This window comes from Phascolarctos cinereus, unplaced genomic scaffold (assembly GCF_003287225.1).
Source record: "Phascolarctos cinereus isolate Bilbo 61053 unplaced genomic scaffold, phaCin_HiC Scaffold_4;HRSCAF=312, whole genome shotgun sequence".
Lineage (NCBI taxonomy): Eukaryota > Metazoa > Chordata > Mammalia > Diprotodontia > Phascolarctidae > Phascolarctos > Phascolarctos cinereus.
The window spans coordinates 680,398,599-680,541,089 of NW_027555847.1; the positions used below are offsets into that span (position 1 = coordinate 680,398,599).

Consider the following 142,491-nt stretch of genomic DNA (forward strand, 5'->3'; position numbering starts at 1 on the left):
AATAGGATTTTGTGTCTTTTTCTGTAATGTAATTTACCCTTGTCTGCCTCCTCCTTTCTCAGTATGTTTTCTAAGATCAGATTGATCCACTTATTTGGATCCATTTAACCCACTTGATTAGATTTTTTTTATCATTACATCAAAGTCAACTAATATCCACCCTCTTTATGTATACTCCTTTAATAAGGTGTAATAACAGGTATTTTAAATTTTTGAAGGGATTCCTCTAATTTTTTTGTATCTCTTTTGTTTACATGTAACTGTGCACAGTAAGTTCCTGAATTGATTTTTCAGGTCGGTTGTTTTACCGATGAGGTATTTTACGTTTTCATCTATTTTTTCATTTTTTTGTTTCTGTTTGACTGATTCTTGCTCTCTCATAGAGACATTAGTTCCCATTTGTCTAATTCTAGTTTTTAACAGATTATTTTCTTCTGTTAGTTTTTGTACTTCCTTCTTCAATTGGCCAATTGTGTCTTTTAGGGACTTGTTTTCTTCAGTGTACTTCTTTTCCAATTGGCCATTTGTATTTTTTAAGAACTCTTCTATCTCTCTTATTTGACTTTTAAAATCCTTCTTGAGCTCTTCTAAGAAGGCTTTTTGGGCTTCAGACCAGTTCATATTCCCTTTTGATGCTGCAGATGTGGGTTTATTGACAATGTTGTCCTCTTCAGAATTTCTGTCCTGATCTTCACTCTTCTCATAATATGAATCTATGGTACATTTCTTTTTACTCATGGTGTTTCTTTATTCCCTGGCCTTTAAAGAGATTGAGCTGCTGGGGAACAGAGGGCACTGACCCAGGCTTCTTGTGTTGGGAGCCTAGGTCTTGGTCACTGGCTTTGTGTGCTGGGGCCTCTTATGTTAGCAATTGGAGGCTGTAGGGTTCTCCAGCTTACCTTGTGTTGGGCTGGAATCAGCAAGGCTGGAACTTTCAGGCAATTCTAGGTTGCCTGCTTTTCTTTTCCTTTCCTTTACCTTTCTTCAGCTCCTTTTAGATGAGTGCTGCAGGGTGTTTATCTGCCTGGGGGCCCCTTGCAGTGCTGCCTCCCTCGTTTCTGCTAATGCACTGGGAGATTCCTTTGCAGTAGAGTGCTGAGGCACCTGCCAGTTTTCTGAGCTGATTTCCACTGGTTCCCCCCACCCTCACTGAGGCACTCAGAGGTCCAGGTGTTGGTGTTTTCCTGCTCTACCACCTGGGCTTCAGTATCTCTTCCTGGTTGACAGCTGGAGGCTGTAGGGTTCTGACAGCTTACCTGGCTTTGGGTTGGAATCAGCAAGGCTAGGACTTTAGGAAGACTTTAGGTTGCTTTCTTCAGTTCCTTTCAGATGAATGTTGCAGGGTGCTTATCCACCTGGGGCCCTTTGTAGTGCTGCTTCCCTTATTTTTGCTGAGGCACTGGGAGACTCCTTTGCCAGGCTGCTGCACTGCTGCTCCCTGCCTTTCTTGTCTTCAGTTGTTCCAGGGTTTTTTTCTGGGGTGATATTTTCTGGGTTTTCAGAGGTTGATAGGGGAGAGTGAGAGTGACTACCTTTTTACTCCGCCATCTTGGTTCCCAGAAGCAGAAGTGAGAAGTGGGTATTTGAATGGAAGAGTAGGGTGGGAAATGAGAAAGGTATGGAGGCCAAGGAGTCGAGATAATGCTGAGATTTTGAAGCTGAGTAACTGCAAGGATAATGATGCCTTCAACAGAAATAGAGAAGTTAGAGGAAAAGATAATGAATTTTGTTTTGAAGATATTGCATTTGAGATACTTATGGAACCCAGGCGGAGACATTCATTCAGTCAGTCAATAAACATTTATTAAGCACTTTCCACCATCAGGCAATCCCTGACCCTCAAGCAATTCATAATCTAATGAGAAAGACAATAAGCAAATAAATATGTATGAAGAAGATATAGATAAATGGATAGACATACACTAATGCATATATGTATAAATATATGTATGCATATATATATGTGTGTATGTATGTGTACGTGTATGTGTGTGCGTATATACGTGTGTGTGTGTGTGTGTGTGTGTGTGGTAAATAGTAAATAATTGCTAAATCTCCTGACCACAGGCAATTGGTGATGAGGGACCAGAGCTCAGGAGAGAGAAGAAGGTTGTATATATAGATGATCCTTGAACCCATGGAAGCTGATGAAATCACCAAAAGACTATATAGAGAGAAAAAGGACTAGGAAGAAGGGAGAAATAAGCATTTAGTAAGTTCTCACTATGTGTCAGGCACTGTGCTAAGTACTTTACATGTATTATCTCATTTGATCCTCACAATAACCTTGGTAGACATTATTATTATTCCCATTTTATAGTCAAAGAAACTGAAGCAGTCAGAAGTTAAGTGACTTGCTCAGGGTCACAAAGCTAGTATAGGCATACCTCCCAGATATTACAGGTTCCATTCCAGACCACTGCAATAAAAAGAATATAGCAATAAAGTAAGTCACACAGATTTTTTGGTTTCCCAGTGCATGTAAAAGTTATGATTATACTATACTGTAATCGGTTAAGTTGCAATAGTATTCTGTTTAGAAAAACAATGTACATACTTTAATTGTAAAATACTCTATTGCTAAAAAATGCTAACCATCATCTGAGCCTTCAGAGTGTCATAATGTTTTTGCTGGTAGAGGGTCTTGCCTCGATGCTGATGGCTTCTGGCTGATGAGGGCGGTGGCTGCTGAAGGTTAGGGTGGCTGTGGAAGTTTCTTAAAATAAGCCACGTGGACTGACTCTTCCTTTCACTGGAACACTTAGAGGCCATTGTGGGGTTATTAATTGGCCTAATTTCAATATTGTGTTTCAAGGAGCAGGGAGGCCCAGAGAGAGAGAGAAAGAAGCAGAACAGCTGGTTGGTGGAGCAGTTGGAACACACACAGTATTTATCAGTTAAGTTCGCCTTTATTATATGGGTGTAGTTTGTGGTGCCCCAAAACAATTACAGTAGAAACACCAAAGATCACCAATCACAGATGTAACCATCTGGCTCTAAGGTCCTGGCGGCTTGAACTCCTTCATCAGTGGGGATCACCACTGGCACCTAAAACTAAAAAGGGTAAATGAAGCAGTTCAGAAACAGACACCCCCAGACCCATGTCTCAGGGTAAAAGGGAGGAGAGCAAGGGAAGGAAATCCTCCCTCCCTCCCCCCACCGGTTCAATTCATGGCACCGACATTATGGATGAACTGGGATCTTTACCCTCTGGACATAAAAGGAAAGGGCACATAGGGAAAAATGAGTTGCCTTTAAGGTGCACACTGCCTCACGTATTCATGTAACAACACACACAGAAATGGTGCTGGGCTCAAGCAGCCTGGGGTGCTCACCCTTTCTCTATCCCACTGAAGGATCTCTCTTAGGTCTGGACCTGCACATGTCTACCAGATTCAGTCCTGGGGAAGGATGGTCCCTAAAGAGAGGGCCCAGGCTCTCTCTGACTTTATATACTCCCATCCTAGAGCCCTAGACAGATTCACTAAAAGGCTAGGTTTGGATCATGTATACAGTATGCCCAAAAAGAAAGGAGTAGAAAGGTACTCTGTGTATAGTACAAATTAGATATTAGATAGCTTATTTCTTTCACACAAGAGAAATGCTTACCACGAGAGATTCACAAGTGCCTATTAACAGAGCCTTAAACAAACAGCAATAATAGCTCCTGACTATTGTTATATTCTCCCTGGAGGTTGATATTTACATAACACTCCCTCCGGGGCTATTTCCCAACTTCCACTAGAAGTATTAGTCCAAATTCCCAGAAGGTGCTGGATTACTACTCTCCTCTGGATTCTAGGGCTAACCCTGAGTGGGATAGGATTTTCTAGTACTGTCACTCACAAGCCCCCACTGGTGTTCTTCCCATTGACTATAAGCCAGACTAAATTGCTTTTCAAATGAAGTATTTACTAAGCAGCTATAACAAGGATAGTTGTTATGGAAACAACCAAGGGCATATTCATACACAAGGTCCCTGGCGAAAGGCCGCTCAAATTTAGAGTAAAATGGTAGTGAGGAACATAAACAGAGCCAAAGGAATAAAATGGCTCCTGGTTACCAGAAGTCTTTTTTTCTCTTTCTGGAGCCTCCATGAGTCTCTCCTTGTTGTAGATCTTTTCTGGGCTCCAAAGATCAGTAAGCTTTTAGAGTCCTGAAATTTTCATTGTAGTGTCTAGTATGCCCTCTGTGTGTCTCTCAGCTTCCAATGCAGATGTTGCCATGATGCTGATTCTAAAAAGACTTCCAGGTCTGAAAGACTCTCAAAGTTCACAAGGTGGTAACACTTGTTACTCATTGCCTTTACTTGGGAGACCTTCTGTTTGACCTTGGCGAATCTGTCTCTTCTCTTGGCTGTATGTGTTATCTCCCACGAGACTAGATAACTTGGTCAATGAAGAGGGGTATTTGTTTTCTCTCAATGGCCTGAAATCCTCAGTTCCTGAATTCGGAGTCCTCTACCACTCAACTGTCATATATGAGGTGTCTAGGCCTTCTGAGATTTATTTTAATTTATATTAATTGAGGTGGGGGGGGTGGAAACCTCTTCCTTTAGACTTAAAACACCAAAACATGAAGCACTTTGTGGGACTGCTAAGTTGGCTTTTCACCTTCGCCTTAACTGTCCATGGTCCAAAGAAATCCTTCCACATACATGTTTCTGGCAAACCAAGTCAAGGGTTGGGCTCATTCACCTGATGTTGATCATCCTCTCCAAGAAGCTCTGGAGTAATTGTGGAGGGTTCCTCCTTAAATGTCAACTGAGGACTCCAGTTCCCAACATCTCAAACTCACAAGTTTGCCTCAAAAGCTGGAAATATCCATCTCAAGATTACTACTCAGTCACCAATACTTAGGAAAGAATCAAAACAGGTAAAAGTAGATCCAGCCTTAGGTTTGTCTAGATAGGACATTTGTCCAATAACAAGTGTTTATCGCCACCATGCTGACAAAATGAGGGAAAGACAGCCCTTCACAGGAAGAGGCTAGAAGAGTCCTGATACATCCATAGATGGGAAGTCTGATCAATCTAGAGGGCAAGGTCGCTGATGAATGGGGACCCCCCACCTCCTTTTTGCTTTAGTGGCTGTTATCAAGTAAGGACTGCTGTTGGCCACAGTTTTTTGTGAAGCTATCTAGGAATGCATGAAGGGATTGAGATCTATAGCAACAGAGAGAGCAACAAACACTGATGTAATTATAGATACTGGCAGTATTGAAATCAGGAAAGTTAGAGCTAATGATATTATTCACTACCATTATCATTATCATCATCATTATCATTGATACTGATACGCTTTGGTGGTAGCAAAGAACTGGAAACGAAGTAGATGCACATTGATTAGGGAAATGGCTAAATAAATTGTGGTGCTTGCATATAATGGAATATTACTCTGATTTAAGAAATGACAAATATGATGAATACAGACAAGCATGGAAACACTTATATGGATTGATGCAAAATGCAGTAAGCAGAGCTGGGAAACAATATATGCAATATCTACAACATAAACAGAAAGAACAACTCAAAAACAATACTGTATATTACTTGTTCAATGATCAGCTATGACTGACTCAGTTCTTCTCAGCAATATTATGAGCCAAGACAATTCCAAAGACTCATGATGGAAAATGCTATCCACATCCAGAGAAAGAATGATGGCATCTGAATGCAGATCAAAGCATACTATTTCCACTTTATTTTTTGGTAGTTTTTTTCCTTTTGTTTCATTTCTTTTTTCACAACATGACTAATATGGAAATATATTTTATGTGATTGCACATACACAATTGCTTACCATCTTAGGGAGGAGGGAGGGCAGGAAGAAAGGGAGACAATTTGGAACTCAAAATTTTATTTTAAAAATGAATGTTAAAAATTGTCTTTACATGTAGTTGGAAAAAAATAAAATACTATTAAAAGAAAAAAATTAAAATGTATGTTACAAAATTATAAAGAACACACTTGGCCCCAAAGAAGAGAAATGAGAAGTCATTTCCTTGCTCTTCTGAAGAGGTGGAGGTTCCTGTGGGTGGAACATTGCAAATAACATCAGAGTCTTTTTTTTTCATATATTGACTGGTCTTCCAGTTTTTTCCCTTTTCTTCCTCTTAAAAAATTCTTTGTTATAAGAGACGACCTTCTGGGAGAGTAGAGTAGGAAGACATTAAGGGGAAATGCAGGTGATACTAAAAAAAAAATCAGTGCCCAATTTTTAAAAAATATTTTATTTTATTTTTATTCTCAGTTTCCAATTCTCTCCCTCCCTCCATCTCCTCCCCCATCTATTGAGAAGGCAAGAAATATGATAGCCGTTATACTTATGAAGCCATGTAAAACATATTTCTGCATTAGCTATGCTAAAAAAAAACCAAGAAAAATAAAGAAAAGATAGAAACTTATGTTTCGATCTGCACAGACTTCTAGAACCAAGATGGTGGAGTAAGCAGTAAATCACCATAACTCTCCCATATTCCCCTCCAAACACCTATAAAAATAGCACCCCAAAACAAATCTGGGAACATCAGAATCACCAAAAAAGACAGGGTAAAAAAATCTTTGAACCCAAGAAACTTGGAAGATTGACAGGAAAGGTCTGTCTCACTCTGGTAAAAAGGGAGTGCAATACAGGACAGGACGTGTCCCAGCAAGCCAGCAGCAAACTCTACCTCAGCAAACCAGTGAAGATCCTGAGCCACAGTGTGGTGGAGTAGGAAAATGCCATCAGGACCCCCTACATGCCTCAGCATAGCCAGGGGAATGGGCAGACTCCAGCTCCAAGAACTGCCACATGTTTCAGTGTAGCCCTGGGGACACATAGAAACACCACCCCCCAGCCTCAACACACACCAGACACCAGCACTAGTAGCCCAGCCCAGCACGAGGTAAGCTGCCAGACTCCTACAGCCTCCATCAGCACCAGCTACCCCCAACCCCACCCCCTCATCACAGCACCAGATAGGAGGGTCCCTGTAGGCCTCAGAGTAACATCAGTGCAGCACCAGGGCCTATAGCCCCTGGGACAAGAAGCCTGAAACAGTGCCCCTTCTACGTTGGGAGGAGAGCTCAAATTTAAAAGGAAAAAGGCCGAAAAAGATGAACAAAAACCAAAATAAGAATCTGCCCATAGAAAGCTATTATGGTGACAGAGAAGACCAGGACACAAACTCAGAAGAGAACAATGTCAAAACATCTATGGGCAAAGCCCTCCCCCCAAAATGGGAAGTGATCTCAAGCCCGGAAAGAACTCATGGAAGAGCTCAAAAAGGAATTTAAAAATAGTATAATAGAGGTAGAAGAAAAATTGAGAAAAGAAATGAGAGTGATGCAAGAGAATTATCAAAAAAAAAAAAGAGTCAACAACTTGGAAAAAGAAAACAACTGCTTAAAAAGTAGAATCAGCTAAATGGAAAAGGAGATACAAAAATCCCCTGAAGAAAACCTAAGAACTACAATTGGCCAAATGGAAAAAAAAAAGTACAAAAGCTAAGTGAGGAAAACAACTCCTTAAAAGTTAGAATTGGGCAAGTGGAAGCTAATGACACTATGAGACATCAAGAATCAACCAAATCAAAATTTAAAAGAATGAAAAAACAAAAAGAAAATGTAAAAGACCTCACTGGAAAAATGAGAGACAATATCAGAATCATTGGACTACCTGAAAGCGATAATCAAAAGGAAGATTTGTTTAGCATCTTTCAAGAAATTGTCAAAGAAAACTACCCTGATATCCTGGAACCAGAGGGCAAAACAGGCATTGAAAGAATCTACCAATCGGCTCAGGAAAGAGATCTCAAAATATGTTTCAATCTGCACTATGAGACTATCACTTCTCTATCTGGAGGTGAAGAGTATTTTATGTCATGAATCCTCTGGAATTATGGTGGGTTATTTTATTGATCAGAATTCCTAAGTCTTGCACAGCTGATTATCTTTACAATATTGCTGTTACTGTATAGATTATTCTATTGGTTCTGTTCACTTCAATGTGCATCAGTTCATATAGGTCTTCCCAGGTTTTTCTGAAACCATCCCCTTGATCATTTCTTATAGCATAGTAGTATTCCATCACATTCGTACATCATAACTTGTTCAACCATTGCCCAGTTGATAGGCATCCCTTCAGTTTCTAACCGATTAAATATGCTAGAGCATCCCTTTTCCATGGGGAACCAGACGATGGAATAGCATAACAACTAGCCAATCAGGAGGGACTTCTGATACCCAGGGTTGCTTGATATACCAGTAATCCTTTGTGAGGTAAACGTTACCTGAATTCAGAGACTTGCAACTGCTGAAACTAGTCTTGACCAGCTCGGAGAGAAAAGCTAACATCTTGGTTTCTGTCTTACCTAAATTTAGAGCAGGAAACATCCTGCTTTCTGATTTATTGTGTTTACAGATATCTTCTCCCTGGACCCCCACTTCCTGTCTGACTTCCTAATTTATTGTGTTTCTCCTTTAACCCTGACTTAGTACTAAATACCTCAAATATGTATAAATACCTCACCCTTTCCCACTCCCCTTTGAGCAGATGAGAACATTGTCTCCCTGCTTCAGCTTGCAGACCTCTTCTCAGGCAATAAATGCAGTTACAGAGTTGATGCAAAGTGAAATGTACTGTGTACAAAGTAACAGCAATATTGTAAGATGATCAGCTGTGAATGAATTTTTTTTTAATCTATGCTTTCTTTCGCAGCATGACTAATATGGAAATGGTTTGCATGACTACACATGCATAACCCAATATGAAATTGCTTGCTTTCTCAATGGAAGGGAGGGGGAGAGGAAGGGAGAGAATCTGGAACTCAACTCAAACTCAAAATTTTTTAAATGAATGTTAAAAATTATTTTTACATGTAATTGGGGAAAAACAAAATAGTAAATAAATTTAAAATGAAAAATAAAAAAATAAATGCAGTTATAATCTTTGTAAACTGTGATTATAATCTGGCTCATTCTAGGTTCCCCTTTTGGAACTTGGGTTTATTCCATTTTAGCAGTTCACAGGGGTTTTTATTTTAACACTATTTAAAAGCGAATTGATGTTAATTGGTTAAATAATATTGGGAGGAGATACTAACTGTAACTGGTGATTGTTATCAGGGAGGACGCACTGGAATAGGGGCTCAAGCTGATAGTGTTAGGAAAATTCCAATGCCACTCACAGGTACCCTTAACACCCTGAAGAGGAGATAGATAAACTCTTACACTGGAACAAATGTGTCAAAAACACAGTGACGGCTTCATGAAGTCGCAAAGCACCAGAGTGTGATGGGAGCTAGACTAAAATGTAATCGGGAAATATTTAACAAAATCAATAAAAATACAATAGAACAAGGATTGCATTACTATGTGGTTTCCTAAGTCAATATGCACCGCCTATGCTTTGAGGGTGGGGTGGGGGGGCTGGTTCATCAATGTGTGTAGGAATTGGTATGAGGACCGTGGTGTCTATAATTAGTCATTTTCTGAGACCGGATTTGTCAGTCAGAGTGGGTGTTGGAATAAGCTTATTATATAAGCTACAGAAAGGTCTACTCAGGTTCAAAAAAATCAAAAATATAGGATGAAGACACGGTAACATACAAATAGTTTATATGGAACATATCTGGGTATTTAAATAGACTGAAAGTTGTATTTAAGTCACTGGGGTGATTTGACAGCCAAAAAGTGAATGCAATCTTCAACTACTTTGAACGGCATAGTCTCCAAAACAAGGGAGGTAATCTTTTCACTATATCTCACTCTGATCAGGTTACATCTGTAGTACCAGATTCATTTCAGGAAAGAAGTAGACAAATCGGAGTACGTACAAATGAGGACAACCAAGATGGTGAGAAGAATGGAGAACAGTGCTATGTGTGCATAGGTTAAAGAACTATGTGTATCTATCCTGCAGAATAGGAGACTTAGGGGGACATTATAGCTGTCTTCAAGGATTTGAAGGGATGGCTTGTGGAAGAGGAATTAGCTTTATTCTGCATGGTCCTAGAGGTCAAGACTAAGGGGGATAAATGGAAATTATAGAAAGTCCATCTAGGGTTGATGTAATTTATTAGGCTTTATTCTTCTTCCTGATAATTAAAACTGTCCAGAAGTAAAATAGGCTGTGTTGGGAGGTACTATGTACTCATCATTGGAGCCTGAACAGTTGTTTGTTTGTTTTTTGCAACAGTACGGTTATCCCTTCCACATTGAGACTTTCCCCATTGCAGTTTCAATATATTGAGGGTCAGCATAAGGAATTAAATGGGAATTTGGGGGAGCTTTGTGGAAGTAGCAGACGACACAGAGCCTGTAACCAAATACTTAACCCATATTTTACAATAAGGTACTGTAAACACCCCATAAAAGAAAAAGAAAAAATTCAGATGTCTCTGGTACAGAAGGAGGGCCAAAAATTTTTACATTTATTTTCCAGATCACAGGGGCACCGAGCCCCTAACCTCTGTGATGTGGAAGGTATAACTGTAAATAGAGCTCTTGGTTATGTCTGGATAGGCTGGACTAGAAGGCCTCTGAGATCCCTTCTGCCTCTGAGATTCTGGAATTCTGTAAGGTCTCCAGATTTTGTCAGGGTCCTATTGATTCTACTAACTCAACTAATAATATGGACTCTTTATATATAATATGTATGCATATACATATATATACTTATACACACATAAAACCTGAGGCTTCCCCCATATCCTCTTTGTGAGCATATGTATATATACATATATATAGAGAAGATATCTATATCCATTTCTAACTCTCTATCTCTCTATCTCTCTATCTCTCTCTCTATCTATCTGTCTATGTAGCCAGACACAATACTGTTTGTACTAAAGATTGCTGTACTTTCAAATAGAACATCCAGCGCTTTTGCTTTGACTTTGCTGTTTATCAACTGTGTGACTTGAGGCAAGGCATTTCTTGTCACTCAGCCTCAGTATCCCTCTCTGTAAAATACACATATTTCCTGCTTAGTCTCACTCTCAGGACTAGTAGGGGAAAAGTGCTTTGTGGTCAATGGCCAATCTTTTGTTCTCTGCCTCAGGAATAAACATAACCTTAGGGTCACATGGGATCTCTGAGGTTATCTAGTCCAAACACACTAGAACAGGAGTCTCCTGAAAAGTGGTTATCTAGCCTTCAGTTCAAGGCCTATTTGTATATTGTCTTTTGCATTAGAACATGAGCTCCCTGAGGTCAGGGACTTAAGTCTTTGCCTTTTTTCTGTATCCCTGGTGCTTAGCACAGTGCCTAGCATTTAGTAGGTGCTTAATAAATGCTTGTTAATGATACTAATGACCCCCAGTACACTAACAGCCTGAGGAAGCCAATGTGTTTTTTGGACAGTTCTTATTGGTAGAAAATTTTTTCTTAAATTAAGCTTAAATCTTGAGAGGATGCCTGTCAATTGGGGAATGGCTGAGCAAGCTGTAGTATATGAATGTAATAGAATACTATTGTGTTATAAGAAATGATGAACAGACTGACTTCAGAAAAACCTAGAAAGACTTGTATGGTCTGATGCTGAGTGAAGTGAGCAGAACCAAGAGAACGTTGTACACAATAATAGCCATGCTGTGCAATGACTAATATTGATAAACTTAACCCTTCCCCGCAATACAAGGATCTAAAACATCTCCAGAGGCCTCCTGATGGAAAATGCTATCCACATCCAAAGAAAGAACTATGGAAGTTAAATTGATATTTTTTTTTCTCTTCTGTTGAGTTTTGTTTCCTCTTCCTGGTGGTTCCTCCTATTGGTTCTAATTCTTACTTACAACATCACTAATGTGAAAATATGTTTAATAGGAATGTAAATGTATAGATTATATCAGATTGTGCCCTATCTTGGGAAGGGTGGCGGGGAGGAAGGAGGAGAAAAATTTTAAACTCAGAAGCACATGGAAGTGATTACTGATAAATCAAAATAAATTAATAAAATAAAAACATAACCAATCCCCCAAATTAAGCTGCAGCTTCCACCCGTTGCTACTAATTCTACATGTATTTATTCTTAACCAAAGCTGCGTATATATTATCTCTTTGAAGCTTGCGGTCTGATTTTCTTTCTGCCTACTGCCTGATTTCGGTTTCCTGGGGTGTAAGGCTGCAGCACGGCTCTAGGCCAGCTGTTGACAGTTGACGCGCTCTCTCGTATCGAGTTTCTGCTCACGACCTTCTCCCCCTCCCTCACTTCTTCCCCCTTTCCCCAGGGAGCAGCTCTCCTTTTGTCGATTGTCCGGCAGCCAGCCCCCTGACTCAGAATCACGCGCTTCTGTGGCTGTTTGCCTCCGTATGTAATGGGGGCAGCGCCCCAACAACAAAGCCCTTGTTCTCCAGAAGGGTGAGAACCCGAGTCACAGCTCTCTTTCTGTGTCTCTGGTGTTTGGGTTCCGTGGGATGTCTTGCCCATCTTGCCCTCACTACCTCCTAGTATATCCACCTCTCAGGGAGGGATGCATTGAGGTAGGATGCTTCAGCTTGCAGCCTGGCTCCTGCCTAGGTAGAAGAGGACGGAGAGGGGCTTTGGTCATTGTGGGAACCAAAGATAGGGGAGTGTCAATCATCTGAGGAAGAAAATGGGGGAGGGGGAAGTAGCTTTGGTACCCTAGCAACACGACTCCGAGCTCCTAGCAACCAAGACCCCAGCTCTTAGCAACCTAGGCCTAGCCTTTAGCAATCAAGAACTCATTCCCTAGCAACCAAACTCCCAGCTTCTGGAAACACAGTCCCCTGCTCTAGGGTCTGGGTTCCCCAGCCTAGCCTCTGACCAGTCCCAAAGTAGCATCTGGCAGAAAAGAAAGCTCTCAGCCACAAGAGGGGTGTGTGACGGAGGGAAAGGAGACGGGGGTGGGGCGAGGAGAGAGGCTCTGCGCGTCGCTGTATTCTGGGAAGCCAGCTCTCAACTGAAGCCACCTGGCGACTCCGCCGAGGACTTCCATCTTGTCCCCACCCCATCACAAATATTAGTCGCGCATAGCATGATGGGAATTGTAGTCTTTTCTGCAGTCTCTCACACCCCACCCCCACCCCGCCTCACTTAGTGCCCCGCCTCCCGTGGCGGAGCAGAGCACGCCGGGAATTGGAATGATTGAGGGCGAGATTAAGGCGGGCGCGCAGGCTGCTGGGACTTGTAGGCGGAGCGGGGGCGATGTGGATGCGCACGCAGCCGCGGCAGGCGGAAGTGGGTCGCTAAGGAGGCGGAGAAGCCGCCCGGCCGCCCGCCCCGGGAGCTCCGCCGCTCCTGCCTCCGCCTCTGCCGCCTCCGTCGCCTCTAGCCGCCGCTGACAGGTCCCGCGGCCTCTGGGCGGGGAGCGAGCGAGCGGGCGGGCGGGGCCCGGGCCAGGCCGGGAGCGGGCGGCTGCAGGATGAAGGGGCCGAGCCCGAGCCGGGGGCGCCGGGCCCAGGAGGCGGCACCATGACCGGGGAGAAGAAGAAGAAGAAGCGGCTCAACCGCAGCGTGCTGCTGGCCAAGAAGATCATCACCAAGGACGGAGGCGCCGTGAGTGCGCGGCCGGCCCCCGCTGCCCCTGCCGGGCCCTTGGGCCCCTTCCCTGCCAGGCCCCTGGAGTGCCCCCAGACCCTGCCAGGTCCTTGGGGTGCCCCTGGGCCCCTTCCCTGCCAGGCCCCTGGGCTGCCCTCACTACCTGCTAGTATATCCACCTTGCAGCCTTGGCCCAGCCCCTACTATGCCCTCACCAGCTCCTAGCCTAGGCCCAGCCAAGCCCATTCCCTTCCTTGCCAGCCTCATTTCAGGGGGGTGCCCCTGTCCCAGCATGGGCCCTGCTAGGCCTCTGGTGTGCCCCAGATCATGCCAAGCCCAACTTCTGGTGTGCCTTCTTAGCCCTAGCCCTGCCAGGTCTTTGGACTCCCCCCAGCCCCAGTCTCTACAGCTCTGTACCCATTCCTCTAATGCCCCTCCTTCATCTCCTACCCTGCCATAACTCCCCATTCTTTCAGCTAGTCTGCCAGGCCTCAGGGTCATCTCCCCCATAGGCCCTGTTCCTCTTAGTCTTGGCCCAACCACACTCCTCCATTGCTCTCCATCGGCCCTTACGTAGGCTTCCCTCATTTATCTCTAATATAGTTAGTCAACCAACATTTGTTAAACACCTGCTGCCTACTAGGCACTGTTCTAAGCACTGGGGATACCAAAAAAAGGGCAAAATATAATTCCCCTCAGCCCTAGTTTCAGTGTCAAGCAGTTAGCCCACCCGTTCAGCCCCCAGCCTGTACTGCCATCTCCCAGCACCCCCTAGATCCCAGTTGGTACCCTATTTAGTGCAAGCCAGGATCCTGCCTTCTTCTACCTCAGTAAAACTCCTACCACACACATCCCCAGCCTTGGCTCTCAATAATCTTCCATTGTGCCTTGCCCTGGGCCATACTGCTTCCACATCTTTCTGTTCAAATCTTACCCTAGGGTCATTTTTCCCTTTCATTCACTCAGCCTGGCCCCAGATGGGCGTACCTCAGATCCAGTCTTGGGCCATGGCTTCTTGCTCACATGCCATTTCCCCAATCCTGGCCTATGTTCTACCTGTCCTATCCCTTGTATGTGGACCATCCTAATTCTTCCCGCTCCCCTGCTAGACTCTTTAGACCTCATTGTTCCTATTGCTTCTCCATATACTACCAACTCCTGTCCTCAGTCACTCTTCACTTTTTCCATCTATGCACACCCAGTATGTCCAACCCCTACTCACTCCCCTTCCCCACAGCATTCTACTAAATCTGCTTCCTACCTGTTTTCCCATGTTGTCCCTGCTGTCACACTGTCCTCAAGTCCTTCCCATTCTGCCTCCTACAAACACACACACACAGATACACATTCTTCCTTTCTTCTGGCCCCATTCCCCTTGCCATTGTCTCTCTGCCACCTCCATCCCACTCTGACCTCCTCCTGCCCTTATTCTCCTCTTCCAGACACATAAACATTCCCCTTTTACTCTTTCTTTCCCCATGCCCTTCTACATTTCCTATGCCTCCTTCTCTCTTTCTGCTCTTAGTCTCTTTCCTATACTGTACAAATTGCCCCATCCAAACTAACTTCCCTCTTCCTATTCCCCCCAATTCCTCTTGCCTTTGTTACCTTCTTAAACAGCACTTTCCCTCTTGTCCTTTCTCTTCTCCCTTCTGCCTTTGGCCTCTTTCCCCTCAGTCCCTGACTTCTCTTGCCCATCCAATGCTGGCTCCCAGAAGCTGCCACTCCTCACTTATGGAGAAGGGCAACATGATATATTGCAGAGGGGTTTGAAATTACACCAACCAGGTTTTCTGGTACTAGCTCTGCCTCTGACTTGTATGACCTTGTACTGTTGGATAAAGCTTTCCAGTCACTCAAAGAAATTCTTGTACCCTGCCACCCACACCACTAACTCCCCACCTTTATAACTTTGCTTCCTGACTATGTGCTTCTTTTCCACCCCAGTAAAACTGTCTGATTCTAATGATTCTGTCATGAACTTCAGCAAACCATACTTTGATCACCCTTGGTTCGTCTACTTCCAATCTTTAATCTCCCTTGGTGTCTTTCTCCAATCTGCCTACCTCAAGATACTTGAAATATGGCTACAGCTATTCCTACTCTCAGCCCCAGTGCTTTGGCCAGGTTAGGGAACCATCTATAAGCTGGATGGGCCTGTGTCCCTAAAGGCATTCGTGTAAGGGGCTGGACAGGTGTAGGAAGAAAACCTAAATTCTGTATTCTGTGAGGATCACAGGCATGGCCCATACTTCAAAGTACAGCTCAGAGTTGTAAATCACTTTAACCATTTGGTTTTGTTAAAGTTCAATATCTTATATTAAATGGGTATATTCAGCCTGAGCCTTCCCCCATGTCCTGAGTCACCAATCAGTACAATGCCTCGAAGGTCCTGAGATTGTCCTGGATGTCTGTTTTCAATTTAATTTCACTTGACTCTATCTGCTATCAAGGAGAGAGCTGGGAATTGCTTTCCAGCATCCTCTGGGAACTGAAACTAACAGTCATTTTCCCAGAGGAGAAGCAGTGAATGGAACCAAGAAACCTAGTACTTGGTTCTGTCACCATGGGAGAGAAATGAAATTTTGTGACATGATGTTTAGGTCACTTGAGACCGTGGGGTCTCTGGATGGGCCAAGGTGAGGCTAAAATTCATTGTTATCAAGTAGTCTGATGGAGAGACTGGGGCTGCCTCCATCTTTCTTTCTAATTGCCTTCATTTCAGTATTGAAATTCCCATTGACTGAATCTTCAGTATCAAGAATCCTAAGTCTTGGGGGTCAGCTTCAGTGACTGCAGATGCTAAGCAAGGGTAGACACTATCCAGGGATGTGTTCTTGATGTTCCAAGGCAGGAATATACATCATAATTTTTTCTTAGCATATGGGACCAAGATTATGAAGAGGGCAGTGCCTATTGGAATCTCAGTAGAGCGGTTAAGTTCATCAGATCCGGCAAACTCCAGGCCAGTGAATTAACTCCCCTCAACCATATCCTAAGTGCTCCTCTGACTTTTGTTCAGATGCCTTCAGTCATGGCACTCTTACAACCTCACAAGGCAGCCCATTCCATTTTTGTACAGGTCTGATTGTTAGAAAAGTTTTTCCTTTATATGCACTTTAAATCCATTTCCCAGGAACTTTCTTCTCTGTTGGTCTTTGTTCTGCCCTGTGGGGCTGCACAGAACAAATCTCTCTCTGCCCCTGATAGCTTTTTTCCCAAAATCTTCTCTTGCCTAGTAAGGCAATTGGGGTTAAGTGACTTGCCCAGGGTCACACAGCTAGTAAGTGTCATGTGTCTGGGGTTGGATTTGAACCCAGGTCTTCCTAACTCTTAAGGCTGGTGCTCTATCTACTGCGCCACCTAGCTGCCCCCATTCCCCATTTATTTCAGCTGTCCCTCATATTAACAAGATTTTGAGTCCCTTCATCCCATTCCTGTGCCATCTTCTGGATATGTTACAGTTTGTCAGTGCATATCCTAAAAACATGTCCCAAGAACTGGACACAGTATCCCTTATGTGGTCTGACTAGGGCAGAAGACAATAGCACTATCACCTCCCTCCTTCCTGACCCATAATTTTCACTGAGTAAGGTCAAGTTGGCTTTTTCAGAAGCACCTCACCATTGTGTTGTTCAATTACATTGAACCTGAAGGCGAAAAAAAATCTTAGGTCTTTTCCACGTGAACTGTTACCTAATCACAAACATTCCTCCCTGATCCTGTGCTTGTGTGGTTGATTTTTTTGGTGCTTATCTAACATAACATTTATCCCAATTAAATTTCATATTGTTTGATTTGGCTATTGTTCCAGTCTGTTGGGATTTTTTTTTCTTGGAGCAGAAACTGTTGCTCAATAATTTCTTAGCCTTTCTGTTTTACCTTCCATCCATATCACTGCATGATTCACTTTGTACTCTGGTTGGGCTTCTCTCAAGGACTTGGAGTTTCCATTTCACTGGTTCCACTTTTTAAGGTTGTTAGCCTCTGATTTCTGTGTTTTTCTTCATCCCCTCAAGCTTTTAAGACGTCCCTTCCAAAGGAACCTTGGGTTAGAGAGGAACAAGGCCAGTATGGGGTCAGATAAAGGACTAGAGGATGAAGACTCCGTTTTTTTCTGCATTGGTGGTACATAGACTTCCTGCTAACTCAGCCTTGCAGATAAACCTTAGTTTACTTGCCCAGGGCTCTTTATACTGGATAGAAAGGGAAGGACTGGTTGAATAGAAACAGTACTGAGCCGAGTTAAGAGATCTAGCCTCTAGTTCCAGCTCTGCTACTAATTCTCTTGTGGCTTGGAGGCAAGGATTTGTCCCACTCTGGGCCTGTTTTCTTGTCTACAAAGTGAAGGGGTTGGACTAAATAATATGTCAGAGGGCCTTCCTAGCCCTGACATTCTCTAACTCTATCATGTCAATCATTTCAGAATTTTTTTTTAGCCTTATTGCTAGGTGCTGTGTGGAACATAGATTGGGTTCCATGACTTCTGAATTGAACAGACCTGAAATTCCCTGGAAGTAGAAGGGATGGGACCCCTGCCCTGAGCAAGCATCCACTCTAACTGAGGTCTCAGAGATGAGGCTAAGGAATAAAACAATTAGAGAACAGTACAAAGTAGTATATGGGTAAATGCTAAATTAATTACCAAGAGTAGTATATACTGCTAGCAGTGTACACAACCAGTGTCAGTTGGTTTGACTTAATTATTTTCTTGTTACAAGAGAAGATTGACTGGGATCTCCCAGAAGTAACTGAGATAAATGCAGACAGCATCACTAAAGAAAGAAAAATAAATTAATAGCCCCAGAAATGCCATAGGAATTCATTTCTAGGGAAGAAACTTTACTGACTTGTATACAAGTCTGTTAATTACAAGAGTTATTGTTAGGACGGTTGGGGAGGCCTCCTGGGGGATGTTAGTTCCTTAGGGTCACATCAGTGGCATTATCTGTTGAGGGAAAGTTGTTTTGATCATTGTATTCAACTGAAGGTGAAATAGACTTCCTTATTTACTCTGGAAACAAGTTAGTCTTGAAGAAGAGCATTGGAAGAGCAGCCTTTGTAAAAATGGTCCGACCTGTTAGCCCTGGCTCGGGCCTCGCTGGAAACTGAAGTTTAGGGGGGGCAGGCCACTCGTGACTCCAGAGCTACTGAAGGGCCCTAACAGGCTGGCTTCTTACGCACAAACAATCATCAACAAGAACGGATAACCAGATAAATGTACAAAATAAGAAATACGTGCTTATACATGGACATTATGCCCTATATTTTAACAGTAGAATCAAACCGTTAACAAATAAGACATAGCTTTGTTTGGGAGCAACTCCCCTTCTGAATCACTCTGAAGCTCTGTTGCTTTGCCTGTGTTGTCTTTTTTCTGTATAGTCATCATCAATGTCCATTGGAGGATATTTTTCTCAGTGAAAAGGAGATGAAGCCCCAGCACGGGCACCGATGACCACGTTTTGGTTCTCATTATTCATTGTTTGGTAGGGAGCTACCAAGTTTAGAGGAAACACTGCACCTATCTTGGAGGATCTTATGGCCTGGTAGTTACTTGTGTTTCTTAAAAAATCATCTTGGGGCCCCCTCTTTCATGAAGCCTTCTCTTGTCTCCCTGGCTCAAAGTGATCTCTCCCTCAGGTTGTGTAGTGGAACTTTGGGTCTCTGTTTCCTCTTCTGTCAATCGAAGGAGATGAATGGATGACCTTTAAAGTCCCTGCAGAGTCTCAGTCTGCGCTTTTTTGCCTCTTGTTGCATTCTCCCATCTTGTGTGCATACATATTGTACACCTTGCTACTAGTAAATTTTCAGAGGGAAGGTGGGGATTAGATTGTCTCTGATCTTTCTCTTATCGGCGCACCCATCACAGGGCCTCAGGCATATGTAGTAGACCCTTAATAAATGTTTAATTGAATGGCCCCGGAGATGTTTTAACAAATGGGAGAGCAAGTATCTCAAAAGTTCCCATCTTACTTGGTGGCTGTTTGAACAGTAACAAAGGAAAACATGTGTACAAGCCGGGCTAACTAGATGGAAAACAAGCATTGAGAAGCCAAAGATTGAACAGTGTTACAGTGGCCTTTGAGAAGGTGTTTTAAGGGGAATAGATGGGTAGAGGTGATCTGGGGGGGACTTAGGTGTTTCAGCCCTTTTCTCACTCCTTTTTAAAATTAACTCCTGCAAGAAAATCTGAGAAAGAAGAGTCAACTTGGCAGCCGACAGAATTATAGAATATTAGAGCTGGGAAAAAACGTGAAAGAAGATCTAGTTTAGCCACCTAATTTTCTAGAGGGGCAACCAAGCCCTGGAGGAGAAAGGTCACAGGGTCACAAGAGGAGTTGGCCCAGATGGACTGGAATCAGGGGCTCGCTCCACTCTACTGTGCCTCAAGAATAGTTAAAAATCTGGAGATGGATATTGTCCAACCGGGAGGAAGGCTTTGCTGTCGCCCTCGTAGGTACATTCTAATGAGAGCTGATAAACAGGCTTGACCACTCCACTTAAAGTGTAGATGAGTGCCTGGGCACTGCAGTCCACTCCCCTCTCTGCCACTTGTCTCAGCTGGAGAGATGGCACTAGCCGCAGTGCCCTGCTACTGACCTGGAGCTTCTGGAGCCTGGCATTTGTGTTTTGCCTGGGAAAGGGATCTTGGCTTTTTATTTTCATTCTTTTTCCTCTTCCCTGGACTGGTTGGAAGGAGCAAAACGTTGATTACCCAGGGTTGGCTGAAGCAAAACTGCTGAAGAGCCCAGAGCCCGCGTGGTGGCCCCAAGAAGCAAGCTGACTCTCAGTTGGGGAGGGGGGAATCTCAACTCTTTGATCTGGGTGGCCTTGCAGGGAAAGAATGAAGCTATTTGAGGTCCACCAGGGTATCACACTGGAGGGGTCGGGACTGGGGAAGGCTTAGTGGCTTTGTGCCAACTTTCAGCCCTTGATGAAATCATTGGTTTTGGGCTATTCCTAAATCAAAGATTATCAGGCCTTTCTTGTTCTGAGGCCCACTCTACTACCTTTTCTAAGTTGAGGATACTGGCCAAGAACAAGGGATTTCCATTTCAGACTGGCATTCGCCAGTTTGAAGCTGATGTTTCTAAAACTGCTTGGCCTGGGTACTCTTGGCCCAGTTATACCCTCATGATTAGAGTAACATTTGAATCCCCAAATTGGGTGACATCTTAGCCTTCCAGCCTTCAGAGGACATCCGGATCATCTATGTAGGCTCTAACTATGTTAGCCAAGGCCAGCTGCCCCCAGGATTCTAGCCAATGAGAGCCGAGTTTGTGTGCCACCTCTAAATGGGCCCTCGTGCCTGATCCAGGGGTCCAGGCTGTGCCAGCTACCACAGTTGCACTGAAGGGCACATAGATTCCTCAGGCTTCTGGAGCCTTTGAACCTGTGACTTTATTGATAGAGCCTGGCTGAACTTCTGGGGCCTTGGAACCAGAGGGGTAGTAGCCTGAGAGATGTTTACACTTGGCTTTTCAGAACAAACAAAGGCCTTCCAAGTTCTTGATTTAGTGAGAACTGTTTAATCAACCCCGCTTTCTTCCCTGACCCCAGGCTGATTGCCTTGTTTTCTACCCTCCCTCCACTTACCAGCCAGCCATGTTGTTTTTCAGCGACAGGGGATTGGTGAGCCTAGTGTCTACCATGCCGTGGTGGTGATCTTCCTCGAATTCTTTGCCTGGGGCCTGCTCACGACCCCCATGTTAACGGTGAGTGTTGATTACCCCCTTTTGGCCCCAGGACCTGGAGGGTAAAAGATAGGATTGCTTCCCAGAAGAAGCTGGGAAAATTCCCATAAATCTAAGTTGTGGAATAGATTGTCCAGAGCTCAGGCTATTGCTGTCACTTCTCTTTCTGGAGAAAGCATCCATCTTTGGACACTGTGAAGATCGGTAGTCTGCTTCTATCTCTAAGAATATGGAGACTTCACTAAAAGACGGAAGCCAGAAATTGACCTCAGTCTAGTGGCCTGGTAGAAAGAACAGTGCTGCCATTTTGTCGATGATGAACTGAGTAAACATAGTTTGTAGATGACAAACTTGGGGCCAGGCTCACCTCCCCCTCTCTGAGGCCATGCAGATCCGCGCTCCCCAGGGAATGGAACATTGTGTCTTTGTTGCCTAGGTTAGGACAAGCTGTAAGAACACTGTCCCCTCAGGAACCTAGAGGAGTGTAGGCAGGATGGAATGAACCAGCCTGAGATTTAGGCCATGGTCTGACCAAGGGGATGTAACAAATCCTCCCAGCCACCTCAGTCTTAAGGAGCACAGTGACTTACTAGGGGACTGGATCAGGTCTGGAGGCTGTTTTATTCCTTTACCTTATTTGATTCCTCATGGGTACATGCTTTGTCTCCTTGACCAGATTATGAAAGTTGATTTGTGTTATATCCAAAGGCCCTGTGCCTTTGGACAAGTAACTTCTTAGGGCTGAGACTCAGTTTTTTCATCTATAAAATAGGGAGGATAAAACTTACGTTTATTCCCTCTTGAATGTGTTATAAGGATAACATGAGCTCCATACTTCAAATAGGGTTGGACTAGCCCCAGATTTACTCTTGTGATTCTCTTTTCTTTTTCTTTTTTAAGGCAGTTGGGGTTAAGTGACTTGCCCAGGGTCACACAGCTAGTGTTACGTGTTTGGTCTGAGGCCGGATTTGAACTCAGGTCCTCCTGACTTCAGGGCTGGTGCTCTATCCACTGCGCCACCTAGCTGCCCTCTGTGATTTTCTAAGATAATGGGTGAAAAGTAGTTTGTCCCTCTAAATTACTATAAAGGTGGCAGCTGCTTTTATTTTGAAGGACCAAATTTTAATATTGTCAACTTTTATTCTAAAGTACCCCCTTTCTCATCTGCCCCCCTGTCCCCAGCCTGTGGACCTGCTTCAGTCTTGTTCTGAAGAAAGGAGCCCCTCAATCCCTCCCTCCCTCCCACCACTAGGCACCAGCCCCAGCCCTGCGGCCTGTAGTGTCTCTGTGTTTGACCCCCATGGAGAACAAAACAGCTTTGACGCTGTTCAGCCAAAGGTGGCTTGGGGTTGTCTCCCTTTGAAAGGACAAAGAAAACCGTTGCGAGCATGCCAAGTACAGAGGGGTTACTTTAATGAAGAGATTTCAGAATCCAAGCTGTGGGGCTCTACTTTGAGGGGAGTAGGAAGAATAGGGCTGGACTTTCTCAGCCAGCAACTCCTGGGGAGAGAAGCTTGGTTTCTGCGCCTGTTTTCAGGATCTGGGGTGCCTGTGAACATGGCACAGTTTAACGGGCCGGTGCTCCCTGCTCTGAAGTCCCTCTTCTGGGAAATTGCGTTTTTACAAGCCGCCATGGCACTTAGAAACCTCTCTTCTGGGTAAAATGCAGGAACATTAGGCCAGTCTGGAGGAAAATGGATAAAAACAGGACATGGGAATGAGCTAGCTAACTGCGAAGCAAATAGGAAGAAGGGGCCAAGCGAAGAGAGAGTTTGGGAAGGCCATGGACAGCGAATCCTCCTGTCCACAGGGTGTAGCAACAGTAGAACTTTTTTCCCCCAAATGCTTTCCACACGTTACATGATTTCTCATGTCAGCCCTGTCAGGTGGACAGGACTAGTGGCTTTCACATCCCTGTTTGCCAGATGAGCCTAAGGCTTAGAAGTGCTGAGTGGCTTAGGGTCAGCAGTGGGGCCAGGATCTGACTCCTCAGCCCCCCTCCTCCAGAGTCTCATTCTCAGACAGACAGACAGACACACACACACACACACACACACACACACACACACACACATACATCCCTGAGCAAAGGCAGCAGTAACAGCAGAGAAGGGGTGATGGGTGATGGGGGCAGGGGAGAGCACCCCATAGCACCTCGCAGCCTCATGGTGTTCTGGTATCATCCACAGGTATTGCACCAGACATTCCCACAGCACACCTTCCTGATGAATGGCCTGATCCACGGAGTCAAGGTGAGGTTCATCTGGCACCTGACATGTCCACTCTCACTACGTGTTGGAGGCCCCTCCCCTGGTTCCCATTACAGCCCAGGGATAGGACTTGGCAGCAACCCCAGGCCGCTTGTCCCCCGCCTGCCACTAGGCCATGGCCTGTGTCCAGCCCCAAGTGGACAAACATACATTGCCACGGTAACAATGGGCCCCTTTGTGTAGGGGATTCAGGGCTGAGCAAGGGAGTCATGGGGACAGCATTCTCCTTCCCCACATCTGATGGACAGAGTCAAAAGGGTAGGAGGAGGAAGCCACATTCAGCATAAGGGGTCTGGTTTCTCTAGTAATAAAAATAATCAGCTTGTATGTAGTATATTAAGGTTTGCAAAGTGTTTTACAGATATTTCATTGGATTCTCACAGCAACCCTGGGAGGTAGGTGCTATGATGATCCCCACTTTACAGATGAGGAAACTGAGGCAGGCACTTGCCTAGGGTGCCGCAGCTAGTGAGTGTTTGAGGCAGGATTTGAATTCAGGTCTTCTTGATTCCAGGTTTGGTGCCCTCTCCACAGAGCCCCCGAGCTTCCTTTGCAGGTCCCTTGTTCTATCAGAACCTACTGGCCACCCAGATATAGGTGTTCAGGTAGCCTCTTGAGAGATGGGACAGGAGCCCTGCTGGCAGTGGCTGCTCTCCACATGGGGGCCAGAGACCTGAGGGCTGGTTTCCTAGCCAGGACCAGAATGAGGAGTGGGGCGGAGGGGGCACAATAGCATCGTCCTCTAAGTGGTTGCTCCTGGAGAAGTGGCTCTTCTTCCGTCAGTTCCAAGGAGGCAGAGGAAAAAGAAACAGTTCCTTCTGTGTTCACTGCTGTGATGCAGTTCTGAACCTTGTGGGCCCCAGACTCTGATGCGCTCAGCCGATCACTCTGCACCTGCAGCCTGCTGCCAGCAGAGGTTCAAAGGCCTAGAGCCGTCAGACCTGGCAGCTTCAGAGCTGTGCTCAGTCTAGCAGGCCGCTCAGGGACGAGGTCGGCAGCTGCATGTACTGTACGAGGCCTGAAAAGCCACGGAAGCTGGGTCAGTGTTGACACGAGAAGGTGTGCTTGGAGGTCTTCCCTTGCTGGGTTCTCCGAGCAGCCCAGGGGCCCTTGTTCTTCGCGATCCTTCTCCTTCCCAGAGAACAGGTGGAGCAGCTTGGCTGGTGTGCGCTTTGGCCGCCCGCAGGCCCCCAGCCTCACAGAAGCCCCTGCTGCGTCTCCTCTGTCTTCCAGGGTCTGCTGTCTTTCCTCAGTGCCCCTCTCATTGGTGCCCTCTCAGATGTCTGGGGCAGAAAGTCATTCCTCCTCTTGACGGTGTTCTTTACCTGTGCACCCATTCCCCTGATGAAGATCAGCCCATGGTGAGTGAGGGGTTGTGGTGTGGTGGTGGTGGCTCAGCTTCACCCTGCCACCCCCTTGGGCAGGGGAAGACAGGGAAGACGCCCTGGCCAGCCCTGGAGCTCTTCCGTCTCCTGGTAGTTTCCTGGCCTCTGCTAGATGGCAGACTCCCTGAGGGAAGGGACAGTGTCTTAATTATCTCTGTATGCCCCAGGGCGGAGCATAGGGCTCTGCAGAGAGGAAGCACGTAGCCAGGGCCTGAACTGCAGAAATCCAAATGCAGTGAAATCTGCTCAGAGGAAGAGCCGACCAGGACAAGAAGGGACGTGGGGCGTGCAGCCAGTTCCGTGGGACCTCCCCCCGGCTGAGGGGCTGTAACAAGGCAACCCTTGTCCTTCAGGTGGTACTTCGCAGTCATTTCCATGTCAGGTGTCTTTGCAGTGACCTTCTCCGTCATCTTTGCCTATGTGGCTGACATCACGCAGGAACACGAGCGGAGCACAGCGTATGGCCTGGTAAGCCAGCCCCTCTCTGGAAACAAAAGCCCTATTTTCTAACCCCTTGGAGAGGGGGCCGTGGGCTTCTAGTGCTCCCCACCTTGCTGGCACTATCCTAACCCCTCCTCTGTCCACAGAGGCCCCGAGCGGAGGTGGCACTTGAGTGCCAGGCCTGGCACTGGTGCCCTGCTGTCTCCTGGAGACCCCCATTACACTGCGCCTGCACTCCTTTCTCCCTCAACCTCTGTTTCCTCCCTTCCCTTTTAATTCACTGGCCACCTTTGCAGAATAGCAGCTGGGAATCTTTTTTCTATCCCAAACCTGCAACTGCTCACTTCCCTTTTTCTGTTATTGGCACCACCATCCTGCCAGTCACCCCAGTTCCAAAGCCGGCATCTGCATTTCTTCCCATGTCCTTCCAGTTCTTTGTCCTCAAATGTTTCACATCCCAGGCCCCTCCTGTGTATTCCAGCAGCCTGATTCAAAGCTCCCGTCTCGGGACAGCTAGGTGGCGCAGCGGATAGTCAGGAGGATCTGTGTTCAAATCCGGCCTCAGACCAAACACTTGACACTAGCTGTGTGACCCCGCGCAAGTCACTTAACCCCAATTGCCTTAAAAAAAACAAAAAAATCAAAGCTCCCATCACTTTGTGCCTGCACAGAGCAGTAGTTTCCCCCTCAGCCCCGGACCTTCATCCTTCTCTTTAAACAGTCTGTCTTCTGTAGCCAACCCGACTCATCTTTTTGATGCATAGCTCCCATCCCCCCCCCGTGGTCCTGCTCTATGGCTGCAGTGGTTTCTCGTAGTCCCCCAGACAGCCAGCCTTGCAGAGCATGGCATTTGAGGTCCTCGTCTGGTCTGTCTTCTCCACTGACATGGTCACCCCTCAGTCCAGGGCCTCATCACCTTTCTCTTGGGTTATTGCACTAGCTTCTAAATTGGTCCTCCTGATTCGAGGCTCTTCTGTCTCCAATCCATGCTCCAAGTAGCTGCCAGACTGCTGCTTCTAAATGCAGGTCACACTATGTCACTCCCCTGCTGAAGAAGTTTCATTGGCTCCCTCTTTCTTCTAATGTAAAATATCTCATCTCAGTTTGGCTCCAGCCTCTCTCTCCAGGTCGATTTCACATTATTCTCCCTCATAACGCTCCATGTTTTCACTAACCTGTCCTTGTTCCTGTATGGGACATGCCATCTCCTGTGCCTGGGACTGTGTGAGTCATCCCCCTCACTAGAGTGCTTCCCTCTCTTCCCTCTGCCTTCAGTGTCAGCTCCTAGCGGGCTTTCCTGGTTCCCCTTCTCTACACCTCATGTTCCTCCCCATCCTCCCCAGGATTACTTCGTATTTGTGTAAATATGGTCTTCCCCCCAGAACAGGCCTCCTGTACCCTGGCACATGCTGTCCCTCTACTGGTCTGTCCCCAGTTGTGTATGTATGATGGCATTTAAACACACACGTAGCTGTGTGTGGATGGGTGGATGTGTAACCGCCCCTCAGGACCCAGGCGCAAGGCTACCTTCTCCATAGCACTTTCTCTGATCCCTCTGGCTGCGAGTACTGTCCCCCGCTGAGCCCGTCTAACACTCGGTGCCTCCATTCTGCTTACCAGAGCCGGTGACGAGCCTAGGTCTCACTGACCTCTTCTGTGACACATCCCCACCCCTCCAGCTAGTCGTCCCTGTTGGTGTCTCACCCATAGCATGAGACCCTTCACGGAATTGCCCAGGAAAGGTAAAAGGAATGAAGGGCTGAGTGAAATGAGCACAGACCCCAAAAAGCTGACCGCGTTGTCCCACTGTGGACATTGGCCAAAACTCCTCTTGGGGAGAACCTTCTGTCTCTGAAGGTGCCGTGTAGTGCAAGCTGTAAACAAGGGAGGGCCCGGGTGAGCAATTCCTTTGTCTCTCCTCCCCTCAGGTCTCTGCTACCTTCGCTGCCAGTCTGGTGACAAGCCCAGCCATAGGTGCCTACCTGTCCCGCGCCTATGGTGACACACTGGTGGTGGTGCTGGCCTCAGGAGTGGCGCTGCTGGACATTGGCTTCATCTTACTGGCTGTGCCTGAGTCCCTGCCTGAGGAGATGCGGCCTGTGTCTTGGGGAGCTCCCATCTCCTGGGAGCAGGCTGACCCCTTTGCTGTAAGTGTCCCCAGCCCTCACTGTCCCCCTCCCCTCCCTCTGCTTGGAGCCGTCTGATGAACAATGTGGGCTGACATCTTAGTGGGTGGACGATAATGTTGGGTACTAGAGGGCTAACTTAGTGCCTGCTCCCTGGCCCTACTTCCTGCAGAGCTTTCTGGAGAACAGTCTCACTCAAAGGAGTGACTCTGATGGAAATTTCAAGGCCTGGGATAGGCCAGAAGGAAGGAGACGGCTGTCGCTGGCTCGTTGTGGCTGGTGGCTGGTGGCGGGTGCTTTTGATCATATCACTCCGTGCTGTCGCGCAGGGCAGACTTCCATGTCTAACTCTCTCAACCTCTATCTTGTCTCCCTCAGTCTCTTCGGAAAGTAGGCCAGGACTCTACCGTGCTTCTCATCTGCATCACTGTCTTCCTCTCCTACCTGCCAGAAGCCGGCCAGTACTCCAGCTTTTTTCTCTACCTGCGCCAGGTGAGTGAGCCCAAGGCCAGAAGCTGGAGGCACCCTCCTTAGGCAGATCAAGCCACGAGCACACGTGCAGACATTGGAGGGTCCTGGACCGGAAAGGGTGGGTCCAGGAGACCAGGTGCATCACTCACTTGCCCTGCAGGGATTTCTTCCAAGTAGAGAGTGGCTTGGAGTCGGGGGAGAGGCTCCCAGCCCATCTTTAATGGGGCTGCTCGGGAGAGGTGAGTCAGACGCAGGCTCCGCCACTTGGGCAGACACAGAACACGAGTTGGGGGATGCCATCACGACTCCTCTGGATCCATCGAGGCCCATCTGTGAAGAATGAAGGGACAGCCTCCCCATGCAGGAGCAAGCACAGCAGCAGCGGACCTCGGCCTGCAGGAGTTAGGGAAGTGAGGTCTAGAAGGAGCCCCGGCACACTGGTGTAGGTGCATGCCCCTTTTATGGAGGAGGCGTCCATCCCAGAGAGGTCAGGCACTTCGTAAGCGGCAGGAAAGGACTGGGCCTTCTTGCTATTCTAGGTTCCAACTCTAGACTGTCACACAGGCCCCGACCCTTCATCCCTTCTCTGGTCTTTGCAGGTAATCAGCTTTTCCTCAGAAACAGTGGCCGCCTTCATTGGTGTGGTGGGGATTCTGTCCATTCTGGCTCAGGTGAGGGTCCTTCCCTATCCCTTCCTGTTCTTCTCTCTCCCACTGCCCACCACCCCACCCTCGGCCCCATCTCTGCCCTGGATAGGCACGTTCTCTTTCTCCTTTGGCGACATGGGCCCCTTCCCTTTCCAGACAGTGGTGCTGGGAATCCTGATGCGCTCCATAGGGAACAAGAACACAATCCTGCTCGGCCTGGGGTTCCAGATCCTGCAGCTGGCCTGGTACGGCTTTGGCTCCCAGCCTTGGTAAGAGCCAGCCAGGGGCCCACCAAACCCTCCTCCCTGCCCCTGGCCCCACCACCCGATGCCCCACGCAGGGACGCAGGCCGTGTCACAGCCTCTGCTGAAGAGGCCCAGGGCTCAGGGGCGTGATCACCAGAACCTCCTGCAGAGGGACTTCTCTTCCCCCCACATTCCCACTTCCTAGAAATGAGAGTAGTTCTGTTCTCAGCCTGAGCTTCCTCTCCTGGGCTCCAGGAACCCTCCCTTTGTGGTCATCAGGGCACCAGGGGGAGCTGTTGATCTGCTCTCTGGCCCAGTTCTCTGTATACAAGGGTGGTGGGGCTCCATGTCAGTCCAAGGCCCTGTCTCTTTCCTCCCCCCAGGATGATGTGGGCTGCCGGCGCGGTGGCAGCCATGTCCAGCATCACCTTCCCCGCCATCAGCGCCATGGTGTCCCGGAATGCAGACCCCGACCAGCAAGGTAGCTCCGACCCTGCCTGGGTTGGGCCTTGGCCCTGACTTTCCTTAACCCCATTCCCCTCGCACCCCCCATGCTCACGGTATTCAAAGACAGCTGTCCTCACATCTCCCCATGATGCAGCAGTGGGGCTGGGCAGGTCGTTTCAGAGGGAAGGCCCCACCCCAGCTGGTCATACAAGCCCTGGTACCTGGAGCATTCAGCCCCCAGACTGAGACCTTTCCCTGCCCTTGCCTGGCAAGAGTGATACCTACTCATGGCATGGAGTGTCAGAAAAGGATGAAAATTCTCCTTTCCCTGTCTTCCTCACAGGTGTCGTTCAAGGGATGATCACTGGCATCCGGGGGCTGTGCAACGGTCTGGGGCCGGCTCTGTACGGCTTCGTCTTTTATCTGTTTCACGTGGAGCTGAATGAGATGGTGGCAGTAGAGAGCCTGGAGAAGGCCACCAAGCCCAACATGGCCAACCCTTCGGATGAGGTGAGGGCCACCCTCCCTTCCCCCATCCTCCTCCCCCAGCCTGGGCCCTCAGACTTAACCCCTTCCTGTCCTTTGCCCTTCTAGCGGAGCATCATCCCGGGCCCCCCTTTCCTCTTCGGAGCGTGCTCAGTCCTGCTGTCCCTCCTAGTGGCCTTGTTCATCCCTGAGCACAATCATCTCACGCTGCGGTCCGGCAGCCACAAGAAACACAGCAACGGTGCCCAGAGCCACACGCACAGCCCCCAGGTGGGCGGCTTGGATGGGAAGGAGCCCCTCCTGGTGGACAGCAGTGTATGATGAAGGAGAGGCAGAGATCTCCACCTCCACCCACCCCATTCCCATCGACAGCAGTGTGCTCGATGTGGACCAGACCAGGGGGGAGGGGAGGTGGTCATGGACTGTACCACTAACAGCAAGTGAGAGGACCTAGAAGCCTGAGGCCCTCCGAGCCAAACACAGATAAACACAGCTAGCCACAAACTCTGTCCCAATGGTGCAAAACTAGGCTTCTGTCATCCACCCAGGGCTGGAAAATGGGAGAGAGTTGGGACGACAGCACGTGAAGACAGGCGAGTGTTAAACTCACCTGCTTCCGGGGAACTGTGGACTTGGAAATGGAACCTGCCAATTCCTCATCTTGCCAGGGAGCAGGAGAGTGGCTGAATCTCAGGCCCTGGGCCACTCCCCTCCCAGGCTCTGACAACCCCCAGTCATGGGAGGAGGCACTTCTGATCGCCCCCCCCTCCGGAGGACCCATTCCTGGTCTGCTGGGTGAGGCTGGAAAGGGTGTCCTGTGAGTGAAGTACCCAGAATGAGAGATAGCACCCACCCCCACAAGCAGGAAAGGAGCCCTGCAGCAGCAACCCACTGCTGGCTGTAGCCAGGACTGACCCTACCCCATGGTCCCCCTCCTCCTTGGCACCCAACCAAATGTGCCTGCCCAGCCCAGGAAACTTGGGCAGGGAGCGCCTTGCTGACGGTATCACAGAAGGCAAAGAATTTCCCACACCATTGTGAGGGGTCCCAGTGTGCCCCACAGCAACCCAAGATGGATGACCCCCTTCTTTAGGCCCATCTGGCCTGCAGTAGCCTGAGTGCCAAGTTTGTCATGGTTCAGAGCTGGAGGAGAGGGGGAAGGCTCAGGGATGTCCAGGTACACAAAGGAGCTGGCACCTTCCTACTGGTTTGCAGCCATCAGTTGACCCTCCCCCAGATCCCCCAGCAGCTGCCATCCAGAAAGCACCAGAGCTTACGGGTCACTGGAATAACTGGCTGCCGGGGCCTCTCCTGGAAAATGCTCCAGGCACTGGCACGGTCAGCTCTGGGGAGAGAAGCCTGGCCAGTAACCTGTCGCCCCCCCAGCTCCCACCCCTAGAGGTCCGGGAAGGGGTGCAGGGGGAGAGGCCTCTGGGATTCACAAAACTTAGCTCAGAAGGCCACAACAAAGCACCTTTAAGGAAGGTCGGGCTGCCCATGTGATGCTAGAAAAGCAGCCAGAAGGCAGGAGTGACCCGGCCTTGACCCCCTCGGGCGGATGGTTTTCCACATATTGTTTCTGACTTGATTCCTGGTGCCCCTTGCCCACTACGACCGTTCACTTGGCCTGGCTCCCTGATGGGGGGAAGGCCCCCAGTGCGGGGCTGGCTGCCATCAGTGTTCTGGCTCTGTCCCTGTCTTGTGGCCTGAGGAGGTCAGTTACAGGTCTGGCGCTGTCAGCCTGAGGTAGCCTGTGACTTCACTGATGGCTTCCTGGGTCGCCCCCCTCCCACAGCCCCAGGATCCCCTGAGCCTCCCTGGCCCTCTGTGCCTGCCTTGGGAATGTCTGCCCCAGGAGGGGGTCCCAAGTTCTCCCACCCTTCTCAGCCAACGCTTTAGTTTACATACTGAGCAGTTTGAGATCCCTGGCCTGCACGTCTTGTGAGGTAGAAAGTCTTTAGGTGGATCTCTAACTGGCCCCTCTCCATTTGTCCGAGAGCCTCCAGGAGTGAGGGATTGCTTTGGGGATTCTGTGTGTCTGGCAGGGCTGGTGACCAGAGCTGCCTGGCCCTCAGCCTGCCCATACGTGTACTCCTTCATCCAGGACCTAACGATGCTGGAGCCAGAGCCATCCAGACATTGTGAAAATGAACCCACCCTGGGGGAGGAGGTAGGGGTGGCTTTTACATTTTGCACTTTAGTCTGCAGGGACAGGTGGACCCCAAAGTCCCGTTTCTCATTCCTCTTCCCCTTGCAGCCCCAGGCTCAATGACCCCAGGCCTCATTTGAGTGATCCCATCAGGGGTTTCTTTCCCAACAGTCAACCCATCAGAAAAGCAAAATCTCACTCATCCTTTCAAAACAATATCATAGAAGACCACTTCGAAAAAAAAAATTTTTTAACACCTTCAAGTTAACAGACCAACTGGAGTTATCAGGCTGGGAACCCCTAGGTACAGAGAAGTCTCCAGTGGTATCTTGGCATTTCCAGGAACAGAGCTCTGAGCAGGGACAGCTGATCCCCTTACCCCAAAAACCACAAGGCAGTGACCAGGCCCTCTCCACCCCTGCCTTTGCAGGGTCCTACCAGGTTGCTCCCACTAACTTGACCTCCCCCCCAAAAAATCCCTTGAAGCATGTGACATCCCAGACCTCTTGCCTTTCCCCTAGTCCCTAAAAGGCATTAGTTGCCAGGGCTGCGTGAAGACCCTTGTGAGTCTGATGGGCCCATGTGTCCTGGAAGCTGTCCAGAGACCACTATTTCTGCCAGTTTTATGTTACACTTTGGGAGAAGCGTGAACCAGTTTTTTGAAAGGGCATTCCCCCCCCCCCATGTAGCTTTTCTGTTCAGCCAGGTGGCGCACTATTGGAATGTTGGCACGTTCCCCAGGTCAGCTGTCCCAGGGATGTCCCTGTGGCCACAGTGCCCCCTGCTTTGGGACCAAAGGCAGCCCCTTCTTCTGGCTCTGCCATCTTCTCTCTGCCTGGTTCTCTTCTGGTCTAACATACCCTCCTCAGGGACCTAGCTGGGGGACTTGAAGGAGTCTCGGTGGACCTGCTGTTGCTTGAAACACGTGGAAGCAGTGATGCGAGTTGGCTGTTAGCAAGTAGGTGCGGTTTGTCCCGCTTGGTCCTCCTCCCTCCAGGATCCCCCCCCCAAATTCCCCACTGTGGCCAACCTTCTGTGTTTTCATTAAGAAGGGACCAGCCCTATACTTTGGAATTGATGACGTTGACCCCCTGGTGTGTTGTTGATTTTGTGTTTTTAGCTGATAACTCAGTACATTTAGTTGATTTCAGATTGTGTTTAGATTCAGGTGCCCCCCTCCTGGTTATTTATTAAACAGCTGCTTTCTTCTTGCAAAGGAAAAAACAAGCCTCTGCCTTTGTGTTTCTGCCTGGTGAGATGTTTGTTTAGCACTGACCCATCTAACTCCTTAGGTCCCTTCCCATTTCTGATGCACCTTTTGCCAAATGACCCACCCAGCCCTACAGTGAACAGGCACACGCAAGCACGCTTTTTTGAGTCTCAAGCCTGACAGTTTCAATGACTCCCAGCATCCTTGGCAGCAACTTGGTTGGCCCTCAGAGTTGGCAGGTCCTCACTAGCTGTCCAGACTCCTTTGTTACCTTCCCTTCCAGGAAAGTTCCATGGGACTCATCTCATTAGCCTTCAAAGAGGTTTCCGTAAAGGGAAACGCGGCAGTCTTGACTCTTGCCCTGTGCTGATCACCAGGCATAATTTATACCCAGTGAAAGCCCCTTTCTTGTCTCTCCCAAACCACTCCCCGGCATGGCCTACCTCCATGGAATATCTGGCTTCCAGAGCTGACAAAGACCTCCACTTGTGTGACCCAAGTCCAGCTCAATAAAACCCCCAGAGGCAGAGAAGGGGCTCCACGGGGGGACCCTCCTGAGGGGAGACCAGCAACAGTGTCTGGAACCCCAGGCCAACGGAAGTCAGGCTCTTGGGTCCTTCCAAACTCCACTGATGCTCAGCAGCCATTCAGCACCTGCACAGGGGCCAGGCTGTTGGCTCTATCATGTGTACAGCAGAGATTGTAAACTCAATCAGCAGACAAGCATTGTGTAAGAAGCTCGGGCTACCAAGACAAAAATGAGCCCGCCCACACTTTCAAGGGGTTGGTGTTCAATCAGAAGGAACAAATGTACCCATATCGACACAGACAAATAGATATGCCTATATATAGGTATGTTCAAAATAGATATGTGGGGGGGGAGGCGGGTACTACTGTCTCTGGGGATCAGGAAAGGCTCTGTATACAAGGAGATGGTGCTGGAACTGAGTCCTGAAGACTAATGGGGGGCAGCTAGATAGAACTCTGGCCCTGAAGTCAGGAAGACCTAAGTTCAAATTTGACCTCAGATACTTAGGAGCTATGTGACCCGGGCAAGTCACTTAACCCCAATAGAAAGAAAGAAAGAAATCCCAGAGCCTAGAGATGGAGGATCTTGAATTTACTGAGTCAGACCTGTGATTCAAGAATGTCACTTTGGAGAGCCAAGATGGCAGAGAAAAGCCATGGACTTGCCTGAGCTCTCCCCAAACCCTGCCAAACACATTTAAATAATGCCCTAAACAAATTCTGGAGTGGCAGAACACACAAAAGTCTGGAGTGAAATCATTTTCCAGCTAAAGACAACTTAGAAGGTCAGCAGGAGAAGTCTGTCGCACCAGGGTGAGAGTGAAGCACAGTCCAGTACAGGCTGAGCCAGCAGAGACCCGGCCCCAGCAAGCCAGGAGCAGGCGTTGGCAGCCACTGAATGGGCAGCGGGCAAAGGCTACTTCCAGAACTCTCAGCCCACAGACAGTAAGGAGTTCAAACAGCTGTCAGGAAGAGCTTGCAGGGATCTTTTTGCTGGCACTGGGGGCAGGCCTCTGTTGCTCTGCCCATCCTCAGATCTGGGTCCCAGTCCTGGGTGGCCGTCCTGGGATGAGGAGGAGCACTAACGCCCCAGAGCTTGGGGCTGCAGTGGAGTAAGGACCCTCGTCACAGTCCCAGGGCAGAAAAGAGTGCTCACAGGCCAGGAGAGCAGCAGAAGCACTTCTTGGATCACACCACCTTGGAAGAGCTGAAAACTTCCAGGTCCCTAGAAATATCCCTGAGAACGGTTGTGTAAGAGCCACGACGCTTGGGACAGTGAGCCATCTGGAAGCAGAACCCCACCTTAGCAAAGAGCTGAAAGTCAAGAAATAGGCTGGTAAAGGAGCAAACAACAGAAAAACATGCTGACCACAGAAAGTTGCGACGGTGACAAGGAAGATCAAAACACACACGCTCCAAAGAAGACAACCAAGTCAAAACTCCTACCTGCCAATCATCGAAGAAAACTATGAAGTGGTGTCAGGCCATGGAAGAGCTCAGAAAAGATTCTGAAAATCAAGTAAGACGTGTGGAGAGAAAATTGGGAAGAGAAATGAGAGTGATGCAAGAAAATCCTGAAAAAAAAGAGTCAAAAATACTGGAGAAAATAACACCTTAAAAACTGACCAGGTCAAAGGGTAAAAGGTACAAAAATCCAGTGAGGAGAAGAATGCTTTGAAAAGCAGAACTGGTCAAACAGAAAAAGACATACCAAAGTTCACTGACAAGAAGAACTCTTAAAAAGCAGAATTGGCCAAATGGAAAAAGAAGCACAAAAATTCACTGAGGAAAAAAAAATACTCCTTAAAAAGTAGGATTGGACTACCCAAATTATTTTATAGAGCTAGAAATAATAACAAAATTCATCTGGAAGAATAAAAGGTCAAGAATATCAAAGAAACTAATGAAAACAAATGCAAAGGAAGGTGGCCTAGCTGTACCAGATCTAAAACTGTTTTATAAAGCTGCAGTCATCAAAATTATCTGGTACTGGCTAAGAAATACAGTGGTGGATCAGTGGAATAGGTTAGGTACACAAAACACAGTAGTCAATGACTATAGTAATCTACTGTCTGATAAACCCAAAGACTCCAGCTTCTGGGATAAGAACTCACTTGACAAAAATTGCTGAGAAAACTGGAAAATGGTCAACATGCATATGTGATTTAAACATAAAGGATGTTACCATAAGCAAATTAGGAGAGCAAGAAATAGTTTATCTGTCAGATCTATGGGGAAGAGGAGAATTTATGACCAAACAAGACAGTGAACATTTTGAAATGCAAATGAATAATTTTCATTATATTATATTAAAAAGTTTTTTGCACAAAGCCAATGCAACCAAGATTAGAAGGAAATCAGAAAGCTAGGAAACAGTTTTTTACAATTAATATCTCTGATGAAGGTCTCATTTCTAAAATATAGAGAGAACTGAGTCAAATTTATAAGAATACAAGTCATTCCCCAATTGATAAATGGTCAAAGGATATGAACAGGCAGTTTTCAGATGAAGAAACCAAAACTATCTATAATCATATGAAAAAATGCTTTAAGCCATTATTGATTAGAGAAATGCAAATTAAAACAACTCTGAGATACCACCTCACACCTATCAAATTGGCTAACATGACCAAAAAGGAAAATGATGAATGTTGGAGAAGATGTGGGAAAAATGGAATTTGCATTGTTGGTGGAGTTGTGAACTGATCCAACCATTCTGGACAGCAATTTGGAACTATGCCCAAAGGGCATACCCTTTGATCCAGCAATACCACTACTAGCTCTGTATCCCAAAGAGATCATAAAAAAGGGAAAAGAACCCACATGTACACAAATATTTATAGCAGCTCTTTCTGTGGTGGCAAAGAATTGGAAATTGAGGGGATGCCCATCAATTGGGGAATGGCTGAACAAGCTGTGGGATATGAATGTAATGGAATACCATTGTGCTCTAAGAAATGATGAGCAGGTGGACTTTAGAAAAACCTGGAAAGGCTTGTATGGACTGATGCTGAGTGAAGTGAGCAGAACCAAGAGAATGTTGTACACAGTAACAGCCACATTGTGCGATGACTAACGTTGATAGATTTAGCTCTTCTCAGCAATGTAAGGATCTAAGACAGTTCCAAAAGACTCATGATGGATAATGCTATCCACACCCAGAAAAAGAACTATGGAGTCTGAATGCAGATCGAAACATACTATTTTCTCTTTTTTTTCCTTCATTTTTTCTTTCCCATGGTTTTTTCCTTTTTGTTCTGATTCTTCTTTCACAACATGACTAATGTGGAAATATGTTTAATGTAGTTGTACATGTATAACATATATCACATTGCTTGCTATCTTGGGGAGGAGAGAAGAGAGGGAGGGAGAACTCAAAATCTTATAAAAGTGAATGTTGAAAATTATCTTTACATGTAATTGGAAAAAATAAAATACTATTAAATGGGAAAAAATGTTAAAAAAATTTTTTTTAAATACTATATAAACAGAAGCTATTGTTCAGAGCCAAGACTAGAAAAGTGAGTGACCAAACTGAAAAAAAAAGTAGAATTGGACAAATGGAAAAGGAGATACAAAAGCTCACTGAAGAAAATATTCTTTAAAAATTAGAATTGAACGAATGGAAGCTAATGACTTTATGAGAAATCAGGAAACAAAAACACAAAACCAAAAGAATGAAAAAATAGAAGACTATGTGAACTATCTCACTGGAAAATAGATCCAGGAGAGAAAATTTTAAAATTATTGGACTGCTTGAAAGCCATATGATCAAAAAAAGAGCCTAGATGTCATGTTTCAAGAAATTGTCAAGGAAAACTGCCCTTATATTTAGAACCAAAGAGTAAAATAGAAATTGAAAAAATCCACCAATCACCTCTTGAAAGAAAAGGAAAACTCCTAGGAATATTGTAGCCAAATTCCACAGCTCCCAGGTCAAGAAGAAAATATTACAAGCAGCCAGAAAAAAACAATTCAAGTATTGTGGAGCCACAATCAGGATAACACAAGATTTGGCAGCTTCTACATCAAAGGATCACAGGACTTGGGATATGATTCCCAAGAGCAAAGCAGCTAGCATTACAACCAAGAATCACCTACCCAACAAAACTGAGTATAATTCTTCAGAGGAAAAAATAGATATTCAATGAAATAAAGGATTTTCAATCATTGTTGATGAAAAGATCAGAGCTGAACAGAAAAGTTGACTTTCAAATACAATTCTCAAAAGAAGCATAAGAAGGTAAACAGGAAAGGGAAATCATTAAACTGTTTACATTCCTACATGGAAAGATGATACTTGTAGCTCATAAGAACTGTCTCATTTTTAGGGCAGTTAGAAGAAATATATATATAGACAGAGGGCACAAGTGTGAGTTGAATATGAAGGGATGATATCTAAAAAAATTAAATTAAGGGGTGAGAAAAAGGAATGTACTGGGAGAAAGGGTAAGGGAAAGGTAGAATGGAGTAAATTATCTCACACAGAAGGCAAGAAAAAGCTTTCACAGTGGAGGAGAAAACGGGGGAGGTGGTGGGGGAACATTTGAAACTTAGTCTCATAGGAAATGGCTCAAAGAGGAAATAACATTCACACTCAATTGGGTATAGAAATCTATCTTACCTACAGGAAAGTCGGAGTGGAAAGGGATAAGAGAAGGGGGGGGTGTGATTGAAAGGAGGGCAGATTAGGGAAGGGAGTAATCAGAAGGAAAACACTTGAGGAGAGACAGGGTGAAAGGAGAGAGAGAATATAATAAACAGGTGGGGGGAAATAGGATGGAGGGAAATGTAGTTAGCAATCATAATTGTGAAAAAAGCAAGTTTCTCTGATAAAGGCCTCATTTCTCAAATACATGAAGAACTGAGTCAAATTTATAAAAATAAAAGCCATTCCCCAATTCATGAATGATCAAAAGATATGAACAGGCAGTTTTCAGAATAATCAAAGCTATCTATAGCTGTATGAAAAAATGCTCTAAATCACTATTGATTGGAGAAATGCCAATTAAAACAGTTCTTAGGTACTACCTCACACTTACTATATTGGCTGTTAGGACAGAAAAATAAAATGACAAATGTTGGAGGGGATGTGGGAAAGTTGAAACCTTAATGTACTGTTGGTGGAGTTGTGGATGGATTCAACCACGATGTAGAGCAATTTGAAACTATGCCCAAAGGGCTGTAAAGCCACGGATATCCTTTGATCAAGCAATACCACTGGTAGATCTGTATCCCAAGAGAGATAAAAAAGGAAAAGACTAATGTGCAAAAATATTCACAGCAGCTCTGTTCTGGTGGCAAAGAACTGGGAATTGAGGGGATGCCCATCAACTGCGGAACGGCTGAGTTAGCTGTGGCATATGATTGTGATGGAACACTACTGTCCTATAAATGATGAGCAGGATGCTTTCAGAAAAACCTGGAAAGACACGAACTGATGCAGAGTGAAATGAGCAGAACCAGGAGACCATTGTACACAGTAACAGCAACATTGTACGATGATCAGCTGTGAATGACTTAGCTCTTCTCAGCCATGCAGTGATCCAAGACAACTCTAAAGGACTTAAGATGAAAAATGCTATCCACCCAGAGAAAGAACTGAAGGAGTCTGAATACAGTTTTGGAGCATATTTTTTAAACTTGATTTTTCTTGAGTGTTTTTTTTTTTGGTCTATCTTTTCTTTTACAACATGACTAATATGGAAATATGTTTTGCATGACTACACATGTATAACCTTGCTTGCCTTCTCAATGAGGAGGGTGGGGAGGGAGGAAGAGAGAGCATTTGGAACTCAAAATTTTTTTTAATTTTATTAATTTATTTTGATTTATCAACAATCACTTCCATATGCTTTTGAGTTGAAAATTTTTCTCCCCCTTCCTCCCCCCCCCAAGATGGCACACAATCTGACATAGGCTTTACGTTTACATACCCATTAAACATATTTTCACATTAGTGATGTTGTAAGTAAAAATTAAAACCAATAAGAGAACCATCAGAAAGATGAAACAAAACTCAACAGAAGGTAAAAATGAGTGATAGCGATTCGACTTCCATAGTTCTTTCTTTGGATGTGGACAGCATTTTCCATCCCGAGGCCTCTGGAGATGTCTTAGATCCTTGAAATGCTGAGAAGGGTTAAGTTTATCAATATTAGTCATCGTACAACATGGCTGTTATTGTGTACAATGTTCTCTTGGTTCTGCTCACTTCACTCAGCGTCAGACTATATGAATCTTTCCAGGTTTTTCTGAAGTCTGCCTGTTCATCATTTCTTATAGCACCATAGTGTTCCATTACATTCATATACCACAACTTGCTCAGCCATTACCACAACTTGTTCAGCCATTCCCCAATTGATGAGCATCCTCTCAATTTCCAATTCTTTGCCACCACAAAAAGAGCTGCTATGAATATTCTTGTACCTGTGGGTCCTTTTCCCATTAGTTTGATCTCTTTGGGATATAGCCCTAGAAGTGCTATTGCTGGGTCAAAGGGTATGCACATTTTTGTAGCCCTTTGGGCATAGTTCCAAATTGTTCTCCAAAATGGTTGGATCATTTCACAACTCCACCAACAATGTATTAGCGTTCCAATTTTCCCACATCTTCTCCAACATTTAACATTTTTCCTGTTTTGTCATGTTGGCCAATCTCATATGTGTCGTGTGATACCTCAGAGTTGTTCTGATTTGCATTTCTCTAATCAATAACGATTTAGAGCATTTTTTCATATGACTACAGATGGCTTTAATTTCTTCATCTGAGAACTCTCTGTTCATATCCTTTGACCATTTATCAATTGGGGAATGGCTTGTGTTCTTATAAATTTGTCTTAATTCTCTACATGTTTTAGAAATGAGGCCTTTATCAGAGAGACTGGTTGTAAAAATTCTTTCCCAATTTTCTACCTTCCTTCTAATCTTAGTTGCATTGGCTTTGTTTGTGCAAAAACTTTTCAATTTAATGTAATCAAAATGATCCATTTTGCATTTCATATGTTCTCTATCTCCTGTTTGGTCATGAATTCTTCTGTTCTCCATAGATCTGATAGGTAAACTGTTCCTTGTTCTCCCAGTTTGCTTATGGTATCAGCCTTTATATCTAAGTCATGAACCCATTTTGACTTTATTTTGGTATATGGTGTGAGATTTGGGTCTATGCCTAGTTTCTGCCATACTCTTTGGAACTCAAAATTTTTAAAATGACTATTAAGAATTGTTTTTTTACATGCAATTGGGGGAAAATAAAATAATAAAAGAAAAGAGAAAAAAAAGAATGTTACTTTGGCCATTATATGGAGGATGGATTGGTGTGGGGAGAGGCAAAACAGAGTAGAAGAGCTATTGCCATACTGCAGGCAAGAGGTGATGGCTGTGTAAGTGCAGAGGGGGACAAATCTGAGAGATGTTGTGGAATAGGGACAAGATTTGGCAACTGAATGAGGAGTCCATAACACCAAGGCTGCAAACCTGGATGGCTGGGGTGTGGTTCCCTCCACAGAAAGAAAATTTCAGAAGAGGATTAAACCTGAAGGAAAAGAAAATGAGTTTGAGATGCCTGTGAAACATCTAGTTTGAAACATCTAATAGGTAAGGATGTGGGACTGGAGCTCAGGAGAGACTTAACTAGGCATATCTGGTAGTCATCTACATAGACGATGAGGTAATAGAATAGAGAGAGCAGAGAGGGCCTAGGACAGTGCTCCCTTGACGAGGGGTAGAATTCTTCAATAATAACTTGTTTTATTGAGATTAATAAGTCTTAGATTTATTTTTTAAGATGGATAAATTTTGTTTTTAACAATATTGATAAACCACAAAGTATACTTCTTAATACAGGCAACTGGGTGGTGAAGTAGATAAAGTGCTGAGCCTGAAGTCAGGAAGACTCATCTTCCTGAGTTCAAATCTGGCCTCAGACACATACTAGCTGTATGATCCTGGGCAAGTCACTTAATCCTGTTTGCCTCAGTTCTCATCTGTAAAATAAGCTGGAGAAGGAAATGGCAAACTGCTCCAGTATCTCTGCTAAGAAAACCCCAAATGGGGTCATGAAGAGTCAGACATAACTGAACAACAACATAATTCTTTTCTTTTTTTTTTTTAATTAATTTATTTTTGGTTTTCAACATTCAACTTCCACAAGATTTTGAGTTCCAAATTTTCTCCCCCACCCCAAGATAGCATGCATTCTGAATACCCCTTCTCCTAGTCTGCCCTCCCTTCTATCCCTCTCCCCCTTCCCTTATCCCCTTCCCCTTCAATTTTCCTGTAGGGCAGGACAGATTTCTATACCCCATTTCCTGTATATCTTATTTCCCAGAACGACATACTTCTTAAAAAATCATTAAGCAAAACAACACAGAAGTGTTTGTGATCTATAGCATCTAATACCTCCTAGGTGTGGTACTTACTTCCAGAGAGTTTCAGTTTCTTATCAGGTTTTGTATACAAATACTCATTTTAAAAAAATGAAAAATAGGGGCAGCTAGGTGGTGTAGTGGATAGAGCCCCGGCCCTGGAGTCAGGAGGACCTGAGTTCAAATGTGACCTCAGACACATAACACTTACTAGCTGTGTGACCCTGGGCAAGTCACTTCACCCCATTGCCTAGCCCCCCCCCAAAAAAAAATAAACAAAAATTAAAAAAGGAAAAATAACACTTCCAATTAATATATTATCATTTTCAGGCCAAGAGGCCGTATGATGTGATAGAAAGAGCCCTATCCTGAGACCTGGAAGCCCTGGGTTCTTGTCACTGATTTGTCCATTTCTCTTTGTAGCCCTCTGTTAAACTCATCTTTAAAATGAGGAGGCTTATCTCCACAGTCTTCTAAGATCCATTTCAGGTCTAACATTCACTCAATGATCCCATGATATTTCTCAGCCTAGGAAGGAAGGAAGTAAATTAGTCTTTCCTCTCATTTTATAGCTAAGGGGACAGAGGTACCTAATTTGCCTGTTGGATGTTGGTGGTAAGGGTAGTTTCTGGTGTAAGGCATCCCAGTCCTCAGCCTTAAGGAGCTGAGCATCTATTAGAGGAGACAGTGCGAGAGACAAGACAATTACATAAAGTTCAGTGCCAGCTAATCAGTAAGCACTGAGGATAATGGGGTAATGGAGTCAGGTGTGGTTAACCAAGGAAAATGTCCTGGAGATGAGTTTTGAAGATTGGAAGGCATTCAGCTTGGGGAAGGCTGGACCTGGGCTAGGCAGAGGCATTAGCAAAGCTGGTCACGGGGTCATGAAGGGAACTGCCAGTAGGGGAGCTCCAGAGGGAAGTAGATAGGTGTCCGCTGACATGTGTGGGTCCTCAGTGGGAATAGGGGTGAGGTCAGAGATGAGATGAGGATTTGGATCTCTGTAAATGGTTTGAGAAGAGGACAACTGATTTCTCAATCAGATTTCTTCGGCCAGCTGACCCAAGCACTCAGCGTTAGCTGGGAGTCTCCCCTAGGTCTGGACAATCAGTATGTTTATCACCTTGGAAAACACAGAAAGCCTAGTCCTGAAAAGATGAAATAACCTGATGAATTTCAGGGTTGGACGAAGCAAGGTTAGGGAGCCACCTGGTGGTGGCAAGAGGCAGGTTCTACTTAGCGATGGATCCTAGGACTTGAGAATGGAAAGGATCAATAAAGGACATTCAGGCCAAATCTCTCATTTTGCAGATGAGGAAATCGAGGACAAGAGGTTCAGTGGCAACTATAATATATTGGAATCAGTCCTGACCTCTTCACCACAGCCATCTTTCTCGCCTTCTGCCCTGATGTTGCTAAAACCCCTCACATGACCTCAGACAGATTCATCTTTGGAATCAGGAGGTGCCGTCCTGACTGGGGAGAAACCACCCTGACCCCACCACGCTTCTCTCCACACATCCTGCCATAAGGCCTGCCAAAGCACCCCTCTCTTTTCCATCACCTACTCTGGGAACAATAATAAAATCAAACCCACTGATGCTTCCGGAAAACAGTGCAACATTCTGCAGCCCATGACTTCTCCCGCTCTGGGACTTCCAGAGCCACTGCACTCCTTTATGTGTGATCTCCCTCCCATTAGAATGTAAGCTTACTGAGGGCAGGAACTATCTTGCTTTTGCCGAGCGCTTAGAACACTGTTTGGCACATAGAAAGCCCGCAATAAAATATTTTTCATTTTTTCATTCATTTCTCCTCCTATTGGTGAGTTACTCCCCACAACTTCCATTTGAGAAGTACCCATGGGAGGGAGATCACACACTTTGGTCCTGGCTCAGCCCCTGACTCCCAGACTTTTCCATTCTTATTTTTATCCTCCTTCCCCTATATCTTCTCCCATTAGAATGTAAGCTCTTGGAGGGCAGAGACTGTCTTTCTTTTTGCTCGTATTTTTATTCCTATTACTTAGCACAGTACCTGTCTCTATTGGCCAATTACAAGCAATTGCTCTTGCGTCTCAAAGCAAGATAAGCATCCCTGCCCCTTCCTCCCAGGAATGATGACAATGGGGCATGGTGTAAAGAGCCCTTGATTTGGAGTTAGAGGCTATGTGTGGACATCTGAGGTAAGCTACTTTATTACCTGTGTGACTGTAGCAAAGTCACTTCCCTCTCTGTGCCTCTTCCCTCAACTCCAAAACGAGGGGCTGGGCTAGATATGCTCTAAGGTTCCTTTCCGTTTTAAATTCCGTGATCCTGGGAGGTGATGTGGGAGACATTTTGGTATGGTACAAAGGACCTCAGAGCTGGAAGTGACAAGTTGAGGCCCAGAGAAGTAACTCCGTCCAAGGGGACATCTCCTGACTTCCAGGCCAGGGCTCTTTTAGCTATCGCTGTGCCGTACCACGCCACACCAAGACCTCCTTCGTGACTTCAGACAAGTCACTCCACCTTGTCTAGAACTAAATTTCCCAATCTAGAAGGTGGAGGACTTCCTGGCTACCCATCCCACTGGTCAGGGGTGTCATAAGGATCAAATACATCCTTTTAGTAGGACATGATCTCATTGAGGAATTTTTCAACGGCAGGCTTGGCAATGCCCCAAGTTCTTATGGCCTCAGTCTCTCAGGGGACGAGGGGGCAGTTGGTTGCCAGAGCCTTGGAACTGGGGATTCAGATCTGACTTAGCTAGGAAATTGAAGAGGGAAGTAACCCATTAATCACCGTCCTCAGTCTTCTCCTGAGCCAGAGATAAGGTGGGTGTGTTAGGAGCAACAATAAACAGAGAGGACTGGGGTTAAGGATCCAGCTTCCCTGGGAAGCGCCCCAGCCCCTCAGCCTGCTCTGCTGGGATGTCCCCAGGCCTTCTGTCTATTCTTCATTACCCTTGGGGTCTCCACTCCTGACCTTCACCTTCTGTTTGGCTTCCTGTTTAGCCTTCACTGGAACCAAAAAAGACTCAAGGAGGACTAAGGGAAGAGAAGAGTGGGGCGGATTGAGGGGGATGCAGGAAAATGGAGAGCCCTACCCCGCAGAGGGGACAGCAGCAAAGGGAGTAACTTGGGGAAGCCGCCCATCTCTAGCAATGCCAATGGAACAGATGGATAGAACCTGGGAAGGAGGGGCATTCGTGAGCAGGACAGGGCTGGAAGAGACGGGCAGGGCAGCAGAAAGAACCGGGACCGAGCAGTTAAGGACCTGGCTGTGAAACTCGGCTCCTTACTCCCTGAATGAGTCTGGGTCAGTCCCTTCACAGAACCTCAGACCTGAAAGGGACCTCAGGGCAGAATCCAGTAAGTGCTGGCTTCATTCCAGGTATCCTGCTGACGATATAAGAGAAAATCTAACCAGTTCTTGCCTCCTAAGAAGTTTGCACTCTACAGAAGCAGATATAATATTATGGAGCGCTTTATAAGGGTTACAAAACGATTTGCAAATATTATCGAGTCTCATGACAACCCTAGGAGGCAGGTGCCCTGTGATCCCCATTTAACAGATAAGAAAACTGAGGCAGACAGAGGTAAAGCCCTGTCAACATCATTCCTGAAATGTGGTACCCACAATTGAATGCAATAAGTTTTAGAGATAAAGCACCAGGCCTGAAGTCAGGAAGACCCGAGTTCAAATCCAGCTTTAGACACTTATAGCTGTGTGACCACGGGCAAGTCATTTAACCTTGGTTTGCCTCAGCTCCTTCATCTGTAAAATGGAGATCATAGCATAACATAGATCATAACAGCATAGATTTCCCAAGGTTGTTCTGAGGATCAGATGAGATGCCATTTGTAAAAAGCACTTAGCCCTGTGCCTAATCCATAGTAGGTACTGTATCAATGCCTCTTCCTTTCCCTTTCTCCTTCCCCTTTTTCATCTGACAAGGGAGTGCCTAATCCATAGTAGGTACTGTATCAATGCCTCTTCCTTTCCCTTTCTCCTTCCCCTTTTTCATCTGACAAGGGCAGAGGGCCAGTAGGACTGTCTTCTCCTTTATTCTGGACACCCTGCCTCTCTTGATGTAGCCTAAGATGTAGTAGTTTTAGGGGCTGTCATTTTCCCTGGACTTGGGTTTTCTCATTTGTGAAATGAGGGGGTTGAGTTCGATGACCGCTGAAGCCCCTTTGACCTCAAGAGTCATAGGGTCTTTAGATGTCAGTTGAGATCAACCTTAGATAGGACACAGCATGTCAGAGCTACAAGGGGCTGTGGAGACAGACAAGTCTAGCTCCATCCTTTTACAGATGGGGAAGCTAAGGCCCAGGGAAGGAGAGAGACTTGCCCAAAGTCACCCAGCAGACCCAGAACCTTTGACTCCCAAGCCCTGTGGCTGCCTGTGGGGGCCTGGGCAGTGAGGCTGTCCCCCAGCATGAGTATTTGCCGAGCTTGCCCACATAAGACCCAGCCTTACCCTTGTGATGACAGGAGGGTGAGAAACGGGGGAATCAGGGGATATGGCTCTTAAGACTGATGAAGGATGCCAGATAAGGATGAATTGGGAAGAGGGAGCAGAGCTTTGTCTAAAGTTCCCAAGGGCAGGAAGAAGCAATTTCTGGAGCCTGGGTTACAAGGTGAGAAGGGGGGAGGCTAGGCCTAAAACCACCTCCAGGCTCCTGGAAGAAAGATGGGGAATTCCAGATACTCGCTGAAAAACCTTGACGTGGGCAAATTATCAGTAAGCCTCGGCCTTATCATCTTTTCCAAACCTCGCTTCCCACACAGTCCCTGAAGCTTTCCAGTAAGTGGAAGAAGAGGTTTCAGGTCTTTCCTTTCTGGGTCCTGGGGCCCTCCTACCTCCACACTGAAGCCCACAGAAGAATACCTGGCTTTGGGCTTTGGATCTCCAAGGGGAGTTGTGACCAGGCCCAAGGCTGATCATGCAGCCCTTTTAGGCTGAAGGCTTCTGGGAATTCTACTTTGAAGGGACAGCCACACTGGACACAGAGAGGGGAAAGTCTTCCCCTTTGGGCAAAGACACCCCAAAACTGTGCCACCCCCTTCAGAGGATCACAGGGACCTCAGAGGCAAACGACTTTAACACTTTCATGTAACAGATGAGGAAACTGGGACCCCTGGGAGTGAAGTGACTTGGGCACAAAAGGCATAAGTATCCAAGTGGGACATGAACCCACAGACTTATAGACCCAAAGCTTTTCTCACTGCACCCAATGCTACTCCATAGCCCATGAAGAAAGGGAGGACAGGAAGGATCTTTAGTAGTGGGAAGGCATACCCTGAGACCCTCTTACCTAGCCTGGGGGGGAGCCCTGCCCCTAGTACAGCCTTTACCACTCCTGAAAAGACCCTCCCCCACCTCCACCACCATGAGGGGGCTCAGGAGACTTCTCTTTGGAGCAAGCTGTATCTTCTCAAGCTGGTATCTCTAAGAGCTCAGGCTTCCCCCAGGATGCTCCCTGCACCCCCTACCCCCACTGTAAACAGGCCATTCCAGGGCAGGAGAGAGACCTCATCAGTCCCTTCCCTAACTTAGCACTTCATCAGCTCCCCCCATGACTCAGGAGAGTCCCACCTTGCGGCCGAGAGAAATCCCAGCCACTGGAAATCCTCCAGGGTCTAATGAAGAAGAAGGAGGCGGGGTTAGACTGACTCTACTTAAGAGGGGTCTCCAGAAGGGGCTCGGAAAGAGAAAGGAAAGACGAACCTCAGCTGCTGTGAAGTGGCTGCATCAGAGGGAGAGAGCTATGAAGGAAGCAGCCCTCCCTCTCTCCCTCTACCTTCTTTTCCTCACCCACCGAAGCCACCTCTTCCTCCTCCTTTACTTCCTCCTCCAAGGCCAGGGTGCTTGGGGTAAGTTCCCTGTCTCCTGACCCGTCAAACAGGGATTCCGAGTGAGGTGGACAGTGATGGTGTCCTCAGGGTTCTAGTACTGCCTTTATCTCCAAATGGCCTTGTGGCCCTCGGCGAGTCACCCCAGAGTAGCGGAAAGGAAGTAGGTAGGAGACCCGAGTTCAAATCCAACCCTGCTACTTCCTGACCTTAGGCCAGTTACTTAACCTCTCCTATACTTGGCTTCCTCATCTGTGAAATGAGAGGGTTAGATTAGACTGATCTCTAACACCCGGGCAAGTTCTTGATCCTATGATCCCAAGTCACTCCCCGTCTCTAGGTCTTGGTTTCTCCACCTGGAAAATTAGGGCTTAGATATCTTAATTGGTATTGAGTGCAAACTTATCTACTCTAACTAGCTGGCCCCAGACCACAGCAAGCTTCCCATCCATTGCACTGGCTTTACTGCCTCCAGAACCTCTCATATCTCACACACACACACACACACAACACACACACACACACACACACACACACACACACACACAACTCCAGCTCATAGAACATTTTTATTTGCTCGTTCATTCATACATTTATCTCCAAGGTCTCTACCAGCTCAGCCATTCCATACTCTGTGTTCTAAGGTCCCTTCCAGTTCTCATAGACTTATGTTCCCAAACAGCCCAGCTCTGATCTTCCATCTTCAAACATTCTTTCTAGCTCTGACATTGCATGTTCTAAGGCCCCTTGAAGCTACAGAATTCTGTGAGATGGTTCCATGAATTTAGTGTCTGGGAGCCCCGGGGCTGTAGAGTTGGGGCACAGCTCAGGATCTCTAATGATGGCAGAAGGAGGAGTGATGGGGATGAGGGAGGCAGCCAAGCTAACAACCCAAACATAGAACCACAAATGAATGGGAACTAAGGCCATTTCAACCAACTCCCTCATTTTACAGATGAGGAAACTGAGGCTTAGTGAGAAGTGATTTTTGCAAGGTCCCATAGCTAGTGAGCATCTATTATGCCTGGGAAGGGGTGTGTGTGTGTGTGTGTGTGTGTGTGTGTGTGTGTGTGTGTGTGTGTGTGTGTGTGTGAGAAAAGCAATTTGACCCTCAGTCTGGGGATTGAATCTTGACTCTCTGACCTAGTGAAAATCACTTTTCTTCTCTGGGCTTCAATTTGCACATCTAGAAAATGAAGTGGTTGGAATGGAATGTCTCCAGTCCCTTTGGGCTCTAAATCCAATTTATGACCTTATGATGTGAAGCCCTGAGCCCAGGGGCAGCTAAGAGGATCTTTCAGCCTTGAAAGGTGATCTCATTACACCCCTGCCCCCACCCCACCCCAGAAGCCCTCCCCTTCTACCTGTCCTCCTCAGGGGTGCCCAGGGAAGGAGAGAACCCTCTGCGAGTCGAGCCGAAGCGGCCGGTGGTCCAAGCCGGAGGTTCCATTCAGCTCCGATGCTCTCTGGCGTGCCCTCAGAAGGAGGCCGTGGTGCAGTGGAAGGGGCTGGACACCAGCCTGGGTCACGTCTCCTCAGGGCCAGGCCTCAGCATCCTGACCATCCCCAAGGCCACGCTCTCTATGGCCGGGGTCAAGGTGTGTGCCAGCACATGCCAAGGCAGCACCTACCAGAACACTGTGGAGCTGCTCGTATACGGTAAGTCCCATCCGGAAGCCAGAATCCTGGCCGGGCAGGAGGGGCTCCGGTAGGGCACTGCTCTCTAGCCAGAGGCAGGAAACAATGAGAAATCCCACCAGCCGGCGGGGTCCTGGCGTTGACCCTGGGCCAGAACCACCTCCTCTCTGTGCCTCAGCTTTCCCCTCTATAAAATGGGAAGGGTAATCCAGCCTATGACCTAATAAAGTTGTCGGGAAGACTGGATCAGATCAGGAATGAGGAGGTGCTGCATGACCATAAAGGTTAATTAATTATTGCTGGTCACCCAGGCTGAGCAGTTCACTGCAGACAGATGGCAGACTTGGCCCTTATCCCAACTCACTGTGTTAGGGTTGTGTGCCTCAGTTTCCATATTTGTAAAATGAGAAGGCTGAGGCTAGTTGATTCATTATGGCCTTTCCAACTCTGACATTTCATGTTTTATGGGACAGGCAGAACTGAGAGAAAAGAAGCCAAAGAGAAACAGAGACTAAAAAGAGTGGCAAGGGTGGCTAGGTGGCACCACAGTTGCACAGAGCTCTGGAGTCTGGAGGACCCGAGTTCAAATCAGACCTCAGACACTTACTGGCTGTGTGACCCTGGGCAAGTCACTTAACCTCGACTGCCTCCCCATCCCCCCTCCCCAAAAAAAAAAAACTGAGAATGGCAAGGGGCAGATAAGAGAGAGAATCCAGGGCCATTCCTCATCAACCTCACTGACTCTTTCAGCCTTTCCTGACAAAGTGGAAGTGTCCCCAAGCACCCTAGTCCCTGGGCAAGGGGCCACACTGGTCTGCTCAGCCCGAGAGGTCTTCCCTTATGAGAGTCTGACCTTCACCTGGTACCGGGGCGATGAGAAGCTGGAGGGACTGCAGTCCTTGGACGGGGATGTGGGGCTGGAGCAGGAAGCAGAGAGCAGGGAGGAGCTGGAGGTGTACTGGGTCACCGAACGCTGGGCCCTGCCGGCAGAGCTGGTGACGCCGGGACCCGAGCTCCGCTGCGTGGTGGAGATGAAGCTGGAGCGGCAGGTTTTCACCCATAGCCAGGCCATCACTGGTGAGTCCTCCACACTCACCCCCCAACCAGCCCAGGCCTACCTGGAAGCATTCCCCTAAATGTCTACCTTCCCCCCAAATTTTTGAGTTTCCACTTCTAACAATATTTGCCTGACCTGGTTTGAGACCCTTAGGGCAGGATGACGTCTCCTTCCTTCCTCTGGAAAAGGCTCTCGTCCTTCCTTCCTTCAAGCAGACCCATGCCCCCCATTTCTCTTAGTGGGGGATGGGGAGGAAGTAGCCACTCAGTAGGGTTGAGGGAGGGGGTGCTGAAGAGAAGCCTTCTTCCCTAAAGCAGTAACCCCCCCTTTCTTTTCCCAGTCATTTCCAGGATGCTGTCCCCAGAACCAAGCACACCTCTGCCACCACAGACCACCGTGGGGCTGGCTCTGCTCTCCTCAGAGGCGTCTACAGTGACGGGTTACAGTTCCAGCATCCCTGACACCACAGTTTCCTCCCTCTCTTTGGACCCTGGGTCTTCACTATCCCCTACCTCAAAACCCAGCTCTGGCTCACCTTGCCTCCCCAAAATATTCCCGTCCCGGGTGCCGGGGATCAATGGAGGGACCCTGGAGCTAACATGCCAGGCAGACTGTGACCCCTGGAGCATCTGTGCACTGGATTCAGGCCCCAGGCAGGCTGGAAGACTACCAGAGACAGGAGGCTGGGGCCCAAGCCACCCTAATCCTGCTGCATCCCGGGCCCTGGAACAGGGGGTCGTACATGTGCCAACTCGAACCTGGGGGCCAGAAGGAGAGTTATTACCTGGACAAGCCCGTCTGTGAGTCCCTGAGGGATGGCGGGGCTGGGCCCAGGGGGCTTGGTGGGGAACTTAAGCCCAGGTGGGACAGTGACGGGGAGAAGGGGCCAAGCTTGGGCAGGCTGAGGGGCTGGTCATTTACAGAACCCCATTTCCTTTCCCAGTGCCTGACGTGGACAACCCGGACAACTCAGCAGCCCTATGGACAGGTGGCTGCATTCTGGGGTTCATCCTTGTGACCTCTGTGTCTTACCGCCTGTGGAAATGGCTCAGGGCTCAGGACTCTGCTGGTACCCAAAACTTTGGGGCCCAGCTTTGAAAGCACCTGGTCGAATACAAGGCTCTCGATCTTGCCAGCTTCCAAGGCTGCAGAGTGAGATTCCTGGTCCCTGCGAGGCCAGTGTAAGAAGTGGAGAGGCTATCCCCCATCCTGAACCCCAGCCATGAGGCCAGCCTGTGCCTCCCCTGGGTCTGTAGACTGGACAAAGGGAGCCTGCCTGCCAGCCAGAGGACCCTGGAAGCTGGCTCCACCAGCCTCCCCACAGCTATATGGAAGGGGGTGGGCAAGGGTTGCAGGCAGGTGTGCTCTCTGGTGGGCTGCACTGGGCTCACTCACATCAGCTGGCTCTTCTCTCAGGTGGGGATGGGGGTGGGGGAGCTATACTGGTCACCCAAAGGATCTGACCAATAAAGAGCTAGTCTGTCTGTGGAGCTGCTGCTTTTGCTGAGTGAGAGTCAGAGCTGGGAGGGGCCTTAAAAGAAAGAGTGTCTCCACATTCAAGAAGGAGGCAGAAGAAGAGGACCAGGGTTCAAAGCCTGTCTCTGATGCTTATTAGCTGTGTGGACATGGGTAAGTCACTGGCCCTAGGTGGCGCAGTCCATAAAGCACCAGGCCTGAGTTCAAATGTGGTCTCAGACACTTATGAGCTGTATGACCCTGGGCAAGTCACTTAACTGCTGTCTGTCTCAGTTTCCTCAGCTGTAAAATATGGACAATAACAGCATCTACCACAAAGTATTATTGTGGGGATCCGATGAGATAATATCCCTAAGGCACTCAGCATAACGCCTGGCACCCAGTAGGCACTTAATAAAGCCTTGTTTCCTTCCTTCCCCGGGCCTCAGTTTCCTCACCTGTAAAATGAGAGGATTAGACCAGATGGCCCCCGAGGTCCCCTCCACCTCCAGATCCAGGACCCCACGATCCCCTGTACGAATTCAATAAGTACTAAGGGCGTGGCACTGTACTGGGCCCCAGTGATACCAAACACACCCCCCGAAGGCCCTGCCCACAAGGAGCTAACGTTCCAAGGTTGGGGGCAGGGGGGTGGATGCACAGGTACATGAAGACAAAATCTTAAATACAAACCAACTGGGGGTGGGGGTGGGAAGACCAGCTCTTTGGATCAAGAGAACCCTCCCGTTGGGCCTCAACAGAACTCGGAAGGAAGCTGAGGATTCCAGAGGACAGAGGGGAGGAAGGACTATTGCAGCAGTATCCTATTTGGGCCTCCTCTCCTGAAATTTCTCCCCATTTTAATCCTTCCTCCACAGAGGCACTAATGTGGCTTTCCTGACACACAGGCAGAGCCCCTGAAAGCCCTGAGGAAGGGCAGTGACGTGGCCCAAGCTGCTCATGGAGAAGGGGGCCTTGGCAGCCTTGGGCATGATGTGTGGAGCAGAGAGAGACTGGAGGTGGGGAGATCGATAAGGAGGTGATTGGAAAAGTCCAGGGGAGAGGCACTGAAAGTCTCAGCTAGGGCCACGGCCCTGTGAAGGAGGGAAATGGACAAAATCTGACGACGGATGGATGTGGGGGGTTAAGGACAATGAACTGTCAAGGGCAGCTCTGAGGTCTCAAGCACAGTTAACAGGGTAGAAAATGGTGCCCTTGATGGAAACAAGTTAGGAAAAGGGGAAGGGTTTAGATGAGGAGAGTCAGAGATTTCCAAGGTAGAGGGGTCTAGCCCATGAAAGATGGAGGGGAGGGCAGGGGGTTAGAGGCCTGGGGAAGTTGATGGGGTTAAGGGGTTGTGTCAGAAAAGACCAGTTAGGAGGAGGAAAAGAGACAGTCGGGTTGATTGATCTGGAGTACAGCTGGGCCTTCACTGGGACTTCAGACTGGAGTAGCTGCCTTCCTCCTTCTCTTTACCCAAGCCCAGCATAACCCAAGATTGGCAGAAGGGCCAGGAGGAAAGTCCAAATTACCCAGAGATGAGGAAACTGAGGCCTAGAGGAAGAGTCAGTTAGGATATAAAGTCAGCATCCAAAACTACCACAAGGCGGGTGTGAATGTACTGTAAGCTGTGGAAGCTTCACAGAACCCCAAAGAAAAGGGAAGGCTTATCATTAGTGGGAGTTCTTTCTTCTTTTAAACCAAATGTTTATTGATATCTTTTGTTTTTACATTACCCAACGTATTTCCCAATGTATCCCCACAACCACCCTTACCTGGAGAGCTATCCTTTATAATAAAGGATTAAAATTGAGGAATAAAATAAATAGCTCAGCAAAACTAACCAATATTATCCCAGAAGTCTGCAGTTACATGCAACACTTCACCCCCATGGTCCCCCACCTCAACAAAGAATGAAGGGTAGGTGTCTTCTCATATCTCTTCTTGGGGTCCAAACCCAGTCATTCTAATTTCAGTGATGACTCATTATAGCAAAGTAGGGAGCTGTAGCTACCACTTTGTAGTACAAGGCAGCATATGTGTGATGAGGTACTTCCAAAGCAATAGGAGTAGGAGCCTTTGGCTGGCTGGGGGGAGCCCTGGGCTGGAGAGAATACAGGAGACCCAGAGCTGGCCTGGGCCCTTCTGGTGAACCCACAGGCAAGACCACTTCTCCTAAAAATAAGGGAGTCAGATTGAATGACCAAGTATTATTCATGAACTCCTCCTGGTCAACAGGAAAGCAGAAGGAGAGACATTCCCCAACTCCATTCTCCTAGAGCGGTCCAAAGTCACTTTCTCTCCTCCCCCCAGGCCTATGACCCGAGGAGGAAGTAAAATTCCCACAGGCCACAATCATCCCTGAAAGTTTAGGTTGTCAAAAACAGGGTAAGATGGAGAAAACTGGAGCTAATTTCCCAAACTAATGGCTGCTCCTTCTGAGTTTCCCAAGAGGCTAAATGAGTCTCCATTCTGAGTGGGAGACCCTAACCTGGCCCAGAGGAAGCCCCCAAGTAGTCGGTGAGCTAGATCTGACGCTCTCAGTGCCCAGCAGGGAGACATCCACTGTTGTCAGAAACTCACCAGTCTGAGGGGCAGACAGCAGAAATCCCCTGCAACGGGGCACCTTGACAGGATGCCCCCTCCAGTACAGAAATGAGTGCTCGGGGAACTGAGAGGTCATCTCTGTCACAGTCTCGCACCCTAACACCTAAACCACATTCCCAGAGATTGGCAATAGATCCCCGGCAGAGTGTCCTCCCATTCCAAACTGAAACAGACCAGAAACCGAGCCCTGGAAGAATTAGCCATGTCATGCCAGTAACGGCTAAGTGGCCAGGCACTGCGCTAAGTGCTGGGTATTCAAAGAAAGGCACAGAACAGTCCCTATTCTGATGGAGCTCACAGTCTAATGAAGGAGATAACATGGAAACTACTAATGTACAAATAAGATACTGAGGGAAGGCCCTGGAATGCAAGGGGATCAGAAAAGGCTTCCTGTCGAAGATGGGATTTTAGCTGGAGACTGAAGGAGACCAGGAGGCAGAGATGAGGGGGGGAAAGGTTGCAGGCTTGGAAGATAGCAAATGAAAATGCCCAGTGTTCTGTTCAAGGAACAGCAAAGAAGCAGCATCACTAGATCATAGTGTACGTGCTGGGCGGTCAGGAATGGGGGTGGGCCATGTTAAGAAGACTGGAAAGGTTGGTTTGGGGCTGGGCTGATCACGAAAGACTTTCAATGCCAAACAGGACTTTATATTTTGATCCTGGAAGTGACAGAGAGTTGCTGGAGTTTATTGAATATGGAGGCCTTTGATGGGAGTGGGAAGGGCTCTTGGTCAGACTTCACTCAGGCAGATCACTTTGGAAGGTGAGTGGAGGATAAACTGAGGCAGGGAGACCAGCCAGGAGGCTATGGCAAGAGTCCAGGCATGAGGTGATGAGTCTGTATTAGTGGTGTTGATGTCAGGAGAGAAGGGGGTACATTTGGGAAATGTTACAAAGGTAAAATCAAAGGTACTTGACAAAAGATTGGCTAAGGGGCAGCTAGGTGGCGCAGAGGATAGAGCACCAGCCCTGAAGCCAGGAGGACCTGAGTTCAAATCCAGCCTCAGACCAAACACTTGCCACTTACTAGCTGTGTGACCCTGGGCAAGTCACTTAACCCCAATTGCCTAAAAAAAGAAAAAAGATTGGATGGGGGGGGGAGGTAGTGAGAGAGAATGGTGAGTCCAAAGATGACATGGAGGTTTCAAGCCTTGGTGAATGATAGCGGGACCCTGGATGGGGATGAGGCAGTTAGGAAGAGGGGAAGGTTTGGAGAGAAAGATAATTAACTGAGTTTTGGACGTGGTGAGTTCAAGGTGCCTATAGTTCAAGATGACCAAAACACAGTTGGAGATTCAAAACTGGAGATCAGCAAGAGAGATTACAGCCAGATAAGTAGATCTGAGAATCATCAGCATAGACAATAACTGAATCTATGATAGCTGATAAAGTCACCAAATGAAACAGTATGGAAGAAGAGAAGAGGGTCCAAAACAAAACCCTGTGGAATGCCCACAGTGGATGTGACCTGGATAAAGATCTGGCAGAAGAGTCTGAGAAGGAGCAGTCCAATTGGTAAGAAAACCAGGAAAAAACAGTGTCACAAAAACCTAAAGGGAAGAGGGTGATGGACAGAACCAAAGGCTGCAGAGAGGTCAACAAGGTTAAGGATTGAGAAAAGATTCTTAGATTTGGCAACTAGAGACCGTCAGTAACTTAGGCGAGAGCAGTTTGGGTTGAATGATCAAGTCAAAAGCCAGACTGTAAAGTGTTAGGAAGAGAACGAGAGGAAAAGAAGTGGAGACATCTAGTCTACAGACGTCCTTTTCAAGGAGTTTAGCCACAAAAGGGAGGAGAGACATGGAGTGATAGCCTTTGCGGATGGATGGATCAAGTGAGGGTGTTTTGGAAGATGGGAGGCAACACTGTCATGTCTGCAAGCAATAGAGAAGCAACCAGTAAAGGAAGAGAGGATGAAAATAAGTGAGAAAGTGGAGATGACCAGAAGGGCAATCAGCTCAAGGAGACAAGCTGGAATGGGATTACTTGTGCTTGTGGAGGGGGGTATGTAGACTGGTGGTTTTCTCAGGCTCCCACCTCATCTAGGACTGATTCCAGCCAGGATTCACTTTTCTCCCTGACCATCTCACTAATCAAGGCCATCACCATCCCTGTAACTTTCCAAATAAAGATGCCTTTTCCTGACCACCACTCACTGCCTTGGCATGTGAACTCCTCCTCATAGTGGAGCTGCCTTTGAATTTGTACTTGAATTCTCAGTGCTTAGCACATAATAAGCACTTATTGCTTTTTCATTCATTCGGAGGCTCATATTTTGCACAACAGTCATTCACATTTGCTGAGAAGTTGCCCTAAAAGTTTCCTTCAGTGTTTGCCTATGTGTCCCTTTTCTTACATTCTGGACATCTCCCTCAGACCTGGGGCTCCCAAGTGCAAGGGCTATCTGTCTCTCACAAATGGGGCTCTCACAAAGTCCACCCCACTTACCAGAGGCTTCCTGAGGAAAAGGGCTCTTCCTCTCCCACCATCTAGGGCTGCTGAGAGGCAGGGGCTATCATTTCTGTATATATGAATCTCCCTAAAGGTAGAGGCTGTCTCCCAGTCCGCGTCTAGCTCCTGGAATTGACGCTCCCGGAAAGCAGAAACTCTTGTCTGGACCGCTAAGCGGGGATACAAAATCCCTACAGCTGCTTCCCCATCAACTCCCCTCTTGGATTCCAGGACAGGCATTTGGGTTCTGTCCTCCAGAACAGTCGTGTCCCAGCCTCAGGCCAGAAAGAAGCTGAGCAGATTAAAAAAAATAATAATAATAAACTAACACAAGCCTTCCAGGCCGGTTTCAATGCTGGGCGTCAGAAGTCGGAGGCGCAGCACGCGGAGCCCGCGTCCCTGGCAACCGGGGACAGCCGTTGCTAAGGGGCGGGCCCTCCGCCCACACTCAAGATGGAGTGGTGACAGCGTCATACCAGGAACAGCTTTCCCCAGCAAGGCTATCAGGAGGCCAGGCTAGAGTCTGGCAAAGGTCATCCTTGGGGCCCGGGCCCCATAGTCCCCGCCTCGCTGGAGAAGATTTAAGTAGGAGGCAGCGTCTCTTCAATAACATCCAAGCTCTTTGTAACCCACCTCCGGACCCAAAGTGCTGGCGACGGCGATGCCGCCAGCAGCCAACATGGCTGAAGCACCGCTTCCGGCACCGCCCCGTGCCAAGATGGTGGCGTTTCCGGTCCCTGGTCAGCCCGCAGAGAAGATGGCGGAGAAGAGGCGGCCCACGGCGCCGGTGGCGGGAGCTTCGGAAGCTCGGCGGGCGAGTCCGGCACGCGGCCTGGCTACTGAAAGCGAGGAGGAGTTTCTGCGGCAGGCCGGGGTGACGGCCATGCTCCGCGCGGCGCTGCTCAAGGTGCTGGAGGCGCGGCCCGACGAGCCGCTCCCCTTCCTGGCGCACTACTTCGACAACCTGGGCTTGCGCTCGCCAGCCAACGGCGGCGCTGGAGAGCCCCCGGGCCTGCTTCTCCTGCAGCAGCAGCGCATCGGCCGCGCCTTGTGGCACCTGCGCCTGGCTCACCACTCCCAGAGGTGCGGGGGCCGGGCCGGGCGGGCAAACCGACCGACGAACCCACCGAGCGGCTGGGCCACAGCCTTCGTAGACTACAAGTCCCAGAGTCATTTGTGCGTCGCGGGGCATGCTGGGAATCGTAGTCTCTGACATAGACGTACACACCCCTTTCTCCCTCTCCCCCCCCCGGTGTGGGCGGCGCGCTGCATGTTGGGCCTTGTAGTCTTTCTCTGACAAGACGTGGAGACTAGATGTTCTGTGGGTCCTGAAACTGATCCCAGCCTTTAGACTCCCAGATGAAGCTTAGAACCTAGAATAAGATGTGAGGACTGGGAGGGGTCTTGCGAGTCTCTCTCAGTCTAAGCCTTTCATTTTACGTGAGAGGTACAGAGAAGGTCTTATGTTACAGAACAGCCCCAGAAAAGAGACCTTTGAGGTTGGGTGGTGAGTGTGGAAGGTGGGGGAAGGGAATCCTGACAGTACCCCTGGGTTCTAGCCCTGGCTCTAGTTTGTTAACCTGAACAATTCATTTCACCACTCCAGGACTCAGTTTTCTCCTATGTATAATAGGGGTAATTAGATTTGCCCCGCCACTGATAAACATGAGCAATTTTCTGTTAAATGCCTTGGGCAAATCACTTGTCTTTTCTGGGCCTTAGTTTCTCCATCTGTAAAATCATAGATTTGGGCCTGGAATGGACCTTACAGATCATCTAGTCCAGTCCCTTCATTTTGAAGGTTTTACAAATTTAGGCCTAGAGAATTTGAGTGACACGTACAAGGTCACACAACGAGCAGCAGAGCCTGGTTTTAAACCCAGGTTCCTCCAACTACAAAACCAGCCCGATTTGTACTCCCATGATACCTTCTTATGAGAGATTAGATGTTATGGTCTCCATTCCTTTCCTATCTTACAATTCTGTGATTCTCCCTTTTCTCCTGACTCCCACAGCCCACGGTCACACAGCCACTTTGTGGCAGGGCTAGAATGAAAAGCCAAGTCTTCTGACTTCTGGTTTAGGGTTTTTTCTCCCAGACTACATTGGCCCTTGTTCAGCTCTCCCCAGTAATGAACAGACTGTGAACACCAAGCCTCTGTAAACCTCCTTTCCAAGAATAGTTTGCCTCTAAAATGCCAGGAGCATAATTTTGTATTCAAGAGGAAGCCATGTACAAACCCCAGTTTTTATTATTAACCTTTTATTATTTTATGGTCTAATCATCACCATTTGTATTCTGGAACAGCTTTATACCCTGACCTCATTCATCTGCCCAATAATCTGGTAGTAGATGACAAATCCCTTTAAGCTGACTTTACAGATAGAAACAAAGCCCGGGTAGCAGGGAGGAGCAGGTCAGACAGGGACGGGTCTGGGAAGTTCCCCATCCCTCCAAGTGCCCCTGAATCCTCTCCCATTTCTCCAGAGAACAGTGCACTATCGTTTTTGTGGCCCAGAGGCCCAGTCTCCTCCTCCCATTGTGCCAGGGCAGTGGGGCACAGACTAGCAAGTACTCCTTCCTTTTCCACCTTTCCCGATCCTGTTTTAAGGTACAGACAGAAGAGGAGGGGCAGTGGAGAACACTGCCACAAATACTACTCCCTGCCCTCTGGAGGCCACGTCAGCGAACATTAGGTGGTGTCAGATGTCAGACATCAGTTTTGAGGTCAAAGAGTGGAAAAAGGCTCTGGACTGGGAGGCAGAGACCTGAGTTCCAATCTCGGCTCTGCTCCTGACTTGCTGTGTGACTTTGAGCAAACCTGCTCCCTTTTCTGGGCCTCAGGGCTGTCCCTTTCAGGTGGGATTTTCAACAAATTCAACAAACTACCCCATATATGCTATGCAAAGGACTGTGCTAGGCACCAGATATGCAGAAACAAAATGACCCAATCCTTGACTTCAAGGGGCTTGCACTCTACTTAGGGGAGGGGAGGAGGGCAGAGCCAGGGTATGACACGATCAGAGATGGTGTAACCTAAGGAATGGAGGGGGGGCCAAGGAGAGATCAGACAAAGTACTTAAGTAATAGGGAAAAGATCATTGGGGGGCTGGGGAGAGAGGTGAGCCTTGGAGAAAGTTAAGACTTTCTGCAAAGCATGAATTAGGAAGAAGTGTACTGTGTACAGCCTGAGCAAAAGTACAGGAGCTGGAGAGCCAAGTTTTGAGAGCAGCTGGTAGCCCGGGTCCAGTTGGCTGAGCACATAATGGGGGGTGGGGGACATCACGTGAATTAACGATGGAAAGATGGTCTGGAGCTAAATCCCAAAGGGCTTGAACTGCTAGATCGGGGAGTTGCAGTAGGAAGCCATAGGGGGAGTAATAGTCCCATACCTGAGGAAGATTAATTTGGCAGCTGCCTGTTGGATTGCAGAGGGGACAGACTGGAGGCGGGGAGGCTATTGCAATCATCCAAGTACAAGGTGTTAGGGGGTCGAGCTAGACTAGTGCCCCCCCACCACCCCCCTGGCACCAGTAAAGAAGGTGATGGATGAAGGAGATGTGGTGGTAGAATTGTTAAGAATCAATGCCTGATCAGCTCATGGGGGTGAGGGAAGGGCAGAGGCACAGAGCCCTCCCAGGTACTGAAAGGATGCTGGTGCCCTGGACAAAAACAGGGAGATGTTGAGGAGGGACAGGTTTAGGTATGGAGGAGAAAACAGCCGGTCTGGCTTCAAAGGCTGAGGGTTCAAACCCTGTCTCTGTCCCTTCAGTTCTTGGGGTTCCATCTGGATAACTTCCCCGGCCCCTTTGAGCTCTGACCCTGTGCTGCTGTGACAAGTTCGGTTGGGAGCCTGTTTGAGACGCTGAAAGGCCCTGCAGTGGAGAGCCGATGACTGAATGTAGACTTAGTAGTCATGCTTGGCCAAGGGAAAGGGCTGGTGAAAAAACCCACAGGAGGACATGAGCTTACTGAATAGAGCAAGAAAGAGGGGAAAAGACAGCAATAAAAATAAAAATTTAAACAAAAGTATCATTGAGCCTAAAAAAAGAAGAGCCACTGTATATTTAGAGGTCTCCTCTAACACCGTCACTTTGTGATTCCATTTTTTTCCCTCCCTCCTCTCAGTTCCACGAACCAGTCCCATTATTTCCTCTTAACCTCTAGGCCTTTTGTGAGGAAAGAAAATCCCGTGGCAGGGAATCCTCAGCCCCTCCTTCATCCAAAGGAACTCTGGGGGCTAGCATGGAAAGCTGGCAGACATGCGCATCAGGGGAGCGGGTACAGGTATAGTGGACCACACCTCCACTGGCCACCACCAGCCCCTTCTGACTTCCCCAAGCTGGGGTGGCTTAGCCGAATCTTAAAAGAGCGTGAAGGGAAAGGAGTCCTCTAGGGGCAAAGGTGAAGAGTCTGTCTGGTGGATTGTGAACCTCGTGGTCAAAAAGCTTGTCCCAGTGCTGTGGGTTAGGTGAGCGTGGAGGGTGGCCAGAGGCCCTGCCCTTTGGGAGCTGCCGCCAGTGCAGACTGCAGGGCCCTGACCAGGAGGAGCCCCCAGTCTTGGGGGAACACAGGAACCTGCCCTTAGCAACACGACAAACCCAGGGGTAGCTAGGTGGCACAGTGGATAGAGCGCTGGGCCTGGAGTTAGGAGGACCTGTTCAAATCCAGCTTCAGACCAGCCACTTGCCACTTACTAGCTATGTGACCCTGGGCAAGTCACTTAACCCCAGTTGCCTCACCCCCCCCCCAAAAAAAAAAAAACATTGGCACAAGAGGAGCTCTGGAGCTCTCCTGAGTGCTGAGAAAAGGTCGTGGGCACTTGGGGCTTATCAGCAGCAGCTCCTGGAAGGAAGGGGTGGATGGGCTGGGCCAGAGAGTCTGGAGGGGTCCTGGTGCAGAAGCATGGGGGAGGCAGGAGGACACACGTCACATGCAGTTCGCCTACAGCTTTGTTTGCCCCCCATCCTGCAGGACCGCCTTCAACAACAACGTCAGTGTGGCCTACGAGTGCCTGAGCGCTAGTGGCCGGAAGAAGAGGCCAGGCCTCGACGGGCGCACCTACAGTGAGCTGCTGAAACGCATCTGCAGAGACGGGGAGGCCCCCGAGGAAATCGTGTCCCCCCTCCTGCGGAAGATCCAGTGCCGGGACCATGAAGCCGTCCCCTTTGACATCTTCCGCTATGGCATGCTCACCTGTTTTGTGCTGTTGGAGTTTGTGGCCCGGGCAGATGCCCTCTACGAGGTCCTGGATGACTCAGGCCAGGCTGACCGCCGGGTGTGCCAGGCGGTGCTGGACACCCTGGAGGGGGCCCTCTTGGCTGGCGATTTTGAAGCCCCTAGCCGATACCTCGAAGCCGGCTCTCAGCTAGGCCCCGACTGCCTCGCCCTGGCCATGGACCGGGCCCTGCTGGCCCGCAAGCCCAGCTCGGCCATGTTGAGGGACGAGTTCCTGGAGAAAGCTGCTAGCTTGTTTATTGCCAAGGTCAGGCCTGTGGGCTAACCCCAAAGCTGCCAAACCTTTCAGGGATCAGGCTGGCCCACGATATGTGTTGGGATAGTGGAGATCGAAGGGCAAGGCTGCCCCACCCTTCCTCTTGGCCCCGGACTCCACTCTGCCCTCAGATACCTCATTCCTTTCCCTGACCCCTTGCTGGGAAAGGCCCTCTGGCTGGCGTGGGAATCCCTAGGAGGAAGGGATAGGGCCTGGGCTGCCGGCAGCTCAGATGGCTCAGGTTCTCCCAAAAGGAAAGTGCCCTGGCGTGTTGGGAATGTCAGGGAACCTGACGAACTAAAGACCAGCCCTTTCTCATCCTGAGCTTCTTCACCTCACTGCTCCTTGGCTTCCAGTCCTGGGGAGATCAGCACCCTGTCTCTAGCCCCTGAAAAGCCTCTGCCCCAGGTGAGAATCAGAATCCAGGTGGTTTCCCACAGGGGAGAGGGGTCAGGTCCTGAGATCATTTTCTGGGCCGAATTTGGGAGCCCGTAGCTCCATCTAGCTCGGCACTGAGGCCAGATTCTGCCCAGCTGTCCACCCGTGGCTTTCCCCTGCCTGCCACTGGCACCCTCTCTGCTCCTTGGGCTGGGGCTCCCACACGTCCCGAGCTTCCATCTTCGCTCTAAGTAATAAATTCTTTATAACCTCTGTCCACCACTGTCTCTATGGATGAATCAAGCCAGCTTTTTCCTGCCCATTCTCAGCTCAGCCGAAAAAATGAGCTTCCCTGGTTGGGACAGAACCCTCATCTTCCTTAAGCAGATGTCACTCAGGGCCAGGTAGAGCCTTTCATCAGGCCTGTTAATTCCTCAAACTCCGTGCCCTGGCCTGAGAGATGAGAAATGTTGACCTGGGTCTCTGAGACAAGGTGCCCCTAACTAATGCTTTGTGCGGGCTAAGAGAATGGCCGATGAGGGGGAGGGTGGATCTAAACCACCAGCCTTACTCATCTCCCTCCTCCTCATCAGATACCTGTGTTTAAGGCTCACACGTGGAAGCTGAGAGCAAGTGGGACCTGAGAGTCAGGGGTCCACCAGCCCTCCCCTCTCCTGACCCCTCAGCTGCTGGAGAAAGTCATGATATGGTACTAACCTATGACCGCAAATTCACATTTGACCTTTGCTGGGCCCTCCGGTCCTGGGGCTTGCCTGGTCCATACCCCATCATGACTGCTGCAGACCTCACCCCTTGTGCCCCACCCTGCTGTACTCACACAGGCACACTCAGCAGATGACCTCACCTCCCATCCGTCTCAGTAGGTCTCTACCTCTATCCCCATCCTCTCCTCCAGCCTTCCTGTCTCCAAAGGAGGGATGTTTCTCTTGGCCAACGCTAATGCTTCCACTTATTCCTGAGATCCCAGTTCTTCCCGCCTCCTTTGGGGACCTTGCTTCATGAAGAATGACCACTCTCTTTGCCTCTCCAGTGAGGACACTTGTTTAGTTCTGCCCTGTCCTTCAGAACAAAATGACTCTCCAGTAATCCTGCCACCCTTTCCAGCTTAACAATCTGTAGCGGGTGTTGTGAGCTGATGGCCAGGGATCAGAGATGCAGCCAGCTTCTCATGCCCATTTCCCATTCCTATTTCCATCTGATAAACCAGCAGCCACATGGGGGAGGGAAAAAATGACCAGCACAAAACTCCTCCGTCCAAATGGGGATCACTGAAGGATAGCCACCACCGGCCTGTCTGGGGTCAGACTAAGCGCAGCTCAGCACAGGGCTACTCCAGATGAGGGACATGGGCTTTCACAGAGAATCTTTGTTTACATCATCCCCATTTCCAAATACACCTCCCTTCCCCCTGCCTCCGGTAAGCCAACCTTTGTAACAAAGGATAGAAAAAGGAGACACAGAACAGCTCAAAGCCAACTGACCTGTCAGCCCCCTCCACAGGAATCGGGGAAGGGGGTTTTCTGAGCACCCTGTTCAATCCAGGCCATTTTTGTGGGACAGCAAAGACTCCATCTTTGATGTTTGCTGGTGAATAGAAGCATTTTTCTTCCTTTAAGATGCGTAGCTCAGAGGTCAAAGGCAAGGACTGTCAGACTCAGGGTTGGGACACCTGGCCTGGCTTCGCCTTCATCTTACTCTAGGCCTTGGGCCGAAGTCCCTGAGACTCCCTCGTCTCTACATGCCCGGAGCTCGGGGGCCGACCCCTCCATGCCATGGCTGTTCCCTATCCAGCTTTATTATCTCTTTGGGATTAAGAGACAGGATCCTCCAAATAAGTCAGGAGCACAGCCCCTAGCAAAAAGTAAAGGTGTCATTAAGCATTCAAGAAAAGGCTGCTAGATGGCGCCATAGCGCGTGGAGTGCCTGGCCTGGAGTCAGGAAGACTTGTCTTCCCGGATTCCAGACACTGACTAGCTGTGTGACCCTGGGCAAGTCACTTAGCCCTTTTGGCCTCAGTTTCCTAATCTGTAAAATGAGCTACAGAAGGAAATGGCAAACTACTCAAATGTCCTTGCCAAGAAAAAACCCAAGTGGGGTCAAACAAACAGTCAGACACAACTGAAATGCCTGAACAAAATATAAGGGGGAATAAAATAATTTCATTAAAATATTTTTTAAAGTGAAGGAATGTCCACAATGGTGAAAGAGGTCAAGGATCGTCTTTGAGTGGGTATAGACTGTCAGTTCAGATGGAAGCATTAAGTTCTACTGTGTGCCAGGCACCAGGGATGCACAGACAAAAATCAAACAACCGTTACCCCCCCCAAGGAGTTTTTACATTTGATCAGGGGAGACAACATGTATTTAGAAAAACAATAGACACAAAAAAGTAATTGGAGGAGGTGGAATGGAAACCAAGAAAGGCTTCCCACACAAGGTGGTGTTTGAGCGGAGTCTTGAAACAAAGAAGGGGTTTCGAGGGACCCAGGTGAGGAGGGAATGCTCGCCGGGACAGAGGCAAGGGCCAATACGACATCATGGAGACAGGACGTGAAGTTCTCGGTGTGTGAGAGGTAGCAAGAAGGCCAGATTGCCTGGACTGCAGAATGTGTGAAGAGTGAGGTAGGACAAGGCTGGAAAGCTGAGTTGAGGCTAGGTGGTATAGGATTTTAGATGCCAAACAATGGATTTTATAGTTTTTCCTAGTTAGGGAACCATTAAAGTTTACTGAGTAGAGGGGTGACATGGTCAGAACCAGGCTTTAGGAAAATCATGTTGGCAGTTGGATGGAGCCTGGGTTGGAGAGGAGAGAGCTCTGAGGCCCAGAGACCAATTAGGAGGCTATTGTAAGAGTCAAGGGGAGAGGCAGTGACAGCCTGAACCAGGGCAGTAGAACAGAGCTTTGGCCAGATTCAGGAAATACTGTAGAGGTAGAAACAGAAGATTTGGCAACTGAATGTTATAGTGGCTGAGGGAGAGCGAGGAGTGGAAGATGGCCCCAGTGTTATAAACAGGGGTGAGGGGAAGGTGCTGACGGCCTCAACAGCAGTAGGGAAGTGGGGAAGAGAGGCAGTTTAGCATGTCTGTGGGACATTGAGTTGGAAACAGGGTGAAGGTTCTTCATTTGAGCCTCAAATTGTTTTTTTTAAACATTTCAATAATGATTTCAATATAACTGGTATAAATAAATGTATTTTATTTTATGCATTTAAAAATATTATTCTTGTTTTAAACATGTAATTGGGAAAATATTATATTAAAAATATTATTCTGAGAAGGGGTCCAAGGCACAAAAAAAAAGATTAAGAACTCCTTCAACAGGGAGTCAGCCACTTGAGACTAAAGCTCAGAAAGAGAGACTAGGGCTAAATATGTAAACATAGGAGTCATCTACATGAAGATGAGAATTAAACCCATGGGGACTGATAAAGTCATCAAGGGAGCAAGTATAGAGGGATAACATACATATTTCTATCATGTTTGAAGTCTTTTACTTCGAAAGGGGAATTTTTTAAAAGATAATTTATTGATCTTTTGTTTTTACATCATCTAAATTTCCCAATGTATTCCCCCTCCCGTTACTGGAGAGCTCTCTTATATGATTTTTTTTTTGCTTTATTTTGGGGGGGGTGGGCAGTGGGGGTTAAGTGACTTGCCCAGGGTCATACAGCTGGTAAGTGTTATATGTCTGAAGCTGGATTTGAACTCAGGTCCTCCTGAATCCAGGGCCGGCGCTCTATCCACTTCACCACCTAACTGCCCCCCTTGATTTTTTTTAAAAGAAAAAAAAATTCCTCAAAACTCACCCGCGGTAGCACAAACAAAAAAGCTGACATTATATGCAGTTTTTTCACATCTCCTCTTTGGGGCCAAGCATGGTCATTACAATTCTGAGGCAATGACCTTTGACTGTTTTTGTTATTTTATTTACATTGTTGTGTTCTTGTGTTCATTGTTTTCCTGTTCTTTCTTCTTCTACTTCAGTTCATATAAATCTTTTGATGTTTCTCCATATTCGTATCCATTCTTAAGCATAGACTATTCCATTGTAATCACACGTTTAGCCATTCTCCAATTGATGGGCATCTACTTTGTTTCCAAATCTTTTCTACCACAAAAAGTGATACTATAACTATCTTAGTGTAGAGGCATCGAGGGCTGGGTCTAGAATTTGGAAGACCTGAGTTTAAAAATGGACTCAGACACTTACTATGTGACTGGGGGCAAGTCACTTAACCTTTGTTTGCCTCAGTTTCCTCAACTGTAAAATAGAGGTAATATCACCTACTTTGGAAGGCTGTTGTGAGGACCAAACATGATGATATTTGTAAAAGCACTTAGCACAGTGCCTGCCACATAGTAGGTTCTTAATAAATGCTTGTTCCCTTCCCCTCCTCCCTGGTATATATTTTTTAGTCATTTTTCAGTTGTATCAGTCTCTTCATGATCCCTTTTGGGTTTTTCTCGGTAGAGATACTAGAGGAGTTTACCATTCCCTTCTCCAGCTCATTAGACAGATAAGGAAATTGAGGCAAACAGGGTTACGTGATTTGCTAAGAGTCATACCACTAGTAAGTGTCTGAGGTCAGATTTGAACTCAGGGCTATCCCAACTCCAGGCCAGGTGCTGTATCCACTGCACCACCTAGCTGTCTTCCTTGAGGTATATGCCTAAGAATAAAATCTCTGGGTCAAAGGGTGTGGGTGGTTTAGTCGGTTTCTTTCCATGATTCCAAATTGCTTTCAAAACAGATGGACCAATTCAAACTTCCACTGACAACATATAGGTATGCATTTCCATCTTCCCATAGTCTCTTAAACATCAACAATGCTTATCTTTTGCCATCTTTAAAAGGTACATTCTTATGCCTCTATTACATGAATCTTTCACAATAGGACTCAGTGCCAGAGCTTTGAGCTTCACCTCTACGGAAGTCCCACTAATACTTTCTCCATACAAGGCAGCAGCTGCTGAGAGAACAGGTTTAGCAGGGGGTCTTTTGTTCAGTACTTCAGATATGGGAGTGACCTTGCATTTATGAGTGTGCCAGGGCACATATATGGGAGGCAGCCAAAGCGGGACCCTGTTATACAGTTCTACCTTACTCCTTCCTTTGACCGCCCAACTTCTCAGGTCAGTGGTCTCTTTCTCACCGCCGCTCACTCCTCAAGCCTTGGCAATATGGTTTCCACTCTTATTATTGGACTCAAGGTGCTTTCTGAAAAGTCACCATGGCTACAATCACCAAATCCGAGGTCTTATTCTCAGCTCTCATACTCTTTGATCTCTCTGCAACATTTGACACTGCTGACCAATACCTCTTTTTATATGGCATCTCCTCACTTGGCTTCTGCGATGTGACACTTTATACCTCTCTGCCCACTCCTCCTCTGTCTTCTTTGCTGGAAGTTCTGACACCTCTCCTGAAAATACAGGCATTTTCCCATTCTTTGCCCTCTTCTTTTCTAGAGGCAAAATCGTGGGTAGTGAAAAGAGCGTCAAATGTAGAGTTAGAGGTTGTTTCAGTCACATCTCCTTCTCCATGACCCCATTTTGGGGTTTTCTTAGCAGAGATGCTGGAGTGGTTTGCCATTTCCTTCTCCAGCTTGTTTTACAGGTGAGGAAACTGAGGCAAACAGGGTAAAGTGACTTGCCTAGGGTCACCCAACTAGTGTCTGAGGCCAGATTTGAACTCCTGAAGAAGAGTCTTCCTGATTCTAAGCCACTCTGCGTACTATGGTGCCACCTACCTGCCCATTAGAGTTAGAGGGCCTATGTTCAAATCTCAGCTATGCTGTTTAATACCTATCTGATCTTTGGCAAATCCTATACTCTCTCTGTGCCTCCCTCCTTTTTTTTTCTATTTCAAATCCTTTATTTCACAAACTTAAACATTAATAAAAGTTGAGTAGATTGTAAATTAAAGAATTTTTTTTGTTGTTGTTTTCTTTTTTCTTTTTCTTTTTTAATTTTTTGCTAGGCAATAGGGTTAAGTGACTTGCCCAGGGTCACACAGCTAGTAAGTGTTATGTGTCTGAGGCCGGATTTAAACTCAGGTCCTCCTGACTTCAGGGCTGGTGCTCAATCCACTGCACCATCTAGCTGCCCCCTGTTTTTTTCTAAGATGCTTCTTTTGTAAAGGAATCAGAAGTGGCAACTATGCTAAAAAAAAAAAATCTGTAAAATAAGGGAGCTAGAACATCTAATCTCTAAGGTCCCTTTCAAAATAAGTTCCTACAATCAATTCCACTACCATCTAGAATTTGTTATGGATGATTTTGGTTTTGTATCACTTTAATTTTAGAACTATGTCCTTCCCAAAGAGACCTTCCTTAGGAAACAAACAAACAAATTAAAAAGAAAGAGAAAAAAAACAGTTCAGGAAAACTAACCAGCAGATCAATGGAGTCTGATAACATATGCACTGTTCCATACCCATAAGTCACCACACACACACACACACACACACACACACATACACACACACGTGAAGGGAAGTGCATTATCTCATCTCTTTTTCAGGGTGGGGAGTTTAAATTATTTCGTAATTACACAACATGTTCAGTTTTATTTTTTGTTCTTTCCGTAGTCATTTTGTACATTGTTTCCTGGTTTGGTTCTGTTGGTTACATTCTGTATCAGTACGTTTCCCATACTTTTCTGAATTCTTCATACTGGTCATTTCTTGCAGTGAGGAAATATGCCCTCCCATGCATCTACCACAATTTGTTAAGCCATTCCCCTATTGATGAACATCTAATTTATTTCCAGTTCTTTGCCACCACAAAAAGTGCTGATATGAATATTTTGGTGAATCTTGAGCCTTTTTTTTTAATTGTCTTCAACCACCTTGGACCTGGCAAGGAAATCATCACTTATTCAGCCCCTACTATATCCAAGGCACTGTAATATATACCAGGAGATAAAAAAGAAAAAAAAAAAAAGAAATCCGTCTCTGCCTCAATTAGCTTGAATTCTTCTAGAAGGTTACAAAGCATGCACTGATAAGTGAATACAAGGAAATTTGACAGGGGCAGCTTGGTGGTGCAGTGGATAGAACACCAGCCCTGGAGTCAAGAGGACCAGAGTTCAAATATGACCTCAGACACTTACCAGCTGTGTGAGTCAAGTCACAACCCCAGTTGCCTCCCAAAAAACAAACAAACGAAATTTGAGGAAGATAAGAACTCTAATAGCTAGGGTTGATCGGGAGGGTTTCCTAAAGGAAGTGATATCTGAGAAGACTTGAAGGAGAAAATTCTGAGAACCATGAATACATGAAGGGTGGGAGTCCAGTTTCGCAGGAACACAGAATGTATGATGGGGAGCAATATGAAATCATGTTGGAAAGGTAGGTTGGAGACAGACTGTGGAGAATGTTAAATGTCATGTTGAGAATTTTATATTTTATCATAGAGACAATAGGGAGCTATGGAAGACTTAGGAGCATAGACAGCTTTTTGCCTTAGGAGGATTGATTTGACAGCTGTGTGGAAAAATGGACTGATTGGAGACTGGAAACAGGGAGACCAATTAAGAGACTACTAGGGGCAATTAGGAAGCGCAGTGGATAGAGCACTGGCCCTGGAGTAAGGAGGACCTGAGTTCAAATCCGGTCTTAGACCAGACTCTCGACACTTACTAGCTGTGTGACTCTGCGCAAGTCACTTAACCCCAATTGCCTGGGGGGGGGGGAGACAGACAGACAGACAGACACTACTACTTTAGGTAAGAGATGATGAGAGCTTGAACAACAGTAGTGACTGTGTAAGTGGAGAGAATTAGACAAATACTATAAATGATGTGGAGATTAACAATTATATCCTTAATGTGAATGATTTAAGAAATGACTAAGAAAACAAAGCCTAAAATTTGATATATACGAGAGATATATTTAAAACAGAGACACAAAGTAAAAAATTAGGACTAGAACAATATCTGCCTTTTTTTTTTGGCTGGGCAGTAGGGTTAAGTGACTTGCCCAGGGTCACACAGCTAGTAAATATCTGCTTTTTTTTAAAATAAAGCATTTCAAAAAAAAAGCAAAAATTGCAATCATGATTTTAGATAAAGCAATAATTAAAATGAATAATTTAAGGAAAAACAGGGAAACTACATTATACTTAAAGACATCATAAATAATGAACCAATAGCATTATTGAATATGTGAATATGCTGGCATAGTTATTTCTTGGCATGAATATGTGCTTGAACATATTGTCTGATTTCTTGAAGAAAAAGTCAGATGAATTGCAAAGGAAAAAAAGGACATTGATTGGAAGGGAAGGGGGAGGGCAGGAAAGGGAAATGGAATAAGTATCTATATAACACCTACTAAGTGCCAGGCACTAGGCTAAGTGCTTTATAAATATCTCATTTGCTCGTCTCATCATAACAACAATCCTTTAAGGTAAGTACTGTTATTAATTCCATTTTACAGTTGAGGAAACTGAGATCAACAAAGATTAAGTGACTTGCTCAGGATCACACAGCTAAGTGCCAGAATCTAGATTTGAACTCACTTCTTCCTGACGCCGTACCCAGCACTCTAGTCACTGTGACACCTAGCTGCCTAAGAAAATTATTGCAGAAAATTCTTAATACTTGTAGAGCTAGATACTTCTAATGGAAAGATAAAGAAGGAAAATATAGAGCTGAACAAATTACTGGAAAAATAAAATTGAAGAGATTTATGATAATTTCTAGATGGGAATATGAAAGAAAAATTTATACATTTATCTATCATCTATCTATTGTCCATCCATCCATCCATCCATCCATCCATCCATCTATCTCTCTCTATCTCTCCATCCATCTTTCTGTATCTATCTATCTATCTATGTACCTATCTGACCATCCATCCATCTATTTATCTATCTCTCAGCATCACATAGCACTTTGACCAAAAAAAAAAATGTTGATCCTGTGCTAGAATGCATAAATCAGTGTGAAAGGGCAGAAATAGTAAGTCTGTCTTTTCCAGGCCACAATGCAGAGAGAAGCAGAACTGACAAGATTTGGTGGCAGATTGCATATGGGAGGGAGGGTGTATATAAGGGAAAAGGACTGGGAAAATGGTGGTCCCCTCATTAGAAATGGGGAAATTTGGAGGATGGACAGATTTAGGGGTTAAAAAAATAAAGAACTCTGTTTTGGATATGGGACAGGTGGTGTGGTCTAATTGTAAACTTGGTGGCTAGTATAGTAGTAATAATTTTCCATACCAGACTTATTTCCCTGTTTTCTGACAAAGAAGGCTCTGTCCATTAGTTGATTGGTTGACTAGGAAGTGTAGTACATGATTTAGCCAGTGGATGGCTCCTCTCTCAAGCCACTACCTTAGTGGTTTCAGCAGAGTAAAGAGTGTACATCTGTTTGTTGGCTTTCACGATGGCTGGAATAGCCCTGTTGCTGAACACCAGGTGCTCATTTGTAAGCTCTCAGAATAATAAACCTTTCTCAAGCTTGCAGGTGGTGGCGCCCTAGCTGGAATCATCATTTAGCCTAGGGAAAAAGAAATGGAGTATCACTGTGAGAAATTAATATTATAGAAACTTCAGTTTGGGACTAAGCCTGCATTTTGGGAAATACCCTCTTGGTCAACTGAACCCATCTGTAAAACTGGGAAGACTGACTTTTTAGCTGCCACATGGTTTATTAAACACAGCACAACAAAGCAAAGCTGTCACAAAGCCAAATTGTGAAGAAGTTACGTTGTCTGATCATTTCTACTCCCAAACCTCCTCCAGGCTGCTGGTAGATAGGGAAGGGGGGAGGGAAGAGATTGCAAGGTGGGAACTTGCCCAAATCAATTCTGCAAACAATCAGAAAATGGGAGGAGCATTCGGGCGTGCCAAGCCAAGGCTAAGCCAACACTGCCCCAGTCACGTGGGTCTGGCCACAGGTGGGCAGAAACGAGGCTGTGAGAAATTGTATAACTATAGTCATCCTTCTTGCTCTCCTTCCAAGCCAAGCTGTCCAGAGAAAAGATAACGTACAATCAAACAATCAGTCAACGAGTATTTATGATGTGTTTACTCTGCATCAGGCAGTGTGCTAAATACTAGAGATGCAAAATAAAAACCAGTCCCTGACCCCAAGGAGCTTACATTCTGGAGGGAGCAACATGTACATAAACATAAAGGGGTGTGTGTGTGTGTGTGTGTGTGTGTGTGTGTGTGTGTGTGTGTGTATTCAAGGAAGAGGGGGATCTACATTAGCAGATGAGGAAATCAGAAAAAGGTCTCCCACAGAGTCCTGAGCTTGAAGGGACCCAGTACATACCAAGAGGTAAAAGTAAGAATGCAGAACATTCCAGGTCTGTTTTTGTTCAGCAGTTTTTCAGTCACATCCGACTCTCTTGGGGTTTTCTTGGCAAAGATACTAGAGCAGTTTGCCATTTCCTTCTCCAGCTTAATTGACAGATGAAGAAACTGAGGCAAACAGGGTTAAGTGACTTGCTCAGGGTCATACAGCTAGGAAGTGTCTGAGGTCAGATTTGAACTTTCCTAACTCCAGGGCTAACAGTCTATCTACTGCACCAACCAGCTGCCCGTTCCAAGTACAAGGCATACTCAATGCAAAGGTGTAAAGACAGAGGATGGAGCATCCTGGGTGAGGATTAGCAAGCAGGCCAGCTTGGCTGGCTCCTCCAGGATCTGGAGGAAAGGAATTCCTAAGAAAGCTGGAAAGGTAGGAAGGGACTAGGTTGTGGAGAGCTTTAAATCCTAAGACAGAGGAGCTGGATGAGACAAATCCATTTTCCTTTAGAGTCTTTCTAAAAACCATGGCCCTTGGTTTGCCCAAAAAGGAAGGATTCTCCTTACATCCTCCTCTTAGGAGCCTTGGCTTTCTTCAGCTCACGAGCCACCCCCAAACAAGTAGCCATTTCCTGATCCCCTCCTCAAATTTTTGTTGTAACTTGTGACCTCAAGTTCGCCTCCCCATCACTTACCCAGCCCCAAGATTCCATCTAGCCTCACACAGACTGGGCTCCATCAGTCCTAAGGTCTGACCCTCTCTTCCCCTCCCCCCAAAAAGGGTCAGTATCTCTCTTTGGCTGATCACTCATCCTTGGTGTTATTCCAGGAAAAACTCTAAATGCAGCTTACGTTGAGCTCATGTTTAGGTTTTCCCAAATGTGGGTTTACAGGATCCCATCCTCTATAGGTACTCGAAGTGGCAATGCAGACCACGGAACACAGACTCCTGGAAGCCCAGAAATAGATCCTGAAATAAAGCCCATCAGCTTCCCTCAAAAGGAAATTGAATTTGCTGGGAGAACATTGCCACTGAGGCCCTTTGACATTATAATGGATCCATAGGCCTCCAGCAGGATTCTGCACAATCCCTTTCAGACTTACCTTCACCTGGTGATGTGGATCCCTCCCTCACTCCCCCAAGACACTTAACCTCTGTCTGCTTCAGCTTCCACTATGGCTCTATAACTATACCTAAATATAAAATGGGGATAATAACAGCACCTACCTTTCAGGGTCGTTGTGAGGATCAAATAAGATAATATTCATAAAGTGCGTAGCTCAGTGCCTGGCACATATTAGGTGCTAAATAAACGTATATTCCCTTCCCTTTCCCCGTCTCATCCTTGCCTCCCTGCTTCTGGTCTCTCTCCCTCCACCTCACCCTTCATAGACCCAGGATGCAAACATGCATTGGGCCGTTGGACACTCATCATTTTCCCCCAGGCCTGCACTCCCCTAATATGATTTATTAGATTTGCCTCAAGAGTAAGACACCGCTCAGTAATTCCGTGTGTGATCCTCTTCATTTCCCAAGGAACAAGCCCCCCCAACTTCATCAAGTTGATTGGGGAATTCTCCAAATTGATCAGGGACTTTCCTAATCAATCTGGCATGACACGTATGTACTTAACCTGGTTGCATCAAGTAAGAGTCAGAGGGCCTGGGTTTGAATCTCTTCTCTGCTACTAATGGACTGAATGTGAAACTGGGCAAGTCACTTCTCATCTTTCTGGGCCTCAGTTTCCTCATCAGGAAAATGAGGGATTGGGACCAGATGACCTCTGAGGTCAATCCCAGCTCTAGAGCTCGGATCCTATAGATTCCTCAAGTGTAACTTAAGCCTTTTGAAGACTGTGACTATTTTTCATTTTGTCATCGTTTTCTTATCTTTCCATTATGCCAGTGCTTAGCACGGTACTGGTCTTAAATGCAGTAGGCATCTAATAAATGCTCGTTGGCTTGGATTGCACTTGTTCAGGAATGGATTGGTCTAGATGGACTCTGAGATTCTGTGAATGCTTATGGAGACTCTGGTCTGTCCACATTCTATGTCTTGACAATCTCCCTTATTTTTTTCATTAAAATATTTTTAATTATTCTTTTAAGTATTTTCCCCACTTGACAGTATTTTATTTTTTCCAATTACCTGTAAATATGGCTTTCAACATTCCCTTTTATAAGATTTTGAGTTCCAAATTTTTTCTCCCTCCCTCCCCTCCCCAAGATGGCAAGCAATCTGACATAGGCTATATACGTACAATCATATTAAACATAATTCCACATTAGTCATGTCGTGAAAGAAGAATCAGAACAAAAGGGGAAAACCATGAGAAAGGAAGAAAAAGAGAGAGAGATGCCATAGTTTGGCATCTGAATCTGCATCCAGACTCCATAGTTCTTTTTCTGGATGTGGATAGCTTTTTCCATCATGAGACTTTTGGAGTTGTCTTAGATCCTTGTATTGCTGAGAAGGGCTAAGTCTACCAAAGTTGGCCATCACACAATGTTGCTCTTTTTTAAAAATTTATTTATTTTTAGTGTTCAACATTCACTTCCATAAGATTTTGAGTCTTGAATTTTCTTCCCCTCTCATTTCTCCCCCCGCCCCACAATGCTGTTCTTACTGTATACAACGTTCTCCTGGTTCTGCTCACTTCTCTCAGCATCAGTTCATTCAAGTCTTTCCAGGTTTTTCTGACATCTGCCTGTTCATCATTTCTTACGGAACGATAGTATACCATTCCATTCATACACCACAACTTATTCAGCCATTCCCCACTTAATGGGCATCCCCTCAATTTCCAATTCTTGGTCACCACAGAAAGAGCTGCTATAAGTATTTGTGTACATGTGGGTCCTTTGCCCTTTACAATCTCCCTTACTTTTAATTGCCCCATGTGTTGGGTGACACAGAGCTGTCGCCCAACCAGCTCCCGCCTCTCTCTATCCAGAGTTCCATTCCTATATGCTTTAACTATATCGTGTACAGCTCTGCTTGCTTACTGGTCCCTTCAATTATTGTCTCAGAACCAAATTCATCATTGACACCGTCCCCAAACAAATCCCAATTTAGCTCTTTGTCCCAACCTTCCTTGTTTCTATTCAAGGCACCACCATCCACTCAAGGTTGGCCCCTCCTCCTTCTTCACATCTCATTCATCACCAAGTCCTGCTGATTGCAACTCCATGACACTTCTCTTGAAAGAGAACAACGTGACATAGTAGGTAGAGTGCTAGACTTGGGAGTCAGAAAGACCTGGGTTCAGATCCTGCCTCTTGACACTTGCTACCTGTGTGACCCTAGGCCAGTCATTTAACTTTGTTGAGCTTCAGTTTCCTTCTATGTAAAATAAAGATAACATGCAATATTGGCTTCATAGGGCTACCTTGAGGATTAGTTGAGATAATGTATGGGGAGGTGCTACATAAGTGTAGGTTACTAGAGCATCGGGCCTTAAGTCAGGAAGACCTGAGTTCAAATTTGGTCTCAGATTAGGGGAAAGGATATTCAGAATGTACCTTGTCTTGGGGTTAGGGGAGGGATGAGATGGGGAGAAAATTTGAAACTCAAAATTTTGTGGAAGTAAATATTGAAAACTAAAAATAAATAAAATAATGAATCAAAAAAAATTTTTAAAAATAAAAAATAAAAAAATAAATTTAGTCTCAATTAGCTGTGTGACTCTGGGCAAGTCACTTTACCGCTGTCTGCCTCAGTTTCCTCATCTGTAAAATAGACAGTTAGGTGGCATACAGTGGACATTGTGCTGGGCCTAGAATCAGAAGACTCCTCTACCTCAGTTCAAATCAAGCCTCAGACACTTACTAGCTGTGTGACCCTGGGCAAGTCATTTCACCCTGTTTGCCTCAGTTTCCTCATCAGTAAAAATGAGCTGGAGAAGGAAAGGACAAACCACTCCAGTATCTTTTTTTTAAAGGCAATTGGGGTTAAGTGACTTGCCCAAGGTCACACAGCTAGTAAGTGTGTCAAGTGTTTGGTCTGAGGCCGGATTTAAACTCAGGTCCTCCTGACTTCAGGGCCGGTGCTCTATCCACTGTGCCACCTAACTGTCCCCAACTTCAGTATCTTTGCCAAGAAAACCCCAAATGGGGTCAGGAAGAGTTAGGCACAGCTGAGCAACCAAAAAAATGAGGATAATAATAGCACCTACCTCACAGAACTGTTGTGAGGTCAAATGAGATAATATTCTTTTTCAAAAAATTATTATTTTTTACATTCATTTAAACAATTTTTTAAAATTAAATTCTTTCACTCCCTCCAGTCCCTCCCTCACCATTGAGAAATAATAAAATATTCTTACAGTGCCCAGCATAGTGCCTGGTACATAGTATACATTTTATAAATGCCTTCTCCTTCTCATCCTCTCATCATGGACTACTGGCCTCCTTGTTTCTGATCTCTTTCTCTCTAAGCCATTCCTCATAGATCCAGAATTATTTTCTCAAAACATGTCCCTCTTCTGTTCAGACACCTTCAATAGCTCCCAATTGCCTTATTTAAACATTAAAAAAAAGTCCATACTTTTCCACTTGGCATTTGTCACCAACCCAGCTGTCCAACTTATCTCCCCTTGCCTCCCTTTGAGGAATCTCCCTATTCCAGTCAGACTGGTTTATTACCAGCCTCCCAAACAAGCTGTCCACCTCTAGACAATTTCCCCTTCCTCTTTCTCAGAACGTTCCTGCATTGCCTTCCCACATGCTCAGCCTATCCAAATCCCCATAGGGCCAAGTCAAATATTACCTCCTCTGCTGAGCCTTCCTTGATTTCCCCCTTCCTGAACTCCTACAGCCCATCTTCCAGTGAATCATATCCGGCATTATGACAGCTCATCCCTTGTTGTCTTGAGGTTATTTACATCTTGCCCTGTCATGTAATCTTGCCATGTGCGTGTGCAGGGTGCCAATGACGCTGTGGGTTTCTGAGGGCAGGGGAAAGATGATTGATTCATCATGCATCTCCCGTCCCTCTCTTATCTTCCTTCCCTGTACCTGCCTGTGCTCAATCTCAGAATCTCAGCTACAAGGAACCAACTAGTTTAACCCAGGCATGAGCATCAATCCCCCCTCTAGTATACCCAATATTGGGTCATCTAGCCAGTGAGGATCATCCCCTCTTCTTCCTGAAGCAGCTGATATACCCTTCCCCTTTGGATAAGAGAATTTATTGAATTTATTCACAGAACTTAGGGTATTCGGGATGGAAGGGACTAAAAGCCAACCACTTCATTTTACACAAGAGGAAATAATAATTGTCATTTATACAGTGCTTTAAAGTTGACAGACATAATATATATATATTATATAATTCGATCCTTTAGATAACCCTGTAGATAAAGACTGTGGATTTCATTATCTCCATTTTACAGATTGAGACTCTGAAAAGTTTAGTCCCTTGGACAATCACAAGCGGGGTTCAAATGCAAGGGCTTTGTGTTCTTTCCAAGGTCACAGAAACAGCAGCTTCATTCCCTCCTACTGCATGCACTGGGCTAAGGGAGAGGGGGTCAGCTTCAGTTTATTTTGCCACACGTAGTGAGGATGGCCAGATTGTCCTGGGTCCTGCTGACCCACTTTTGAGGCCTATGTTTTGGCAATGAGGATATCTCCCCCATGCAAGGGGACATAAAAACAAAATTAAGAGGGAGTCCGCACAGAGATATCATCAATGCTACAAAAAACAACCCTTACATGAGGGGGCATGTGTTTGGAGGAAGCACTGAATATAGATATTATATGTTACATAGATAGCATCAGCACCGGATCGAAGTCCTCTTCAGTGGGTCAACAAGCACCAAGGACAATAACGCTCGGGCACACACCCCTATTCCCCCCCCCGCCCCCCCGCATGCATCTTTCCAGGATGTGTGAGTCGGCCCAGAAACAAGGACACTCTGCCATGTCCTTCTGAAGTAGTAAGCAACTGTTGCCAAAGGAAACAGACGAATTCAAATTGAACCAGCCTTTATTTATTGACTACCTGCTTCGTGCCAGGACCCGTGCTGGGCATACGTGCTGGGCAGCCTAAGGCAAAAAACAAAAACAAAACAAAGAGCTGTCCTCAAGTAGCTCTCGCTGCCACTGAGTCACGGCACTGCGTTCGTTCGTGCCTGCGGGCTCTAGGTCATGCTTTTCATTTGGGTGTAATGGTGGTCCAAGAGTGGAAGCATCTGCCCACCCACTCATCCTCTCTCCAGCGGGCAAAGCCTCGGACACCCGAAGTCTTCCCTGCCCGGCAAATCCTGACAAAGCCTTGGGTGGAAAAGACTCGGGCTCCCGGAGGCTGGAGGTGACGGCGGGTGGAACAACGGACCTCCGAGGCCATCTAAGCCCAGGCTGTATGTGAACAGGAAGCCCCTGTAGAAAGCGTGAGACACTCGGTCAGCCTTTTCATGACAGGGAGCTCGTTACTTGCAGGGGCCAGCCCTTCCACTCGCGGCAGCTCTCCTAGCTCGGGGGCTGTTTCTCTCGTGGAACTGAAACCTTTGCACGTTCCACCAGGGTCTGCCCTCGGGGGCCAAGAGGAATTCTCGAGGACAGCTGGGGTCATGCCCCAACCCCCAGCCTTCTCCTCTCCAGGATGAACACGCCCAGTTCCTTCATAATAAATTCTTTAAAAAAAAAAAAAAGCTCGTCGGGTTGGATCGGCCTCGGGTCCTGCCCAGCTAAGCTGACCCACTTCCCTGTCTCGCCTCCCAGTTGCCACCCCCTATTCCCACCCTAGTCTTCACCTCCTACCCTAGCCCCGCCCTCACCAGTTCAGGGGGGGGGGGTGCGTGGACGTCACAAAAAAAACCCAAAACAAAACAAAACAACAAACCCAACCACACGGGGCCGCCACCGGCTCCAACGCCTACCCATCCCTGCAGCCCCCCTCCCTGCGTCCCCCAGCAGAGGCGTCTGGGGGTTGTAGTCCCGACTGGGGCGACTGCGGCCTGAGCCTGGGGGCGAAACCCAATCGCGGCTGAGGCGCGCCTGCGCGCTCGGCCCCCCTCTCCTCTCCCCCTTGGATAGGCCGGTCGGGAGGGGGGGGAACGGGCTCGCGGTAGCCGGCGGGGTGGCGCAGGCGCAGGCGCAGGCGCAGGCGCAGGCGCAAGCGTGGGCAAAGGCAGTCAGTCGGGCAAGAGGGCTAGACAGGCAGAGCGGGAGGGCGGGCAGGTAGACAGGCGGGCAGCCCGGCGCAGGCGTCCCAAAGCCGGCGGGCCGGAGCGGACCACAGTTCCCGGTGTGCCCCGCGCGGGCAGCGGCCTGAAGAGAAGGGGAAGGGGAAGGGGAAGCAGAAGGAAGAGGAGGCGGCTGCTGAGGGCGGGCTGAAGTGAGGGCGAGGCCAGGGGAGGAGAGGGCGGAGCGGGGGGCCGGGCCGGGCTGGGCTGGGCTTGGGGGGGAGCGGGGATCTAGAGCGAGTGGAGCGCTCGGGGGTTCAGGGCTCGGAGGCGGCGGCGGCTCCCGGCAGTGGCGGCGGCGGCTCCTCCTCCCCCCCTACCCAGAGCGTTCGGCCCGGCCCGTCACGCGAGCCCGGGGCGGCCGTGCGGCCTAGTTCCCCCGACGCGGCCCAGCCCGGTCCCTCGACCTCGGCCCCCGCCCCCGCCGCTGCCGCTGCCGCTGCCGCCGCCTCCCTTACCCCCGCTGCTGCCGCGGCCACTGCCTCCGTCTGCACCGCCATGGCCCGGCCGCTGGTGCCCAGCTCGCAGAAGGCGCTGCTCCTGGAGCTCAGGGGGCTGCAGGAGGAGCCGGTCGAGGGCTTCCGGGTGACCCTGGTGGACGAGGGCGACCTGTACAACTGGGAGGTGGCCATCTTCGGGCCCCCCAACACCTACTACGAGGGCGGCTACTTCAAGGTAAGGCGGAGAGCAGCCCGGCTTCTAACGTGGGGGCCCGGCCACCCCGTGGGGTTCCTTCGCCTGCCACCCCCCACTTCCGTGGTAGGCTCCCCATCTCCACCGCCACCCCCCGCCGTGGTAGATTCCCCGTCTCTTACCCCTTACCCTCCCACGGTAAGTTCCCCCATCTCTTACCCCCCCCCGTGGTAAGTTCCCCACGTCTTATTCTCCCCCCATTATAGATTCCCTATCTCTTCCCACCTGGTAGGTTCCCCATCTCTTACCCCTCCCGTGCTAAATTACCCCATCTATTACCTCTGCCCATCGATTGCCCATCTCTTATCCAGCTCCCATAATAGATTCCCCTTCTCTCTCCCCCAATATGGTAGGTTCCCCCATCTATTACATTCCATAGTAGATTTCCCATCTCTTATTCTTCCCCATGGAAGATTCCTCATCTCTTATTCTCCCCCATAGTAGATTCTCCATTCTCCCCTCCATGTAGGTTCCCCTGTCTCTTACTACCACCACCCCTCATGATAGATTTCCGCATATCTTACTTGCCCCATCTTTTACTCCTCTCCATGGTAGATTCTTCCATCTCTTACCCCCCCCCCATAGTGGATTTCCCATTTTATTTCTTACCTCACCCAATGGCAGGTGGTTCTGCCCCTACATAATTTCCCACCTTCTTTTACACACATCACCAATGATGATTGGTTTCCAATCTTTTATATTTCCTCCTCTCATGGTAGGTTCTTAACATTTCTTTCACATGAAGGGTTGATTGAATGTCTCTTCTCTCATATATACAACAGGATAGATTTTCTTCTCCTTTGCATATATGTAGAGTGGATTCTACAATACACATGCAGACACAGGCATGGCAGATTCTATTTCTCCCTTTCTCCTCTCCCACACACATGCAGGCTAGATCTTTCCCAACGATATGAACACACAGAGAGAGGATAAATTCTCCCACATTTACATGCATAAACATATAGCAGTTCTCACGTGATACATGTACTACTGTGGAGACACACATATATACTGCATTTACACAAGCATTGTGGTAGATTTTCCCATTTTACTGATGTTCATACAAAAGATTCCCCCACAGAAGAAAGGTGATAGTCTCCCCCCATATCCACACGACAGATTTTTCCCCAATATACATAGGCCCTCAGATACATGGTGTTCTCCAGCATACACGAGATAGATTGTCTGTACACACACAGGTGGTAGATTCTCCATACATACACAACACACATACATACCTAATAGACTCTCCCCATGTATACAACATGTACAATTAATGTTGTGTGTCTACCTCCCCCATACAATAGATTCTTCTGCATACATGTTAGTCTCACATATACACAAGCTAGATTCTCCATACATACAATAGATTTTCTTCTTAATGTCATACATAGAATAGATTTCTACATGCACACACAGATGATAGATTCTCATTTCTTATATACATGCATGATCTCTCATCTCTTACACAAGCACACAATAGATTCTGTTATCTCTTTCACACTTGCATGATATTTTCCCTTATATGCACATACAGAATAAATTTTCCTATCTCTTACACACATGCATGACAGATTCTCCCATCTTATATGCACACAGGATAGATCTCTCATCTCTTATACGCATGCACACACAGGCAAGATAGATATCTCCATCTCTTACATACAAACACACTCACTTGGGGTTGTCATCATTTCTTACACACAGCACAAGTACACAGAGAATAGGTTTTCCTATGTGTTATATACAAAGACTGGATTCTTCCATCATACATGTCCTAGAATTCTCCTATCTTTTATACACACACACACACACACACACACACACACACACACACACACACACAGAGTTCCTCTCTCTCTTAGACACACATCACGCTAAGTACCCCCATCTCTTATATAAATATGCTACATTCCCTTATCTTATGCACAGGCATACATTCCTATATATTCTTGGTTCACACAACAGATTTTCGTATCTTACATGAGTAGTTACCCTATCTTTTATATGGGCATGTGTGCACACACAAACATGACCCCATCCAGTAGAGGTGCCTCCTCCTCTTAGACACACCCCACAGCCATTTCCCAGGTTACTCTCTTCTTTACCACATACACACAACATACTTAGCTTTCCAACTCACTTCTTCTATAAGGTACTTTATTTTTATTATTCCCCCCCACCCCCCCCACCCAAAAAACAATTGTTCCCAGGTATAGTCTGAATTGCCTCTCTTACCTCCCCCTCCCCCACTTTAATTTTTTCCTTTCCTTTACCATATGTCCCCAGGACAAGTCCATTCATTTTTTTTCTTCTTACTCCTGAATCACTACCCCCACTTCTAATGACATTTTTTTTCCTGTCTTCTCTAACCCTAAAAGAAAAGGATACTCTTCTTTGTTCTCATTTAGGGGGTTGTGAGGCCCTCATGTAGGGCCTTTCATTAATTCTGGGTTTCTATTGCCCCACCTTGTTTCATGCTCCTTACCCTGTTTTCCCCTTTCCCATTCTTTTCCCCTCCCCAGAGGAAACAAAGAACCCTGGATATAGTAGCTCTCCACTCCCTCATGTGTCCTTTGGAGCTAGTGGAGTGCGAGTGCCCTATTGTTGGGGAACACAGGGTCTGGCTGGGGGAGGAGGCTGGTTTGGAGCTGAGTTGGAAGCAGGCTTTCTGTCTGCTTGCTGGACCCAGAAGACTGTTGTTACCTGGAGTCTTCCAACGAAAGCATGACAGGCTGCCCGGGCAAACCAGAAAACAACTGAGTAGCCACACTGGCATTTCAGAGATGGGGGTTCATCCTCCCCACACAAGCCAGCTCAGAAAAGGTGTCCCCTGTAGATGCAGCCCAGAGAGCAACTCAGTAACCTCTCAAGCCCCATGGGGGCAAAGAAGCTCATGTCACTTCCTGGCCAGGACCTTGTGGCTCCTTTAGCTCCTGCAAGGCCTGTGCAGAGATCTGCTGCTTCATTGGCCCCCTTAAAAATGGAACCAGACAGACTCCACTTGGGAAGGTTTGCTTTTCCTTGGATTCTTTGATAAGGATTTTAACATCCTGGGCTTTTACAAAGAAAAGTAAGGGCTTATACTTGCCCCCTAAAATAGACTTCCCATTTTCCCTCTGTTCCTCCTGAGGCCAGCAAATTCAGTTTAGTAAATGTTTGTTCTTGAGCAGTTACTCCAGAGGCCTGAGCTTTGGGGTTTCAGCAACCTTAATAATTTTTTTTCCTGTTCTTATGGGCAATACTTTGTCACCAGGAATGTTATAATTCCAAATGGTTTAAGTTTTATTCAGTCTGGTTCTATTCTGTCCCATTGTGCCCCTCCCCCCCAAAAAATGGGCTGGGGTGGGGGCTGGTGACAGGAAGATATCTGGATGAAAACTGGAGTAGGATTACCAGACAAGAGGTCAGCCCTGGTTCCATGGGCCAAGTCCAGAACCATGTATTAAAACATCTTTCTCTGAGCATGGACAGACTTTCAGACCCTAGTCTTGGTTGCAGAGCTGCTTCCCTTCCCCCTCAGCTCCAAGACATCCTGGTTTTGCCTTGGCCCAGAGTGCAGGTTGAAGCTGTGACTGAGCTGGATCAACTGGGAGAAACCACAAGAGATCAATGAGGCTGTTCTGGGGGTGGCAGGCAAGGGGAAAGCTGGTGCTGGCAAGGCAGATGTCTGTGTTTGCATTATTGTGCTAATCTTTTAACGGCTATTACCCAATGGGCCAGGGGCCCAGCTGCCAGTTTTGTAAAGGGTGTAATTCCAGAAGTCTCACATGCCAGTGTGATTGATGTTTGTTTTTGGTTTGAGGTGAGGCCTAAAGGACCTAGGGTGGGACTCAGGATGTGAACTCTGGGATGCAGACCTGGACTTGGTCTTTCAGCCTGGACCTGATTTTTTCATCTTTCCATTGAAGAGGGAATTGTTATTGGGGAATGGGACCAGCATTTCTGCTGAAAAGCTTGTCCTCTTTAGAGATGGTGAACTGCTTAACCCTTTTCTGAGAAAGCTATTTTTCCTTGCCAGGAAGCATCTGGATGTGTGGCATAACTAGAGCCAGCTCTACCTTTGATCTAGTGAATAACCCAGAATCCCACCTGTGGCCTTTGCTGACGTCTCTCTATCTGTAGTTTCATAGAATAATCTATTAGACACTGCCTCCTGGATCAGTTCCATGGATTTCATACAAGTTCATAGACTGCGTTGGAAAAGACACCTTAAAAAAGCATGTAGTCTATCCCCTTCATTTTACAGAGAAAGGAGAAAAGACCTAGAGAGAGAATCATAGACGTAGTTCACATATAGTTCAGTGTGACCATGAGTCATGTTCAAATCAACTCTGCCATTGTTCCTGGATGGGTGTGTCCTATACCCTCGTTCACTATCCATGTAACTTTTTGGACCAAAGTATTCCTCTCTGGACATTGATTCCCCTATGTATATTGCCTTCTCCATTAGAATGTAATCTCCTTGAGGATAGGAACTGTCTGTTTTTCTCTTTGTGTCTCCATGACTCTGTGAACTATTTGGCACAAAATAAGCATTTAAGAATTAAGTGCAGATTTTCCATTCATTCCTTCATGTTCATATACAGGAATGCCCTATATATGGAGGGCATAAGAATGGTATAAACCATGCCAGATGAAAGGTCTTCCAGCCTTTGCTTGAGAAGGGACTTGTCCAGGGTCACATTCCTTTTTGTTCTTGGGAAATTCTCCCATTCCGTTTGGGGGTAGGTCACCAATTTTCTGCTGAATCCTGATTAGAATGGATCTGCTAGGAGGTCTCAATCAGGATAGCTTAAGACCTCCATTCAGAAGAGATGAAGATACCTGTTATTTTACTCCTTCTTATCCAACTCTAGATATATTTTTCGGCGGGGATAGAATAGGATGAATCCCTCCTAGGGAGTATATGCTGGATGATTTTTTTTTTGTCTGCTACAGTCTTCTCTTGAAGACTGCTTTTTTCAGAACCCGGCAGCCTCAAAGTTAGCCAACTTTGTTCTCTGAATATGAAATCGGTGTTGAGAGTTGAGAATATTGTGTGTATTTGTAAGAAAGTTGGAAACTAATGGCCGTGGGCTAAGTCCCTATGCTTAACTTTTCCGAAAAAGGTTCACAGAACCTGGGGGCAGGAGGTACTGCTGGGGGTGAGTTGGCATCCAGCTGTGCCTTTGAGGGTTTATCACTGGGTAAAATGACTCTCCTGGAAGTATCTGTGATTGTCCTTTATCACAAAGAAAGGTGCCATTTGCTGGTTAACCTCTAGGCGCAGCTCCGAACTTCCTCATATGTATTTCAGGCAGCTAGGATTCAGGGCCTGGCCATCCTAAGCAGCTTCCAGTAAACAAAAACATCTGAGTTGTACTTCCTTTGTTTACCTGCTTCACCAGCTCGTCAGCCAAGGAGGAAGACAACAAAGCTGTCGTCACAAAAGCTTTGCAACACACTGGCACAGGTTACATCAGAGACCTGTGCTCAAGTGTAGCCAACAGGGGAAAATGAGTTTTCTTAAATCAGGATCCCTAGCCCTCTTTAAAGTCCTTGGACAAAAAAGTGCTTTTGCAAACCTATGGGGCCCTTCCAAGGACCATTAGAAACCCAGCTGTGTTCTGGCAGAGAGTTCCCTTACCAAGGCCAAGTGGGGCCACGCTTCCAGTCTGGAACTCCTGCCCTTACAGAGCGTTGGGGTCTGTTCACGAGGGTAAAAAGGGAAGGGACTTAGATGATTATTTGTCAGGGAAGAAATGAATGACAGGCACTCTGCTGTCAGCTGTCCAGAAGGATGCCTGAGGCTGGAAATTAGTTGTATAGAGAGCAGAGTCTGACCAGGTAGGCTCCAAGCAAGGTACTGGCCTGGTACAGACACAGAATAGGGTTTTGTAAAGGGACTATACTGTATTTAAGTTCACATGAAAAGGACGAGGAATTCTATACCTGTCTTTAGGGACGTGGGTCTCTCTTCTTCCATAACAGTTACAGCTTCCATGTCAAAGGCTAGAAAGACGAAGTGATTTGCTGAAGTCATAGAATAAGTAGCAGAACCAGACCCAGAATTCAGGACTCTTCTGACTCCCCGTGCAGTGTGCCTGCGATACGACACCCTAATAACAAGGCCCTTTTAGCCCTCTGAGGCAGGGTCATCACAGACATTAACTGGCTTGCTCAATCACACTGCTAGTAAACCCCTTGGAGGCAGGATTGGAACGTGGGAAAAGGCTGGTGCCTGTTCTGCTTTACCAGGACACATAAGAGCATGCTACCCATTCCCTTCTCATTCTTTTTTCCTGTTACTTCCCTCCTCAGGCCCGCCTCAAGTTTCCTATTGATTACCCCTACTCTCCTCCAGCTTTCCGGTTCCTCACCAAAATGTGGCACCCGAACATCTATGAGGTAAGCCCCAGATGTTTCTGCCCCTTCGGATTCCTGAGGTTTTTATGAGTCCTTCCCCAGGGGTACTCAGCAGGACAAGTATTTACAGGCCTGCTGCATGCCTTATGTTGTGTTATATGCTGATGGGTACTAGAGAAGCAGAAGGCAGGGCCCCACCCTCAAAGAGTCTGCAGTCTACTGACAGCCTTTGTGCACATCCTTCCTCAAGATGAGACCTCGTAGTGCTATGTCCCAAAGCATTTATTTGTCTCGTACAAGCTGACGCTTGCCCTGGAACTGGACTAGTTTAGTGTCTGACCTGAAGCCAGTTTCAGGGTAGAGGGTGTTTCAATTTAAAAGGAGCGTGAATATGGACAAGCAGGTAGCTAGAGCCTTAAGTCAGACTAAATGATGGATGAAATTAGTTGGGGCTATCCATCCTAGTCTGTGAGACTATCTTTGAGAATGTAAATGCTCCTGTTTTCCTGCCAGAGAAGAGCAGGGTTTATTTCAGGAAGGTCCTTGTTTCCCACTTAGTGTGACCCATCTCCCCCAAAAAAGGACTTGAATTTTGGGGCTAACTACAAAAGCTAATCTCTTTCTCTCTCTCTCTCTCTCTCCTTCTCTCCCTCTTTTCTTCTCTCCCTTCGCATATGACCAGACTGGGGATGTTTGTATCTCAATCCTCCACCCTCCAGTAGATGATCCCCAGAGTGGAGAGCTTCCCTCTGAGCGATGGAACCCCACCCAGAATGTCAGGTGAGTTCCCTCTGAGGGGAGGTAAGTCCCACTAAGAAGAGGGGATTGATTCGTGACCATATGACGCTTAGAAAGAATACATTGAGGTGAAGTTCTCCCCAGAGGTGAATTGGAGGGCCTGAGGGGATGCTTTTGGATATCAGTTCACCTGGCATCTCTGTCCACCTCCCTAGCAATCCTTGGGCTTCAAATGCCAAAGCTTGCCTTTGCAGGGGACTTACGGTTGGCACACCCACAGAGAGAAGGGTAGTGTGGGGATGCCGTTGTCTGGATCCCTCATGAGTGAAAGGGACCTTGAAGATTTGGGGGCAATCTCCTCATTTTACTGATCAGCAAACAGGCAGTCAGAGAAGTGATTTGCCCAAGGTCCCACAGCAATTTAGTGACAGGGAGAAAAATGAAGACAGCAGAGGAAGCGTTTCTATCCTAGCTAGACCCTCAGCCCGTATGCATAGCCAGTACTCTAGTATACTGCTAGTAGTAATTGAAGGCTTAAATGTTTCATGCATTCCATTTATTCAGCAAACATTAAGTGCATACTGTGTGCAGAAGTAATACAGTGTCTGTAATACAGTGTCTACTCTTATGGAACTCATAGAGGCAGATTTAGGCTCAGCATAAAGAAAAGCTTGTTAATAATTAATTAGAACTGTCTAAAAGTGAACTGGACTGTAATTGGTTCCCTTTCACTAGAAGTATTCCAGGAAAATGAATGACCTTTTGAGGATATTGTGGAGGAAGGGAATTCTTGTTGAGGTACAGATTGGACTAGACTTCTCAGGTCATCTCTGAAGACACAGGCACAGCTGACCATCAGCCTCGTCGACTTAGACTTGAATGGGGTCTCAGGCTGCCTCGTCCAGTGAACCTGAGACCAAGAGGAGAGACTTGCCCAAGGTTACACAGGGAGGGGATTTTGCAGAGCCAAGATTTGAACCCAGTTCTTTGACTCTAAATGCAGTGTTGTTTTTTTTTTATTATACCTCCCTGCTTCTCATCCATTGAGCTACATCCCTTCTCAGTCAGTTACCTAGAAACATCCCCTTTATTCACCAGAGGCATCCTCTCTAGGGCCTTCGTCTCATCCCCAAAGCCTGTTTCAGGTGGGCACTTTCCTACCTTCATGGCATGTTGAGTGGACTTCATTTCTGTGTGCCATGAGAAATGTCAGTGTCATTCTGAAGAGTTCTTGCTAGCCGTGGAAGGGTGTCAGCATCGGGTTGCTTTCTGAGTAGATGACTCAGTGCAATTTTCCCAACCTTCCTTTGCTGGGTAGGACCATCCTCCTGAGCGTGATCTCCCTCCTAAATGAGCCCAATACCTTCTCACCAGCCAACGTGGATGCTTCCGTGATGTACAGGAAATGGAAAGACAGCAAAGGGAAGGACCGGGAATATACAGACATCATCCGGTGAGTGGGAGGGAGCTGCCCGTCAGGCCCTTCACATTCCTGTGGTGCTTTAGTTGGCATTGGCATAAGGATCTCTTCATAACTTCTGTGGAAGAGCATCCTTGGCAAGGCATTACAGAGGATTCCTCCTCCTCCTCCTCCCTCTGGATGAGGCAGCTGGAGGTTAGAGGCAAGCAGTGGCCGGACCCCCATCTTCCGGCTTGGGGCCTGGTGTTCTTCCCATCGTGCCATATCGTGCCCCGTGGTGGGCAGGCTGTGAGTGGCCCACGTGGACATGGGATAGTTTTCTTGTTCAACAAATATTAAATGCCCACTAGGTGGAAGACGTAGTGCTTAGCTCTGCTAGAGGAAATAGGAAGAGCTGCAGCTTGCGTGTAGCATTTTATGGTTTGCCAGGCACTTTCTGTACATTGTCTCAGTTGATTCTCACAACAGCCGTTGAGGTAAGTGCTGCGATCAGTCAGTCAGTAAATATTCATTACATGCCTGCTACGTGCCGGGCTTTTCAGTACTTGCTTAGGACATTACTCTGACTCTGATTCTACCTTTCTTCTGTGGCTGCCCCATCTCTTACATGGGTGTGTGTATACACACAAATACGACCCCATTCAAAAGAGGTTCCCCTTGCTCTTAGACGCAGCTCACAGCCGTTTCCCAGGTCACTCTCTTCTTCGCCACATACACACCACATCTTTCTCAGCTTTCTGACTCGCTTCTGTCAGGTACACCAGGAGTAATCAATTTCTTTTATTTTTAATTACCCCCCTCAACCCTTCCCCATACGTGTTCCATTACAAATCTGCTCCACTTTTTTCACTGTGCCCTTGGAATGGCTCTTCCATGGTAAGCGACCCATTCCTTCACCCCACCTCATCACCACTGCCTCTCTCTGTGTTCTTTTTCTGTCATTGCTTTTTTCCTTTTGTCTCACTCCTCTCAAAAGTATTCTGACTCCCTGTGACCTCTGGTTCCTCCATCATTCATGACTTTTCTCAGGCCATTATGACTTTTGTTCTCCTTTCACTTCCTTCACTTCCCAACCTTGAGCTTGTATTTAACCAGTTCAGCTCTACCTTTTCCTCTCAATTCCTTTGGCCTTTGTATCCTGTTGCCAACTTCATCCCTTGCCCAGTGGATTATTTCCACCACCCTTCTCTACTGCTGCTTGGGTACACCTCAAATTTATGTTATCCAACCTCAACTAAGACCCTCACTGCAACAAGATGATCCTCTCTAATTGATAATTCCTGTTTCAGTCCTCACCAAAGGTATTTCAGTCCTCTCCTCAATATATCCCCATAACCTCTGACCTTGCAGCCGAGAACCTCACCTCTTCCTTAACTGAGAAAATTGAGGCCATTTCCCATGGATTGCCTCATCTCAGAATCCCTGGACATCATGCCTACACTTTTTTCCTTGCCATTGCTAACTTCTCTGCATCAGATAATAAAACACTTGCTATGTGCTAGATACTGTGCCAAGTGCTGCCAACACACAGATGAAAATGGAAACAGTGCTTAGTCTTAGGGAGCTTACGTTCGGCTGGTAAGGCCTGAAGTACCTAGATAAGGAGATAGAGAATAAATACTGGGGGCAGCTAGGTGGCGCAGTGGATAGAGCACAGGCCCTGGAGTTGGGAGGACCTGAGTTCAAATGTGACCTCAGACATATAACACTCACTAGCTTTGTAACTCTGGGCAAGTCACTTAACCCCAGTTGCCTCACCAAAAAAAAAAAAGAGAGAATAAATACTGGATAGTTGGGGGGAAGGGGCACTGCCTACTGGAGATCAGGAAGGGTTTTGTGTAGAAGATGACCTTTGAGCTGCATGACTTTGACCTTCTCGCCTCCCATCTTCTTTATTGGCTTACCCCCACTCAGTTATCCCCTCTCTAGAGTCATTCCTTATTTACCTCTTTTTTCTCAACTGCCTTGAAATATGCCCAAGTCTCTCTTGGGTGTATTCTTTGTCTCCACTCTCTTTCCTTCGTCTTTTGCATTCTGCCCTCTCCAGAGTTACCAAGGATCTCTTACTTCCCAGATGTGATTGTCTTGTTTGGGTTCTCACCCTTCATGACCTCCCTTGATACTGTTGACTGTCTTGCCTTCCTGCATCCTCTGTTCCTCTGGGTTTTCATTATACCTGTCTGATTGTTCCTTCTCCGTCTCCTTTGCTCTCTTATCCTTTATATCCTGCCCCTTTACTGTGGGTCCTCCTAAAGATGCTGTCCCGGGCCCTCTTCTCTATGTGATTCTCATTTGTTGGCCTTACCAGCTCGGGTGGGTTTAATCTCCATGCAGATAATTCCCAGTCCTCTACACATCCAGCTCTGTTCTCTTCTCATCACCATCCGACTATTGGGAATTTCAGACTAGGATGACCCTGGAAATATCTTAAACTCAGCACGTCCAAAAGAAAGCCATCTTTTACCCAAACCCATCTGCTTCCAGACTTTCCTGTTTCTGTCTAATGCACCAGCATTCTTTTGGTCTCCAAGTCTAGGTTCCTAAAATTTGGTGTTGACTTCTAGCCCTCAATCTCTCTTACCATAGTCAGTCAATTGCCAAATTTGTTGAATCTGCCTCACAACATAGCTTCTATCCAGCTCCTCTCCATTTAGAGCCACTACCTTGCTTGCCTCTAGGACAAAATATTAACTCCTTGGTGAGGTTTTAAAGGCCTTCAGTGTGTCTCCAACCTCCTTATACATTCCTGTCCTTCCTTCATTACTCTAGCCAAACTGGTCTCTCTTTTCCTTAAATGCAGCACCCCGTCTCCCATCTCTGCCTCTGCTTCATAGGACCCTTATCTTCCTTCAAGGTACAGTCATGCGCTGCCTTCTGTACGAAGCCCCAAGTAATAGTGCCCTCCTTTTCTCCCTCCCTTAACTACTTTGTATTTAACTACTAGGTGTTTAATTTGTATTTTTCTGTAGATATTTTCTATATAGTTTTAACCAGGGTGTCCCAAAAGTCTTGGTGCAGTTTTAAACCATTAAAGCACTAAGACTTGAGAAACATGTATTTATGTCTCCCGATAGAGTATATGAGCCTTGAGATTGTCTGTTTTTCTTTTTCTTTTTTTTTTCTAAATCCCCAGCAACAGTGCCTGGCATGTAATAGACACCTAATGTTTATTGATAGATTGAGAAAAATCAAATGACTTGCCCATTATCGCACAGCTAGAGTCAGCCCTACAGGTGATCTTTGAAGTCAGCTTCTCTTGACTCCCAAGCCCAGGGCTCTTTCTACTCCATCACATGCCCTATCTTGGTTAAGACATGTACACACGTAACTATAGTATAAAGTGTATCATGAGAAATGCAAAAATAAGGGGCCACATAATATAACAGGAGTGAAAGGATCACGTCGTAGCCCTTGAGTGATGTCTTAACAGAGATACCACAGGCAGTGTGCTTGTTACCTTCTTTATCAGTAAGTTCTTAATTGAATAATCCCCAGTAACCCCTTCCACTGAGAGAATCTAGCTTGTCTTGAGTTTGAGCAGAAGCTCGGAATTCTCCATATCTAGCACTGAAGAAACCAAAGCTAGCCCCTCCATGTCTTGCCTCTGTATGTATTCTCTGTCCTGTTCATGGCTTAAGAATAAGTTGTTTTCAAAGACGGTTTTCATAATTCACATTGGCTAGTTTCTGTTTTGTTGTTTGTTTCTGTTTATATATATATATAGTCCTTCCCCTTCCCTATACAGCTTAAATATATCACTTCATCCAATGACAAGCTTTCCAATTTATTGGAATTGGATTTCCAGCCCAGCTAAATAATGTAGGCCCTGGGCCAAACCACATTGGGGCCTTGAGCTCCAGCTCTGGAGAACTTAGATCCTGTGAGGCCACAGTCCAAAGAGATCATGACTGAAACAGGTTGTGTGTGTCTGTATTATAATTCTTTTTTCCAAGGATCCAGACGTTCTCCTGTTCATACAAGAATGGAGATGAGATTTGCAACTCTTACTTTGTAGGTGGTAAAAAGGGATGGCTCTTCTGTGAAGAAAGTGGCAGGACTTCAGTTACAATGTCTTTGTCTCTGAGGTGGCTGGCCCTTAGGGACCGCTTTCTCCAGAAGGCAAAGGATCCCTGGTGCATAGGTATAATCATTTGTCACTGGTTTTCAGGGATGCCAGAGGGTCATTGTGGCCTAGCAAAGTCTGGCCGAGGGGATATTGATGAGAAAAGGAGGTGTTTCCACTATTTTTAGGATATCCAGAAGCCATTCTACAGCTTTAATTCTCAGGTAGATAGATAAAGGATACCTGTATATGTACAGACACACACACACACACGCGCGTGCGTACACACACATACACACACGTATCTCCACAAGTCAAGATGTTCTCTAAAACGTACAGGGATGGTGATGTAGGCGTACTCCAAGGACTTGTCCTTAGGTTTTTTCACTTTTCCATGGTGATTTGTTCCACTCCCACGACTTCAACTGTTATTTTAGTTCCAAAGCTTCTCATTCTGTTTCCTTGACCTGGCCGTGATCTCTCCACATTTCTGTCTGTTTATTAGATGTCCTGCTGGCTCCTCAACTCATTATCTCTTCCTCTTGGTCTGTTTACTTGATTTACTTTTCTTTTTTAATTTAATATTTTGGTTTTTTCCCCCAAGTACTTGTAAAAATAATTTTTAACATTCTTTTTAAAAAAATTTTTGAGCTCCAAATTCTCTATCTCCCTCCTTCCCCTCTGCCCCCCAATTGAGAAGGCAAGCAATTTGATATAGGTTATACATGTGCAGTCATGCAAAACATATTTCCACGTTAGTCATGTTGTGAAAGAAAACAGACAAAAAACAAGAAAAATAAAGAAAGAGTATGGTTCAATCTGCATTCAGACTCCATCAAGAGATGGGTAGCATTTTTTATCGTAAGTCCTTCAGAATTGCCTTGGACCATTGTATTGCTGAGAATAGCTAAGTTATTCACAATTGATCGTCAGACTATATTGCTGTCACTGTATGCAATATTCTGTTTCTGCTCATTCCACTTTGCATCATCAGTTCATGTAAGTCAGGTTTTTCTAAGAGCATCCTGCTTTTCATTTCTTGTAGCACAATAGTATTCCATCACAATCATTTACAACAACTTGTTAGCCATTCCTCAATTGATAGGTATTGCCTCCTCGATTTCCAATTCTTTGCCACCACTAAAAGAGCAACTATAAATACTTTTTGTACATGGCAGTACTTTCCCTTTTTGTTTTTTACCTCTTTGGGATACAGACCTAGTAGGGGCATTGGTTGGTCAAAAGGTATGCATGGTTTTATAGCCCTTTGGGCATAGTTCCAGATTGCCCTCCAGAGTGTCTCAATTTTCTCACATCCCCGACAGCATTTGTCATTTTCCTTTTCTGTCATATTATCCAATTTAATAGGTGTGGAGTGGTAGCTCAGAGTTTTAATTTGCATTTTTCCAATCATTAGTGATTTAGAGCATTTTTTTATATGACTATAGATAGCTTTGATTACTTCATCTGAAAACTGCCTGTTCATATCCTTTGACCATTTATCAATTGAGGAAGGCTCTTATTTCTATAAATTTGACTCCGTTCTTCATATATTTGAGAAAGAAGACCATTATCAGAGAGACTTGCTGTGAATTTATTTTCACAGTTGTAATTACTATGTATTTTCCTCCATCCTATTTTCCTCCTGTTTATCCTTCTCTCTCTCTCTCTTTCTCTCCCCTTTCACCCTGTACCTCTTCAAAAGTGTTTTGTTTAAAATTACTGCCTCCCTCAATCTGCCCTTCCCACTGTCAGCACCCACTCCTCCCCTTCTCGTATCCCCTTCACCTCATATTTTCCCTGTAGAGTAAGATAGATTTCTGTACCCGAGTGTGTATGTTATTCCTTCTTTGAACCACTTCCAGTGAGAGTAAGGTTCACCTACTCCCCCCCACTTTCTCCATCTTCCGCTCTACCATGAAAGTCCTTTTATGCCTCTTTGTCAGATAATTTACCCCATTCTACCTCTCCATTTCCCCTTCTCCCTAAGTTTCCTTTTTCAATTAATGACATTACTATCCTCCCAATTTCCTCAGGCTCATATCTGAGAAACATCTGATTTGTCCCTCTGCTCAGATACTTTCTGCAAATACCCATTTTTCTTTCTTTTTTTTTGAAAATACCCATTTTTCAAAGACTAAAGTCCTTAGCCTGGTAATCAAACCCTCTAGAATCTGTCCTTCTTCTGTTTCCTTAGCCCTGTCTTCCACTTCTCCTCTTAGTACTCTGTACCCTGTGGTCTGTCTAAATTAGTATCCCCAGCCTCCTTCCCATTGCTCAGGCACAGAATGTTGTAACTGGACAGAACCTGAGAGGCTTGGAAGAGGCATCACTAGGTGGGGAAATGTGCTGGACCAGATTTAAAGTCCGAGAATCTGGGCTTGAGCATGGGGATTGGCCAACATTGGCCATGCCATTTCATCTTTAAGTCTCAAATTCTTGATCAGCAAAAAAAGAGGACTGGACAAAATTAATTCTAAGGTCCCTTTCATTTCTAAGTCTTCTGGTCCTAAAGAATGTCACATAAACCTTACTTATCATCTGAGTCATTGCCCTCATTTCATAGACAAACTGAGGCCTAGAGCTGGGAAGGGACTTGCTCAGAATTACAGAGCTGGGCCTTGAACCAGCATCTCCTGACTTCCGGGCCGGGGCTCTTAGGCTGTAGTGTATCAGGTCTCATATCTGTGCCTAGACATTACCCTCTCTTGCCCTCCCCAGGGACTTGCTCGGTACTACCAGGCCTTCACAAAGCCCTTGCCCCCCTCCCATGAATGCTAGGCATCTTCACACTCCATTTGGTATTCAAGTCATTTTTATCTTATCCCTCCTGTTGAGCCATAGGCTTTATGAAGGCAGGATCCAGCTCCTCCAGATTGCTCTCACCCAGAGTAGACACTGAAATGTCAGTTTAAATTGAAATAAAAGAGGGCCGATGCTGTCTCGCTGCTGTTGTCATCCTCTGTGGCAAGCACTTGTATTGCGCTTCCTCTTTGCCTTCTGGCAGCCGTCTCCTGCCCCTTCTGAGGAATGATAGCAGCTTATATTGCACTTGCATCCATTCTTTGATTTTTATCTTTCACATCCCCATGAGATTGGCCGGGCAGGTGGCATTAGGTCCATTCTACAGAGGGGTAAGCTGCAATTCAGAGAGAGGGACCTGTGCAGGATCATACCAAGAGTTAGGGATGGAGCTGGAATTCAGAGCAGGTAGATCCGTTCTCTTGGCTGTCTGCCGCCTCCTGATCCTTCTTTGTCCTCTGCTTTCCCAGGAAGCAGGTCCTGGGGACCAAGGTCGATGCAGAGCGGGATGGGGTCAAGGTGCCCACAACCCTGGCCGAGTATTGTGTGAAGACCAAGGCACCTGCGCCAGACGAGGGCTCGGACCTCTTCTATGACGACTACTACGAGGATGATGATATGGAGGAGGAGGCCGACAGCTGCTACGGTGATGACGATGACGACTCCGGCACGGAGGAGTCCTGACACCGCCTCCCGCCACCCCGGGCCCGAAATAAACTTATAAAATTTTACCTCAGACAAGGAGCCCGGAGACTCGCTTGGAAATCTCTTAGACTCCGGACAGCCCTGAACACAGACTCTCTACCTCATGGGAGTTTCTAGTTTTCTGTTTGATCTTGGTTTTTCTCCTTTTGGGTTTTGGGTGTTTTTTTCCCCTCCCCTTCGAAGAAGAATGCCCCCTTCCCTCCCCTCAGGCCCTTTTTCCTCATCTTTAAAGCCGAGGCTTCATTTTCCAGCTTGTGGGGAGCAAAAGGGGGGGCTTGCTGGGGAGGGGCTGCCTTGGGCCCTCCAGCCTGGAGGCTCTGGGGTCTGATGTTGCCCACTTTCTTCCCTCCTGGTGATTTCCTCCGCCTGGGTGAGCCTAGGAGGATCCTACAGGCTTTTGTGTGCATTAGGTGAGTGAAGAATGAAGCAGCTAAATTTGGGGGGAGGGGGAGGGGTCACGCTGCCCGCTGGGCTGTCTCGCTTCTGCCACAGCCAGGGGTGGGTGGTGGGCCGAGGAAGAAAAGGCGTGAGCTGGTTTTTGTGGGTTCTTCCCAGCCTACTCTGCTCTGGATACTTGCAGCATCCCATCAGACCACTAGAGGGAGGCAGACTCACCCTTAGAGATCCTTGGCCCTGAGTGGGCCCTGGTTCTCCTGTCCTGCCTCACTCCCAGCCCATGCTCTGAGGCAGGAGCCCCCAGTGTCTGGAGGGGCTCCCAGGCTCTTAAGCTGCTGACACCAGCTGGGGCAGGGAAGGGCAGACAGGTTTTTTTCTAGGAGCGGGTGGGTGGGTTTAATTTTTCGTCAATTTCTCTCTGCTTCAGTTTGTTTGAAATATTAAATAAAACTACTTTATGAGAAATGTGTGCTGTGCAGGGGGCCGTGATGGGCCCTTGTGGGAATCAGTAGCAGTGACTCAAGGGAATTCAATTCAACATTTTTAACCTGCTTGGGGTCAGTGCCTAATGCTCTTTCTGGCTTGAGGAGTTAGAGACTCCTAGAGCTCCTCAGAGTTTACAAAGCAATTTCTCACCTCGGAAGTTGGCAGGGCAAAGGCTGTGGTCCTCCTTGGTCTGTGGGAGCCAGGCTGAGTTTGGAGAGGACATCAAAGGCCTAATCCTACGTGCATGATATATAGCACTGACTATGGGCTAGACACTGAGCTGAGTAAGCACTTCACAAATACCACACCTCTGGGAAGTAAGTGCTGTTATCCTCCCCATTTTACAGTTGAGGAAACTGAGGCACATAAGTTAGGTGACTTGCCCAGCATCACACAGTTGGTAAGTGTCCAGGTCAGCATTAACAATAATAATAGTAACTTTTATATAGCATTTATGTTGTGCCAGCACTGTGCTGAGTGCTTTACAATTACTATGTCATTTGGTCCTCACAACAGCCCTGGGGAGTTGGTGCTATTATTATTCCCATTTTATAGATGAGGAAACTGAGACAAACATGCCGAGTGACTTGCCCAGGGTCTCACAGCCAATAAATATCTGAGGCCAGATTTGAACCCAGGTCTTCTTGATTTCAGACCCAGCACTTTATCCCCTGTGCCAACCTAGCAGCAAGAATGAGGAAACCAGCGCTCAAGGATAGGACCGATATTAATGGACTCCTCCAGTCCTTTTTCCACTGCTCTTCCTCACAGGTGGACTGATGAGGGGAGAGTACAAGGAAGGCAGCATATTGCAATATGAGAAGAGCCCTAGGCTGAGAGTGGAGAAGCCTGTCCCAGGTTTGTCAGTCCCTTTTCTGGGCTTAGTGTTTCCCTCTGTAGACTTTGGCGTTGAACCAGATGATATGTAAAGCCCCTTCCGGCTCTAATGGGCTAGGCTTAATAGGGGACGCTTTCATTTGGCCTCTGTGGATCCTCATAACCACCCTTCAATGTAGGGAGCAGCCCAGGAGTGATAAAAAAGACAGGAGAAATTGGATTGAAACCACAGAGAGCGGTTTTGTACATTGTCTTGTGTGAAAGGGGAATCAATCAGTTTGGTTACATTTATTAGAATCCTCCAGTGTGCCAAGCACCGCACTAGTGCTAGAGATATGCAGACGTACATGCGGCTAGGAAAGTGCCACGTGCATGCGTGGTCTGTACAGAACACGAAGTAACCATGGAGAGAAAGACACTGGCAATTGGAGGTACCGGGGTAGACTTCAGGAAGAAAATGTCACCTGAGCCAAGTCTCGAAGAAAGCATTCCAAGAGATGGAGGCCAAAAGGGAGAGGCATTTGGGGCAAGGGCTGTGGGAGGGGGAAGACAAGTCCGAGGCACTGACCCAGGAAAGGAGGTATTGTGTGAAGGACAGGAAGAAGGTAAGTTTGGACCATAGTATCTGTGGAGGAGAGTACCTTGGGATGAGGCTAGAAAGGGTAGAATGGGACATCGTGTCAGAGGAATTCCTGTTTGATGATGATGAGATGATACGGAGCCACAGGGTTTAACTGAGAAGGTGACGTGGTCCAATCTGCCCTTCGAGGAGAGCCCTTTGGTAGCTCTGGAGGTCGGACTCAGTGGGAAGAAGCTTGAGGCAGGGAGCCTAATCAGGAGGCTGTTCAGGCAGTAGGCGATGAGGGCCTGAACTAGGGTGGTGACCGAAGGGAGAGGAGAGGATGTGTGCAAGATAGACGAAGACAGAAATGATGTGATTTGTTAACTGGGTAAACTAGTGGTGTGAGTGCAAAAGGGCAAGGATGGCACTAAGGTTGGGAACCTGGATAACTGTGTGGTTATTGTCTTTCATGCTCGAAGAAGACCAAAATGACATCGCTATGTTGGAGTCAAGATAAAGTGTGTCCAACTGTGGCTGATCAGACCAATATGAACTTGGAAGGCTCTGTCACAGGTCAGGCACAAATAGTCCATTTGAATATCTGGAGTTGAGATGTCTCTACGTTCACACATCTCATGTTTCTTTTGAGCTACTGCAATTCTGCTTTGCTCATCAAGCGCAGCACCTTGTTTGTTGTGGGCATGCCATGCTGGGTAGCCGTGTGCCAGTGTCTCCCATGTCGCACAGTGAATTCTGAAGTTCTTCAGAGACCTTGAGAGTGTCGTATCATTTCTTCTGACCTCCGTGTAAGCGATTGCCTCGTGTGAGTTCTCTGTAAAGGCCTTTTAGGTGAACATGTGTTTGGCATTCGAACAATATGGCCAGCCCATCACAGCTGCCCTCTCTGCTGTAGAGTTCGCATGCTTGGCAGTTCAGTTCAAGAAAGGACCTCGGTGTCCAGTACCTTGTCTTGCTAGGTGATCTTCAGAATCTTCCTAAGACAATTCAGTTTCCTGGCATGGCACAGGTAGACTGTCCAGGTTTCACAGGCATACAACGAGTTCAGCACAGCAAGAGTGTAGACTTTCATTTGGAGGGCAGCCTAATTCCTCTTCTCTCCCGAACACTGAGCTAACCACCCAGGTGATTAGAAGGGTGGTGATCTCTTTAACAGAAACAGGAAGGTTCAGAAATCGGAAGGAGAGATGGGCAGGGGGAAAGACACGCTTTTTCAGCTCTGTTGGGTTTGAGTTGCCTACAGAACGTTCAATTTGAAATTTTAAATAGGCAGCTCAGAAAAAAGGACGGAGGCTGCTTACATTGATCGAGGATTTGTAGAGAGACAACTGAATCCCTAGAACCCCTAGAAGCTGATGAGTTCACCACGTGAGAGAGTATAAAGAGAAGAGGTCCCAGAACAAAGTCTGGAGGTGCACCCACATCGAGGGACCTTGACACAAGGAAGCAGCAGAGGAGAGTGAAAAGAAGGGGCCAGGAGGGAGGAGGGGAACCAAGAGAGAGAGAGCAGAATCATGGAAACCCAGAGGAGAGAGTAGTCAACAGTGATAAACTCAGCAGAGAGGTCAAGAAGGGGGAAGATTGAGAAAGACTTCAGAAATAACTGGTAGGGCTGGAAAGAGCCAAGGATGGTGTCAGAGTGAGAAAGGCATATAAGCAGTCTGGGTACTGTGGAGGTAACCACTGGAACCCAGGTGGTATTTTGGCAGAGATGTTTTTCAGAGATCTCCCCAATTCAAAGGAGGCTGTCATTGGGGATTGGGGCAAGATCAAGATTTTGACACAGGCGCCCTACAGTGGTGAGGATCTTTGTCACTTAAGCCCCAAGAGGGGATGACACCAAATCATAAGGAAAGGATGCCTTTAGTGTGTGGCTTCATTAGCCACAAGTAACCAGGCTGTCTGGCTTCACCGCATATTAAGCAGGTGTTTCTGAGAAATTAATGGCCTCATTGCATTTCTGAGGGCTGGGGGCCTCTTCAGTGCCCCACCCCCAATCCCACATCCTCAGACTAGGATTTCTGGGAATTCAGAAGATGCCTGCGAATGTCCTCTCGGGTCCCAAGCCCTTTTGGGACTTTGGGAATTGAGTAGGCAACTCAGATTTGGAGAAACCGTCTCCTGACCCTGGACTCTGCACCTCAAGTCCCAATCCCAGGGAGCAGATGTTCAGCCTCATCCCATGCCTTTATTGAGTGATCAGATGCCAAGCTGCTTCCCGAAGGCCTGGTATTCTCTTGGGCCTGGGCTCAGCTATGTTACGAACTCTCCGTCAAGGCTGGTGGTTGTGAGGACAGAAATGTCTTCAGATCTTCAGTGCAGGAAACATGGGGGTTCTGGCCCTGTTTGTGCCACTGATTCTTGGACAGTAACGTGAATGTACTAATAATATTAATAGTTGATGTATTTGTAGACCTTGATTTCTTCATAAGTAAAATGAGGACTTGGTATCTCTCAGTCTTCTGCCAACTCTTGATATTTCTTTGGTCAGTCAGCATTTATAAAGCTCCTACACTGTGCTAGAGGTTCTGAGGATATAAGGGCCACAATGAAATGGTCATAGGATAGTACGTTTGGAGCTAGATTATTTTTTGCAATAGTCTGCTGCTGTGTCTGCCTGCTGCAGATCTCTCCTGTCCTCTGCTTAACTATCAAAGTGATCTTCATGAAGCATAGGTCTGACCATGTGAACCTACTCCCCCTTCCCCACTCAGTAGGCTCCAGTTGCTCCCCGTCCAGGATCAAATATAAAATTCTCTGGCCTTCACAGCCTCTCCTTCCCCATCTCCCACCCTTTCCGGGCTTCTTACAGCTTACTCTTCGATCTCATGACACTGGCCTCCTCGCTGTTCCTGGAAGCAGACACTCCATCTCCGTACTCCATGTATTTCCCCACGCCAGCCTCCTGGCTTCCTTTCAAGTACCAGTTGAAATCCCACCTTCCCTAGGAAGCCTTTCCGAGTCTCTCTTCATCCCAGTGCCTTCTCTATTGATTATTTATTTCCGTTTATCCTTACATAGCATGTTTGTACGTAATTTTTGCTTGGCTTCCCCCGTTGGGTTGTGAGCCACTGGAGGACAGAAAATGTCTTTCACCTTTCTTTGTATTCCCAGCACTTAGCACAGTGCCTGGCAGACAGATACTGACTGACTGAAGAAACAGCCCCAGAGAGATGACCTCCCCAAGGTAGTCGGTGACAGCCAGGATTCTGTCCCAGGCCCTCCTGGCACCAAAGCCATTCCGCTGTACCACCTTTTCCTTCCCAAGGCCTCCATAGTGCTCATCCTTAAAGAGCTTAGTTCAGCTCTTGACGTAAGCCCCACGAGTTAGACGTAGGCAGACCTAGTTTTCTTGAGTTGGGAATGCCACTTCATAATGGAGCCTCAGTGCAAAGAGGACTTTCCTGGGCTGGAGTCCCAACTCTGCTGCCCAGTGAGCTGCTTGACCTTGAACAAACTATTTCTTCTGTGGTCTTATTTTTTTTATTTATTTATTTTTATCTGTAAAATGAGAAGTTTGGATTTAGATGCCTTAAAAATCCCCTTCTAGCTTTTAAGCCTTTTATTATTATTTTTTAATGATTTCTGAGTAAGGGGAAGGCAGGGAAGAGACCTTTAATTGGAGAATTTAGCACGTTGATTTTTTATTATGGGTAGGAATCTGTGTTTAGACTGTGTTGAGGGAAAGGCAGAGATAAGTTAAACCATGTCCCTGCTCTAGGGAAGCTCAGTCTCACCTATGTATAAACCTGACATGGAAGCTCTGGTAACGCTAGAGCAGTCCAATCCAAGAAGCATTTTCAAAGCAATGTGTGAAGGCTCTGCCTGATGCTGGGTATACAGTGACAAAAAAAATCATTCCCTGAAGACTGCTTCTCCCTCAAGGAGCTTACATTCTGCCTAGAAACAGCTGGCTTGACCTTAGAGACCGTGGGTCCAAATCCCACGTCTTAACAGTGGAACCCAAAGAGAGGAGAGCACTTAAAAGTATGTGGAACTGGAGGGAGCTGGAGATTCACATACTCTAACAAACACCCTCATTTAATAGATGAGGGCACTGAAGCCCAGAGAGATGTGATTTCCCCAAGGTCTGTGAATAATCCAGGACCAGCACTCAGATCTGCTGAGGTCTTTGCATTATTCTCCACCGTCTCTGGTTCTCCGAGCAGCCCTCTGGGTCCCAGACAAGGAGGTGATGGGGTAGCTACTAGGAACTGGTAGGTCCATAGTATTCACGAATTAAAGTCTGTGCTGTGCCCTTTGGTGCTGCCTCTCCTCCAACTCCTTGCTGCAGGCCACTGCCTTTAAACTCCGGGCCCCCTCACCACCAATTCTGCCTTTGCAACATAGCTTGGAGCGGAAGGGAAAGGAGGTCCACCTGCTCCAGGTATTTGCAAATGAAGAAGAGGCAGGTGCTACTCGTCTTGTTGTTCTCCCACTTCTTGCTACTCAGCTTGCCTAGTCTGAGGAAGGAAGGTGTAGGGGGAACCCTCTATGAAGGTTTGTCTGGCTTCCTGAAGCCAGCTCATCCCACCCCTCCCCAAGCCAGCATGATTAAGAGCAGGACGTTGATGCTGATGCTGGTGATTGAGGGGCTGCGAGGTGGTCAGTAACTCCTTGGAGAGGCCTGAGTTCTAGTCGTATCTGTGCTGTTGATACCCTGGTGGCCTTGAGTGAGGCACATTGGATGGGAGCCAACACAGTTCTGGGAATGGGGGTGAAAGAGTTGGGGATGAGGCCTCTGCCTCTCCTCTCTCAGCTGCTGGGAGGCCTGTCTGCAGAGCGCCATCCCCACACCTTTCATACTCGGTGGACATTTATCCCTCTTCTTACTTTTTCTGACATCACAGACTAGAAGGAGCTCCAGCCTAGGAATTAGAAAACCTGGGTTCTAGCTGCATGTGACCATGGGGAAATCTTTTACTCTTTAGCTTCCATATCCTATCCATAAATTAAGTCCCTTATGGCTCAATTTTCTTTGCTTTTTTTGTCCTGTGTAAGGGCTCTCCTAACTCTACCATCCTCTGCTTCTACCTTATTCTGGACTGTAAGATTAGGTTTTCCTTCCTCTCAGAGTTATTCTGAGTTGAGTTATAACAAACAGATACCAGTCCCCCTAGGGCCAAGCGCCCCAGGATCAGAACTTAACCAAGGGTAAAATATCCCTTGGAGAGGTTTGGCAAGCCCTGTGCCTCCCTGCTTCCACCTCGGGCTGTGCTGGGTTTATGCCAACTCCAGGGACCTGGCTTGTCCCACAACCAGCTCCTTCAGATACAAAGAAAGACAGAAGCAGTCTCTGCCCTCAAGGAGCTTACAATCTAATGGGGAAACACTCTGCAAACCACTATGCACAAATTGCTTTTTTTTTTTTAAGGCAATTTGGGGTTAAGTGACTTGCCCAAGGTCACACAGCGAGGTCAAATTTGAAATCAGGTCCTCCTGACTCCAGGGCCAGTGCTCTATCCACTAGAGCCAACTAGCTGCCCCTACAAATTACATATAGAAAGGATAGATAATGCATTTATCAAATGTCTACTGTGTGTGCCAGGCACTGTGCTAAGAACTGGGAATACAGTCCCTGCCCTTAATTAAGGAGCTTGCATTCTAATGGAGGAGAAAACATGCAAACAATTAATACAGTGTAAATAGGAGGTACTAGCCAAGGAGGAAGGGAGTAGCAGAAAAAGTCCCCAGCAGAAGGTGGGATTTGAGCTGAGTCTAGAAGGAAAACGGGGAAGCGTAGGTGAGTGGTCTACAAGCATTTACTTGGCATCTACTCTGTGTCAGGCCCTGAGTTAAGCGTTGCAGGTCAGGAAGAGGGAGGGTATTCCAGGCGTGGGGAGGCATGGAGTTGGGTGATGGGGGTGTTGTGTGAGGAACAGCAAAGAGCAGGGCTGCTGGATTGTAGATTTAAGCAGAGGGAGAGTAGTAAAAAGCCTGGAAAAGGAGGAAGGGGCCGTGTTGGGAGGGCCTTTAAAAGCTTAATAGGATTTTATATTTAACCATCCTTGTGCTTCTTTCCTCGCTGAAGCATTGTCGGGGTGGGAGGAGCAGTTTGTAAACCTTCAAGTGCTATGAAAATGGGGCTTGTGTGTTAATTATTCCTTCTTCCGGCACTGGGTTTCTCTGTGAGCCGCTGATTCTGGCAGTCCAGGTGAGAGTGCGGTCCTGGGAGAGCATAACTGACCCTGTTTTGTTCCGGATGTGACCTCCCATGAACTGCAGGACCAGCTCTTGCAGCTGGTGTTTCTTTACTCTCCTAATTGGTACAGAAAGTCTTAATGGTTAAGAAAGACCGATTCCTGAGCAGTCATCCATGGAAAGTCCCCCTCCCTTATTTCGCCTGGCAGGTAGTGAAAAAATGGAAGGATTCCTGAGGCCCTGGGACGTCGCTCTCCTTTTTTTTTTTTTTTTTTAAATCCTGGCAAGGCAGTTTTCCTGGATTTGGTGAAACTGGCTGGCAGCATTGGGTTTGCCTGGCAGGAAGGGGCACATTTCTTGTTCCTCCTTCAGGGAGACTCAGGCAGACCTTGGTCTGTAGGTGAGGGGAGGTTGATGGATCATCTCCTTTAGCTCCAGCGCAGGCTGCATGGAGGTCTCCAAACCCACAGTAGTCACTGTTGTGGTTCCCTTTGTGGATCCCCGGTACTGTGTAGTTCCTTGGTGCCATGTTCCCTCCTCCAACACTCAGTCTCTCTTCCCCTCCCACACCCTCTATGTGTCTTGATTCCAATTTACTTTTTGGTTCTCCCCTGACCCCTGGCTCATTTCAGCGTTAGGTAAAGGAACAGTCGTCGTCTTCTTCTTCTTCCTCTTCTTCTCCTCTTCCTCCTCCTCCTCCTCCTCCTCCTCCTCCTTCTCCTCCGTCTTCATCTTCTTCTTCATCTTCATCTTCTCTTCTTCCTCCTTCTCTTCTTCCTCCTTCTCCTGCCACCTAGCTGCCCCAAGTGACTTATCTTCTAATGGAATAATAAAGACTTGATGGAATACCAATTGGAAGGTCAAATGTTGAGGGTTGCAAAGGGCTTGGAGAGCCAGGCATTGCCAACTCCTGGTTCAGCCATGCAGTCCCCATTGTCCCCATCAGGCTTAATGCTATTTTGGAGATGGGTTTCTTCTTCTTTTCTAATGAACTTGCCCCTCGATTTGTTACTGGCCCAGGTTGGGGGTAGGGGGAATAGACAGATGAACATGGATGACCACTTGCATCCCAGTGACATGGAGGACAATCTCAGTGTAAGCCACCTGGTGGTACTCTGAGCATGGGCCACTCTGGATCTCTTCACAACGCTCTGGGAAGCACTCTCAACCTCCTTCTGCTACTAGCCTGGGTTCTACTGGGCTCAGTCTAGCATTTAAAATGTTAAATAAAGGTCATATAGTATTTCGTAAATTTGTCACAGTAGGTTCACGCCTCTATCAACTGTTAAGATTCTTACCTCCTTCCAGACTTCACAAGACCCAGAAGGAAATCACACTCATTATAGCTTAGAATACGCTGCATCCTGTCAGAATTTTAAAAATAGATTATTAAACATCTGATCACTCATCACTCTGGTAAAGACAGGGAAACACTCCACTCTCCCTACTCCCAGTCCTGGGCAGGACATTCCCAGCACACCTAAGCCCCCTCCTGAAATCCACTTAAAAAAAATAATCCGCTTTCAAAATCAGTGGGAGAAAGTGGAGAAATAGCTTTACCAACATCCCTGCACGTGCATGGTATGTGTCATGCATATAGTAAGTGCTTAATGAATGCTTTTCATTCATTCATTCAAGGTCAGAAACTGTCTCAGTCTTCTCCCAGGCAGGGCAGCTTGCTGTCTGCCACATCATTCTCTTAAAGTCCATCTCGACTCTCCATCAAATCTCCTCCAACCTTCTTCCCTAGCTGGGCCACAACCAGTCACACTGGTATTGCCAGCATCCAAGAAACCAAGTCTTATCAATCCTGGATCCTCCAGGGAGGAGAGGGGAATCTCCTCTTCATAATGGCACAGGCAGAACGACTAATCCCCACCTGAAATCACACAGTAAGCTCATAGCTATGCAGTCCCTCTCTGGCATACATCTCTTGTCTCAACTGTCCACCATGGTGCCCTCGGCATAACTGCTCTGACATGGTGGCTAAAAAAAAAAAATCAGACCTCAGACACTTAATAGCTGTATCACCCTGAGCAAGTCATTTTATCTTTATCTGCCTCAGTTTCCTTCTCCATAAAATGGGCATAATAATAATAATAATGTCTAACTCACTGGTACAAGGATCAAATGAGATAATATTTGTAAAGCACTTAGCACAGTGCCTAGCACATAATACATGCTTAATAGATGCTTGTTGACTTGAAACACTTTGCAAACCTTAAAATGCTCTATAAATGTTAGCTAGTAATAGTAGTAATAGGAATGCCTTAGCTTCTAAATTCTCCATTCAGCTTGACAATGAAAGACCTTTTATGATGGACAGTTCTGTTAATTTCTCTAGTGCCATCCAGGTGGAAATCACAGAGGCTTTAAAAGAAGATGTGCCCACATAAGCCCACATCATCCAGTAGTAATTTCAAGCACTAGCAATCTTGGGGAGTCAGGAAAGGTCTGACGTAGGAGGTGGTACCTGAGCTGTGCCAAAGAGGAAGATTATAGTGCTCAGAGATGGAGATGAACAGGGAAATTCATTTCAGGCATGGGGATAACCTATTCAGAGATGCCACATAAAGGTCCTACGTGTTTGTGTGTGGGGAGGGATAAATAAGATAGATAGGATTCAGACTTTACTTCTAAGTTGCCCATAATCCAGTGGGGGAAATACAAGTAGCCATGATCTATGAAGGGGAGTGAGAACACTGCAAAAGAGAAGTCCAATTTGAGATTGATATCATGAGGGGGTAAAAGTAGGGATCCGGGAAAGGTGAGATTTGAATTGGCTCTTGAAGAAAGGATGGGAATTCAACAATCAGAGACATTAGAGCAGGGACCAGAGAGAAGGTTGAAAGGTAAATGGAGGATTAGAAATTGGAGTTGGGAAGACCAGGGTTCAGATCTCCCTTCTGATGCTTCTTGTGTGACCCTGGGCAAAGCATATATACTCTTCAGGCTTCTGTTTTCTCTTCTGTAGAAGAGATATAAGGCTTGCACCTACGTCACAGAGCTTGCTGTGATGGTGAAATGAAATGATGATTGCCGAGCGCTTTGCAAACTTTCAGGCACTGTGTGAGCTATTGCTGTCTCAGCTGTGGTGCTCCGCCTCAGAGGTGGAACAGAAATAGTGGAAGGGGAGCTCAGGAAGAGCACAGAGGATGGGTAGTGGGTCATTCAGTCTGATTAGAATGTCAAATAATGAAGGGCTGAAAGGGAGAAAATGACAGGTAGGTTGTGTGGTCAGCAAGTAAGTATTGAGCACCTACTATGTGTTGCACACTGAGCCAAATATTCAGGATACAAAGAAAGGCAAGAAACAGTCTGATGGAGAAGCCAATACACAAAGAGCTACATAAAAACAAGATAAGTCCAGAATAAACTGGCAAGATCTCCAAGGACAGGCACCAGCATTGAAGGGAACTGGGAAAGCCTTCTTGTAGAAGATGGGATTTTAGCTGGAACCTGAAGGGAGCCAGGGAAGCCTAGAGACATAGGTGAGGAGAGAGAGAAGTCCCATCATGGCGGGCAGCTAATGAAAATGCTGTAGGACCTTCAATGCCAAGACCAGGCTTTGTTTCCTCGGTAGTGGGGACCCCGGGTCTTTGTACAAAAGAGGGATGTTATTAGAACAGTTTATTAGAAAAGTGACCAAGGCAGCTAGGTGGCACAGTGGATAGAGCTCTGGCCTTGGAGTCAGGAGGACCTGAGTTCAAATCCAGTCTCAGACACATCACACTTACTAGCTGTGTGACCCTGAGCCAGTCACTTAACCCCAATTGCCTCACCAAAAAGCAAAAAAAAAAAAAAGTGACCACAAGGGTTGACCCATGAGGTCCCCAAATCCATCTTTGATAAGGTTATCTCCTAAAATAATTTGATAAAACTTCTTCTGAAATGGGATTTGAACTACTGTCAGAAATGTTGTCTGAAAGACTATGCAGAGGTTCAAAAGACAAGGGTTCGAGTCCACCCCTCTGCCTACAGCATTGGGGCCTGAAGTCAGGAAGACTTGAGTTCAAGTGTGGCCTTGTGGGGGAAGGAGAAGAGAATTTGATATTCTCCTGAGGGCCAGGAGTCGGTCGTGGAGGGTAAGGTCCCTTCCAAGCCCAAGTCCAGAGCTAGGCTTCGGGAAGAAGACCATGGCAGGCAGCCTGTGCCAGAGGAATCCATAGATGGAGAGGCCCAGGTCAGGGCAGTACAGCGTTATTGCAAATCCCCCAGTTTTCCAGAGGGGAAGACTTAGGCTCAGAAAAAGGAAAGGGATTTGCCCTGGAGGCAGCATGGTACATCGGAAAGAACATTGAACTGGGAGTCAAAGTTATTATTCGGTCATTTTTTCAGTTACGTCAGACTCTTCGTGTCCCCATTTTGGGTTTTCTTGGCAAAGATACTGGAGTGGTTTGCCATTTCCTTGTCCAGTTCATTTTACAGATGAGGAAACTGAGGCAAACAGGATGAAGTGACTTGCCCAGGGTGACACAGTTAGTAAGTATCTGAGGCAGGATTTGAACTCAAGGACTTCCTGACTCAAGGCCTGGCCCTATATCCACTAAGCCACCTAGCTGTCCTTCAGTCGCAGTTTCTGGGAGTCACAGGATCTGGGTTCAAATTCTATCTCTGCTACTTCCTACCTGGGTGACCTTGGGCCAGTCATTCAACTTCTGCTTCAGTTTGCTCATCTGTAAAATGGGGAGGGGTTGGATCTGATGATTGAGGTCCCTTTCATCTCTACATCTACAATCACATACCGTCTAAAATTGGCTTTCTGTTCTGGATCTATGACCCTATGATACAGCAGGATACCTTGGGAGGGCCCAGGGGAGGAAGGAGGGAGACTGCAAAAGTGGGATCTCTTACCCAACTGGACTTGGGAGAATGGGGAGTCAGAGGTAACTGTGAGCATTTAAATGGTGGAGGTGAGGAGGCAGAGGGTTCTTGGAAGGAGCTGCAATCAAAGCCAAAGCCAGCAGAGGGCAGGATTGGGCAAGAGCTGGCTTCGGGTCTCTCAGGCACCCAGCCCTAAGCAGGTGGGGGTCCGGAGCAGAGCCAACCAAGACCCTGATGGAAGTAATCTGGAAGGCCTCAGACACTTACTAGGTGCATCACTGTTTGCCTCAGTTTCCCTATCTGTGAAATGAGCTGGAGAAGGATCTGGCAGACCACTCCAATATCTTTGCCAAGAAACCCCAAGTGGGGTCACGAAGAGTCGGACACAACTGAAAAATGAATGAACAGCCCCAAACCTGGAATCGGACTGGGGTGTGCTGGAGTCAGCTCTGATTGTCAAATTTTCAGTGTGAGCGGTTACCCCTCGGAAATCAGCAAATGCTACAAATCAGGGTTTAATTTATTGTTCTATTGATTAAGAAAATGTTGAAAATAAAGATTAAGCTTAAAAGCGTGTTCTGTGCACTTTTTTTTTTCTTGACAGTCGATGTTAAACATTTACTAGCACGCCTCTGCCTGGACTCAAAGGGCATTCTTGGCCTGCCCGAGGTGGGGGGGAGTAGGAGGGACAGTAGAAGTATCTGCTCTTTGAAACCCTAGTTGGTACTGGGGGGGAGGGCTTAGCCAGAAACCTCAGGAAACGGACACTCACAGAGGTTGTGATCTTGCCCAAGGTCACACAGCTAGTAAGGATCTGAGGCAGGATTTGAGCTGGTGTTGAGTCCAAGAAGAATTTACCCGGCAAAGTTGAGCATAATCCTGAATGAAAAAAAAAATGGATATTTGACGAACTGGAAGACGTTCATGTATTTGTAATAAAAAGACCAGAACTCGATGGAAAATTTGATATAAAAGGTCCAGAAGAAATATAAGGAAAACATTAAAGACTAATTATAAAGCACTGATTAATGAAAACACAGGACTTCTTGACTTTAATTTCAGAACTCTATCTCCCTTCTTTCCAAGAGACCTATCCTGGTCCTGCCCCCCACCCCCATTCCCACCTCATCCAAGCCACCCCTTCCCTAACCAGGTGTCCTTTCTATCCCTGTCCCTTCCATCTCTTTTCTTTCCCCATGTTTCACATCAGAACCCCCTCAGAATTTGCCTGGAGCGTAAGGATTAGGAGACCAGGCTTTCTATTATTTCCAGGATCAGAGTCCTTCCTCCTCTTCTTCCTCCTCCTCCACCAACCACTACCATCAGAAGAACAATAATAATACTAGCTAACATGTATACGACGCTTTAAGATTTCCAAAATGCTCCACACATATTATCACATTTCATTGTTGGGCAGATGCAATTGTTAGCCCCATTTTTTAGATAAGGAAATTGAGGCAGACTGAGGTTAAGTGACTTGGTCAAGCAAGTGAGACAATATGTAAATAGATATGTACAGATAGGATAAATTAGAGAGAAAGCCCTTAGCCTTAAGGGGCATTGGGGAAGGCTTCATCTAAAGAAGGGATTTCAGTTGGGGCTTGAAGAAAGGCAGAGAAGCCAGGAGGCAGAGATGAATATTTCAAACTCAGCCAAGAGACCAGCATCCCCCAATAGGCTCTTAAGAAATGTCTGTTGCATTGAATGTTAAATTCTCCTGAATTTCCCCTTGCCCGCTGTGATCTGGGACACATCTCTTCCAAATCTGATGTCCAGTGTCTGAAGCTATGATTCCAAGCTTTACTGTTGTTGTTTTTAAGTAAAAGTTTTCATATTTTTTCCAATTACATGTCATAACACTTTTAAACATTCACTTTTTAATATTTTGAGTTACAAATTCTCTCCCTCTCTCCTTGAGGAGGCAAGCAGTTTAACATAGGTCATACATGTGCAGTCATGCAAAGCATATTTCCATATTAGCCACGTTGCAAAAGAAAACACGGACCAAAGGTTTAAAAAAAAAAGTAATCTTCCATCTGCATTCAGAGTCCATCAGTTCTTTCTCTGGAGGTAGATAGCATTTTTCATCATAAGTCCTTCAGAACTGTCTTAGAATATGATTCCAAACCTTGAAAAAATTCAGGGTGGGGTCAGAGGGAGGCTGTGGATTTCTAGTTTGGAAGCTAGAAGTCTACTGGGGCTGAGGAATTCTGAGTTTGGACAGAGGGAGGTTGGGTTGTTTCCCTCCACATTCTGTGTAAGCCCTCCTCCTTTCCTTGAGGGGTACTTACAAGGAGGAGGACAGGAGAATGCAAGGAATCCAATTAGTTTCACTGAGCAACCAGGTACTAGGTGGCAGAGGTCTCATCTTCCCCTTGGCTTACGCTAGAGAATCTTCCAGACTTTGGATTGTACCAAGGTAAACTGAACTCTTGGCCTGGCTTGCCAAACCTGACCCTCTTCTCTTCCCACTTAGCCCTGGATCAGATCTGGGAAGGTCCCAGGCATCTCTGGCATGCACATAGCCCTCAGTCCTGCCTGCTCTAAAGAGAGCTAGAGATGGGAGAGTCTTTATTGGGTGCACCCGTCTCCCCTAAGGGGCAGCCCAAGGCAGGGGGTGTCAGATAAGCATTACCTTATTCTTACTCTCCTGTCCCCTTCCTAACTTTCCAGTCTTCTTACATTTTACCCCTAAAACCCTGCATTCCAGCCATACTAGCCTGTTCATCCATAAGAGGGTCCCACACTTATCTCTGTATCTTTACTCTGGCTGACCTCCGTGCCCTTCCTGGAATGCGCTTCCCTCCTCACTCTGCCTCTGGGAATCCCTGGTTTCCATCAAGACTCAGCTGAAGGGTCACCTCCCCCATGATGCCTTCTCTAAGGTCTTCCCCCACCCCTCTCCAAACCAGTCTGCATTTATTTTGCGCATGTAACTGTAAGAGGCAACAGATTAATTGGTCCGATGAGGCAGATTTAAAGTCCAAAGGGATTGGTCCTTGTTATGAAACACAAATGCCTCACGATTAGGCCCCCAGTTAGAGAGAGAAAACCCGTGAACAATGGGCCTGGGGGGTTGGGCTCTCGCCCCAAGCTAGGAAAGGTCACATTCCCCTGAACAGCTCCCAGAGCTGTCCCTCAGCCTCAAGCTGTGAACAAAGGGGCTAAGGAAACACAAAAGACCAGGTCAACCTGAAATAAGATTAGATCAGTCCTGTGCACTCTGGCACAGAATAGAAAAACACACTTAAAACCAGAGGGGAAAGGGATAGGGAGCGCCGGGTTTTTCCTGTGTTCCAACCACCTGAGTTTCCACAATAAAATAAAACAAAAACTCCACAGTTGAATGTCTTTCCCCTTTAGCTTTCTCTTGTACACTTTTCTAGGAGAAGCTCTGGATTTGAGGGAAAAAGCTGCTCTGAATGTGTGTGTGTGTGTGTGTGTGTGTGTGTGTGTGTGTGTATGTGAAGTCCCTCCACCACCCTCCTCTCCAAGTGTTTTTCCCCCCTTTTTTTCTCCAGACACTACAAACAAAACAGAAACCTCTGTAGAGGAAAACTCTCCCCTCCCATTCTAAACTGGAGTTAGTTTCCTCTTGATCTGAACTAGCAAGCCATGTGCTCTTTGACCCAGTGATGTGGGCCTCCTGGCTATTCCTCCAAGACCCTTCACCTCCCTACGCTGACCATTTTCTCTGGCCATTCCTCATACCTAGAATGCTGTCCCTTTTTTTTTTTTTGGAAGCAATGGGGTTAAGTGACTTGCCCAGGGTCACACAGCTAGTAAGTGTCAGGTGTCTGAGGTCAGAACGCAGGTCCTCCCGACTCCAAGGCCGGAGCTCTATCCACTTCACTGCCTGGCTGCCCCAATGCTGTCCTGTCTCCTCTCTGCCTCCTAGCTTTCCTGGTTTCTTGCATTGCTGCTGGTGGTGGTGGTGGTGGACAAGTCCCAGCTCAAATGCCTTCTTTCATTCCAGCACCTTTCCTCTGATAATTATTTCCAATTTATCCTGTATGCAGCTTGCTTGTACGTATTTATTTGGTGTCTTCCCCATGGGATTATGAGCCCCTTGAGGGTAGGAACTGTTTTTTACGTCTTTATCCCCAGAGCTTAGCACAGTGCCTGGCCATGGTCGGTGCCTAGAAATGCTAACTGACTGACGGACAACTCCCAGGGTCTTTAGCAATGTGGGCCGCTCCTCATAAGAACCAGTCCAAGCCTTACTAAGACTGTTACATAAATAGTCTACGTATGTTCAAATGTGTTCATATTGTTTCTTCTACTAGAGTGTAAGTTCCTTGAAGACAGGAGCTGTATCACTTTTGTCTTTGTGCCCCCAGATACAGTGTGCACCTTGGAAACCATCAGTGCCTGTGGACTGACAGATAGATGGATGGAGAAAAGTCTCAGCCAAGGAGCCCAAGGGCTAAAAGAAGCAAGGTCCCTTGTCCTGCCACTAACTTAATTGGTCGACCATGGGCTAGTCCCTCCCCCATTCTGGATCTGCTTCACCATCTGCAAAAGGAGTAGGTTCCTTTCACCTCTAAAATTTTGTGACTCTGTATTCTAAGGAAACTTCCAGCTCTGACATTGTGTGTCCTAAGGGCCCTCCCAGCCCTGACATTGTGTGTCCTAAGGGCCCTCCCAGTCCTGACATTCTGTGTCCTAAGGGCCCTCCCAGCCCTGACATTGTGTGTCCTAAGGTTCCTCCCAGCCCTGACATTGTGTGTCCTAAGGTTCCTCCCAGCCCTGACATTGTGTGTCCTAAGGGCCCTCCCAGCCCTGACTTTCTGTGTCCTAAGGGCCCTCCCAGCCCTGACATTGTGTGTCCTAAGGGCCCTCCCAGCCCTGACTTTCTGTGTCCTAAGGGCCCTCCCAGCCCTGACTTTCTGTGTCCTAAGGACCCTCCCAGCCCTAACAGTCTACATTACAAGGTTCTTCCCAGTGTTGACGTCCTATGTTTAAAGGTTCCTTCCAGTTCTAATGTTTAGAAAGGAAGGAGCTTTCCCAGGGTCACACGGTGTTTTTCCGGACTCTCAGGGCTCTTCTCTCTTCCAGGTTCAGTGAGTCTTTAATAAGTCCCTTTCTAAGATTACTTCTGAAATTGCCACTCAAAAACTTGCTGTAACCTTGTTCTGCTTTGATCTTTATACATTTTTTCTCAAGATCACCATGTGCAGACTTGTTGGCCAAAAGCAATACATTCTGACCTGAACTTCCTCCCCAGCAATTGGGCCTTGAGCCCTGGAAGCTAGACAGGACAGGGAGGAGGCTTCAGGAAGGCATTTGAATCTCACCCTTCTACTGAGCCTGCCTGGGCCTGAGCCTGAGCACACAGAATTATTCCGTCATGTAGAGCACCTGGCTGATGAAACAGGCAGGAGACCCACATTCAAATCCCTACTTTGCAACTCATTCTCACTGCAACACTGTGCAAATCATTTATTTGAGAAGCATCTATTAAGCATCAACACCATCAGAATCCTGAAACGGGAGGGAGATAAAACATTAGCTATGAGATGTAGTTTCTGTCCTCACGGAGACCACGGTCTGGTAAGGAGGATGAAACAAAGTCTCTTGTCATCAATCAATCAGTAAACGTTTATTAAGCTCTCACTATGTGTCAGACATTGTGCTAAGCTCTGGAGATACAAAAAGAGGCAAAAGATTGTGCCTGGCCTCATGGATATTACAGTGTAAGAGAAGAGACAACACGCAAACAAATATGTGCAAAGCGCAAGATAATTAGGGAATAATTAACAGGGGAAGACACCAGAATTAAGAGGGGATTGGGAAGGCTTCTAGTAAAAGAAGGAATTGTAGTTGGGACTTGAAGAAGCTAGGGAGATCAGTAGATAATGCGCTGGACAGAGAACATACCAGGTATGGGGGACAGCCAAAGAAAATGCCCAGAGCTGATAGCGTGTCTTGTTCCTGGAACGGCCGGGGATAGCATCACTGCATCAAAGAGTTTGTGTCAAAGAGTAAGGTGTAAGAAGACCGGAAAGGTAGGAGAGGCTGGGTTATGAAGGAGAGAAGGAAGCGTATTGGAGAGATACTGCAAAGGTGAGATCCTGGCATCAGCTTGGATATGGGGGGGGGGAGGGGATGGGTAAGAGAGAGTGAGAAGTCCAGGATGACTCCTAGGTTGTGAGCCTGAGGACGAGAGGATGGCATTGCCCTCTATAGTGACAGGGAAGGTAGGAGGGGAGGGGGGATTTAGGGGAAAGATGAGTTCTGTTTTCGACATAGTGAGTTTTAGATGTCTACTAGACATGCAGTTTGAGATGTCTGAAGGGCAGTTGGAGATGCAAGCTGGGAGCTCAGCAGAACAGATGGGGCGGGAGAGGTAGACATGAGAATCATCAGTATAGATCTGGTCATTAAATCTGTGACAGCTAAGGAGATCACCAGGCGAAGTGGTACAGAGGGAGAGGAGAAGAAGGACCAGGGCAGAGCCCTGAGGTTCACCTATGGTTAGTTAGAGGGCCTGATCTGGAAGAGAATCCAGGAAAGGATACTGGAGAAAAAGCAACCAGATAGGCAGGAGAAGAACCACGAGAGGGCCATGTCCTTAAAACTTAGAGAGAAGAAAGTGTCAGGAAGAAGAGGGTAATCAACAATGTCAAAGGCTGCAGGAGAAAGAGGACAGAGACAAGGACACTGGGTCTGTCAACTGAGAAATGATTGGTGGCGCTAGAAAGAGCAGCTCCGTGAAAGGATGAAGTAGGAAGCTGGATTGTAAGGGGCTAAAAAAAAGTGAGAGGAGAGAAAGCGGAGGTTCTATTGCGGACAGCCTTTTTAAGGAGTCATGTAAAATATTGCACAAAAAATACATTTGCTGTACCTTCCTTCCTCCGTGGGTGGGGACCATTGCCTATCAGGGGTGGGGCCCTTTGACCGAGTCCAGGTTTTACAAAACAAATCCTTTCATTAAGGGGATTCGTTCTCTAAAGTTGGTAGCATGCTGTCAGATTCACTTGGTTTGAAATAATAAAATCAGAGATTCAGATTGAGAAAGGAACCTCAGAGGCGTCTAATCCATCCTCTTCACTTTAAAGACGGAAGCAAACTGTGGCCCAGGGAAGAAAAATGATTTGCCCAAGGTCATATGAGTAGGACATGCTAGAAATAGGATTTGAATCAAGGCCAAAGCATTTTGCAAACCTGAAATGGCTGCATAAATGCAACTATATACAGGTCGGCAGCTCGGGGGCGCCATAGTGCACAGAGCGCAGGACCTGAAGTCAGAAAGACTTGAGTTCTAAATTGGCCTCAAATACTTAACCAGCTGTGTGACTTCTGGGTAAGTCACTTAACCTCTATCTGCTTCAGTTTCCCCATCTGTAAATTGGGGGTGACAACAGTACCTATCTTGAAGGGTTTTTGTGAGGATCAAATGAGATAATATTTATAAAATGCTTTGCAAAACTTAAAGTACTTATAAATGCTAGCTATTTTCATTATTATCATTTCCATTATACCATGTTGGGTTTTTTTTTGGGGGGGAGCAATCGGGGTTAAATGACTTGCCCAGGGTCACACAGCTAGTTAGCGTCTGAGGGCAGATTTGAACTCAGGTCCTCCTTACTCTAGGACCAGTGCTCTATTCACTGAGCCACCTTACCTGCCCCGTTTTTAGTGTTTGTTACAAAAGATGATGTTTTTGGTAGGGGAGGGGGAAGGACCTATTTGGAAATTTAGGTGATGTAAATACAGCACCTTCTCTGGGGCTACTTACCCCAACTAACACTTATCTTTGCACAGTGGATCTCCAAAGTGCTGATTATCACTCCCCAAAGGATTATAGGGGGAACCCTAAGAAGATAGGTTTCTCCTGAACCTGATGTGATAGGACAATTCAAAGAAATCCAAGATTTGAATAAGTAATTTGTTGATTAATTAATTAATCAATTAATGGACACCCTCTTAGTGTCCAGTTCTTGGTCACTACAAAGGAGCTGCTATAAATATTTGTGTCCTTTTCTTCTTTCCTTGATCCCTTTTTTTTTTTTTGGTATAGGCCTAGTACCAAAGGTCATGAAAAGTTTAGTAGCTTTTTGAGCATGGTTCCATATTGCTTTTCAGAATGGTTGCACCAGTTCCCAGGTCCACTGACATATGCTTATTTTCCTGCAACTCCACCAACATTTGTCATTTTCCTTTTTTTTAGTCAATTTTGCCAATCTGGTGGGTGTGAGGTGGAACCTCAGAGTTTATTTAATTTGCATCTCTCTAATTATTAGTGACTTGGAGTATTTTTTTTTCCTGTGGCTATGGATAGCTGCCATATAATTAGAATGACCAAACCTGGAGAAGATTTGAAAGACTGCATCTCCTTTCCTGCATTGCCAAAGTCAAAGGCTACGAATGTAGAACACAGAGAGTATCTGCTATCAGACTGGGTCCTCGTGTTAACTGGTCTTGCTGAATTCCTTTTTTTTTTCTTTCTTTTTTAATCTTTGCTGCAAAAGATGGCTTGCTGAATAAGGGAAGGAGAGGGACATATTCAAAAATAAGTGTTATATAAAAACAAAAGGAATGAATAAGAATCAGATTTGAATTTTTAAAGATAAAAGTATATTGGAGAAAGGGTTAGATGAGACTTGAGAAGGAAGGCTAAGGGAATAAGGAAAGCTTACATGGAATAAATGCCCCAAGTTTCCTTCTGTTCTGTACAAAACAGAACAGCCATTTTACATCCATGCAATATCAAGAAAACTCAAGGAAAGCTCCCAGAACATTAGGTGAATCCCGTACCACCATGAAGGATTTATGGGAAAACATTCACAAAATCCCACAAAATGGGTGGGTATGGTTGGGTTGAGATCTGCATTACTGGAGGGGCTACCCTGATGGAGAAACTCACAGATCCATTTAAATATTGAAAATGGCAATTATACTACTGTTGCATGACTCACTTAGGTGACAGTAAATACTGGGAGGGAAGCAGTTTGTAAACCATAAAGGGCTGGGAAATCAGGTCCATAGATTTTAGAGCTGGAAGGGACAGTAAAAGTCATATGGTCCAACCCTCTTGTATTACAGATGAGGAAATCAAAGCCAGGAGAGGTGAAAGAACTTGCTCATCATTGTGACCCGGGCAAGTCACTTAACCCCAACTGCCTCACAAAAAAATAAATAAATGAATGAATAAAAGCTAGAGAACTTGCTCATCACACAGAGATAGGGCTGGCATTTGAACCCAGGTCTTTTCTTTGCAAATCCACAATTCTTTCCACAGGTCTGTGATGCCTCCTGTTATCCATGATGCCTACCCCATCCTAGAGTCCTCAGAATTTCTCTGGGAGCAATCAGTTAACGATCCTCTTCCCATCTTACTGGAAAGAGATTGTCTCATCCCTGCTCTTCAGTGGCTCCAAACTCCAGACGAGGGAAGACTTGCCCTGTAGGGCTTCTCTGGGCAAGACAAGTCACAGTCAATGGCCAAACCTGTTCCCAAAATGTTTCCAAATTGATAGGAGCTGCCAAAGCTTGTGCTCCATTGTTGAAGTTTTCAGGAACCCAGAATCGCCTCTGGGAGGTTGGAGAATCATTTAGATAGAGAAAGGAGGGTGATATGAATATAACTATCCCTAAATTAAAAGTGAGGTGAAGCAAGAAGTTGTTGCACTCACCCTGGGTCTCACTTCTTTTCTCTAAATCCATTTCTTTCTCCAGTCAAGGAACACTTACTGCTGGACATCCTCTCTGACCTAGGATAAGCTAAGTAGAGAAAGAAAGATGGCTAAGATCTGAACTCTCGGGGGACACTAGGATCAGTACCTGAAAGAGGTATAATGCCAATTTCTAGAAGGGTTCCTGAGAAGAGAGAGAGCATTCTGACTGAGCGGTTAATCAGGAAATGCAGCGCTTGAAGGGGGGGCCAGCAGGCTTAACAAGATTACAGCAAGCAAAGATGGCAGGCAGCACATTGCACTTTCATCATTTTAGAAGGGGACCTGAAAGTTCATCCAATCAAATCCCCTGGTTTTACAAAAAGGAAACTGAGGCTGGAGGAAGTGAAATGATTGGGCCATGGTTGCACAGGTAGTAAGAAGACAGAGCCAGAATTGGAACCCAGGTACTCTGACTCCAAATCTGGTAAGTCTTTCCACAGCTGCCTCTGGGGATTGCCTAGTCTTCACTCTGGCTAGAGAGCAAAGAACCTGAAGAGGAGAAGGATGGAAGGTGATCTAGGAGGGTGTCTGGGGAGGGATCAGGGGAGGGCTTCGAAGGTCATGCTGAGGAGTTCGAGGGTAAATTCGTTAGCCTTCAGATTTAACTCTTCAAGCTCTGGGGAGTCATGGAGATATCTGATCAGGACTTCCATTTATCTTTAATGTTTTTAGGCTATTCTGCACCATTGCTTCTCAAAGCACTTCACATCCCTCAGAACACTGTTCTAAAAGGCCCTCCCAACTCTGACATTCTTGTGTTCTAAGGGCCCTCCCAGCTCTGACATCCTGTATTCTAAGGGCCCTCCCAACTCTGACATTCTTGTGTTCTAAGGGCCCTCCCAGCTCTGACATCCTGTGTTCTAAGCCCTCACAGCTATTGACATTCTGTATTCTAATGGCCCTTCCAGCCCTGACATTCTGGGTTCCAAGGGCACTCTCAGCTCTGATACTCTATGTTCCAAGAGTCCTCCTAGCCCTGACATTCTGGGTTCTAAAGGCCTTCCCAGCTATGACATTCTGGGTTCTAAGGGCCTTCCCAGCCCTGACATTCTGGGTTCTAAGGACCCTCTCAGCTCTGATGTTCTGGGTTCTAAAGGCCTTCCCAGCTTTGACATTCTGGTTTCTAAGAGCTCTCCCAGCCCTGACATTCTGGGTTCTAAGGGCCTTCCCAGCCCTGACATTCTGGGTTCTAAGGACCCTCTCAGCTCTGATATTCTCTGTTCTAAGAGCCCTCCCAGCCCTGACATTCTGGGTTCTAAGGGCCCTCCCAGCTCTGATGTTCTGGGTTCTAAGGATCCTCTTAGCTTGGATGTGGTTTTTTTCCTCTGTGCAAAAAGGAGAGAGTTGTGGTAGATGATTTCTAAGGTCTGTTCTATCTCTTAATCCATGATCATAGGACAGAAAAAATGCATAGGGCTAGGATTGGGGTAAATAGCCCCCCTGAATCCTATATATGACAGATGGGAAGAAATTAAACTGGAGAGGGAGAAATTGCTTCAGGAAGCTGGTGCAATAATGAAGGGGAGAGAATGAGGCTTGGTCTAGAGGTCTTGGGGATGAACGAGAGGGGATGTAGGGGAGACTTTATCTGCTGAATCTACTGAATTCCATGACTAATTATACGTAGGAGATGAGGGGAGAGGGAAAATTCCAAATAACTGTCAGGTCTAAGCCTGGTGAGGGGGAGGTGGGCGGGAGGAGAGGCAAGGCCAGGATGCCCTTGACAGAGGCCAGGCTATCAGGAGCTAGTCGGAGGAGGGGAAATAAGTTCCGTTGGGACTTTTCTTTTCCTCCCCCCAATTTGTTCCAGATTTAACCTTCTTCCCACTGGTTTGTTTTTATTTAGTCAGCCTCCAGTAAACAGCCGTGGGGGAGGAGAAGAACAACGGAAAGCCTCATTTCCTGAGCACTAATTACTTACACCCAGAGCAGTGCCAAGGAGCCCCTTCTCTACAAGACCTTTGTGTGGAAAGAGGCCTTCCTGGGGGCCAGGAGATCGGGGTTTGGGGCCTGGCTCTGCCACCAGCCAAGCAGGTGACTGCAGTCAAGCCCTTCAGCCCTCTTTGCGCCTCAGCTTTCCCATGTGTAGGAAGAGAGTTGGACTAGATGGTTCTGTAGTCTCCCAGCCCTGACATCCTGGGTTCTAAAGACCCTCCCAGTTCTGACATCCTGTGTTCTAAAGACCCTCCCAGCTCTGACATTCTCGGTTCTAAGGGCTCTCTCCCTCCCAACTCTGAAGTTCTGTTTTCTAAGGGCCCTCTTAGCTTGCAAGTGGACAAGTCTGTCCGTGGACAAGTGTTTACTATGTGCCAGGCACTATGCTAAGGAAACACAAATACAAGTAGAAAGAAAGTCTCTGCCCTTAAGGAGTTAACATTCTAACTGGAGATACAGGGGACTAGGTATGGGAATGACATAGAACTAACCTGGGTACATTCCTTGAATGGAAGCTCTGGGAGGAGTCGCCTGATCAGAAAGAGAGATCGAAGGGGAGGAGGTTAATTCTGTGTTCTATGTTCTAAGGGCCTATGTGCTAAGGACATTCTGTGCCCTTGATGGAAGGGCCCTCCCAGCTCTATGTGCTAAGGGCCTTCCTGGCTCTGACATTCTCTGTTCTAGGACGTGGTCCTAGGGCCTTGGTTACTCCACAAACCACAGACTGGGGAAGCCATCTGTCCTCATTCACACCGGCTCCCCACTCCACCTCCTCCACCCCACTTCCCCCAACTGCACCCATTTTCCATCCTGCCCATCCTTTCCCGGGGATACCCTCGGCCCCCTCGGTACAGCGGGTGATAGCGACAGAAGGATTGGTTAATTCTGGCAGCTGGTAAGGGCTGGGTGCAGCCTTAAGACGTGTGCTTGTGCTTGGACTGCGCTGGGCGCTTTTCCTGGCTCACACTGAGAGACCTTTTATTGGAAACATAGGAGCTGCCCTTTAGACACCGCTCAAGTCTAATCCTGGAAACATTTCTGCTGACCCAACCCATTCTTGCACCTCCTCCCCAAGGAAGCCCGAGCTAGGATCCACGAAACCAGGTTCTTGTCACAGCTCTGCTCAATGCTTTGTGACAGCAAATAAATCCCTAAACATCCTCTCCCCATCAAAAACATGAAAGGGTTGGGCTGAATGATCTTTGAAGTGGCAGCCCAGTAGTGACATTTTGTGTTCCTAGGACCCTCCCAGGTCTGACCTTCTGTGCTCCAAAGGCCCTCCCAGTTCCACCATTCTTTGTTCTTTTTTTAAAAGTGGATTTTTATTTCTATTTTTTTGTTTTTACATTACCTACATTTCCCCCATGTCCCTCCCAGAGAACCATTCCTCATATCCAAGAAAAAAAACAGGAAAAAAAATTCAGAAAAAACAAACAGGGCATTAAAAAAACCAACCAAACAAACACTAACATTCTATTCACACTGGTAGACCCCTCCATATCTGGGAAGGACCAGGGACCAAGTTTGGTCATAATTTTGTAACATCCAGTTTCAGCTCTTACAACCTATGAGCCTCCTTTCAGCTCCTGACCTTCTGGTTTCTAAGCTCCCTCCCAACTGTCTGGTCTTCTGTTCTAAAGTCCTTTTCAACTTGGACATTCATCTTCTAAATCCCTTCTAGCGCTGCCATTTCACATTCTAAACCGTTGCCTCTGGCTCAGAGCTGATTGTGAAGTTTTGGGTGCAAGCATCAACACCTTGGAAATCAGGAAACACTCAAATCCAGGATTGATTTCTTCCTTTGAGTGTCTAGACTTAAGAAAATGATGGGGAAATGTTAATGATGCAATTTAAATTTTAATAACGTGTGAGTACAATTTTTTTTCCAGAGATCTGATTGTAAACATTTGCTGGTACACCCCTGGTTCTAGGATTCCTCCTGGCTCTTCTGTTTTATGTTCAATCAGTCAACAAGCATTTATTAAGCACCTGCTGCACTCCAGACACCACGGTAGGTGCTGAGGATATAAGCATGCAGAATGAAACAATCTCTACCCACAAAGGGTTTACGTTTTAATCAGGCAGATGTCATTCTAAGATTCTAAGATTCCTCTCAGCTCTGGTTTTCTGTTTTCCAAGGTCAACTCCAGCTCTGGCTTTCAGCATTTAAGGAGAAGCCTTCTTAATTAAGCCTTCTAACCTCTCTTAATTCCAGTGCCTTCCCTCTGTTAATTATTTCCTATTTATTCGATATACAGCTTACTTTGTATGTATTTGTTTGCATGCTGTCTCCCGGTTAGATTGTAAGCTCCTTGAGGGCAGGGATTGTCTTTTGCCTCTTTTTGTATCTCCAGCACCCAGCACATAGTAGGTGCATAATAAATACTGATTGATCATATTTTTAGAAACAGACCTCAGGGACCATTTTGTCCAAACTCCTCATTTTAGAGGTGAAGAATACGAGACCCGGATAGTTTAGGGGATCTGACGATCATACAGATAGGGAGATCTAAGATCCCTCTCAATTCTGGCCCATGTTCTCATGGCTGTTCCCGTTCTGACATTCTAAGTAGTGTATGGTCCTGTTCAGCTCTGACGTTTTCTATCCTAAGATCCCTTGGCTCTCACATTCACTGCTATGTGTTGTAAGCCTCGTGGCGAGGAGGAAACATTTGTGAGCCCACTTGTTCTCTTACTTCATCTCCTTGGGGGAGTCAGGGCAATGAAGTGGAAAGAGGATGAGGTTTGGATTCAGAGGACCTGGATTCAAGGGTCAGCTCTCTCACTTGTAATTCTGGGCAAGTCATTCAGTTTCTCTGGGCCTCAGTTTCCTCCTCTGTGAAAAAAAAAAAAAGGCATTCGGTGTGATGGCCTCCAAGCTGAAAATCTATGAGCCCCTGATCCTAGTTTGGCAGAGAGGGTTTTATGGGTGAAGTGTTTGGATCCTTGGAACAGAGCCCAGGGACAGAAAGGTTAGATGCTCAATATAGCAGGGAGGGATGGGAAAGGGGGGGGAGGGGTGCAGAAGGAAGGAAAGATTGGAATAAATGTCTGCCTTGGCTCACGTAAGCTATTTCCCACCAAACCTGCTCTCCTTTTGTTTCTTCGATGCTCCACTGCAAAGCCCAGCTTCAAAGGCCACTTTCTCCAGGATAATTTCCTGGATTCCCAAAAAGCTCCACACCTCATTCTCCAGATTTTTCCACCTCTTCCCCAGCAGCCTTGCCCCTAGTGATTCCCATTTCCCTCCCCCACTTTCCAGCTCCATTTTCTCTGTCATCTTCTCCATTAAAATGCAAAGTTCTTGAGGGTAGAGATGGTTGTTTTTAAAAGAATTTTTTGCTTAACATCACCCCAATTTTTCCCCGTATCCATTCCCTCCTTCCCAGACAGCCATCCTGTATAAACAAAGAATACTTAAAAAAAAAAAAGGAAAAGAGAAAAAGAGGAAGAAGGGGGGGGAATCAGCAAAACAAATCAAAGCATCAAAAAAAAAAATCTGAAACTATATACAATGCTCCACACCCATGGCCCTCCCACCTCTACAAAGGAGTGTCTTTTTATATCTCTTTTTTTAGGGCCATGTTTGTTTGGTTTTCGCAACATTCACCTTGGATTGTTTTGTGAAATCGTTTCCATCAGCATTGTACTTGTATATGGTGGACTCAGCACAATTTAATGGCTCAGAACTGAACCGAGACTTTTTGGACAGCCCACATGGGTATCCCCACTGGCACGCACGTCATTAGCGTTTAAGAAATGTGTTTTCTGGGGGCAGCTAGGTGGCACAGTGGATAGAGCACTGGCTCTGGATTCAGGAGGACCTGAGTTCAAATGCAGCCTCAGGCACATAACACTTACTAGCTGTGTGACCCTGGGCAAGTCACTTAACCCCATTGCCTAGCCAACAACAAAAAAAAAGACTCAGTCCCTGTGGCCCTGGAGCTTAAGGTCCATAGATAAGACATGAGCACAGATACTTATTCTAAACAACATTACGTTGTTTCTATTTTTCTTGGCAAATTTTGTTTTGATATCATACAAACCACCAGCATGTCCTCTGTTGAATCCCTACATGTCGCATACCCAGGAAACAGTTAAATAAAACACGAAAATGATGATCAATTACATTGATTTAAAATGAATGTTACGAAATGACAAAGAACAAGAATGACCTGAAAAAGAGATAGGAGAGGATACCTCTCTCCACTGCTTTGCAGAAGTGGAAGGTCCCCAGGTGTGCAACATGGCATATATTTTCAGTTTTTTTGATGTATTGATTGGTTTTTAAAAAATCTCTTCTTCCTCTTTTTTATTTATTTTTAAAGTTGTTATTGTTTGTTCTTCATTTTTGAAGAGGACCAATGACATCATGATGTAATGGGTGATGTTTTAACTTGCTCACGAATTGGATTTAAGTGAGCCAGAGTTGTGCAAAGATGTCAGTCTCACTCTCTCTTCCAGACTCATCAAAGTCTAGTGGCAGGACAAAAGTCAGGCCACTGGTGAAAAACCAGAATTGCTGTGGTATCTTTAATGTCCGACAGGTTGCCCACCCCTGCTCTAAGCACTCCACAGTGCCCGCTTCAGCTGCCTTCATGGATATTGGAACAAATCGTTATCATTCACCCATTCTGCCATGTGAAAAATTTTGAAGTATTTTTATATATGGGATAGCTCCCTAGGAGGGAGAAAGCAAGGGGATAAATAGAAAGTTTAGGTGATACAAAACCAAAATATATCCATAAAATTTATTTTAAAAATAGTTACTATGCCCAAAGGGTTATGAAAGTATGCAGACCTTTTGACCCAAATACTAATACTAGGTCTATATCCCAGAGATCAAAGAAAGAGGAAAAGGACCTGCATGCAGAAAAATATTTAACGTAGCTCTTTTTTTGTGGTAGCAAAGAATTGGAAATGAAGAGATGCCCATCAATTAGAGAATGGCTGGACAAGTTGTGGCATGTGATTGTGATGGCATACTAGGAAATGAGGAGGGGAATGGTTTCAGAAAAACCTGGGAAGACTTCTGTGAATTAATATGAAGTGAGCAGAACCAGGAGAACCCTGTACACAGTAACAGCAATAGTGTAATGTTAGTCAACTGGGAAAGACTCCGTTACTCTGATCAATGCAATGATCTAAGACAGTTCCGAAGGACTCATGATGAAAAAATGCTATCTGCCTCCAGAGAGAGAACTGATGAATTCGAGTGCAAGTTGAAGTATAATTTTTTTTTTACTTTCTTTACTTTTCTTGCTTTTTTGCAACATGGCTAATATAGAAATATGTTTTCATGATTTTATATGTTTAATTGATATTTGCCTTCTCAATGGATGGGGAGGAGCTGGAGAGAGAAAGAGAATTTGGAATTCAAATTTTAAAAAAAGAACGTTAAAGAGAAATTTTTTTTTAAAAAGCAATTAAAAAAGAAATAATAATTACTGTGACTGATAGTACATGAAAATGTATACCTTTGTCATTTTCTGTTTGCTAAAAGAAAGATGTTCTTTATCTTTTAAAAACTTTTAAAAGTTCATTGCAAAGGTGTAACAAGAGGCACCTAGATAGTACACTGGATAGAATGGTAACCTGAGTTTAAATCCAGCCTTAGAGACTTACTAGCTGTGTGACTCGGGGGAAGTCACTTAATCTCTTTCTGCCTCGATTTTCTGAACTGTAAAATGGGCATAGTAATAGGACCTACCTCCTAGGATTATTGAGCGTATGAAATGAGATAATATTTGTAAGGTGCAGTGTCTGGTTTTCCTTACTAACTAGCAATTTTTGCACCTGGGATATGTGGTGGAGGGGAATAACTTTCTTGGGGTATAGTTATGGGAGTGGAGAGGAAGGCCCAAGACACCACTAGGTTTCTAAGCAGCTTTTTGGAAAGAAGTATACCTCAGAACAGAGCTGTAGGTGCCCTATAAATTCTCTGCCCTGAGACAAAGCCCCTGTGTCCTTCCCTAGTCCAGCTCTGGTTGGTATCAGCATTGTCCAGTGTTTTTCACTTGTGCTTAAAGTAATCTTCATTTACATAGTTGTACCAATTGTGTGTATTGTTCTTTTGGATATTATTTGTTTACCCGGCATATAGCTCTTCCGCTCTCTTTTTTGAGTTTTTCATATTCCTTATTCTATCTGGTGTACTCATATTTCATTTTATTAATTTACCACAGCTTGTTCACCCACTCCCCAATCACTGGTCATTCAATTTGTTTGTTTATTTGTTTTCAACTTTTTGCTGTTACAAATAACACAGCTAGTTGTGTTTCCATATAGACAGGTTCTTTCTTACAGCCAATAAACTCCTTAAGTGTACAAACCCCACAGTGGGATCTTTTAACTATGGGTCAAAGGGTATGAACAATTTTGTAACTTTTCTTGCATAATTTCAAGCTGTTTTCCAAAATGGTTGGGCTAAATTGTGTGTGTGTGTGTGTGTGTGTGTGTGTGTGTGTGTGTGTGTGTGTGTGTATCCTTTGACTCAGAAATACCATTACTAGGCACACACTGAGAGGTCAAAGATAAAAGGGGAAGGATCCATATGGAAACCAGTGTATATAGCTATATTTTAATTATAACAAAGAACTAAAAACTATGGGGGTGCCCATTAGTTGCAGTACAACTAACTGAACAAATAGTAGTGGATGAATGTAGTGTAATATTTTCTCACCATAAAAAATGATGAATATAAAGAATTCAAAGAAACTTGAGAACACTTGTATAAAAGTAGGGGCTTTCACTCACCTCAATTAATGAAATCACAGAAGCTCCAGAGTCTGATTTGAATTCATCAATCAAGCAAAGCAGATGTGAATTTCTCTTTTATTTTATTTTATTTTTTTAGGCAATTGGGGTGAAGTGACTTTCCCAGGGTCACACAGCTAGTATGTGTCAAGTGTTTGGTCTGAGGTCGCATTTGAACTCAGGTCCTCCCGACTCCAGAGCCAGTGCTCTATCCACTGCACCAACTATTTGCCCTGAATTTCTCTTTTAAAATTGTTTTTTTTTTTATTGGCCTTCCTCTCCCCAATTAAGAATGAAGGAAAGGCAAATCCCCTGTTACCAACAAGCATAGTCAAGCAAAACAGATTTCCATATTGTCCATGTCGTGCTTGAAAGTCCTCTATTTCTTTAAAAATCCATTTTTTCCCCTTTAGGATTATATTCAGTTTTGCTGGGTATTTCATTCTTGGCTGTAAGCCTATATCTTCTGCCTTCTAGAAAATTACATGTGATCTTGCCTGTGGCTCCTTGGTACTTTAATTTCTTTGTTTCTGGATGCTTATGGTATTTTTTTTCTTTGACTTGTAAACTCTGGATTTTGGCTATAATATTCTTGGAAGTTGTCATCTGGTGGTTTCTTTCAGGAGGGAATTCTTTCTATTTCCATTTTGCCCTCTGGTTCTAAGAGATTGAACAGTTTTAAAATTTCTTAAAATATGATGTTTGGGTTGATGATTCTTAATTTTTTTCTTTTTTGTTCTGTTTTCCAGGTCAGTGGTTTTAGCTATGAGATACTTCACATTTCCTCAAGGCACAAAGCAGTCAATACTAGGTACGAGATAGCTATTTATTTTCTCCACCACAAAAGAAATACTTACAACACAAAACCATACATTGACAAACACTGAAAACATGAAACTGGCTCATCACAAAGGACTCATGAGAGCCCATAAACAGAGAACCATGGTGCACTCAGAGGACTTACAGAAGCATATGAACAGATACAGAAATACATGTTGCCATCACCTGAATCAGACGCTCCTGGGAGGGAAAGTCTATTTGTGTGACTGCTGAAAATATTTCATTCATACCTTGGTTTGTACTGAGTAGCACCTCACTAACGGTCCATATGGTATGGTCAGCCAATCCATCTACCCATCAACAAGCATTTATTAAGGATCTACTACCATGTGTCAAGAATTGTGCTAAACACTGGAGATAGAAAGACAAAAGTGAAGCAATCCCTGCGTGTGTGTGTGTGTGTGTGTGTGTGTGTGTGTAATATGGATATATAAGAATTTGCAAATCAAATAGAAAAAGAGGGGGAAGGGAACAAGTATTAAGCACCTACTCTGTGCCGGGCGATGTGCTAAGAGCTTTGCAAATATTATCTCATTGTGAAGGGAACCTTAGAAGGGAAGGCAAGTAGCAGCTGGGAGGTGAAGGAAAAGGAGAAGACCAAGAAAGGTTGCCCGCAGTAGGGTATACCTGAGCTGAGTCTTGAAGGAAATCAGAGATTATAGGAGATAGAATTGTGGAGGGAGACTCTTCCAGGCTCAGAGGACAACCAGTATGAAGGTAAGGACATGGCTGACATTGTGGGTGAGGAACAGTAAAACAGCAAAGAGGCCCATTTCACTGGACTAGTTTGCATGTAGGAGAAAAAAGATTAGAAAGAATAGAAGACTAGAAAGAAATAGAAAACTAGAAAGGAGAATAATAGAAGACTAGAACAGAAAGACTAGAATAATAGAAGACTAGTAAGGGGCCAGGTTGTAAAGAGCTTTAAATGCCCCAAAGAGTAGTTTATATTTTATCCTAGAGGAAATAAGGAAATTAATAAAGTGGTGATGATAGGGGAGGTATGATATATATTTAGGAAAATCCTAAGTTCTATTCTGGAAATGCTGAGTTTGAACTTAGCATCTGGTGCCTGGCATGTGTTAGATGCTTAATAAATGTTTATTGGTTGATTGATTGAGATGCTTACAGGGCATCTAGTTAAAAATATCTAATAGGCAATTCATGATGTGGGACTGGAGCTCAGGATTGAGACTAGGGCTAGACATATACATACACACATATTGACATACCTATATCCAGTTCTATAGGAGGAGATGACATATAGATGACTTTTAGATATGTCATCTGCATAGAGGAGCTGACAAAAGGATCCCCTGGAGAAGGAAATTGTGAACCATTATCTTGGCCATGAAACCCCCATGGACAGAAGTCCATGAAGTCATGAAGAGTTGGCTGAAATGACTGAAATGACTGAACAACAACTATGGTGGCTGATGTGGTTACCAAGTGAAAGAGTATAGAAAGAAAAGAAAGGGTCCATGGTGCGCTCACAGTTAGTGGCTGTGACATAGATGATAATTCTGCAGTGGAGACTGAAAAGGATCAGTCAATCAGACGGGAGAACTAAGAGAGAGAGATCATTATCATGAATGCCTAGAGAGGAGACAGCATCCAGGAAGAGCAGGTAAGGGGTGAAGATAAGGAGAATGCCAAATTCGGAGAGGTCAAGAAGGATGATGATTGAAAAACTTCCATTCAGTTTTGCAATTAAGAGATCATTGGTAACTTTGGAGAAGGTAGTTTCAGGTGAGTGATGAGGCTGTAAGCCTGGTAATAAAGGTTAAAAAGAGAATGGGAGAAGAGGAAGTCAGGCATGCGGGACTCATCCCTCCTAGAGGTGATCATCTCCCATTTGGCAATTAGCATCTGAACCTCTCAATGACTCCTCCTCCTCTGGAGCTCACAGAGTAGTTGCCAAGACTACAAACATCCATCAAAGGATGATTATTTAGTCACCTGTACTCAAGGAAAGAAATTCAAAGCATGAGAGACAACTAGGTACTTGAGATTGACTCTCAGGTTCACCTAGACAAGCACGTGCTCTCACCCACGGGGAGCACCATAAGGACACCGTGAAAAGAGCAAAGCTGTTGGGAATCTGTCAGCCTGGAGGCGAGCTGCCTTGGCCACTTATGTTTCCTAGATGGGTGTCTCTCTGGTGGTAGCGTACGACATGCTCACTCTTCCCACTGAAGCTGTGTAATTCTGTAGAAGAGGGATCCAGATTTGGTGGTGTGGCATGGGAAAATACTTTCTTACTACTGTTCATGCTATGACGTTTCAGTAAATGTCTTTGTTTTGAATTAATTGTATTTTCTAGGTGACTATTGAAGGTGAACACGTTTGTGGAAGCTTGTGAACTATGGTTTTAGAAGTACAAACTTGGGGCAGCTAAGTGGTGCAGTGGATAGAGCACCGGCCCTAAAGTCAAGAGAACCTGAGTTCAAATCTGGCCTTAGACCAAACACTTGACACTTAACTAGCTGTGTGACCCTGGGCAAGTCACTTAACCCCAATTGCCTTAAAAAAAAATTAAAAAAAAAAAAGAAGTGCAAACTCACAGAGTACATGGAACTTAGGGTAGTTGCCATCGAGGGAGCACAGCTTGTGAGTACAAATCAATAAGAACAAAGCCTAGGTGAGGGCACTAAATAATTTGATTTTTTTTTCTTTCTAGAATTTTTTGTATCCTTTAACTGTATGTTGGAGAATGGTTCTTAATCTCACAGAATTGTGCCAATTCCCTGTAGATTTTAGATCTTTGACTTTCATCAGCACTGGTTTTTGTTTGTTTGTTTTTATGAGGAAGTTGGGGTTAAGTGACTTGCCCAGAGTCACACAGCTAGTAAGTGTTATGTGTCTGAGGTCAAATTTGAACTCAGGTCTTCCTGAGTCCAGGACCAGTGCTCTATCCACAGCACACCTAGCTGCCCCATCAGCACTGTTTTTTGCAGACCTTTTTCTAGTCCTTATTTTCTTCTGATTATTCTAATTCTCACTTCATTTATTTCATTTGTGGGAAAGATCTTAATTTTTACATAACTAAAATAGTCTATGTTGTCTTTAATAACATTCTTTATGTTGTGACTTAATCCTCTATCCACAGTTGTAAGAGAGAACTGTTTTTTCCCTTCCTGTAACTTTTTTTTTTCACTTTTTGGTAAGGCAATCAGGGTTAAATGACTTGCCCAGGGTCACACAGCTAGTAAGTGTCAAGTATTTGGTCTGAGGTCGGATTTGAACTCAGGTCCTCCAGACTTCAGGGTTGGCACTCTATCTACTGTGCCACCTAGCTGCCCCAAGAATGCAACTTTTTATATTTAATTTGTATGTCCATTTGGATCTATTGTGGTGAAAAGTACTTATATATATTTTCTGCCGATCTTCTTTCTAGTTTCCCAGAAGTTTTTGTTTTTTCATTTTAATATTTTCTTTTTTCCAATTACATGTAAAATCATTTTTTACATTCATTTTTTAAAAATTGAGTTCCAAATTCTCTCCCTCCCTTCCTTCCCCCTCCCTGAGAAGGTAGCCAATTTGATATAGACTATACATGTGCAGTTATGCAAAATATTTTCCCATATTAATCATACTGGGAAAGAAAACACAGACCAAAGAAAACCCCCAAAACAGGAAAAATAAAGAAAGTAAAAAAGTCTGCTTTGATCAGCATTCAGACTCCATCAGTTTTTCTCTGGAGGTGTATAGCCTTTCTCATCTTAAGTCCTTCAGAACTGTCTTGGATCACTGTATTGTCGTTCACAGTTTATTGAACAATATGGCTGTTACCGTGTACAGAGTTCTCCTTGTTCTGCTTATTTCACCCAACATCAGTTCATGTAAGTCTTTCCAGATTTTTCTGAAGTCTGCCTGCTCATTTCTTATAGCACAATGATATTCCATTACATTCATATGCCACCACTTGTTCAGCCATTCCGCAGTTGATGGCCAACCCCTTATTTTCCAATTCTTGGCCACCACAAAAAGAGCTGCTATAAATACTTTTGTACATATAGGTCTTTTTCCTTTTTCGTTGATCTCTTTGGGATACAGACATAGTAGTAGTATTGTTGTGTCAAAGGGTATGCATAATTATATAGCCCTTTAGTATAGTTCCAAATTGCTCTCCAGAATGGTTGGATCAGTTCACAACTCCACCAACAATGCATTAGTGTCCTAATTTTTCCACATCCTCTCCAATATTTGTCATTTCCCTTTTCTGTCAGATTAGCCAATCTGGTCAGTGTGAGGTGGTACCTCTTAGTTGTTTTAATTTGCATTTCTCTATTCAATAGTGATTTAGAGCATTTTTCATATGATTATGAGCAGCTTTGGTTTCCTCTTCTGAAAACTGCTTGCTCATATCCTTTGGCCATTTGTCAATCGGGGAATGACTCATATGTTGTTATAGATTTGACTCACTTCTCTATATAGTTGAGAAATGACCTTTATCAGGGAAACTTTCTGTAAAATTTCTCTCCCTTCCATCACCAGTTTTTTGCTTTCCTTCTAATCTTAGCTGCGTTGGACTTGTTTATGCAAAAACTTTTCAATTTAATATAGTCAAAATTATCCATTCTACTTCTCCTAATACTCTGTATCTCTTGTTTGGTAATAAATTCTTCCCTTATTCATAGATATGACAGGTAAGATATTCCATGCTCCTCTAACTTGCTTATGATATTTCCTTTTGTGTCTAAATCATGTATCCATTTTGGCCTTATCTTGGAATACAGTGTGAGATATTGGTCTGTATACCTAGTTTCTGCCAAACGGCTTCCCAGTTTTCCAATCAGTTTTTGTCAGATAGTGAGTTCTTGTCCCAAATGCTTGGATCTTTGGGTTTATCAAACACTAGATTACTATAGTAATTTACTACTGTGTGTTTTGTATCTAATCTATTCCACTGATCCACCACTGTATTTCTTAGCCCATACCAGATTGTATTGGTGATTACAGCTTTGTAATACTGTTTGAGATCTGGTACTTTTTTCAGCAGCTTTTGAATAAAGACTTCTTTCTCTTGTACTTAATATTCTTAGGTTTATCAAAGATTTGGTTACTATATGTGTTTTCTTTAAATCTTGTTTAATTGATTTATTCTACCAATCAACTATTCCATTTCTTTCTAATACCAGATGGTTTTCATAATTCCTCCCCATCAGACCTCCACTGTTTGACTAATTCAATATCGTAAGTGTAGCAAGAGATATACCTCATCTCTTGCCCCCTTCCCCTAGAGATATCTTTAGTGCTCCAGTTTTAGGGGCCATGATGATAATTTTCCTCTTTCTCCAAGTCTGAATGCTATTCAGAAACAATATGAGTGATCTCCTTGTTTCTCTATAAGATCTGTGGCACATCCTCAGGGGCTACCATCCCAATTGCCACTTGTACTGACAAATTGGGTCCCCAGAGGGCAGCTGATACGTCTCCCCTCAAGATTCTAGGGAACCCTGAGAGGCTGTGAGTATGTCTTTTGTAATACCCTGTTATAATAATTCGCTTGCTTTAAGCCTAGTGGCAATACAATGGATTCTCGGGTCCACGAAGTTTCCTTCTCTGCTGCTTCAGGGAGTTTATATCAAATGATAATTTAGAAATTCACAGTTTCTCTAAGCCCCAACTTGGAAAAATTTCTAACATTTAAACAGATGTTTGACTCTCTGCCTTAATTGACATTTATATTGATCTAATGCCACTTTTTAGTTGAGACAAAATTCAGGTTACCAGAAATATTTGGTAAAGAAGTAGCAGAGTACATTCCGATATTTGTTATTAGACAAATATCAGGAAGGGAAATTGGAGAAAGAACCAATATTTTTCTTGGAACTTCCGTCAGTTAAGGAGGAAGTGGGTACGACTGATGGCATGAGCCCAAGTTTTCTGCTTTGAGATGCCTGAAGGGCTAATGACTCTCCTTTATCTCTCCCTTGTCTGCCACCACTTGCAGAAGGAGATGTCTCAGCTCTTGGGTTGATTCACTGCTAGGCTGGATCAGCAAGTTGAGCCATGGGGCTACTTTGGCTCCTCACTCGACTCCTAATTCAGTTGCTGCTGCTACCAGCCCAAACTCTGATAAAAACTCCAGGTGCTAGTTTGGACCTTTCAAGGCTTGCAAGGTCCTCTCCTGGTTCATTCCATCTCCAACACTCATTCATCTAAGGCTAGGAAAAAAAACAAAACAAGGCCAAAAAAAAAATGCAGAGGGCCCATGTTTTCATGGCCACATGTCAGTCTGGGTGGAGAAAGCAGGCAGCTATCATTATCTCTCTTTTCCAACCCAGAGGTTTACAACAGTTCTTACCTTGTTTGCCAACAGGGAAGAGAGCATGGTTTTTCTTGGCTCTAACGCAGTGTACATACTCCGTTCCATCTCACTACCCAGCAAATCAGCAAAAAAGTCAACAAATCAAATCAACAAGCATTTATTGAGCACTTTCTGAGTGCCAAACACTATGCTAAGGGCCAAGAGATCCTAAGGAAGGCAAAAGAGTCCCTTAGAGTCAAGGGACTCACTGTTTAATGAGAAAGACAACAAGTAAACAAGAGATGTACAGGACAAATTGGAAATGACCACAAAGAGAAAGCCCCAGCATTAAGGGGCATCAGGAGAAGCTTTTATAAAAGAAATTTAAGTTTTCTCCACCCAATAGTGAGCAGATAGGAAGCAGTCATAGAATACCTGGTTATGCTTTGAGTTGGGGGCAGAGCCTCTATACCAGGGATGGGGAACCAGAGGCCTCATGTGGCCCGTAGGCCACAGATTCCCCACCCCTGCTCTACACTATCTATCATCACCCATTTTCAGAAGCACTTCTCTCTGTTGTGCACTGATCTGTCTTTTGAATTAGGCAAAAATGAAAAAGGAGGCTAGAGGGGTGGTCCTTTAATTAAGAATCCATCCTCATGAAATCCCCAGCCTCTAGAAACCAATTAGAACCCCAGGCCCTAAGAACCAACCTGTCAATCGTGGTGTAACAAGGTCCTAGTACACTTGTGCCAACTATATAGAGGGAAACTGTATATTCAAATTTATGAGAAAGGGGGGAATGCCCTGATCAATCCATCTTATGCTAATTTAATTCGAAGATATTAATGTATTTTGTTGTATTTTAAGTGGTTTTTAGAACTATGGTTTTAGAGGCAGCTAGGTGGCACAGTGGATAGATCACCGGCCCTGGATTCAGGAGAACCTGAGTTCAAATCCTGCCTCAGACACATAACACTTACTAGCTGTGTGACCCTGGGCAAGTCACTTAACCCCATTGCCTAGCCCCCCCCCAAAAAAATAGAATTATAGTTTTAGAGTTATGTGAGATCCAATCTTGTCTACTCTTTAATAAAGGAAACTGAGGCAGAGCTCCAAGCCAATAGCACTTTATTAAAGAGTCCAAGGTCCCTTCTAATGAAGTGAACTTCAGATCTTCCTTAAGATCTGAGATGCCCCCTTTCTTTAAAGGCTTAATTTTATCATGCTTGATACCTAGATGATGGAGGAGGCAAAGTAAGACACATAGTCTCATTGGTTGATAGACCTATATCTTGACCTTCCAGAAGAAACTTTAGCTCATGCTTGTAATAGATTAGCTGGTACAGGATATCTAAATACGTGCAGAGTCTATGGTCTTTCATTGGCCCCATGTTGGGCAATAGATTGGGAAATAGATTTGCAGGCAGTTCCTGCAATGTGAAGATAGGGTCAACCTTTGGTCAACTACTCATAGGACCTGTTGGCCAAACACCACAGGGTTGTTTCCCTAACGAAGGGATAACAAGGATGGAGATATAATTAAAAAAATAGCTGGGGGACTTTTTTTTTTGGAAGGGGGAGGTTTTTAAAATTAATTAATTGATTTTTAGTTTTCAACATTCACTTTTATAAAATTTTGAGCTCTAAATGTTCCCCCTCCCTGCTCCCCAAGACGGTGTGCAATCTGATATAGGCTATACATGCATGATCATATTAAACATATTTCCACATTAATCACATTGTGAAAGAAGAATCAGAACAAAAGGGGAAAACCATGAGAAAGAAAAAAACAAAAAAGCCCCCAGAAAATAGCATGCTTCAATCTGCATTCACACTCAATAGTTCTTTCACTGGATTTAGATAGCATTATCCATCATAAGTCTTTTGGAATTGACTTAGATCATTGCATTGCGGAGAAGAGCTAAGACAGGGAGACAAAGACAAAAAGAAAGAGAGACAGAGACAGAGAGTCCCCCAAAGGGAAGTTCCCCAGACTTTAATGTAGTAAGCTGGGGACAGGGGTATGATGGAGACTGCCAGCTCCTTTCATGTCAGCTTCTTCCCAGAGTCTTTTCCTTTGGTAACCTACAGTGAGGTTGGCATTATCCATCTTCTCTCTCAAAGCTGGAAGTCAGAAGAGTCTAAAATGACTGCAGAACCTGGAGAAACTGAAAACCTCCAAGGAAATGAAGAGATTCACAGAACCTGGCATTCTCCTCTCTCCTGTGCTCACCAACTCCTCCCCCTCCCTCATGAAGGTACATGGCATCGATCTCCACCAATGAGGAGAGAGTCTCATACCGATAGGTTTTGAGACTCCAGTTACATTTTTTATCATGTTGATGAAAGGTCTTTTAATTTCTTCCTTTTAGTGTTTTTAACCTAAATGACTGCAGGCTTTCTCTGCATAAGTTGATATAATCATATTGTTTTTGTTATGAATATGATTTACCATGCTAATTGTTTTCCTATTGTTGAAACATCCTCAAATTTGGGTACAAATCCAAGTTGGTTTGGATATATTTCTGTTATTTCTTTGCCACTGTTATGTTTAATTTTTTGTTTGCTTCAGTGTTCATCAATGTTATTAGTTGAGAGTTCTCTTTCTTTGCTTTATTTCACCCTGGTTTGGAAAATATGGACTGTGTTTGTCTTATAGACTGATTTTGGTAGTATGACCCCCTGGTCCAAGGCCATGACGTTGGGTCTCTGGCTCAGGATTCAGTGACAGGAACTTGTCCTCTAAATGAGGAGGGTAGGATTTCTTTCACTCTTTCTGACTCATAAAGAATCTCCCCACCCCAGGAAGAATCTCCCCATCCCAGGAAGTACCTGGTCTGTATGAATCCAGAGCCAGAGTCCCTTGTGGGAGATAACCCATTGGTACCACAGGTCACATCTTGGGGACTTATCCGGGATTTGAAGATATGATTCCCATCAACCCAAAGTGCCTAATCCCTTTATGAAAGTCCTACATATCTTTGGGGCTCACCCAAGTTTGTTCTATTTCTACCAGTATTAGTGGTCTTGCTCTATAATTGAGTGAACCTGAATTTTCATTTGGATGTCTTGTTTTTCAGGGATTCGCTGGAGAAATTTTGGGTGCAGAGGTCCACTGGAAAGATTTTTTTCTAGTCTTCCATTTGGAACTGCCCTATATGTTGCAGGGATCCATTGGAGATATTTACGGCCTCCCTTGTATTCTGAAGCGACTCACAGGAGGAATTTCCATCCTAGACAGTTGATTTCTCCCCGAGGGTAAAGGGGTGACCTCTATTCTACCCCAATTTCCTGATTGCTCTTGGAGAAGCCCACACACTCTGTGAGCCCTGATTTCGACTCATCTTCTCTGAAATGGGGAGCCCATTTTCTTTTACTTTTTATTTTCCTTTTCTTTCTTTCCTCTTCTCTTCTTTTTCTCCTCTTTGGGTTGGCACAATACTTTATATGTACAAGGCAGTTAATAACCTGTGGGCCCAGTCAGTTCTATGCTCCTCTGGTCTGGTTAGCACTTCACTTTTACTGCCATTCTTTTCCACTATTCCCTACCTTTAGTGTCAGAAAGACCAGGATGCCCTTCCTACTAAGCTTCCTGTTGGGTTGGCTGGGAGAAACGAGGACCTAGGTGTCATCATGCTTCCTCTTTCTCTGAATCCCAACATGTCCTCTGTCTTTGGAAGGAAATGCTTTCATTTTCTCAGAAACTTGAGAAAGTCTAGGTAATGTGTGTGCCAACACTCTTAGGACTCTCCCAAAACATCCCCACCCACCAAGTCACCATGGCAACATCTCAGTGGAAAGGGTGATGAATGCTCATTCTTCCTTCCTTCCTTCCTTCTTTCCTTCCTTCCTTCCTCCCTCTCTCCCTCCCTCCCTCCCAAAAACATTGATTAAGCACATACTGTATTTCCTTCCTTCCTTTCTTCCTTCCTTTCTTTCTTTCCTTCCTTCCTTCCTCCCTCCCTTTCTTTCTTTCTAAATAATTTATGCAGTAGGACAATTCTTTGTTATTCAAATGCTTGATAGAATTCACTTTAAATATATTTGGACCTGACATAGGTTCCCCACCCCCAGTGACTATTCATTTATGGCTTGCTCAATTTCTCTTTCTGAGATCAGATTATTTAAATCATAATAATAGTTATCATTTAATTACTAGCATTTATGCAGCACCTTAAGGTTTGTAAAACACTTTGCAAATATTATCTCAATATCAAAACCATACTGGGAGGTGGGGGTCTGTTATTATCATCCCCATATTCAGATGACACAAATGAGACTAGGAGAGGTTAAATGACAAGGGTAACACAAATAGTAAGTGTCTGAAGTCAGATTTGAACTCAGATCTTCCTGATTTCATGTCTAGCTCTCCATCCACCAAGCCATGCAGCTGCCAAAAAAGTCATCTATGGTCTCTCTTGTTAATTTTGCTCTTTTATATTTTTGTCAAGAAGCAGCTTTACATAGTGGAAGGAGGACCAGCCTTCTCAGTGAGAAGAGTTGAATGAGCTCTAGTCCTTTATGTGAAGTGTACTAGTTGTGTGACTGTGGGGAAAAAAAAAATTGCACAAATCAGTGTCTCACTCAACTCTGTAGGAATATAAGTTACTATAAAATGTTTTATCTATGTTTACAGAACATTTTCCTCACTGGAAATTCTCCAAACCAATAAAATCAAAGTTCCAAACAAATATATGTGTGTGTGTGTGTGTATCTGTATGTATATACACATATGTGTATATAGGTGAACACATCAACTCAACTCAGTAAGTCAATAAGTACATATTAAGTCAGGTACGGTGCTAAGTATTAGGAGCAGAAAGAAAAAAAGTCTTTGTCCTCAATGAGTTACATTCTTTTTTTAAATTTAATTTTAAATTTATATTTTTTGAAGTACAGACTTTTTTATTCTTTTTTTTAGTTCCAAATTCTCTTCCTCCCCCTCTCCCATCCATTGAGAAGGCAAGAAAAACAAAATCCATTATATACATATACATATATATATATATATACATATATACACATATATATATAGACATACAAAACAAATTTCCTTATTAACCATGTGTCCTCCCTGACCCCCCCAAAAGGTAAGAAAAAGAGGAAAAAAATATATATATATATACATACATATATGTGTGTATGTATGATTGGATGTGTACTCTGAGTCCATTAGTTCTCTGTCTGGAGGTGGATAATATTTCTCATCACGAGGCCTTTGGAATTCTGTTGTCTCATTGTGTTGATCAGAGTTACTAAGTCTTTCCCAGTTTATGATTTTTTGGTTGCTTTTTTAGTTGTTTTAGTCTTGTCCCTGTCTGACTCTTCGTGACCCCATCTGGGGTTTTCTTGGCAGAGATACTGGAGTGGTTTACCATTTCCTTCTCCAGCTCATTTGACAGAGGAGGACACAGAGGCAAACATGGTGAGGTGACTTGCCCAGGGTCCCCCAGTCAGTAAGTGTCTGAGGCCAGATTGGAACTCAGGAAGGCCTGGAACTCTATCCACTACAACACCTGCCTGCCTGCCTGCCTGATTATTTTTACAATATTGTTATTACTATGTAAATTGTTTCCTTGGCTCTGCTCATTTCATTTTGCCTCAGTTCATATAAATCTCAGGTTTCTGGAACCATCCTCTTCATCATTTCTTGCAACACAACAGTATTCCATCACAACCATATACCACAACTTGTTCAGCCATTCCCTAATTGATGAGTACCCCCTTAGATTCCCATTCTTTGCACCACAATAAGAGCTACTGTAAATACTTTTGTACATATGGATCCTTTTCCTCTTTCTTTGATCTCTTTGGGGTATAGACCTAGTGGTGGTATCAGTGGGTCAGAGAGGATGCATAAATTAATAGTTTTTTGGGCACAGCTCCAAATTACTCTCCAGAGTGATTGGACAAGAAGCTTACATTCTAATGGCGGAAGACAAGGGAACTGAAAAGTAAGGAAAGAAGGTAGAAAGAGGATGGGGCATGGTGGAAAAAGTCTATGGAGATAAGTCAGCAGTACAACCTGGAGAAGGATACTATATGCACACACGAACATGTGTGTATACACGCAGCATAGCAATCTATACATGCATGTGACATGCATGTTCATATACACACATAAGGCACTGCCACGTATGCACACATAGCAAGCCAAAAAAAACTCCTACCACATTTATTAACCACTTACTATTTGCTAGGTGCTAAAAAAAAAAAAGCAGAAACACAATCCCCATCTCCAAAAAGCTTATACTCTAATGGAGGAAAACAATACATAAAAACAAGCTGAAAAGCAGGGGAAAGAGAGAAAGAAGATACCAGGGTGGAGCCAAGGCTGAGAATTCTGCCGAATGAAAGACGGCTGATCCAGCTCTCACTTAAAATGAAGGTTTTCTGGCTTTGGGGCCAGAAAGTGAAGGAGGCTGAGTCATGGTGACAAAGTCCTAAGAGAAATAAATATGCATGCATACATGTATGTGTACATGCATATATGTATATTGTAGCAATATGTGCATGTATGTACACATGTGTATACAGATACGTGTATGTATATTTCCCTCAGGAAAGAGGGGGAAGTATGTGTATGTAGACATACAAACATATATGTCTATGTATACATGTATATGTATGTACATGTATACATTTTGGA

The 142,491-nt window shown here is 45.9% G+C and overlaps 5 protein-coding genes across 6 annotated transcripts; 4 read left to right on the top strand and 1 right to left on the bottom strand.

Moving 5' to 3' along the window:
* The first annotated feature begins 13,184 nt into the window (after positions 1-13,184).
* Positions 13,185-33,075, top strand: LOC110223338 (hippocampus abundant transcript 1 protein-like). 2 transcript variants are annotated; one of them, XM_021008791.2, is made up of 12 exons: positions 13,185-13,502; positions 21,113-21,202; positions 23,371-23,433; positions 24,685-24,812; positions 25,190-25,304; positions 27,206-27,424; positions 27,782-27,895; positions 28,474-28,545; positions 28,678-28,790; positions 29,150-29,247; positions 29,557-29,723; positions 29,808-33,075. In XM_021008791.2, the coding sequence occupies exons 1-12, from the start codon at positions 13,419-13,421 to the stop codon at positions 30,018-30,020; spliced, it is 1,476 nt and encodes a 491-aa protein (XP_020864450.1). In that variant the 5' UTR covers positions 13,185-13,418; the 3' UTR covers positions 30,021-33,075. The 2 variants fall into 2 exon arrangements, with proteins under 2 accessions (XP_020864450.1, XP_020864449.1); XM_021008790.2 differs by having other exon boundaries at positions 13,186-13,502; positions 21,107-21,202.
* Positions 33,076-47,654: 14,579 nt separating this feature from the next.
* MADCAM1 (mucosal vascular addressin cell adhesion molecule 1) lies at positions 47,655-51,976 on the top strand. The gene is given in 6 exon segments (XM_021008789.2): positions 47,655-47,812; positions 49,139-49,450; positions 50,180-50,506; positions 50,827-51,104; positions 51,106-51,286; positions 51,430-51,976. Coding segments are annotated over 6 exon segments (1,359 nt in total). The 5' UTR covers positions 47,655-47,706; the 3' UTR covers positions 51,585-51,976.
* Positions 51,977-57,718: 5,742 nt separating this feature from the next.
* Positions 57,719-63,149, top strand: TPGS1 (tubulin polyglutamylase complex subunit 1). The gene is made up of 2 exons (XM_021008792.2): positions 57,719-58,082; positions 61,975-63,149. Exons 1-2 carry the CDS (start codon positions 57,757-57,759, stop codon positions 62,501-62,503), a joined length of 855 nt encoding a protein of 284 aa, XP_020864451.2. The 5' UTR covers positions 57,719-57,756; the 3' UTR covers positions 62,504-63,149.
* Positions 63,150-79,123: 15,974 nt separating this feature from the next.
* Positions 79,124-80,839, bottom strand: LOC110223368 (uncharacterized). The gene is made up of 3 exons (XM_078151826.1): positions 80,686-80,839; positions 80,034-80,570; positions 79,124-79,787 (listed from the first exon to the last, which is right to left on the bottom strand). The coding sequence occupies exons 1-3, from the start codon at positions 80,837-80,839 to the stop codon at positions 79,723-79,725; spliced, it is 756 nt and encodes a 251-aa protein (XP_078007952.1). The 3' UTR covers positions 79,124-79,722.
* CDC34 (cell division cycle 34, ubiquitin conjugating enzyme) lies at positions 80,520-110,949 on the top strand. Its single transcript, XM_021008984.2, has 5 exons — positions 80,520-81,014; positions 87,339-87,425; positions 88,066-88,163; positions 89,440-89,574; positions 96,877-110,949. The coding sequence occupies exons 1-5, from the start codon at positions 80,838-80,840 to the stop codon at positions 97,088-97,090; spliced, it is 711 nt and encodes a 236-aa protein (XP_020864643.1). The 5' UTR covers positions 80,520-80,837; the 3' UTR covers positions 97,091-110,949.
* Positions 110,950-142,491: the final 31,542 nt, after the last annotated feature.

Bases quoted from the DNA above. Each gene is read 5' to 3' on its own strand.
- LOC110223338 (XM_021008790.2), top strand. From the start codon at position 13,419: ATGACCGGGGAGAAGAAGAAGAAGAAGCGGCTCAACCGCAGCGTGCTG. The intron at 21,203-23,370 runs GTGAGTGTTGAT...TATCATCCACAG, and splicing joins TCACGACCCCCATGTTAACG to GTATTGCACCAGACATTCCC. The intron at 28,546-28,677 runs GTGAGGGTCCTT...TTCCCTTTCCAG, and splicing joins TTCTGTCCATTCTGGCTCAG to ACAGTGGTGCTGGGAATCCT.
- TPGS1 (XM_021008792.2), top strand. From the start codon at position 57,757: ATGGCGGAGAAGAGGCGGCCCACGGCGCCGGTGGCGGGAGCTTCGGAA. The intron at 58,083-61,974 runs GTGCGGGGGCCG...CCCATCCTGCAG, and splicing joins CTGGCTCACCACTCCCAGAG to GACCGCCTTCAACAACAACG.
- CDC34 (XM_021008984.2), top strand. From the start codon at position 80,838: ATGGCCCGGCCGCTGGTGCCCAGCTCGCAGAAGGCGCTGCTCCTGGAG. The intron at 88,164-89,439 runs GTGAGTTCCCTC...TTTGCTGGGTAG, and splicing joins AACCCCACCCAGAATGTCAG to GACCATCCTCCTGAGCGTGA. The intron at 89,575-96,876 runs GTGAGTGGGAGG...CTGCTTTCCCAG, and splicing joins GAATATACAGACATCATCCG to GAAGCAGGTCCTGGGGACCA.
- LOC110223368 (XM_078151826.1), bottom strand. From the start codon at position 80,839: ATGGCGGTGCAGACGGAGGCAGTGGCCGCGGCAGCAGCGGGGGTAAGG. The intron at 80,571-80,685 runs GTGACGGGCCGG...CACTCGCTCTAG, and splicing joins CACGGCCGCCCCGGGCTCGC to ATCCCCGCTCCCCCCCAAGC. The intron at 79,788-80,033 runs GTAGGCGTTGGA...TTTTTTTTAAAG, and splicing joins GAGGGGGGCTGCAGGGATGG to AATTTATTATGAAGGAACTG.